Source organism: Tachyglossus aculeatus, chromosome 21 (genome assembly GCF_015852505.1).
Source record: "Tachyglossus aculeatus isolate mTacAcu1 chromosome 21, mTacAcu1.pri, whole genome shotgun sequence".
Taxonomy (NCBI): domain Eukaryota; kingdom Metazoa; phylum Chordata; class Mammalia; order Monotremata; family Tachyglossidae; genus Tachyglossus; species Tachyglossus aculeatus.
This window is the reverse complement of record NC_052086.1, coordinates 21611470-21721749: the sequence shown is the minus strand read 5'-3', so window position 1 is coordinate 21721749 and position 110280 is coordinate 21611470. Positions and strand designations below refer to the sequence as shown.

Below are 110280 nucleotides of genomic sequence, written 5' to 3'. Positions count from 1 at the left end.
GCTCAATAAATACAGTTGAATGAATGATTGAATGATTGAATGAACACGATTGAATGAATGAATGAATCGTCAGGGCCGTCTCTATATGTTGCCAACTTGTGCTTTCCAAGCGCTTCGTACAGTGCTCTGCACACAGTAAGCGCTCAATAAAGACAATTGAATGAATGAATAAACACGATTGAATGAATGAATGAATGAATGAATCGTCAGGGCCGTCTCTATATGTTGCCAACTTGTACTTCCCAAGCACTTCGTACAGTGCTCTGCACACAGTAAGCGCTCAATAAATACGATTGAATGATTGAATGAACACGATTGAATGAATGAATGAATCGCCAGGGCCGTCTCTATATGTTGCCAACTTGTACTTCCCAAGCGCTTCGTACAGTGCTCTGCGCACAGTAAGCGCTCAATAAATACGACTGAATGAATGAATGCCAACTTGTACTTCCCAAATGCTTCGTACAGTGCTCTGCACACGGTAAGCGCTCAATAAATACGGTTGAATGAATGAATAAATAAATGCAATTGAATGAATGAATGAATCGTCAGGACCGTCTCTGTATGTTGCCAACTTGTACTTCCCAAGCGCTTCATACAGTGCTCTGCACATAGTAAGTGCTCAATAAATACGGTTGAATGAATGATTGAATGAATGAATCGTCAGGGCCATTTCTATATGTTGCCGACTTGTACTTCCCAAGCACTTCGCACAGTGCTCTGCACACAGTAAGTGCTCAAAAAAGCCGGTTGAATGAATGCATGAATGAATAAACACCAATGAACGAGTGAATTGTCAGGACCGTCTCTATATGTTGCCAACTTGTACTTCCCAAGCACTTCATACAGTGCTCTGCACAGAGTAAGTGCTCAATAAATACGGTTGAATGAATGATTGAATGAATGAATCGTCAGGGCCATTTCTATATGTTGCCAACTTGTATTTCCCAAGCGCTTCCTATAGTGCTCTGCACAGAGTAAGTGCTCAATAAAGCCGGTTGAATGAATGCATGAATGAATAAACACCAATGAACGAATGAATCGTCAGGATCGTCTCTATATGTTGCCGACTTGGACTTCCCAAGCGCTTCGTACAAAGTAAGCGCTCAATAAAGTGCTTAATAAGAGCTCAATAAGCGCTCTCCCCTTCTCAATCCCCCCCCCCAGATTACCTCCTTCCCTTCCCCACAGCACCTGTATATAGGTATATATACTTGTACATATTTATTACTCTATTTATTTATTTAACTTGTACATATCTGTTCTATTTATTTTATTTTGTTAGTATGTTTGGTTTTGTTCTCTGTCTCCCCCTTCTAGACTGTGAGCCCGCTGTTGGGTAGGGACCGTCTCTATGTGTTCCCGACTTGTGCTTCCCAAGCGCTTAGTACAGTGCTCTGCACACAGTAAGCACTCAATAAATACGATTGATTGATTGATTGATAAAGACGATTGAATGAATGAATGAAGACGATTGAGAAGCAGCGTGGCTCAGTGGAATAGAGCGTGGGCTTCGGAGCCAGAGGTCATGGGTTCAAATCTCAGCACCGCCACTTGTCAGCTGTGTGACTTTGGGCAAATCAGGTCACTTCTCTGGGCCTCAGTGACCTCATCTGTAAAATGGGGATGAAGACTGTGAGCCCCCTCTGGGACAACCTGATCACCTTGTAACCTCCCCAGCGCTTAGAACAGTGCTGCGCACATAGTAAGCGCTTAATAAAATCATCATCATCAATCGTATTTATTGAGCGCTTACTATGTGCAGAGCACTGTACTAAGCGGCCATCATTACTATTTGTAAATAGTAAGTGCTCAATAAATGCCAGTATTATCCAGCGCTTAGAACAGTGCTTTGCACATAGTAAGCGCTTAATAAATGCCATTATTATTATTATTTATTTATTTTACTTGTACCTATTCCATTCATTTTATTTTGTTAGTCTGGTTTTGTTCTCTGCCTCCCCCTTCTAGACTGTGAGCCCGCTGTTGGGTAGGAACCGTCTCTATATGTTGCCAGCTTGGACTTCCCAAGCGCTTAGTACAGTGCTCTGCACACAGCAAGCGCTCAATCAATACGATTGATTGATTATTATTGAATGAATGAATGGTCAGCCGCCTGTGCCCCGCCCCCTCCCTCGTCGCAGTCGTTGCCCCCCCACGTCGTCAGCAGCGCGTGCCCCGCCCCCTCGGGCTCCTCCTGGTGACGTCAGCGGCCCGCAGCGCTCGGGGCCGGCGCGCGCGCTCGCGCGCAGGCGCGCGCGGATCGTCCCCCCCCCACCCTCAGGCCGCCTCGCGCCCCCTCCGCACTTCCGAGCGTCCGCGCGCCCGGCGGCGGGGGCCTCAGGCGGCGGCTGCCCGGCGATGTGGGGCCCCGGGGCGGCGGAGGGGGCGGGATCGCGGCGCGAGGCCCGGCCCGCCAACCGGCCGCATCCGGACTGACCCGCTCCGCGCGCCCGGCCGGGGATGAGGGCGGGAGGCCGCGGCGGACGCACAAAGAGCGCCGCCTCACACGCGCGCGCGCGCCTCCCTCACACGCGCGCCGCCTCAGACAAGCGCGCGCCTCCCTCACACGCGCGCCGCCTGAGACAAGAGCGCGCCTCCCTCACACGCACGCCGCCTCGGACGCGCGCGCGCCTCCCTCACGCGCGCCGCCTCAGACGTGCGCGCGCCTCCCTCTCGCGCGCGTCTCCCTCACACGCGCGCCGCCTCAGACGTGCGCGCGCCTCCCTCTCGCGCGCGTCTCCCTCACACGCGCGCCGCCTCAGACGAGCGCGCGCTTCCCTCACACGCGCGCCGCCTCAGACGCGCGCGCGCCTCCCTCACACGGGCGCGCGCCTCCCTCAGACGCGCGCGCCCGCCTCCCTCAGCCGCGCGCGCCCGCCTCAGCCGAGCATGTCGCACGGACAGGAGATGGAGAAAACCATCAAGGTACGAGCCCCCGCCGCCTTTCTTCTCTTCACTCCTCCCCCTCTCCATAATAATAATAATAATGTGTGCAAACTATGCGCAAAGCACTGTTCTAAGCGCTGGGGAGGTCACAAGGTGATCAGGTTGTCCCACGGGGGGCTCACGGTCTTCACCCCCCGTTTTACAGATGAGGACACTGAGGCCCAGAGAAGTGAAGTGACTTGCCCAGAGCCACCCAGCTGACAATTGGCGGGACCGGGATAATGATAATAATGTTGGTATTTGTTAAGCGCTTGTTATGTGCAAAGCACTGTGCTAAGCGCTGGGGAGGTCACAAGGTGATCAGGTTGTCCCACGGGGGGCTCGCAGTCTTCACCCCCGTTTTACAGATGAGGGAACTGAGGCACAGAGAAGTGAAGTGACTTGCCCAGAGCCACACAGCTGACAGTTGGCGGGACCGGGATAATGATAATAATGTGGGTATTTGTTAAGCGCTTACTAGGTGCAAAGCACTGTGCTAAGCGCTGGGGAGGTCACAAGGTGATCAGGTTGCCCCACGGAGGGCTCACAGGCTTCACCCCCGTTTTACGGATGAGGGAACTGAGGCACAGAGAAGTTAAGTGACTTGCCCAGAGTCACCCAGCTGACAATTGGCGGGACAGGGATAATAATAATAATAATAATAATGTTGGTATTTGTTAAGCGCTTACTATGTGCAAAGCACTGTGCTAAGCGCTGGGGAGGTCACAAGGTGATCAGGTTGCCCCACGGAGGGCTCACAGGCTTCACCCCCGTTTTACGGATGAGGGAACTGAGGCACAGAGAAGTTAATTGACTTGCCCAGAGTCACCCAGCTGACAATTGGCGGGACAGGGATAATAATAATAATAATGTTGGTATTTGTTAAGCGCTTACTATGTGCAAAGCACTGTTCTAAGCGCTGGAGAGTCACAAGGTGATCGGGTTGTCCCACGGGGGGCTCACAGTCTTCACCCCCGTTTTACAGGTGAGGGAACTGAGGCACAGAGAATGAAGTGACTTGCCCAGAGCCACCCAGCTGACAATTGGCGGGACCGGGATAATAATAATAATGTTGGTATTTGTTAAGTGCCTGTTATGTGCAAAGCACCGTTCTAAGTGCTGGGGGGAATACAAGGAGATGAGGTTGTCGCATGTGGGGCTCACAGTCTTAATCCCCATTTTACAGGTGAGGGAACTGAGGCACAGAGAAGTTAAGTGACTTGCCCAGAGCCACCCAGCTGACAATTGGCGGGACCGGGATAATAATAATAATGTTGGTATTTGTTAAGTGCTTACTATGTGCAAAGCACTGTGCTAAGCGCTGGGGAGGTCACAAGGTGATCAGGTTGTCCCACGGGGGGCTCACGGTCTTCACCCCCGTTTTACAGATGAGGGAACTGAGGCACAGAGAAGTGAAGTGACTTGCCCAGAGTCACACAGCTGACAATTGGAGGGACGGGGATAATAATAATAGTAATGTTGGTATTTGTTAAGCGCTTACTATGTGCAAAGCACTGTTCTAAGCGCTGGGGGGAATACAAGGAGATGAGGTTGTCGCATGTGGGGCTCACAGGCTTAATCCCCGTTTTACAGGTGAGGGAACTGAGGCACAGAGAATCAATCGTATTTATTGAGCGCTTACTGTGTGCAGAGCACTGGACTAAGCGCTTGGGAAGTCCAAGTTGGCAACAGAGAGAGACAGTCCCTACCCAACAGCAGGCTCACAGTCTAAAAGGGGAAGACAGTGAACAAAACCAAACATGCTAACAAAATAAAATAAATAGAATAGATAGGTACAAGTAAAATAAATAAATAAATAAATAGAGTAATAAATATATACAAACATATATACATATATACAGGTGCTGTGGGGAAGGGAAGGAGGTAAGATGTGGGGGATGGAGAGAAGTGAAGTGCCTTGCCCAGAGTCACACAGCTGACAATTGGCGGGACCGGAATAATGATAATAATGTTGGTATTTGTTAAGCGCTTGCTATGTGCAAAGCACTGTTCTAAGCGCTGGGGGGAATACAAGGAGATGAGGTTGTCGCATGTGGGGCTCACAGTCTTCACCCCCGTTTTACAGGTGAGGGCACTGAGGCACAGAGAAGTGAAGTGACTTGCCCCGAGTCACACAGCTGACAATTGGCGGGACCGGGATAATAATAATAATGTTGGTATTTGTTAAGCGCTTACTATGTGCAAAGCACTGTTCTAAGCGCTGGGGGGAATACAATCAATCAGTCAATCGTATTTATTGAGCGCTTACTGTGTGCAGAGCGCTGGACTAAGCGCTTGGGAAGTCCAAGTTGGCAACATATAGAGACAGTCCCTACCCAGCAGTGGGCTCACAGTCTAAAAGGGGAGACAGAGAGCAAAACCAAACATACTAACAAAATAAAATAAATAGAATAGATAGGTACAGGTAAAATAGAGTAATAAATATGTACAAACATATACACAGGTGCTGTGGGGAAGGGAAGGAGGTAAGACGGGGGTGATGGAGAGGGGGACGAGGGGGAGAAGAAGGAAGGGCTCAGTCTGGGAAGGCCTTCTGGAGGAGGTGAGCTGTCAGTAGGGCCTTGAAGTTAAGTGACTTGCCCAGAGTCACACAGCTGACAATTGGCTGGATAGGGATTTGAACCCATGACCTCCGACTCCAAAGCCCATGCTCTTTCCACTGAGCCGCGCTGCCTCTCCATCCCCCCCACCCCACATCTTACCTCCTTCCCTTCCCCACAGCACCTGTATCTATGTACATATGTTTGTATGGATTTATTACTCTATTTTACTTGTACATATCTATTTATTTCATTTTGTTAATATGTTTGGTTTTGTTCTCTGTCTCCCCCTTCTAGACTGTGAGCCCACTGTTGGGTAGGGGCCGTCTCTAGATGTTGCCAACTTGGACTTCCCAAGCGCTTAGTACAGTGCTCTGCACACAGTAAGCACTCAATAAATACGATTGATTGATTCATTCTTTCATTCATTCAATCGTATTTATTGAGCACTTACTGTGTGCAGAGCACTGTACTAATAATAATCAATCGATTGATTCATTCCCAGGCCTTCCCAGACTGAGCCCCCCCCTTCCTCTCCCTCTCATCCCCCTCTCCATCCCCGCCGCCTTACCTCCTTCCCTTCCCCACAGCACCTGTGTATATGTTTGTACATATTTATTACTCTATTTATTTATTTTACTTGTACATATCTATTCTGTTTCATTTTGTTAATATGTTTGGTTTTGTTCTCTGTCTCCCCCTTCTAGACTGTGAGCCCACTGTTGGGTAGGGACCGTCTCTGTATGTTGCCAACTTGGACTTCCCAAGTGCTTAGTACAGTGCTCTGCACACAGTAAGCGCTCAATAAATATGATTGATTGATTGATTCATTCATTCAATCGTATTTATTGAGCGCTTACTATGTGCAGAGCACTGTACTAATAATAATCAATCAATCGTATCATCCATTCATTCATTCAATCATAGTTATTGAGCACTTACTGTGTGCAGAGCACTGTACTAATAATAATCAATCAATCAATCATATTGAGCGCTTACTGTGTGCAGAGCACTGTAGTAAGTGCTTGGGAAGTACAAGTTGGCAACATATAGAGACGGTCCCTACCCAACAGCGAGCTCACACTCTAGAAGGGGGAGACAGACAACAAAACAGAACATATTAACAAAATAAAATAAATAGAATAGATATGTACGAGTAAAATAGAGTATAAATAAATAAATAGAGCCCAATCCCCCGAGGTTCTTCCAAACTTGTCATCGGAGTGGGCCTGCGTGGGTTGCCTTCAGCGGGAACTTATTATTGCAACTGTCTCTATATGTTGCCAACTTGTACTTCCCAAGCGCTTAGTACAGTGCTCTGCACACAGTAAGCACTCAATAAATACAATTGAATGAATGAATTGCAACGGACAGGGTGGCAACCTCCTCTCTTGCTTCGGAGAAAGGCCTGCTGTCTGAAGATTTTGCATTGGCACTAACACTTCGTCATCGGCTTCGCCCTCCATTGGGAGGGCCTGAGTCACCCCACAGCACTGTGAGCCCGTTGTTGGGCTCAATAATAATAATAATAATAATAATAATAATATATATATAATAATCAATAATAATGATGGCATTTATTAAGCGCTTACTAGTCTCCCCCTTCTAGACTGTGAGCCCACTGTTGGGTAGGGACCGTCTCTATATGTTGCCAACTTGGACTTCCCAAGTGCTTAGTACAGTGCTCTGCACAAAGTAAGCGCTCAATAAATACGATTGAATGAATGAATGAATACTAGGTGCAAAGCGCCGTTCTAAGTGCTGGGGGACATACAAAGTGATCAGGTTGTCCCACGTGGGGCTCACAGTCTTAATTCCCATTTTACAGATTCATTCATTCAATTGTGTTTATTGAGCGCTTACTGTGTGTAGAGCACTGTACTAAGCGCTTGGATGAGGTAACTGAGGCTCAGAGAAGTGAAGTGACTTGCGCAAGGTCACGCAGCAGACGTGGCGGAGCTGGGATTTGAACCCATGACCCCTGACTCCAAAGCCCAGGCTATTTCCACTGAGCCATGCTGCTTCTCTGATTATGCTATTACTGTACTACTACTACTAATAATAATGGCATTTATTAAGCGCTTACTAGGTGCAAAGCACTGTTCTAAGCACGGGGGAGGTTACAAGGTGATCAGGTTGTCCCACGGTGGGGGGGGGCTCACAGTCTTCCACCCCATTTTCCAGATGAGGGAACTGAGGCCCAGAGAAGTGAAGTGACTTGCCCAAAGTTCCACAGCTGACAGTTGGCGGAGCTGGGGTTTGAACCCATGACCTCTGATTCCAAAGCCCAGACTCTTTCCACTGAGCCACGCTGCTACTATTCATTCATTCAGTTGTATTTATTGAGTGCTTACTGTGTGCAGGGCACTGTACTAAGCGCTTGGGAAGTCCATGTTGGCAACATACATTCATTCATTCATTCAATCGTATTTATTGAGTGCTTACTGTGTGCAGAGCACTGTACTAAGCGCTTGGGAAGTCCAAGTTGGCAACATACATTCATTCAATCGTATTTATTGAGTGCTTACTGTGTGCAGGGCACTGTACTAAGCACTTGGGAAGTCCAAGTTGGCAACATACATTCATTCATTCGTTCAATCGTATTTATTGAGCACTTACTGTGTGCAGGGCACTGTACTAAGCGCTTGGGAAGTCCACGTTGGCAACATATAGAGACGGTCTCTACCCAACAGCGGGCTCACAGTCTAGAAGCGGGAGACAGACAACAAAACCTCCCGGTCCCTACCCAACAGCGGGCTCACAGTCTAAGCGCTGGAGTAGATACCAAGTAATCAGGTGGTCCCACGTGGGGCTCACCAGTCTTCATCCCCATTGTACAGATGAGGGAACTGAGGCCCAGAGAAGTGAAGTGACTTGCCCAAGGCCACACAGCCGACAAGTGGCAGAGCTGGGATTAGAACCCACGTCCTCTGATTCCCAGGCCCGGGCTCTTTCCACTAAACTACGCTGCTTAATCTGAGGACGTAAGGGCCAGGGAACGTGGCCGTAACTGAGCCACGCCTGTCTTTCCCAGCGTTCTGCATGTAGTAAATGCTCAGTCAATACTATAATAATAATAATAATAATAATAATAATCGCTTAGGAAGTACAATCAATCATATGGATTCCTAATAATAATAAAGGATGGCATTTGTTAAGCGCTTACTATGTGCCAAGCACTGTTCTAACCGCTGGGGAGGTTACAATAATAACAATAACGGTGATGATGGCGTTTGTTAAGCGTTTACCATGTGCAAATAATAATAATGATAGCATTTATTAAGCGCTTACTATGTGCCAAGCACTGTTCTAACCGCTGGGGAGGTTACAGTAATAATGAAAACGGTGATGATGGCATTTGTTAAGTGTTTACCTTGTGCAAATAGTAATAATAATGATAGCATTTATTCAGCGCTTACTATGTGCCAAACACTGTTCTAACCGCTGGGGAGGTTACAATAATAATAATAACGGTGATGATGACATTTGTTGAGCGCTTACCATGTACAAATAATAATAATAATGGTAGCATTTATTAAGCACTTACTATGTGCCAAGCACTGTTCTAACCACTGGGGAGGTTACAATAATAATGATAATGGTGATGATGGCATTTGTTAAGTGCTTACCATGTACAAACAATAATAATAATAGCATTTAAGTGCTTACTATGTGCCAAGCACTGTTCTAACCACTGGGGAGGTTACAATAATAATAATAATGGTGATGATGGCATTTAAGTGCTTACCATGTGCAAATAATAATAATAATGATAGCATTTAAGTGCTTACTATGTGCCAAGCACTGTTCTAACTGCTGGGGAGGTTACAATAATAATGATAGCGGTGATGATGACATTTGTTAAGCGCTTACCATGTACAAATAATAATAATGAAAGCATTTATTAAGCGCTTACTATGTGCCAAGCACTGTTCTAACCGCTGGGGAGGTTACAATAATAATGAAAACGGTGATGATGGCATTTGTTAAGTGCTTACCATGTGCAAATAATAATAATAATGATAGCATTTGTTAAGTGCTTACTATGTGCAAAGCACTGTTCTAAGCGCTGGGGAAGCAAGGTGATCAGGTTGTCCCACGGGGGGCTCACAGTCTTCACCCCCATTTTACAGATGAGGTAACTGAGGCCCAGAGAAGTGAAGTGACTTTCATTCAATTCATTCAATCATATTGAGCGCTTACTGTGTGCAGAGCACTGTACTAAGCACTTGGGAAGTACAAGTTGGCAACATTCATTCATTCATTCAATCAATTGTATTTATTGAGTGCTTACTGTGTGCAGAGCACTGTACTAAGCGCTTGGGAGGTACAAGTTGGCAACATATAGAGACGGTCCCTACCCAAAAGCGGGCTCACAGTCTAGAAAGGGGAGACAGACAATAAAACAAAACATATTAACAAAATAAAATAAATAGAATAAATCTGTACAAGTAAAATAAATAAATAAATAGAGTAATAAATATGTACAAACATATATACATATATACAGGTGCTGTGGGGAGGGGAAGGAGGTAAAGCGGGGGGGATGGGGACTTGCCCAAAGTCACACGGCTGACAAGTGGCGGAGCTGGGATTTGAGCCCATGACCTCTGACTCCAAAGCCTGTGCTCTTTCCACTGAGCCACGCTGCTTCTCCAAGCAACTGTTCTAAGCACAGGGTGGGTACAAGGTGATCAGGTTGTCCCACATGGGGCTCACAATCTTAATCCCCATTTTACAGATGAGGTCACTGAGGCTCATAGAAGTTAAGGGACTTGCCCAAGGTCACACAGCAGACATGTGGCCAAGCTGGGATTCGAACCCGTGACCTCTGACTCCCAAGCCTGGGCTCTTTCCACTGACCCACACTGCTTCTCCTGATTGAGCGCTTATTGTGTGCAGAGCACTGCACTAAGCGCTTCTGGTAGAGGCGGTCCCTACCCAGCAACAGGCTCCCAGTCTAGAAGGGGGAGGCAGACAACAAAACCAAACATGTAGACAGGTGTCAAAGTCGTCAGAGCAAATAGAATGACAGTTGTATGCACATCATTAACAAAATAAATAGAATAGTAAATGTGTACAAGTAAAATAGAGTAATAAATCTGTACAAATATACACAAGTGCTGTGGGGAGGGGAAGGAGGTAGGGCGGGGGGATGGGGAGGAGGAGAGGGAAAAGGGCTCAGTCTGGGAAGGCCTCCTGGAGGAGGTGAGCTCTCAGTAGGGCTTTGAAGGGAGGAAGAGAGTTAGTTTGTTTCCTTCTCCAGCCCAGCCCGCACCCTCTGCTCCTCCGCCGCTAATCTCCTCACCGTGCCTCGTTCTCGCCTGTCCCGCCATCGACCCCCGGCCCACGTCATCCCCGGGCCTGGAATGGCCTCCCTCTGCCCATCCGCCAAGCTAGCTCTCTTCCTCCCTTCAAGGCCCTGCTGAGAGCTCACCTCCTCCAGGAGGCCTTCCCAGACTGAGCCCCTTCCTTCCTCTCCCCCTCGTCCCCCTCTCCATCCCCCCATCTTACCTCCTTCCCTTCCCCACAGCACCTGTATATATGCTTGTACATATTTATTACTCTATTTATTTATTTATTTATTTATTTTACTTGTACATATCTATTCTATTTTATTTTGTAGTATGTTTGGTTTTGTCTCCCCCTTTTAGACTGTGAGCCCACTGTTGGGTAGGGACTGTCTCTCTATGTTGCCAATTTGTACTTCCCAAGCGCTTAGTACAGTGCTCTCTGCACACAGTAAGCACTCAATAAATACGATTGATGATGATGATGATGATGTGTGGAGGGAGGGCATTCCAGGCCAGGGGGAGGACGTGGGCTGGGGGGTCAACGGCGGGACAGGGGAGAACGAGGTACGGTGAAGAGGTGAGCGGCAGAGGAGCGGAGGGTGTGGGCTGGGCTGGAGAAGGAGAGAAGGGAGGTGAGGTAGGAGGGGGCGAGGGGATGGAGAGTCTTGAAGCCCAGGGTGAGGAGTCTTTGCTCCCTTTCTCCTCCTTCATCTAATCCCCTCTCTTGAGCGCTTACTGTGTACAGAGTGCTGTAATCAATCCATCAATCCTATCTGTTGAGTGCAGAGCACTGTACTAAGCGCTTGGAAAGTACAATTCGGCACCAGAGACAATCCCTGCCCAACAACAGGCTCACAGTCTAGAAGATAATAATGATGGTATTTGTTAAGCGTGTACTGTGCGCAAAGCACTGTTCTAAGCACTGGGGGGGATCAGGTTGTCTCATGTGGGGCGCACAGTCTTCACCCCCATTTTACAGATGAGGGAACTGAGGCCCAGAGAAGTGATTTCATCATCATCATCATCATCAATCGTATTTATTGAGCGCTTACTGTGTGCAGAGCACTGTACTAAGCGCTTGGGAAGTACAAGTTGGCAACATATAGAGACAGTCCCTACCCAACAGTGGGCTCACAGTCTAAAAGGGGGAGACAGAGAACAAAACCAAACATACTAACAAAATAAAATAAATAGAATAGATATGTACAAGCAAAATAAATAAATAAATAGAGTAACAAATATGTACAAACATATATACATATATACAAGTGCTGTGGGGAAGGGAAGGAGGTAAGATGGGGGGTGGAGAGGGGGACGAGGGGGAGAGGAAGGAAGGGGCTCAGTCTGGGAAGGCCTCCAGGAGTAGGTGAGCTCTCAGTAGGGCCAAAGTCCTAATAAGTCCAAATAAGTGATTTGCCCAAAGTCACACAGCCGACAGAGAAGTGAAGTGACCTGCCCAAAGTCACACAGCTGACAAGCGGCGGAGCCGGGATTAGAACCCATGACCTCTGGCTCCCAAGCCCGTGCTCTTTCCACTGAGCCACGCTGCGTCTCTTAATAATGAAGGTAATAATGAAGGTATTTGTTAAGCTCTTACTATGTGCCAAGCACTGTTCTAAGCACTGGGGTAGATACAGGGTAATCAGGTTGTCCCCCGTGGGGCTCACAAGTAATCCCCATTTTACAGGTGAGGTAACTGAGGCACAGTGAAGTGACTTGCCCAAGGCCACACAGCAGACGAGTGGCGGAGGTGGGATTAGAACCCATGACCTCTGACTCCCAAGCCCAAGCTCTATCCACTAAGCCAGGCTGCTTCTCTTAGTAAGTGCTTGGGAAAGTGGAATACGGTAATAGAGAGACAACCATTCATTCATTCAATCGTATTTATTGAGCACTTACTGTGCAGAGCACTGTAGTAAGTGCTTGGAATGTACAATTCAGCAATATAGAGAGCACGGGCTTGGGAGTCAGAGGTCATCATCATCATCAATCGTATTTATTGAGCGCTTACTATGTGCAGGTCATGGGTTCTAACCCCGACTCCGCCACTTGTCTGCTGCGTGACTGGGCAAATCACTTGACTTCCCTGTGCCTCAGTTACCTCATCTGTAAAATGGGTCTTAAGCCCCATGTGGGACAACCTGATTACCTTGGGTCTCCTCCAGCGCTTAGAACAGTGATTGGCACATAATAAGCACTTAACAAATACCATCGTCATCATTATTATTGTTATTATTATTAATCCTGCCCACACAAGGATCCCCGCCCATAATGAGGTCACAGGCCTTCTTTACCCCTCTGATCCCAAAATTCCTTACTCTCGGCTTCAAGGCTGTCCATCACCTCGCCCCCCTCCTACCTCACCTCCCTTCTCTCCTTCTCCAGCCCAGCCCGCACCCTCCGCTCCTCTGCCGCTCACCTCCTCACTGTACCTCATACTCCCCTGTCCCGCCGTCGACCCCCCAGCCCACGTCCTCCCCCTGGCCTGGAATGCCCTCCCTCCACACATCCGCCAAGCTCGCTCTCTTCCTCCCTTCAAAGGCCTACTGAGAGCTCACCTCCTCCAAGAGGCCTTCCCAGATTGAGCCCCCTTTTTCCTCTCCTCCTCCTCATCCCCCCGCCCTACCTCCTTCCCCTCCCCACAGCACTTGTATATATGTTTGTACAGATTTATTACTCTATTTATTTATTTATTTCTATTTTGTTAATGATGTACATTTAGCTTTAATTCTATTTATTCTGACGGCTTGACACCTGTCTACATGTTTTGCTTTATGTCTGTCTCCCCCTTCTAGCCTGTGAGCCCGTGGTTGGGTAGGGACCGTCTCTATATGTTGCCAACTTGTACTTCCCAAGTGCTTAGTACAGTGCTGTGCACACAGCAAGCGCTCAATAAATATGATTGAATGAATGAATTTACTATTCTATTTATTTTGTTAATGAAGTGCATTTAGCTTTAATTCTATTTATTCTGACGGCTTGACACCTGTCCACATGTTTTGTTTTGTGTCTGTCTCCCCCTTCTAGACTGTGAGCCCGTTGTTGGGTAGGGACCGTCTCTGTTGCCAACTTGTACTTCCCAAGCGCTTAGTACAGTGCTCTGCACACAGTAAGCGCTCAATAAATATGATTGAATGAATGAATGAATTTACTATTCTATTTATTTTGTTAATGATGTGCATTTAGCTTTAATTCTATTTATTCTGACAGCTTGACACCTGTCCACATGTTTTGTTTTGTGTCTGTCTCCCCCTTCTAGACTGTGAGCCCACTGTTGGGTAGGGACCGTCTCTGTTGCCAACTTGCACTTCCCAAGCGCTTAGTACAGTGCTCTGCACACAGTAAGCGCTCAATAAATGCGATTGAATGAATGACTCCAGGTTCAACCCCAGGGCTAGCCCCCTGCTGCGTCTCCCACCCTCTGCCTAATAATAATAATAGCACTTACTACATGCCAATTACTGCACTGAGCGCTGGAGTAGGTAGATACAAGATCGTCAGGTCCCACACGAGCGTCACACACAGTCTAAGTAGGAGGGAGAACAGGTATTGCATCCCCATGTTGCAGATGAGGAAACAGAGGCTCAGAGGAAAAATAAAAAGTTATGATATTTGTTAAGCACTTGCCATGTGTCAAGCACTTTTCTAAGCACTGAGGTAGATGCAAGGTAATCACATTGTCCTACATGGGGCTCACAGTCTTCATCCCCATTTTACAGATGAGGTAGCCGAGGCACAGAGAAGTGAAGTGACTTGCCCAAAGTCACACAGCTGACAATTGGCAGAGCCGAGATTTGAACCCAAGCCCGTGCTCTTTCCACTAAGCTGTGCTGAAGTGATTTGCCCAAGGTCACACAGCAGATACCTGGTGGAGCTGGGATTAGAAGCCAGGTCCTCTGAGTCTCAGGCCCGAGCTCTTCCCATTAAAACCATGCTGCTTCCCGCCCTGCCACACGCATTTTCGCCTTGAGGACTGTCAGTTAAAAAAAAAAAAAAGAAAGACTAAAGTCATTACAGTTTCCTGAACACCTTGTTCGTTTTGTGGGACATTAGGCATTAAAGTTGCCACAGGGCAAGTTAACCTCAGCAGGGAAGTATTAGTACCCAGTGGGGCTGTGGCTTGGCTCGCTGGGAGAGTGACAGTGTGTGGTTTCCCTCGGATGTGTATGATTTGGCCTTCCTTTGGTCTTTGTGTAAATTGCTGAAAGCATTTGGTCTCCTACCAAAATGCAGCAGTCTCAGGTAGTACTGTGAGCCGAGTTTGCTGCCCTTGGAAATGCCGTCTAAAACTCTGCTTCTAGAAATCTGTGCGTAGTTTCAAGAGGGTGATTCTCCTCCTCACAAAAGCCAACCCCTAACGAATGGGCTGCCAACATTTATTTTTCCCCCCCATCTAGTGGCCTCTGAGATTTGTTTAGGAGGAGCTAAGTGCCTTGTGGTTACAGATCTGTTAATCCAAGAAAAAGTGAATAAATTTATTTTTTTTTTCAATGTGCTCCAACTCTCCATCTGGTTGTTTAAAAAGTACCAGCAAAGCATTAACAAGCAAAGCTGTTCCTCAAAAGGCTGGAAGCGATCATCATGCCTACCTGTTGCAGGGGGAAATGGAATTCAGTCGTGTGGAAAGTGGAATAACCACCTTGATTCTGTAAAGCGCATATGTTTTTCCAAAGTACTTTCTCTTTAATTATCTTGTGCTCTAACACCACCTATCTGAGACTGAGTGAGGCATTATCCCCATTTTATAGAGAAGGAAATTGAGGTTCTGAGAGGTTAGGTGACAGGTTAGTGGCAGAATTGGGACAAGAACAGGAATCTTAGATTTCTGCTTTTTTCAGCAAACCATGCTGCAACCAAAGTAGTCACCACAGGTTGCAGGACAATTCTGTACATCCTTGTTTCTCGCACCTTGTAAAATTGTGCTTTAGATTTGGACTAGTTCCCAGTCTCATCGTTACCTCATCTATAAAATGGAGACTTTCAGCCCTATGTGGGACAGGGACTGTGTCCAACCTAATCATCTTGTATCTACCCCAGCGCTTAGTACAGTGCTTGGCTCATGGTAAATACTCAACAAATGCCATTTTTAAAAAAATCGCACCTTTCCTTGTAACAGACTTTTAGTGGCAACTTGGCGGTATGAAGAACCACTCTAAAATGGTCAGTCCTTGCCAAGACTCAATAACTACTTATGTACATAGTCCACTTTTACTAGTGTTTTTCTTGAGTAGATTGGTAGTGTTCTTCATTCAGTCATATTTGCTGAGCGTTTACTGTGCGCAGAGCACTGTACTAAGCACTTGGGAGAGTACGATACAACAATAAACAGACACATTCCCTGCCCACAATGCATAATTGAAATATCTCCTGTTTTAGAAAGAGATGGGAATGTGATTTTGCAGCATATTGGGAAAATACTTGTGGTTCGTTGATTAACAAATTCATTTAGTTATAATAATGATGATGATATTAAACTGTTACTATGTGCCAAGCGTTATACTATGGGTCCGATACAAGATAATCAGGTTGGACACCCCCCCGTCTCACATGGGACTTTAAGTCTAAATGGGAGGGAGAACAAATCTTGTCCCTGCTTTACAGGAAACTGAATCACAGAGAAATTAAATAGCTTGTAAGCAAGTAGCAGAGCTGGGACTAGAACCTGGGGTCCCTTGTGTTCCAGTCTTGTGTTCAGAGTGTTGTTTGGGCAGGGCTGTTGTAAACCCACATTAACTTCTGTCCCCAGAGTCATACATATGTGACCTTCAACATGAATGAATCAGACTCAAGAATTTCAAAGGTGTCAAGGTAACATCAATCTATCCTTCACCTAAATGGAAGAGGAGCAGAGGTTGCACCCGGCCCCGATTTCAGTTAGGTTAACTATTTGCCCTATGTCCTTTAATCGTACGTCAGGGGTGAGCTTTACCCTTGGCTTTAAAGCACTTGATCAGCTTTCCCGCTTCCACCTCACCGATTTCCTACTACTGTCCAGCCCACACGCTTCACTCCTCTTGTGCCAGCTGCCTCACTGTGCCCCAATCTTGTCAATTTAGCTGCTCACCCCTTTTCCATATCCTCCCCCAGCCTTGGAACTCCCTCCCCTCCATAGAGAAGCAGCGTGGCTCGGTGGAAAGAGCACGGACTTGGGAGTCGGCGGTCATGGGTTCTAATCCCGGCTCTGCCGCTTGTCAGCTGTGTGACTTTGGGCAAGTCACTTAATTTCTCTGAGCCTCAGTTACCTTCATGTGTAAAATGGGGATTAAGACTGTGAGCCCCACGTGGGACAACCTGATCACCTTGTATCCCCCCAGCACTTAGAACAGTGCTTCACACATAGTAAGCGCTTAACAAATGCCATTATTATTATTATTATTATTATATGCCAGACCACCACTCTTCTCCACTTGCAAAACTTTGTTAGGGTCATATCTCCAAGAGGTCTGCCCTGTTTGCTCCCTTTCCCTTCTATGTCATTGGTGACATAAAGACGCAGTGTAGCTTAGTGGAAAGAGCACAGGCTTGGAAGTCAGAGGATGTTGGGTTCTATTAGCTCTGCCACTTGTCTGCTGTGTGACTTTGGGCAAGTCATTTAACTTCTCTGTGCCTGTTACCTCATCTGTAAAATGGGGATTAAGACTGTGAGCCCCACGTGGGACAACCTGATTCCCTTGTATCTACCACAGTGCTTAGAACAGTGCTTGGCACATAGGAAGCACTTAACAAATACCATTATTTTTATTTTTAATATTATTGTTATTATTATCTGTACACTTGGATCTCTGACCTCTGGACATTTGATATTTGCCCCAACCCCACAGCCCTTGTGTAAATATCTTTAAATTATGTGTTATTAATTATTAGTATTAATGTCTCTGTCCTTGTCTAGACTGTAAGCTCACTGTGGGCAGTCCTGCGTCTACCAGCTCTGTTGTATAGTACTCTCCTAAGTGCTCAGTACAGTGCTCTGCACATAGCACTTAATAAATACCATTGATGATGATAGGTAATCAATAAGATAATAGGAGGTGAACCAGTGGTAAGGAGTTTCCGTTGCGGAGGTGGCTGCGCAACTGCAGGAGATTCTTGAGGAGTGGAAGGATGTGGACTTAATGTTCTTTTAGGAAAATATCCTACTCCAATTTCTAGGGGAGGGAGGATCTATTCAGAGATATATTGAGTAGAAGGTCTTGCCAAAAAGAAATGGCAGTAAGAGTTAAGGGGACTTCCAGAGACCTGTTATTAGATTGTAAGCTCTTTGAAGGCCAGGGATCCTGTCTCTTACCTCTCTTTTACTCTCCCTTAGTTACAGTGCTCAGAGTAAACACCAAATAAATAACATTGCTTGATTTGATAAGAGGTCATGTAGGAAGGCATAGCTAGGTTAACCCAGCTTCATCTTAAAAATTTCCAAGCACATTTCCCATAATTTACCTCAGTAAAAATCTCTTCTTGTCTCTTGCCATCTTCCATCTCTCCTGTCTTTTACCAATTGTCCATTTCCTCTCCCCTGCCTGCTTTGGTCTTAATTTGTAGGAAAAACCACTCAGATATATTCAGTCTGGTGCAGGGATCTATGATTGTGCTTTCTTAGAGCTCTTTACGACTACAGTTGGCTTCAACAGGGAAGGTATTTGCTTATCTTATGTTGGTTTTGTGTTTCTGTTGTTTTATCATTTTCTTATATGTGGTGTTTGCTTGTCCTAAGTTGGTTTTGTATTTCTTTTGTTTTATCCTTGTCTTATGTGTGGTGTTTGCTTGTTCTATGTTGGTTTTGTGTTTCTATTGTTTTATTCTTATGTGTTTGCTACTTGTTCCCTCTTTCTTCCCTTAGTCTCCGATTGTGAGCTGGGGACTGTCGTGTTTTTTCTCAGTGCTTAGTGCAGTGCTTCGCATACAGTAAGGACTTAATAAATACTCATTACTAGTACTATCAATCACTTAATCATATATATTGAATCCATACTGCATGTGGAGCACTGTACTAAGCACTTGGAAGTGTACAGTATAACAGAGTAGGGTGACACATTCCCTGCTCACAACAAACTTACAATCTAGAGTACAATCTGGTAGTAGAGATAAAAGGTTTTTGCAACAGCTGAGGAACGGGCGGTGAGGAAGGTGGAGCTACTAAACCAAAACTGTGAGAACCCAGAAGAGCAATGTCTGCCCCTTACATTTATGTACAAGTGAAGCACCGTAAAACTCGTTAACTAAGATTCAGGCCCCTCCAAATCAAGGTTCTGCCGTTCTGACCCAAGGTCTGCAATTTTACTTGTTAGCTTCTAAATTGAACTCTAGCCGTAGTGCAAGTAATGTGACTTTTCAGTCCTGTAGCACACAGTGTTCTAGACTGCTGTCTGAAATATTAGCACCTCACTTCCACTCCTCGTTAGAGCACCTTTTGTATTTTAGGTCTGTGTGTATTTTTTCAGTGTGTATTTGCTGGGAAGAAGAGAAAAATGTAATGGGGTCCAACTTGTTTTTGTTTTCCCTTTCTAAGCCAAAGGACTCTCGAACCAATCTTTGAAAAACTACATGGCCATAACTATGGGCCGGTGAAAATTCCGTGCATTTAGAAAGCTGTTAAGAGAAGGAAATGTTAAACAACATAAACCTCCTGGTCACGGTGATGTTGACAAAACTAATAAAATAACTTTATTTTAAATAGTGCTAATCCTTTTTTGATCCCCTCCATACCCCAAAATGCTCTTTTAGAAGGTTACCAATTTCAAGGTCTCCTATTCCCTTCCTCCAGATAATACCTTTTGTACCAAGTGCCAGATTTATTAAGTACCTAACTGCAGGCGTAGAAAACTGTGCTGCTAAGCATTGCAGAAGGGTTCAGCAAATGATATTCCCTTCCCCACAGGCAGACCCAAATTACTTACAAATAATGGAAGCCGGAGGAGGAATAAGGAGACATCTGATAATAGTAGAAGTATGGAGAGATGAAATAGATGAATAAGTAAGTCATATATGGAGATTTTTTTATCTCTGCCTCTGATCTATAAATCGATATACGCATAAGTGCCTAGAATAGTTGTCGGATTGATCCTGTTTGGTATGTGGAAAATTAATATGGGACACTTTCCTGAGGGTGAGATTTGAAGATGGCTTTTGAGATAAGGAAGAGCTACATCTTGCAGATTTAATTGTGTTTGTGTGCGAGTTGAGGAGAGGGAAGTGTCCAGGGAGGGATAACATGTAGCCTAGTAGAAAAAGCTGACTGGGAGGCAGGAGGCCTGGGTTTCAGTTCTGCTGCTAACCTGCTGTTACCTTGGGCAGATTACTTCTCTGCGTCTCAGTTTCCTCATGTGTAAAATGGGGATAAGATTCTGAGCCTCGTGTGAGACACGGACTCTGTCCAACGTGGTAACCTCTCTACCCGAGTGCTTAGCACATGGTAAGTCCTTAATAAATGCTATTATATATTTTTATGTTAGTGAAATGAAGGTTAAACGGGGTTTCCAAGAGGAGAGCATACCAGCTTACAGGTAAAGGAGGATTAGGGCAGAGTAGAGCCAGTTGGACTATAAAAAGGTCATTGGTGAGCCGGCAGAGCACAGTGCCAGTGGAGAGAAGGAGTTGAAAACCTGGTTGTGATAGCCCAAGAAGAGAACTGGTGGAGAGGAAAGGGTGATTTTGAGTCTGTTTCAGAACTTTGTAATAGCACACCATTTTTCCAGGAAGAGATTCCCTTCCTTAATAAGTTAGGCCCCTACAAGCCAGGCTTTTTTGGGTCACCAGTGGTAGATCAGTTATCTTGGAATTGTCTCAATCACACTATGATATTGAAGCCAAAGAAAGAATATGTTTTTTAAGCATTTTGAGAAAACAACACCTAGATTTTCTTTGGAAAAGCCCAGAAAAGGATTTTCTTTTGTCTTGATTTTTTATTTTCCTTCGTCCACAGACCAACCTCATGATTTGGTCAAATTTTCCAATTAAAAGTTGTACCCTGTCCTAAAAATTCTTTGTGTATCATATTCTCTAGGAAACTGATTTATTGAAAACATATGCATGCTTCCATCCTGGCTAGATAATTGGTGTTTTTATTCAGAGATTAATTTCCCCCCCTCCTTATTTTTGATAGGAAACTTCCATTTTAGAGGAATACAATATTAACTGGACTCAGAAGCTGGGAGCTGGAATTAGTGGCCCCGTTAGGTAAGTTTGATGTGTTCAGAGTTCAGAGGCAAAGCTGTAGAGATCATTTAATTTCATGTAGGAAGAAAGTACAAATTTTGCTTTCTTTTTCTGAATTGTGAAGTGAACATTTTTACCCTAAGATGCTTCATTTTGTGGCTACTTAAGTTCCATATAAACGAATACTAGGGAATAGGTCATTGTGCAGTGGGAGATAAATGATTCCTTGTTCAAAGGGGAAATAAGTTTAATTTCCGTAGCATTATTTTCATCTGAGATCAAAGCATCAGATGCCCATTTTGCTACTGAGTTTCTATACTATTGTGTGGACCTCTGGCTTTTGAGGCATTCCTGGACATTTAGAACTAGGTTTGACTCCCTGAGTGTCAGGAAGTCAGCCAAATGAGAGGTACATTGGGAACTTGTAGCCACTCACCCAAAAGTGTTCTTAATAGAAAAACTTTTAGCGTTGATGAATAAGCCCTTGTTCCACAGGTGTTGACCCACATCATTTTTACCCAAAGTATCAGGCGAAATGTCCCTCTTTTTGCCAATCCATTAGTAAGATAATATTTTAATGGCAAGCTTGTGTAATGCCTTCGGGCAAACCTTGGTTACAAGTAGAAGCTATTTAAATTTTACATAGACTTTTCTTAGAGTGCTGATGCCTGACCAGGTTTCTTTCTACACCATTAGAGTCTGCATGAAAAAGTCAACGCAAGAACGATTTGCTCTGAAAATTCTTCTTGATCGCCCAAAAGCTAGAAATGAGGTATGGTCCTTCATCATCTTTAGGAAACCCTATTTTTGAAATGTTGAAAAGGGGCATCTTCAGTAAATGCTAATTTATTCATTTGAGCCGGGTGAATTTGCAGAGATGGAAATGTTTCCTGGCTATTTTTAACTCTCACTCCATTCTCCTGGTTTATTGTTTAAATTTCTCCAAAAGCCTTTCTGAGGTGTGTTCGTTTCTCAATGCCCCAAACAGGACTGTCTGACCCTCAATTCAAGCAGAAGAGGAAGCCTCAGTGGGGATGGGAGTGGCAGGGAGAGCTAGCAGGTTGTCTAGCCAGGAAATTTCAGCGGTCATTTGGCCTCTTTAGCCTGGGTGAATCCCGACTGTACTAAAGTCTAGCCGTTCTGGCCCGCTCCAGCTTGCATTCTTTCAATCAATCAATCAATCATATTTTTTGAGTGTTTACTGAGTGCAGAGCACTGTACTAAGCACTTGGGAGAGTACAGTGAAAAGTACAGTATAAAGCAAGGTGTCTATCGGGGGAGGCTCTGAGGTAGGAGCAACTATTGCAGGCATCAGTACACCTGCTCAAGTGGGTTTGACCAAAGCCCTAGAAATGCATGGCCCTGCCCCTGAGAGGGTGTGGCAGATTGGTGACCTAGTAATGTTTTTCTGGTTTCCCAAGATTTTTTGGGTTGAGATCAAGTGGACCTTGTGACATGGGACTGATTTCATATGTGCCCAGATGCCTCTTGTTCCTTAGGCTGCTCCCATGGGTCACAAACACTGAAAGTTAGTTATCTCCCCCCAAAAAAGACTCAGAAATTAGCACTTTACTTCAGAGTAAGAAACTCCCCAAAACACACACATTTTAAAAAGTTGTATAGCCTTCTGTTTCCAGCAGCTCAGAGGCTTATTTCCTCATTTCCCGTAAATTCTTAGGAAAAATGAAGTGTTTAGAAACAGCATCGAGAATTGATTTAGCCCAACAAATGAAACAACAGGAAATAAATTTTTCTCTGGACTTGTCAAGGTCAGCTCTGCAGATGAAGTGATGGTTGGAAGATGCTGAGTCTCCTTCGGACTGTAGAATCCCTCCTAAACATCTGTTTTTATTGTATAATTTCCCCAGCAGATGCTCTTGGCTTCTTCATCTCTCTTGACCCATTTAAAATCAGTTGCTGCAGTAGGTGTTTTCTTCCACCTGCATTTTCATCTGAGATTCAGTTAACTGGCAGTTGCTAGATAGTTTGGAGGGAGAAGGGTGCACCTATCCCCATGTACAGTAACTTTTCCTCCATTCTCTTTAAGGTACGTCTGCACATGATGTGTGCAACACATCCAAATATTGTTCAAATTATTGAAGTTTATGCTAACAGTGTGCAGTTCCCTCATGAATCCAGTCCCAGGTAAGATTACCTAGGGAGCGTGAATGCTCAGCTTTCCATATTTATGGCAAGGTATAGTGGAGTCTCTATTTCTCTGTCTTCCTAAGTAAAAAAGGCAATGAATCGAAACTAATTCCATTCCAGGTAGTGCTCACGAGAGAAGGAGGCCCTTGGGCTATTCAGTGCCAAGCCTTGAAAGTTGATGTGGCGTGAGCCTCCCAGTTGGAGAGAACATTCACAGAATTTCCACTCCAAATCAGCAGGTGGTCACTGATTCCCCCCAAAATGATTTCCTGTTGGGTGTGTCTTTCAGATGGGTCAGTGGTGCAGTGTTGCTGGGGAACCTGGTTCCTTCCCAGGGCAGGACACTTTCTCAGCTTCCTAGCAGCCCTTTGTCATCTGAAACACTTTAAAAGGAATTATCTTATCTGGTCTTTGCAGCACCAATCCCAGAGATCCCTGTTCTCCCAAGCAGTAGGCTTCCAGAAATGACGGGTCCAGCAAGACGGCAACTGGCTAGTTTGGGAGTTATGTTGCCCACTTGTACTTCCCAAGCGCTTAATACAGTGCTTTGCACACACAATAAATACGATTGAATGAATGAACGAGTCCAGATTAATACGGGAGCCCGGTTCTGTTTTTCAACAGCTTCAGTTGCATATCTACTTTCCTAATGGACTCTCCCCTGAGAATGATGAATTAGCTTCAATCCTGAGACTTTGGGACTAGACACCTGCATGAAGGAATTGATTATAGTGATAGTGGTTTGTGTTTTACCAGTTGTTGTCTCCAGTCCTTACCAGTTGTGTTCCCACTGGGGCAGGTAGTGCAACAAGTGAATAACTGGTAGGGGGAGGTCCAGCATTGTGAGAAGTATGCACAAAGAATTTTTGGTTTGGACTTGCAGGACCTGTTTACAGCTGAAGTGACCGCAGTGTGTTGCCAATGCTGGGCTTTTAGTGCCGTTATCCCCCCGGGCGTTGGCCTTGGTAATTGGGGTGTTTCTGAACTATGCGCTTGAGGAACCTATGAAAGTGGTTTATATGATCCCCGTCCTCAAGAATCGTACAGTGATGTGGGGAGGCAATAAACATAAATTGAACAGCGTACAATAAAGTATGCAATAATAAATCTAAGTAATAAAAGCAAGTGAATAAATAACATCCTTGCAAGCTGAGGTGACTGATGAAATAACGTGACTGGGAAGGGCAGGGAACTTCTTGGAGAAGGTGGTATTTTAGGAGAGGTCTGAAGGCGGGCAAGAACATGGGTTAGTGAGGTTGAGAGGAGAGAGGCTTTCAGATAAGGGGAAAGATAGGATCAGTGAGTCCAAGGAATGACAGTCAAGAGCAAGGGACAGTTAGAAGGTTTGCTTGGGAGAAGATGGTGGATCTAGAGAAAAAGGGGTTGAGGAGCCAGCTGATACAGAACCTTGAAGCCGAGGGTCAGGAATTTTTGGTTTGTAAAAGAAGCAATGGGGAGGCACCTGTGAGGAAAGGAGTGATGTTCTCTCTTTCAGTGAATGGCCCATACAGTTACAGTTCCTTTGCCAAGAGCTCTTCCAAGACTTTGCACTGAACTATGCCACAAAACTCCTTTTTTCTTCTTCCAAGAGGATACAGAAGGGTCCACTGACCATTATAGATGCTAATGGCAAAGCTAGTGTTCCCATTTTATAACTCGTTTATTAGTGAAAGCATTTGAAAACTGAAAGGATCTGGATATGAGATCTTTGTTCATGGAAGGAGTTGGTGCCCAAAACATTGTGGGGAATCTCTAGGATTTTTGCCATTTGCCATAGGACAAGACCGTCACTAGTTTGATCTGATGTCTAATGAACTATTTTTAATTTTTGATTTTTGGCACTTTTTCTAACGTAATTCCCGCCAGTATCACATGCTGCATCTTGGGCTGAGAGCTTGAAAGATGTTTTTCCCTTTTTCATTATAATGAGTAGTAATCATCCATAAATTTAGTACTGAAACAGAGATTTTCATTTTCAAAACCAAATGATTGTTTTGGTTCCATTCCAATTTCCTGGCATCTCTGCCAAGCCGAGGCTGACGCCTCATGATAATGTAGGGTCTGATTGGCTGCAGCAAGCGTTTGGGGAGAGGTGCAGCTGACACTGGGCCAGGATTAGGGCAGCGAGTTTAAAATGAGTGAATTGATTATACCCTTATATAGGTCATCCACTTTACAGGTGTAAAATGTGTGTTGTTAGGGCAGCAGCTTGATCCGATTTTCACTTCTATAATTTAATAAAAATCAAATGCTTTCAAACAGGGCTCGACTCCTAATTGTAATGGAGATGATGGAAGGGGGAGAGCTATTTCACAGAATCAGCCAGCACCGGCACTTTACAGAGAAGCAAGCCAGCCAAGTAACAAAGCAGGCAAGTTAACCCCTGCGTGCCAACCAAACTGCAAACAACGTTGGTTAACAAGGACAATTTTACTTGGGGGGGTAAAAGAAAGCTCAAAGAAAAGCTCTGTTTGATCTGACGCTCTCATTGCCTGCTTTGTTATATAATTGGGAAATGTGCCTTGACAGGAGAAATGCAAACCTCTCTGATCCCTTTTCTGGGGGTTCATGCACGTACGGCTGTTACTTGGCTTTTGTTGTTCCCTGAGGTCTGAAACTCGGCTAATAATGGAGGAAGGCTAATAATGGCAACTGCTTGTCGAGATGTCTTACTCTCTAGGCATACGGTTTTTAAATATCGCCGTCTAACAACACCAGCTCTTAAACACAGTAGCTACCCAGAAGACGAGGTGTCAATGCAAGATATTCCTTGTTGAAAAACACATTTGTTGTACGCTTGTGGTCCAGTTCCTCCTCCTTCGGTGTCTATAGGGCTTACCAAAATAGTTTTTAAATATTGCTGTCTAACAACACCAGCTCTTAAACACAGTAGCTACCCAGAAGACGAGTGTCAATGCAAGATATTCTTTCTTGAAAAATGCATTTGTTGTACGCTTGTGGTCCGGTTCCTTCTTCTTCGGTGTCTATAGGGCTTACCAAACCTTTGTCTCTGTGGGTTTCACATGATCCGGTCTCCTCCCCATCTGGAGACATAATCTCTTGTTTCTGACATCATATTTAGTTGCTATGGAGATGACATGTCGCAAACAATGGGGACTAAGACTCTAGGTGGAGAATAAGTCCCTGGAGGAGGTGAAACACTAAGCTCCCAAAACGAAGCAGCGTGGCCTAGTGGAAAGAGCACGGGCCTGGGAGTTAGAGGACCTGGGTTCTAATCCCGTCTCTGCCAATTGCTTGCTGTGTGACCTTGGGTAAGTCACTTAACTTCTCGGTGCCTCCGTTTCTTCAACTGTAAAATGGGGATTAAATATCTGTTCTCCCTCTTAGACTGTGAGCCCCATGTGGTACAGGGACTGTTTGATCTAATTAACTTGTACCTACCCCAGTGCTTAGAAGAGTATTTGATGCATAGTAAGCGCTTAACAAAACCATAAAAAACTCTGCTTTCAGACTCAAGGGAGGAGAGAAAATCAGATGGCACAGTCCGTCTAACCCTTCTAGAAAATGCTTCTAAATTTGCTCAAGCCTGGAGCAATTGTGAATGCCACTCTGTAGTTACTTTCTGGTTGTTAAGAATGTTATTTTTGGAATACCTGGGAAATATTAGAAGATTGTTATTATTGGAATTCCTAGGAAATTCTATCCTGAACCTTCGGAAGATGGAGGCAAACTTGCTTTTTCATCCATTAGATATGTATAACATACATTGAGTGTGGAGAAATGTTTGGAATAAAAGGTCTAAAATTACCTTGGGGAAGGAAAAAGTGTACCTCTTCAGCATGCCTTAAACTATTCATTTATTTATGGTATTAAGCACTTACTGTGTGCCAAGCATTGTAATAAGCGCTGGTTTAAATAGTCCCCATCTCACATGGGGCTTACAGTCTAAGTAGGACAGAGTAGGATTCAATCCCCATATTATAGATGAGGTAACTGAGGCACAGAGTAGTTATGTGACCTACCCAAGGTCACATAGAAGGCATGTGGCAGAGCTGGCATTCCTCTGGCTCCCAGGCCTATTCTCTTTACAGTAGGCCACACTGCTTCATTTGGAGCCACTTGGAAACTAGGAATCAAATGGAATTATTTTTCTTTTTAGGAAGAATTTGAGGTTGATTCTCCTGGAGCTTATTTGGCTTTCGCTCCAAATTGTACTGCAAGGTGACCTGGTCTTGGAAGATAACAGCTCAATTAAGATTGCCCCTGTTAGCCTCCTGTTGAGAGGGCACAAACCACTGAAAGCATTTCACGTTTGAAGAGAAATGCCTTATTGGTGGTTCCCCTCAGAACACGAAATAAAACTGTGATTTTTCTCCTGTTGTCTTCCTTTGTGTAGTGTATAGGTTATAGTTGTAAGTAGAAGTGGGCAGAAGCCCCCTGAGCAAAAGTTTTCTGAAGACGTCCTCATTTCTAAATTCCAGTTGATCTGTTATGCCCTCTTTCAGATAGCTTTGGCTTTGCAGCACTGTCACTCGTTAAACATTGCACATAGAGACCTCAAACCTGAGAATCTGCTCTTCAAGGATAACTCTCTGGTAAGATGATTTGCTTTACTGCTCTGTCATAGTTCAGGCCCAGGATTAGGGTTAATGGTTGAGGGAAGCAAGTCTCCACCTGTGATGACCTGCTGGGGCACAACTGGATAGAGAAAGTGATTCATGGATGATGTCGGGTGGGTGTGGATGTCGGGAAAGAGAGGTGTTCAAATGAATCGTTTGGAAACTTGACCTGCTGGTGGGTGAAAACATCTCCGAGAAATGTAAGCGTGCTCTATTTGCATAGTAAAATGGGTCCTTGAGATTTCAGGCTTATGTTTGTTGTATTGTTCGCTGGGCCCATTTTACTATGCAGATAGAGCAGCGGTTTTTCACAGAGCAGATTTCCTCCTGGGCTTTCAATTTATCGGGAGAGTTTTGGTTTGTGTTGCAGTTTGCTCTCTAGTCTTAAATAGGAACCAGTCTTGATTTTCCTGAGCTTCCAAGCACTCAGCCCATTCCCGAAGCAGTGATATCCCCTGAGATGAGGAGGCCCTTTTGGTCTGAAACCCCATGTCAGCTATCGGGCAAGATGGGGATGGATAGAAGTCCTCAGGCTTACTTCAGTTATGTCAGTTACTTTTCTTCCAGGAGTAACTCTCCCTAGACATCTCACTTCTGGCTCTGCTCAGTGCTCAAGAACCCCTGGTGTAAAATCTCCTGCACATCTCATTTTAGGATGCTCCTGTTAAGTTGTGCGATTTTGGATTTGCCAAAATAGACCAAGGTGACTTGATGACACCACAGTTCACTCCTTACTACGTAGCTCCTCAGGTAAGAGCAGACTTTCTGCCCGTCTATCTTCTGTGTAGGGAGCTGAGGATCCGACTTTTCACGGAGTTCTCAATGGTCTTACTTTCCTCCCTTCCTTGGCAAGAAATAAACTATTTCACAAATGGGAGCAGTGGAAATAAGCTCGACAGTTTATTAATCTCACCCTTTTAGGGCTTTGTTGCTAGAGCTTATTTCCAGAAAATTTTGAGGAAAAGGAATATGTTCTGTTTCTTTTTATGCACCCATCCACACACCATAATCTTCAATCACTACTGGTTGGTCTAAATGATTTGCCCCTAAACATTTCTGACTCATTTAGTGGAAAAGCTCATGTTTATTCCAAGTATTTTGAAAAAGGAAAGTGGCTGGGAAAAATGGATTTTTATCCCCAAGCCTTCTAAAGTCAAATTCACCATACACCAGGTTAGAACTTGAAGTCTGATTCTGCCTCTGAGTGAAAGCACCTGCTTCTTAGAGACGCGTTAAATACTTCAGTCAACTGAGGTGCCATTCATAGATTAGTTCAAGCATGGTTGACTTTTTTCTGTCATCCTTGAGTGCAGGGCCGTTGGTGGCCACCATTGCCCAGTCTCCAAGAATTCTCCTACCCACTCCCAACAATCCTTCTGCTTGAGCAAGGGGGCACCCAGAGAGGAACCTGAATGATTTTGCACGATACAGAAATAATAATTGTATTAAGTGCTTACCGTGTGCCAAGCACTGTACTCCGTGCTGGGGTAGATACAGGATAATCAAGTCAAGCACAATCCCTGTCACAGATGGGACTTCCAACAAAGAGGGAGAACATCCCCGTTTTACAGATGAGAAAACTGAGGCACCAAGAAGTGAAGTGAGTTGCCCAGAGTCACACAGCAGGCAGGTTGTGAGGCTGGGATTAGAACCATGGTCCTCCTTCTCCCAGGCCTTTCCACTAGGCCGTGGTCCTTCTGTGGGACCTGTCTCAGTATCGGCCACCGCCTAGGGGCTACAACATCATTGAACCCAAAATGCCCAGTGCTAGGCCAGGAGGGCCTCGAAACAAAAACAGCACCAAGGGGTTTGTTATGGTATAAGGAAAGCCCGTTGAACTACTTCATACCTTTGGCCACTTCTAGGTTAGCACCAAACCTTCCAGGGCATCAGCAACAGGGTCCCCTGCCTAAAATAGCTGGCCGAGGAAATAGCTGACCACCCAAACCAGGTCAGTTTAGCTTTGACCTAACCTGACATTGCCGTGCTGGGGGGTCAGTCCTCTAGGCCCTTGCTTTCCCTGGAGGGTCCTAGGAGTCAGGGTACTGGTCTGTGTTGACAAATGGAGGGAAAGTGCAAAGCAGGGAAATTATGATGACTATATTTCCTGCCCTCTGGAAGTTTACAATCTTAGTGGGCGGGGGGGCGGGGGGGGGTGCTATAGTGATAAAGTTACAGTAATAAGAAACGTGTAACCGAACAGTCCAAGGAGCGAAGTGGATCAGGACAGGCCACTTCTACACAATTGGAGCTTCCCTTCGTTTAGGGAGTCACAGTTTTTCCCCCAACATCCTAATTAGTAAAAAGTCGCTTTTCTTTGCTGCCCTAGAGAAACATTAAGCTCTCATGGAGAAGAGTATAATTTAGGATATTTAGTGGGCTGCAACTTCTAGGCTTCCTTAGGACCACTGAGAAACTGAGGACTAAACCCTGACTTTCTTACTGCTGTAGATGACAGTACCATCTTCCCTGGCTCTCAAGCTCATAATCTTGGCATTATCTTCAACTGATCTCTCTTGTTCAACTCTAATATTCATTCTGTCACAAACTCTCATCATTTCTACCTCCACAACATCTTTAGGATCCACCCTTTCCTCTCCATCCAAATTTCTTGTACACTGATTACTTTATCACGTCACTCCTCGACTGTTGCATCAGCCTCCTTGCAGACCTCTCCACTCCAATCCATACTTCAGTCTGTGTCCAGATCATTTTAGTAAAAAAAAGTTTGTTCAGTCCATGTCTTCCCATTCCTCAGTGGTTGCCCATTCACCCCTGCATCAAACAGAAACTACTTACCATCAGCTTTAAGGCATTCAATCAGCTGTCCCTGTGCTACTACAACCCAACCCACACACTTGGCTTCTCTAATGCCAACCTACTCTCTGTACCTTGGATCTCTTTTATCCTGCCGCTGATCCCTTCCCTTCTGGCCTGGAACTCCCTTATTACTGTCGTCATTATTATTATTATTTTAAGCACTTAACTGTACGTCAAGCACCATTCTTGCCCTGGGGTAGATAGAGGTTAATCAGATCAAGCATAGTCCCTACCCTACTTACGGCTAACAGTATAAGTAGGAAAGAGAACAGGCATTGAGTCCCCATTTTACAGGTGAGGAAACTGAGGCACAGAGAAGTTAAATGACTTACTAAAGATCATACAGCAGGTAACTTGCAGACACTTGATTAGAACCCAGGTCCCCTAGCTCCCAGGGTCTTTCCACTAGGGCTTGAGAAGCATCATAGCTTAGTGGCAAGAACGTGGGCTTGGGAGTCCGAGGTTGTGGGTTCTAATCCTAGCTCTGCCACTTATCAGCTGTGTGACTTAGGGCAAGTCCCTTAACTTCTCTGGGCCTCGGTTCCCTCATCTGTAAACTGGGGATTAAGGCTGTTAGCCCCACGTGGGACAACCTGATTACTTTGTATCTACCCCAATGCTTAGAACGGTGCTTGGCACTTAGTAAGTGCTTAACAAATGCCATCATCATTATTATTATTATTAGGCCACTCTGCCCTCCTTCATATCCGACAGACCACCATTCTCCCCACCTTCAGAGCCCTCCTAAAATCACATTTCCTCCAAGGGGCATTGCCTATGCACTTGGATCTGTATCCCTTAAACACTTGGTATTTACCTCACCCTTAACCCCTTAGCACTTGTGTACGTAACTTTACACTGTCATTTCTCTTATCTGTAACTAATTTTAATGTCGTACCTCCTCTACACTGTAAGCTTCATGTGGACAAATGTGTCTACAAACTGTTGTACTTTCCCAAGCACATCATTCAATGCTCTGCACACAGTAAGTGTTCAATACGTACCATTGGCTGATGGGCAGACCACCTGGCCGTCCATTCGGATGTTAGGTAAAAGTGGCTAAAGCTGGTATTAATGGTGACTTTTCTACTTTTGACCTTAACCCGACAGGTATTGGAGGCACAAAGAAGACATCAGAAAGAAAAGTCTGGTATTATACCTACCTCGCCTACCCCCTACACCTATAACAAGGTAAAAAACACAAACTTTTGAACCCTTATAGTTTTTTAAAACAGCAGCTTTCCACTTATGAAATACGTGTGTGTATGTGTGTGTGTAAATTTGTCATTTGTATTTGAAAAAAGCACCACTGATGGTGAAATTCACCTGTCTGTATGTAGCTGAAAAGGCCAATGTAGCTTCTACAGTGGTAGCCACATTGTGTGCACACAAAAGGTTGCCATACGTTGTGTTGCATTGCTTAGTGTTTGCAGCCACTAAACCTGTTTTCTTTTTTGCCGCCTTGTCTCTCATTCCCTATGAAGCTTTTGCTTTAAGAGAACCACTCCTTTCTTAATACCAAGATAGGCAAAGTCACCCCTGACTTTTCTTTCCCCCATTAGTGATTCTGCCTTATAGAGGATCTCACAGCAGCAGCCATGCAAGAAGTGTTATGAATTCTAGCCGTTGCCTGATGTAATGTGAAATCAGCTCTAGCCAATTGAGTTTCCACTTGCAGGAAGTAGAGACGGCAGCAAGCGTCAGGGAAGGGTAAATGACATTTTCTTCTGGGGAAATGGAGTCTGTCTATCTCTGAGGGCTCTCTCTGGCAGTGTTGTTTGGCTTGCTGCATAGTACATCAGGTGGTAATTTAAAGCAGAACTGGATCAGGGTTAGCAGTCCCCTGAGAAGAGGCTTGGGGTCATTGAATCAATTAGGGGAAGAGTGTGCTTGGGGACTTCATAGTGGATTTAGATTACTGCCCCACTGCCAAACTTCAGGTACAGCTGAACCTCAAAAAAGTCTCCCTACTAGCTCTCACATTCTAAGTTAGAGGTAGTGATGGAAGGCTTTAAAAGTCTAATAGTCATTTCCTTTTTCTCGTAGACAGACAGATCCCGGGGAGAGTCTGGGAGAGGGAGAAGATTGTGTATTTGTTTTGGGGATAAGACTAATAAAATGGTAAAAATGGTGCCACTCCAATATATCCTTTCCTTGTTCAGCTGGTAGGGTACTGTTGCTTCCACACCCCTGATCATTACCATTTGCCTAATCAACCTATTTACCCAGAGAGTTGATTTAGCTGGAGCCGTTGGCTTGGCTTGATTGCTGTCTCCATTAACTGAGTTGAGGCACTTTCCTAGGGTTGTTTCTACCTCAAGTCCAAGGTCTTGATTTGGAGATTTTTCCATTCTCGCCATGACCATAGGATGTAGATCTGTAATTTGGGCAGGAGACCCTTGAATGAAAGGAGGGGTACGGATTATAAGCTCCTTCTGGACTGTAAGCTTCTTGTGGGTAGGGGAATGTATCTACCAACTCTGTTGTGTTCTGCTCTCCCAAGCGCTTAGTACAGACTCTGTACACAGTAAGCACTCAAGATACTGTTGATTGACTGAGAGATGCGGAGATAAGGCCCAAACAGCAGAATTCTTTGATCCCTGGGTATAATGGTGCCAAACTAATAAAAACAATCACTGTGGGATTTGCTGAGCACTTACTATTTGCCCAGTGTTAGTAGGTAGTAAGTGCTGGGGCAGGTACAAGATAATCAGGTTGGACAGAGTCTAAATAGGAGGGAGAACAGGTATGGAAGCTTCATTTTACAGATGAAACTGAGGCACTGAGAAGTTAGTGACTTACCCAAGGTCACACAGCAGACAAGTGACGGAGCAGGGATTAGAACTCAAGTCCCCTGACTCCCAAGCCTGTGCTCTTTCCATCAGACCATGCTGCTTTTCTTAGCTCAGACCATGGTTTCTTCGGCACTAGATGCCAGGTCTGCTCAAGAAATGGAGGGATTTGGGGATTGTAGTATATTCCAGAACTGCCTGGTTGGCAGGGAGACTGTCCACTACCGACCTCAGGGTGCAACTCCATCTACGTCAGATGTGATGGTATTCAAGGGCAGATGGCATTCTCAGGCTACATCTTCCCTTCCACCCCTTGGCTTGAATATCAGACCTGCTTTCCTCCCCTGTCTCTCTTGGCTGACTTGGTCTATGTCCTCGTAGCACAGAATCCTAACTAAAGAAGAAAAGCCTTTTGTATTACTGCAGTGCAGGGAGCTGCTTAGGAACAACATCCCATCTGATTCCCAGAGAAACCTGCCCTCCTCTGGCATTTCCAAGCACCCTTGCCTCTGGGCTTCCCCTCTGAGCCTACAGACCAGAGCTGAGGGGCCGCTGTCAGGAGCTCAGGAAACAGTGATTGAAGCTATCTTTCTCACTCTGCCCTCAGAATAGCACCCCAGGATTGAACGTGAGTGGGCTTCGGAGAGTAGGGGGGACCTTGCATGGCACAAGCAGCAGCTACTGGTGTCCACAGTGCCTGGCACACAGTAAGCGTTTAACAAGTACCATTGTTATTATTATAAGGGGTAGGAGTTGACATGTCAGAGCCTCGTTTGAGAACTGAGCTTGTAAAGGCAGGTTAGACTGCATTAAAATCAAACAGGTAAGTCTTTTTTTTTCTATCCGAATTCAAAAACGAAACCCCAGTTTTTCCATAAGCAAGTCCATGTTAATGTTCTTTTAATAAGAATTCAAGTACATGTGTCTCCCAAATGTCAGTTGAGATCCAAGTCATAGCTTGATCGAGTTGTCTACACCCGCAGTCTCAAGTTCCTCTCTCCCACTTCTCTCCTTGACCCCTTCCAATCTGGCTTCCATCCCCTTCTCTCCATAGAAACATCCCTCTCGAAGGTCACCAGTGATCTCCTTCTTGCCAAATCCAGTGGCCTCTACTGCATCCTAATCCTCCTCGACCTCTCAGCTGGCTTCAACACCATTGATCACCCCCTTCTGGAAATGTTATCCAACCTCGGCTTCACTGACACCATCCTCTCCTGGTTCTCCTCCTATCTCTCTGGCCACTCATTCTCAATCTCTTTTGCAGGCTCTTGTGGTGTCCCTCAAGGTTCAATTCTGCGTCCCCTTCTATTCTCCATCTACACCCACTCTCTCGGAGAACTCATTTGTCCCAAGACTTCAACTGCCACATCTATGCAGATGATTCCCAAATCTACATCTCCAGCTCTGACCTCTCTCCCTCTCTGCCATCTTGCATTTCCTCTTGCCTTCAAGACATCTCTACCTGGATGTTTTCTTGTCACCTCATACTTAACATGTCCAAAACAGACTCCTTACCTTCCCACCCAAACTCTGTCCTCCCACTGACTTTCCCATCACTATAGACAGCACCACTATCTTCCTGTCTCACAGGCCCATAACCTTGGCATTATCCTTGACTCTTCTCTCTTTCAACCCACATATTCAACCCATCACTAAATCCTGTCAGTTCAACCTTCACAACATTGGTAAAATCTGCCCTTTCCTCTCCATCCAAACTACTACCATGTTAATCCAGGCGCTTAACCTATCCCACCTTGATTAGTATATCAGCCTCCCCTCTGACTTCCTTGTCTCCTTATCTCTCCCCACTCCAGTCCCTACTTCACTTTGTTACCCACATCATTTTTCTACAAAAACGTTCAGTCCGTGTTTCCCCACTCCTCAAGAACCTCCAGTGGTCACCCATCCACCTCCGTGTCAAACAGAAACTCCTTACCAGCAGCTTCAAAGCACTCAATCACCTTGCCCCCTCCTACCTCATCTCACTACTTCCCTTCTCCAACGTAGCCTACACACTGTGCTCCTCTAATGCCAAACTGCTCACTGTACCTCGGTCTTGTATGTCTCGCCACTGGCTTCTCGCCCACATTCTGCCTCTGGCCTGGAATGCCCTCCCCTTTCCGTATCTGACAGACAATTATTCTCCGTGTCTTTGAAGCCTTATTGAAGGCACATCTTCTCTTAGAGGCCTTACTGACTAAGCCCTCATTTCTTCTTTTCTCACTTCCTTCTGTGTTACCCTGACTTGCTCCCTTCACTCATCACACTACCCAGCCCCACAGCATTTGATGTACATATGTGGAATTTCTTTACTTACGTTAATGTCTATCTCCCCTTCTAGACTGTAAGCTCATTGTGGGCGGGGAATTTGTTGTTGTTTGTACTCTCCCAAGTGCTTAGTGCTCTGCACACAGTAAGCATTCAATAAATGATACCTGCTCCCTCCTCTCCCAAACCTTGTGCTCAAGGAGGCTGTCTGCTGATTGCCAGAGTTCACTACAGGGCATTTTCTACAGGGCATTTTTCCCTCCTGACTCTGGCATGAGCTCCTTTAAGGCTACCCTGAGGTGAACCCCTGAAGAAACTGCTCCTGCCCGCTGAATTCAGAGAAGCTGTTGGGAGGTGGTGTCCACCAGGTCTCTTCTCCATCATCCCGTTCCCCAGAACTTCCTTTGTCCCGTTCCTAGATCTCAGAGAGCAAGGTGGCTTGAAGCCAGTTCTTGGCAGTGACAGCGGAAACGTGTAACTTAAGCTTTATACAAGCCTACTCTCGCAGTCAGCATGGTGATTGGGACTCACAAAGGGGAATAAATCTGATGTCTATGAAGTCCATCTTTTCTACACCCATTAGAGCTGGGGAAGGGGGGGCAGGTGCTGTGTGTGTATGTGTGTATGCTGTCTGTATTTCTATTCATACACTTATGTCTCTGTGTATTGGCATTTGTGGACCACAGAAAAGTAAAGAATCTGAAAGAAAAAGTAGGCAGCCTTAGGGCTCTCTGAAAATTAAATCTGACAGATACTTTCCTAGACCAACAGAGTCACAGTCAAGTGTGTTTCAAATGCCATTTTTGCGACATCATGTGATCCTCGTTTCCTGATTCCGCTCCAGCGCCTGCCAGTGTTTGTGCCCCAGAGTGACCATTTCCTTGCTTTCAGAGCTGTGACTTGTGGTCCCTGGGGGTGATTATTTATGTGATGCTGTGCGGATACCCTCCTTTTTACTCCAAACATCACAGTCGGACAATCCCAAAGGACATGCGGAAAAAGATCATGACTGGAAGCTTCGAGTTTCCCGAGGAAGAATGGAGCCAGATCTCAGAAATGGCAAAAGACATTGTGAGAAAGTGAGTCATTTGGGGCACTAAGTTACCTCTCTATTTTTTCTCTTAGCAGATTTGGGATTGGGGAGGCAGAGATCACTTGAATGCAGTCTGTTAGTGACGGCTAGTGGGTGGCTAACTTGTGGCTGAATGACTGATGGTTTCCCAGTGAACGTTAGTCCGTTGGTATTTCCCTATTCTCCCATTTCCCCAGATGGCTGCCTTGAAGTCTAAGCTTGAGGTGATGGGATTTGTAAAGAAATACTGTCTGTCTTGGCAACTGAGGGTGCTGGCGCTCAAGACGGGCTTGCTGAACCAGCGATGTCAGTGAAGAAGAGGGTCTTCTACTTAGTCCCTCAGGACTGAGACAGGGAGCTGAAGGCGGGGCCCAGGCTTTTAAAAGACCAGACTCTTCCTTTTTAAATTATTTTTCTTTTCCCTTTTCATCTGCCCAGGTTATTGCTATCAGGTGGTTGCTACCGGCTGGGGAAGAGCAGGGTAACAAAACCTCCCTGGGTACAAGAGGCTGAGTCAGGGTGTCATTTGGCCACTCAGGTGACTTGTTAAAGATAGGGATGCATGCTTAGGCCTTGTGTCCTTGGGCCATTTAATAATGATGGCATTTACTGTTTAGGCTTTAAATTGGCAGCCAAATAATAAAGGGAAGCTTTCTGGGCATCGAGCCCTAACCCAGGGCCTGGAGAACAGGGTGAATGAGAAGATAGGCAAGCCAGAGGTCACACCCTGCCTTCTGAGGGCCAGTGGAAAAGGCTGCCTGGTCTACCCCAGGGCCAGCGGGCCCTGCCAACTAAGTTGTTACCCCATCCTGTCACTGATGATTGGAGCCACCCTCCTGGTCAGAGCCAAGGCAGGAGACTTCTTGAAAGTACCAGCATCCACAGCAGTCAGCGTGGCTCAATGGAAAGAGCACATGCTTTAGAGTCAGAGGTCATGGGTTCAAATCCTGGCCCCGCCAATTGCCAGCTGTGTGACTTTGGGCAAGTCACTTAACTTCTCTGAGCCTCACTTACCTCATCTGTAAAATGGGGATTAAGACTGTGAGCACCCCGTGGGACAACCTGATCACCTTGTAACCTCCCCAGTGCTTAGAAGAGGGCTTTGCCCGTAGTAAGCGCTTAATAAATGCTATTATTATTATTATTATTTGTAGGTGATTGACCCAAGCCACACCTACGAAGCACCCCTCTGCCAGATGGGGAAAGACATCCACCCTCACTGGCCTTAACCAGAGCAATCAGGGAAGCCCAGGTCCCAGCCAAGCAGCCCCATTCAAAACAGCTCCGGGGCGAGCTACAGCGAGAGTCCTCCGAGGGCTGTCTATCGGTGTGAGGCTCACGTGCTTTAATCGTGCCTCAGCTGGAGTAATCAATCAGCGGTATTTATTGAGCACTTACTGTGTGCTGAGCACTGTACTAATCGCTTAGGAAAGTACGGTAAACAGTTTCCTGGCCCACAGGGAGCTTACAGTCTACAGCAGGAGACAAACATTAAAATAGATTAGTGCCAGGGAAGAGACGTTCAGCCTGTTTCCAGTATCAGCCTCAGTAATCTCTTGGCCCTTCACCAGTGACCTGGGGGTCCTCAGACCCATCTGTCTTCCTCCGCAGGCTGCTGAAGGTCAAGCCCGAAGAGCGCCTGACTATTGAGGGGGTGTTGGACCACCCCTGGCTAAACTCAACTGAAGCCCTCGATAACATCCTGCCTTCCGCTCAGCTGATGATGGACAAGGTTTTTGGTTATATTTATTTTTCTGCTTACAAGACCACCCGAGGAGGGAAGTGGGGGGCCCAGAGCAAAGTTCGGCAAATCGGGGCTGCCTCCCAGAAAGCAAACTCAGAGGGAGGGCTGGGAAAAGAAATATGTTACTTAAATGAAGTCTTTGTTTCATGACAAAAGACTAGAGCCAGGCCTGGAAGATAAACTGCCAGGAATTCTCCAGGAGGCAGCTGGAGAGAGCCAGAGTGGTGTCTACCACCCTGAGTTTTTTACTCTCCACTTTTCTGCTTTCTTTTTGTCTCGTGTGCCCATTGGCCCTTCCAGTTCCCAAGGAGCTCTTTTAAAGAAAGATCTGTTGCCTTTGCGTTTCAGGCAGTGGTTGCTGGAATCCAACAAGCTCATGCAGAGCAGCTGGCCAACATGAGAATCCAGGACTTGAAAGTCAGCCTCAAACCACTGCACTCTGTCAACAACCCCATCCTCAGGAAGAGGAAATTGCTTGGGTAATTTATTTGTTGCTTTTTCAGGGGTGTTGAGTGATTAGACAGCAATCACAGAAACATAGAGCTTGAAGGGTCCTGTCAGGGTCATCTGGTCAAGCTTCCTCTCTGTTGGTCTGTTCTTAAGTTTGGTCAATTATCTTGGGCTGGTATATTTCCCCCCCTCAATGCTCAGAAGGGTCTTCCTTCACAACATCATTTCTGAATCTCACTTTTTTTAATAAATGGTGCTTGTTCTCTTTCTTTGAAGTAACTTTTGTAACTTTCACTTTGAGGCAGTGGGATTGATTTCTCTCGGGAGTAGAAAGAAAACAATTTCAATCCAATTTCCTTGCACACTTCCTGGGCCATTCATGAAACTACTGCACCGTGGCTTACAGAAGTGCAGGGCCAAGCTCTTTCTTGAGTTAGCCAAGAAAGGAGACCGGTGCTCAAGGAAAAAAGAGGAGGGTGATTTCAAAAGCCAGGTGTGTGCCGAAGGTGGCTGATTTAAAAAAAAAAAAAAAAAGAAAGAAAAGGATTCTGGTAAAAAAAAATTACTGTCCCCATTCCAGCAAAGCCTGTGACCTATCCCAAGCCTGGGGCTTTCAGACCCCAGACACTTTATGTAACTTCCCTGAGCCTCATTTCCACACGATAGAAGTGGTAATCCTTACTCCTTCCCTCACTCCTAGGATGAAGTAGGTATTGATGAAATATTTGTGAGGAGAAAGATATTCTTAGACCATTCCTCTTCTTCAGAAATGCCCAACATGGCTCAAGCGTTTCTATATAACAAGGCAGCAGTAGAAGTCAGAGTGCTCTGAGGGATCCAGCCAGAGACACACACTGGATGCTCTTTGTGAATGGCTGCTTTCTCTACTCCATCATTGGAGGAGTTCCTGTCACCAGAGTCAGGGGAGGAGAGAGAAGCAATGTCAAACTGCTTCTGGACCCAGGAGAGTGCTTGCTCTGGACTCCCCTGGATGTGGGTAGAAGAGGAGTTGACCTCTGCTCCTTGTTTTTAAGTCTATGGGGTCAGACTGCCACTTCCTAACTTGGAGAACTTCCTTTGTTCCCCTGGGGAAATAAATGTTCTTACATTCTAGAGGAGGTGCAGGGCTGGCAGAATCACCTTAGCTGCGTACCTTATCCTCTCTGGAATGAAATGCCAGAACCACGACATTGGTGTGAAGGAAGGGAAGTCTATCCTTTCCTCCCTTTTCCCCCCAACCCCAACCAAAGGCAGGGAGGGAGCAGAATTGGACCAACTGAGCCCAATTTCATGAGGAGTTTTGAACTTTTAAGAAGTTCTTCCGGTTTTGTCTCTGGCCCTCCTCTTAGATTGGAGATATCTGTTCCCCATTGGGCTGGTCTCCAGTTGTTCAGATATGGGAGCTTTCTTTAGCTAAATTAATTGCTGTTCTCTCCCCGCACACCATAGCACTAAGCCAAAGGACAATGTTTATATCCATGACCCGGAGAATGGAGCAGAAGACTCCAACGTGGCTTTGGAAAAGCTTCGAGACGTCATCGCTCAGTGTATTCTACCCCAGGCTGGTAAAGGTCACAGTATATTTAAGAATGCTACATCTCCACTTGTCTGTCTATTGGGTGTGTGTGTATGGTTGTGTAAATTTTAAAGTCTCAAATTAGTCACATAAATTGGCAGACTTTCAAGTTCTAAAAGAAAAAATCAGTATCTGGGCACCAGAGAGATGTAATACGTTTTCTCTCCTTTTTTAAGGTTTATACGGAATGTAGATTTTTGAGGTTTAACACCGAGTGATATTAATGCATGTTTCTTTGGTCTATTCGTGAGGGTGCTCAGACTGGGTAAGTGCCAACAGGGCCAGTTTGGCAGGCTGGGGAAGATTTCTGCAAACCCGTATCTTCAGAATCTAACTGCAAGGAAAAATACAATTTAGAGAATCGCCAAGGCAGGTGCAGTGGGCTGTGCTGTTTGTGGGCATGGAAGATAATGGCTCTCTAGTGTGATGGTCTGGGCATCAGACCAAATGGTTACTGAATGACCTGCCTTCTGGCATCACCCCCCTCAGCTGGTGTCCATTTCTTTAAAAATTCAGTCCAGGCCAGCACAGTCCACTGCTGTGGGCCACCTTTGAGCCTGGCCTGCTGGCCCTCTGGACTTTATTTGCTGCAGCTGGTTGAGCCTTGCCCTGTAAGTGTTGAAGTCAGGATGCAGTCCCGGGGTTATGCTTCTGGTCATTTTCCTGGATTTGAAAACTCTGTTCCTGAGGGCTTGGCTCCCCAGCCCAAAGAGGATTTTCTTCAGTTAACTCAGTTGCTGCTCAGTCCGATTTCGTCTCGTCCCCCAACTTGGACAGGGACTGTGTCCCACCTGGTTAACTTGTATTTTTAGTACAGTACTTGGCATGTAGTAACCACTTAGCAAGTACCATGATTATTATTAATAGTAGCACTAGGCTAGAAAAAACCCTGCTCAGTGATGGGATCTGGATGTAACCTCTTGGGTATGTTTTGGGCTGTCTTCCTGAATTTGAGCCAAAACCCATTCCTGCTACCTGGACCAGAAGGGAGGGGGTGGGTGAGGCTTTTTAATACTAAGATCTTTGCACATTTAATCACAGCCCTAAGCTGGGTCCAGCGGAAGCTGATGTGATTTGGCATTGAGTAGACAATTCCCTCAGCGAGGGAATCAAGTCATTCCTTTTCCCTTGCTACTTCCTTCCTGTAACCCAATGTTTCCGGCCCAGGCGATCTCAGAGAAAACACAACCTCCTGTTTATCCTTTCCAACAGGTGAGAATGAAGACGAGAAGCTGAACGAGGTGATGCAGGAGGCGTGGAAGTACAACCGGGAGTGTAAACTGCTGCGGGACACTCTACAGAGCTTCAGCTGGAACGGTAGGGATCCCCATTTGGCCCCTCTCCCCTTTTTTGGGTGGGCTTGGCCCGGGAAGATCATAGAGGTCCCCCTCTGTGAGCTGAGGAGGGAAGCAGTGCCATTGGGAGTGGAGTAACTAAGGCAAAAGTGCAGTCTTGGGCTTGGTGTGACTTCAGTCTTCTCCTCCTGTTCCTCCACATTACTTTGCCTGTGGCTTCTTTCCACCCTGGAACATAAGATCTCATCCTGGGATTCTAAGCCTTTCACACGCACACATGAATGCTGATTGTCATGTAATGGTTGAGCACTTCCAGCTTAGAGTGACCCGAAGGCCATGACCATGCAGAGGGGGATGGAGCCAAGCTCCCGGACTGAAAGAAGCACCTTGAGTCAGTGTGGGTTGGGTAGGGAGAAGGGGGGCCGCGCTGCCTAAGCAGAGAGTCCTCAAAATCGGGCAGTGGGCGAATCTTGTGAGCTGCTTTTAGTGGTGGTGGAGTAGGGCGGGTGCCAGGATGCCATGGTTAGAGGACAGAGGGAACGAATGTCTTCCTCCACCTCTATCAGGTTTCAGATCAGAAGCTCAGGTGCCTCTGCTCCACACCACTGGCTTTCAGAAACCCCATCTGACCGTACTTGTCAGGGAGACATAGCCGATCCTCTTTAGTAGAGTGAGCTTCTGGTGTGCCGGGGGCCTGGAGTTGTTACCCATTGCTTTGTCCCCATCTGTATCCCTGTCTAGCAGAGAGCGGCCAGCGCAGCTGACTCTGTTCTTGTTTGGCTTTCAGGCCGCGGATTCACAGATAAAGTGGATCGACTAAAACTAGCGGAAATCGTGAAACAAGTGATTGAGGAGCAGACCGCCTCTCATGAGGCCCAGTAGCTACAGCTTCAGAACATTTAGGGTTTTTTTTTTTATATTTTGAGAAATGATTCCTTAACTGTACAGAGTAATTTTTATGTAAATGAATAAATCATAATTTCATGAAATTTCCACACTGCTTGAAAATGCTGTATAGGTGTAGATACAAGAATCATCGGTACTGTAATATTTTTTTAAAAGAAGCTCAGTTCTTAGAGGTATATTATCACTTATGCACTGTTCATTCTGACGTCCTGCAGACAGGACAAGATCATGTTGTCAAGATCCTGTGACTTGTAACCAAACGCAGAAGCCAATTGCCAGTGATCTGCCCATAACCAGCTGCAGTGACCTTTCTAAGTCAGCACTTGAAACAACAACTGTGGAATGTAACCTTATAGGCAACTGCGCATGTCCCTGCCGTCCCGGCCACCCCTGATAACCAAGGAAGCCCTTTGGGCTTTCATTCCATGATCTGCCCCAGGGACGGCTCTGGCAACGAGCACATCTCCCACCTTCATCCTTCCACTTAACGTGCCGCGCGCGCCTGGGCTAGGGTAGTCGTGGTTTGCAGAGTTTGGCTCTCATTTCTCCCCCTCTTCTTCCTCCTGGGGGGAGGCGGGGAGTGCCACGGTCCCTAAGATATTCCCACTTTCGTAACTGCTGTGACAGACTTGGGCTGTCTTAAGAATCATTAAGCAGGAAACTCGTTCTCTTTTATTTATCCTTTCTGGCCTCTTTCACCCCCTGGACAGCTCTTGGGTTTGTTTTCCCAGACCAAAGGAGGAGCCTGCCTCTCCCTTTTCCCTTGTCCTGTCACTACCACCCTCTTTTTTTCCCTGTTTGCTACTCTTTGCTCCTCCAGCTCTCCACTATTTCTAAGCCTCTTTCCTGTGAGAAAGCTACTCGTATTTTGCCCATTGGTTTCTGAGTTCATCCAGCCTCGTCTTCAGTGAGTTGTCTTCTGAGATGCACCCGTACTATCTCTCTGGGTGATTCAAGAGACCTCAGTCCTGGGCTGCTTCTTCAGTTGCTACTCTGGTTGGCTTAACCGTGGCTCAGAACACTGCTCTGCTAATGAAACATAAACACCGTCTTCTGTGCCTCGTTTCCTCTCCAGAGCAGCCCGAGACTTCTTTGAGGGAATTGGGAGGGCAGGTCTTGAGAAGCAGCGTGGCCTATTGGAAAGAACACTGGGCGTGAGAGTCAGGGGACCTGGGTTCTAACCCCGGCTCTGCCAACTGCTCCACCAGTTGTTTGCTGTATGACCTTGGGCAAGTCATTTAACTTCTCTGTGCCTCAGTTTCCTCAGCTTTAAAGTGGAGATTCAATACCTGTTCTCCTTCCTACTTAGGACTATGAGCCCCTATGCAGGACAGGGACCGTGTCCGCCCTAATTAACTTGTATCTACCCCAGGGCTTAGAACAGTGTTTTTGACACACAGTAAGTACTTAACAAGTACCATAAAACCAAAACAAAGGAGGTCTAGGTGAGAAGAGACAAGAGTCACAAACCCAGTGCCAGACCAGGCCACGAAGAGGGGAATCCCAGTAAATTGGGTGCAAATTCCCAGTGTGTCAGAATTCAGAATCTGACCAGCACTGAAGCCCAGAATTCAGCTGCCATCCTTAGGCTAGATCAGTCTTTGTTTGGCATCTAAACATTTGTTCTCCTCTCACTTTGCTAATAGTGAACTTAGTGAACATTTGTTCATTACTCGTTCTCCTCTCACTTTGCTAAGTGGAATCACATCTGACCGACTAGAGAGGTTTGAAAAGGTGATGGCAGTCACTACAATCTCGATCTCTCATCGACCCCTTTGTCTGGTCTGTAGCTCTCCAACCCGTTAAACCATCATCCGGTACTCGGGAAGAATGCCCAGCTGGGCCATCTCCAGAGCAAGGCACAAATTCTCTCACACCTGCCACCCCCATCACTCTTAGGATGGAGGGGTGCGTAGGTGAGGGCTGAGCTACAGTACTCTGTGCTTGGTAGTAGGGCTAGAATCAACCCAAAGCTCAGCCTCTCTTCTCCGCGGTAACCGCCGGCAGCATCTCCGCCTGTGCCGGCGGCCTCCGAATGGGCGTGGGGTGATCTTATATTTTCACTCAAGAGCCTGAGCGTGTTTCTCTCGAGCACCTGAGTTGGTGAGCTCCGAGTGCCACTGGGAGGACCGAATCCGGTCGCCTCCCAACCGCATCCAAGAGGAGGTGCGCGGCTCGCTCACCGCGTTCTCTGTTGAATGTCAGCTCCCGGGGCTAGTTGGCCGGTTGAGGACCACATGAGCAGCGAAGCTGGGAGCCCAGGGCACCCAGCCTGCCCTGAGGCCACGCACGGCGACTGCTCTCGGCTGGGATACAGCGGGGGCTGGTGGAGACGACGGTCCCAGTTTGCTCGGAGCAGGATGGAGCACGGCCTGCAGGGATTTCGGTATCCGTATTCGATATTCCGTATCCAAAGTCCGTCGTCCTGTTGTTGAATTCCCTGGGGCTTCTTTGCCTTGAAGCAGGGACCCGAAGGGCCTTAACTGCGGGTTCTGCTTCCTTTAGAAAGTGTAACAGGTGGAGTCTTTTTTTTTAAAAAAAAAAAAGATGATTTATTGTATTTATCTTTATGTATATGTTGGGGAAAAACTCTCAAATATTTGCGTTTTGTTCTATGACGTGTACACCTTGTAGGGTAGTGAGCTGGCGAGAACGTTACTGCCCTGGCAGCGAACCAAGTGAAGCCAGCGGGTTGTATATCCTCTGTCTGATGCCTCCCACTGTGCCATTACCTTCCCCGAGTATTTATTTTAAGCATTTTATCTAGAGGGGATGACTACAAGCCATCCATCGTCCTGAGTCTGGTAAGGGTCAAGAGCCCACTTCAACCTGCAGCTTCACAGTTCTTTCTAAGCTCCCCAGTTAAGGGAGGGTCGGAGATTCATTCTTTGACGCCTGAAGAAAGAGGGATTGTTTATTCAAGAGAGTATATTTCAAAAGTTATTGTCCGTTTAACGGGGGACCAGTGGGACAGTTTGTGAAGTGAAGGGTAACTGAAAGTAAAGGTCATAATGATTTTATTCCTACTTAAGTAGATTGAAAAGGTCAAATCTTAGAATTAAAAATGGAGTCTGATTTTAATCGTGCTCTTTAATGAAGCGGCTTAAAATAAATCTCAAACGAAAGCTCATTTTTCTCCCTAGACTTTTATTTCTAGTATATCGATGACACAAGAGGAATTGCCCAGTGTTATTATTTCATGTTTCCTCCAGACCATAACCAAGAGTGTTAACGGGGAGCTCTGAAATGCTTTGTGGAGCCCTCCAAATGTGAGGTTTTTTCTCTTTTCAGTCAAAAAAATGGGGAGATGAATCATGTGACCTTTAAGGATTTTCGGGATTGGCTCTTCTGTGGTTAAGCTGTTCCTCGCCTTTCCCGGTGGTCTTTATTCTTGTCCTTCTAGGTGGAAAATGGGAGTTGGGAAGGGCAGTGAAGCCCTGACTTGCTTAGTTGGTTCCAGTACTAGCCTTTTAAGTTCATGTGGTCCCTTATGCTTCGTTTCTGTGTGTGTTAGAGCCAGCATTATTTTCTACACTCAGTGTAACTGTACTTGTTTAGTTTTAATTCGTGATCAGTATTATATTGTAAATATTCTGCATCACTGTACATAAAATAATTTTACTAAAGCTGAATAATTGTTTTTTGTTTTTCCCGCGGCCCCTATAGAATCCACAGGGGGTTATTTGGCCACTGAATGGCTGAAATAATAAAAACTGAGAGGAGCCACAGAGATATGCCCATCTCTGTGAATGGGAGGCTGATCTGAGAGGCTACTAGTAAATACAACACTCCCTGGCAGCTATAAAGCCGCCGTTTTCCTATGAGCTAAAGTGCTTTCCCATCCGAGAAGAAGCTTGGCTTAGTATTAGAGCATGGGCCAGGGAATCAGAAGGACCCGAGTTCTAATCCCGACTGCCTGTCTGCACTGTGACCTTGGTCAAGTCACTTAACTTCTCTGGTCCTCAGTTACCTCGTGTAAAGTGGGAATTAAGAGTGTGAGCTAGGGTTGACAGGGACTTGGTCCAACTTGGTTAACTTGTATCTACCTCAAGGCTTAGAACACTGCTGGCACATAGTAAGCGCTTAACGAGTACCCTAACTATTATTATCTAGGATTGGGCTAATTATCTTGCAGATGATTAAATGATTTGACCTAATCCATCCATTAGTAAAACTAGGACTAGACTCCAGATCTCGACGCCCAATCAACTTTGCCCTCTGTGAGCCGTCTTGGAACAAGACAAAGGTGCAGTTGGATGCTGTAGAGGGCTGGGAAATGTTTCAAACCAAAATGATTGTTCGGAGTGTTGTTTTTCTCCAAAGTTGGGAAATGTTAGCCTGCAGTCACAGCTACTGGAGCCCAGGGTCATCGACTTAATCGATGGCATTTATTGAATACCCCTGTGTGCAACGAGAGCGGCTTGTACTTCCCAAGCGCTTAGTACAGTGCTCTGCACACAATAAGTGCTCAATAAGTACGATTGAATGAATGAATGAAGAGCAATGTACTACACACTTGAGAGAGTACAGTAGAGCTGGTAGATGCCATCCCCGCCCTCAAGGACTTTCTAATCTAATGGGAGACAAACACTAAAATAAATTATAGGTAGGGGAAACAGGTAAGACCAAGATAAGTATGTAGGTGGTGTACCCAAGTGCAGAGGTGACCTGAGTGTGAAGTTTCAGTAAAGGGGGATGTGGAGATGAGGTTAATCAGGGAGGGTCTCCTGGAGGAGGTGTGAATTTTAGAAGGGCTTTGTAGATGGAGCAGAGGTCTGCTGGATGTGAACAGGGATGGAGGGAGAAGAAAGGTCAGTGGTAAGAGAGACTAGAACGAGGCACAGCAAGTAGGTTGGCTTGAAGTGGAGCTTGTGAATCCGGGTGTAATGGAAGAGGAGCAAGGATGGGTAGCGGGGGTTGAATGGAGGATGGTGTCAAGGATGGAGTGCCTTAAAACTGGAGGTCAGGAGTTTCCACCTGTTGCAGAGAGGAACAGGCGATTGGAAATTTTTGAGGAGTGGGGAAACTGCTTAAAACACTGTCCTCCTGAGTCTTTTAGAAAAGTTTCCTTTGTCAACCAGTGTTTCCAACTTTGTTCTGAGTATCCATTCCTAATACTGCATGTCATATTTTGGCCAACCCTGTGTAGTCTTGCATAACCTCAGTTTTCCTTGGCTATGCATAATGCTGCCTTGCATTTCAAAGCCTGCTTCTCACCTTACTGGGATCTGTAGTTCATTAGCACAAGAAGTGCTAATTGAAGTCTTTTAACATTGACTGTAATAAATTCAGATTCAATTAGTCCCCGGTATAATGCTATGTTACCACTGCAGTGGCAGGAAGATCTAGGTGCTGGGTATGGGGTACAGTACTGAATTTACAGAAAATGTTTAAAATGTGCCCTGGTACTCTGATTTTTCTTGTATCTTGATGAGCTTGCATAGTGGTTAGAGCACGGGCCTGGGAATCAGAATAGTAATAAATAATAATAATAATGGTATTAAGCATTTACTGTGTGCCAAGCACTGCTCTAAGCTCTGGGGTAGATACATGGTAATCAGGTTGTCCCATGTGGGGCTCACAGTCTTAATCCCCATTTCACAGATGAGGGAACTGAGGCAAAGATAAGTTAAGTGACTTGCCCAAAGTCACACAGCTAAGTAGCAGAGTCAGGATTGGAACCCGTGACCTCTGACTCCCAAGCTCATGCTCTTTCCACTAAGCCACGCAGAAGATTATGGGTTTTAATCCCCGCTCCACCACTTGTCTGCTGTGTGACCTTGGGCAAGTCACTTAACTTCTCTGTACCTCAGTTACCTCATCTGTTAAATGGGGATTGAGACTGTGAGCCCCCACGTGGGGCAAAGACTGTGTCCAACCTGATTTGCTTGTATCCACCCCAGAGTTTAGTGCAGTGCCTGGCACAAAGTATGCACTAAACAAATGTCATTATTATTATTACAAACTTAATTTTACCTGGTGTGTGATGGAAGAGTGGCGTCCAACCTCATTACTACTAATAATAGTAATGATGATGGTATTAAGTCTTTACTGTGTGTCAAACACTGTTCTAAGCACTGGGGCAGATACAAGGTTATCAGATTTCTCCATTTTACAGATGGGGAAGTGGAGGCACAGAGAAGTTAAGTGATTTGCCCAAAGTCATGTAGCAAGCACATGGAGAAGCCAGAATTAGACCCGTAAGTGTTTGATTTTGCCTACCACCAGAACTCTGGGACCCCTGAGGCAGGAAGGAAAAACCAATTGCTTGCAAAATGATTCTAAAGAGAAGGTTTCCAAGGCCCCTGAGGAACTCGAGAATTATCTTGGTTTGTCCCCTATTCCGGCTTGTTTTTCTCTTCAGGCTCTCTGGGGCAGGAGGAGCTGGATCATCATCATCAATCGTATTTATTGAGCGCTTACTGTGTGCAGAGCACTGTACTAAGCGCTTGGGAAGTACAAATTGGCAACATATAGAGACAGTCCCTACCCAACAGTGGGATGGTTCCTCTAGGCTGAAGCAGTAGCTCAGTCAATCGTATTTGCTGTGTGCAGAGCACCGTACTGAGCGCTTCAGAGAGACAATTTAACAGAGTGGGTAGACTCGTTCCCTGCCCACAACGAGCTTACAGTCTAGTAGCCGTTTGAAGTCGGATGGTTTGGCCTCACCTTGTTGATCTGGCTGTCTGAATAGCAGTAACAACCGTAATACCTTGCTTTTGTATACAGCGCCCTTATTTTTCCTAAGGCGCTTTCACATCAGCTCTCTCATTTTCTCCTCTCAGCATCGCTGTGAGGTAGGGAGACACAGGAGGGATTAGCTCCACTTTGTAGATAAGGAAACGGAAGCCCAGAAAGGTCAAGTGACTCGCTTAAGATCACCCAGTAGGCCAAGGCAAAGCCAGGACTACAGACTGTGAGCCCACTGTTGGGTAGGGACTGTCTCTATATGTTGCCAATTTGTACTTCCCAAGCACGTAGTACAGTGCTCTGCACATAGTAAGCGCTTAATAAATACGATTGATGATGATGACTTCTGACTCCCAGCTCTGCTCTTTCCACTGGACCCCACCTGCTGCCTTAGTTCAAATCACTGACGACAGCTAGCCTGGTCCGAACGGTTGAATTAAAGCCCAACTACTGGAGAAAGCAAGTTTGGCCTGAGAAACTGGGTATGGTAGCTAAGGGATTGGTCTGTTGCTTTCTGTCAATGGCAGATGCTCTGGACTTGCTACAGATGGGCCACCGAGCCAACAAAAAGCTTGGCCTCTTGAAGGGAATGAAGATGTGGGTTCCTGTCACTTGCCTGCTGTGACTTCGAGCAAGTCACTTAAACTTCCCAGGCCTCAGGTTCCTCCTCTGTATAATAGATAAAAATACATATTCTCCCTCGTACTGCGAGACCTGTGTGGGATAGGGACTGTGTCCACTCTGATTACCTTGTACCAGCCCCAGCCAATGCTGGCCATAGAGGAGGTAGTCGATAATTACCATTCTTGTGATAATAATTCTGGTCCTGTGCTGTCTTCTCCAGACATTTAAAAAGCGGGGCCGTTCGGGAAGGGTTTCTGCTTGCCCAAGTGTGGTTGAGGGTGCCGCGGCCAAATTAAGTGTGCAGTAGATCTGAACAACATCACTGAAAGTGCATGTTCTTGGGCAAGCTAGGAGCTGCCTTGGATTCCATTCCCGACGTTGGTGACGGTGGGTATTGATGGATCCAGAATTTTTAGCCCTCAATTGCGTTGAGATCTGTTTTTTCAGTGTATTTTCACACAACCACATTTTTAAGCTAGGATTTGCCCCTGACTTCTTTCCCTGGGCCGCCGTGAGTGGACAAGTTTTGTTGCCAACTTGTACTTCCCAAGCGCTTAGTACAGTGCTCTGCACACAGTAAGTGCTCAATAAATACGATTGATTGATTGACAGAGTGAATCTGCTTCCCACCTCCGCCACTCGTCTGCTGTGTGACCTTGGGCAAGCCACTTAACTTCTCGGTGCCTCAGTTACCTCATCTGTAGAATAGGAATTAAGACTATGAACCCCGCATGGGACAACCTGCTTACCTTGTATGTACCCCAGTGCTTAGAACAGGGCTTGGCACATAGTAAGTGCTTAAGAAAATACTATAATCGTTATCATTATTATTATTATTATTCAGACCCCCGCTCCTCCAGGTTCTGGGCCGCCTCCTATCCCATCCCTGTGAGCCACTGCCCAGAACACTGAGCCCAGCGTTTCTCCGCCACCTCGTCCTCCCTCCCTGGCAGGGGCCAGGCTGTTGCCTTGCTCGGATGCGGTAGAGACTGATCGGGAGAAATGGAAGGAGGCGATGGTCTCGGTTGTTGAAGTTGCTCCTTGGGAGCAGCTCTGCTCTGGGCAGGAATCCTTGTCTAGCCAAGTTCAGGATTATCGGGGAATTTGGTTACCCCCTACTCTCCCTGGGGCCGTAGCTATCGATGACACAGAATTGACTCTGCCCGGTCGTAATTTTAAAAATCACAGTGGCAGAGATTTTTTTCATTTTAATTGGGGCCCCAGGTACTCTTGGGGTGGGCACCAGCCTCTCTCTCTTCCCAGTCCTGTGAGTATTTCCTTGCCTCCGCTTTTCCGTGCCCTTCTGGGGTGGGGCTGTCCTAGAGACAGCTCCTCCCTGCAAGAGACCCTGGCTCCAAGCTCTTAATCAATCACAGGTATTTTTCACGTGCAGATAACTGAACTAAGCATGTAGAGTTCAACAGAGTTGGTAAGCACGTTCCTTCCCCAGAAGGAGGACGTCCCAGCCTTCTTGTTCCGAGCCAATCCTTTCCTGAGAGAAAGTACCGGTCCTCTCCCAGCTGCACCCGTTCACCTGCTGGGAACAAGGCTGTTAAGTAAGAGGGCAGCAGCCCTGGGGGACTTGGGTTCCTAGCTGAGGGGATATCAGAGGAGGCTTCTGAAGACAGTCAAATTCCTGAGGCTAAGAAAGCCCCTGTAGCCTGGTGTTGAGCAGTCCCGAGGAAGCAGGCAGGAGAGTACAGGGAGAGAGGGAACAGAGCCTTCTTCGGAAATCCCCGCTTCCCACCTCTGGAACCTTTGGATTCAAAATGGCAGTCAGGGCAACGGATGCCGAAGGGGAGGTTCTGGGGGCGGGCCGGGCTGGGGGAGGAGGAGCCAGGGGGTAGCTGCTTTTCCCCTTGCCCCATCCTTTCCACTGGGAAGAGCAGATGGAGCCGGTCGGATCCTTGTTGTCCTGGCACATGGTATAGCCCGCTGCAGTCAGGGGGAGCACAGCTGGGATAGGGGTGGGCCCCAGCAGGTGGAGGGAGGTGGCAAGGTAAAGGTGGCAGAGTCTGGGCCGAGACAGATGCTCCCTGTGGGCCGAGGCCCATCCGAGGGTGGGGTGGGAGAATCAGGAAGGGAGCCTGGGCAGAGACAGCCCCAGGGCCCGCAACTTCCTGAGCGCAGCCCGGGCCAGACCCTTACCTCACCCCTCTTAGAGAGCCGAGCCACCATGCCCGAGACCGAGGGCAAGCTGGCAGGCGGGGGGCCCCGGCCAGGAGGGTGGACGCTGCCGTCCTTTCCCACTCAGCTGAGGGGCTTCCTGGTGGTGCTAGGGAGTCTTCTCCTGGGGGCGGCCGGCGAGCCGGGGTCAGAGTTCTACGTCTCCTCCGAGGTGATCATCCCCAGGAGGCTGTCGGCAAAGGGAGGGGAAATCACCCCCAAGGAGGTGTCCTACCTCCTTCCGCTTAAAAGCGGCCCGCAGGTGATCCATCTGAGGCAGAAAGAAGGCTTCTTTCTGCGAAACTTCCCCCTTTATACCTACTCCCGGGGGCAGCGCGTCCTAGATGTGCCACCCAGCCGGGACTGCTACTACGAAGGTTACGTGGAGGGGGAGCCGAGCTCCCTGGTGGCGCTCAGCACCTGCTCGGGGCTCCGGGGCCTGCTGGCCGTGCAGGCCGCATCCTACAGCCTCGAGCCGGTCGAGAGCTCGGCCCGCTTTGAGCACACCCTGCACCGCGAGGACCCGGCCCCCGGAGGCACCTGCTCGCTCACCGAAAGGGAGATCCGCGGGCACGAGGCCGGCAGGCGGAGCCGGGTCGGCGGAGCCCCGGGCCCCGGCGGCCAGCCCACCGCCTGGACCCGCAAAAAGTACCTGGAGTTCTTCCTGGTGGTCACCAAGCTGCGATTCACCATGTCCGAGAGCAACGTGACCAAGACTACCCAGCTGGTCTTGGAGGTGCTCAACATCGTCCACACTCACCTGCGGCAGCTGCACCTGGAGCTGGTCCTGATCGGCTTAGAAATCTGGACCGAGAAGGACCTGGTGGACATCGCCGACACCATGCCGGACACGCAGGAGAACTTCAACCGCTGGAGGACCAGGGATCTGTATTGGCGGGTGCCCCACGACCTGGCCCACCTCTTCACCGGGAAGAATTACGGGAAGACCCTGGGCCGCGCCTACATCGGGGGCGTCTGCACCTACAACTCGGCGGCGGGGGTCGACGCTTTCTGGCGGGAAGACATCTTGCGCTTCGCGGGGACCGTCTCCCACGAGATCGGCCACAACCTGGGCATGCAGCACGACACGCTCTCCTGCCGTTGCGGGGACGGCGGGGAGATCCTCTGCCTCATGTTCCCCAACGTGCTCGTGAACTACAAGTTCAGCAACTGCAGCGTGCAGTACTTCTACGACCTGCTGCGGGAGGGGGAAGGGGAGTGCCTCTTCAACCAGCCGCCGGCGTCCGGCGTCTTCGGGGGACAGCGCTGCGGGAACCGGGTGGTGGAGGCGGGGGAGGCCTGCGACTGCGGCGACCCGGCCGCCTGCCGGGCTGACCCCTGCTGCCTGCCCACGTGCCAGCTCTGGCCGGGCGTCGACTGCGCCTCGGGGCCCTGTTGTCACAGGTGCCGGTTCCGGAAGGCGGGTGTCCTCTGCCGGGGCAGCGTGGACGTGTGCGACCTCCCCGAGTACTGCAACGGCACCTCCAGATGGTGCCAGCCCGACGCCCACAAGCAGGACGGCTCCCCGTGCCGGGGCCAGGCCTACTGCTACCACGGGCGGTGCCGCAGCCACGGGGGCCAGTGTGCCAGCGTCTTCGGGCCGGGGGCCGAGGCCGCCCGGGACGGCTGCTACCGGCAAGTGAACGCGGCCGGCGACCGGTTCGGGAACTGCGGCGTCGACATCCAGGGGCTGAGGCGGGACTTCTCCAAGTGCCGGCCCGGGGACGTGCTGTGCGGCAGGCTGCAGTGCGAGAACGTCCGGCGGCTGCCCAGGATGGGGCACCAGCACACCCTCATCCAGTTCCCCCTGGAGAGCAGCTGGTGCTGGGGCATGGACCCGCTCTCCCCCGTCGACGCACACGACGAGGGGGAGGTGGAGGACGGGACACTGTGCGGCCCCGGGAGGGTCTGCCTGAATCACACCTGCGCCAACGCCTCGCGGCTCGGCTACGACTGCGACCCCGCCGCCAAGTGTCACGGCCGGGGCGTCTGCAACAACTTCAAGAACTGCCACTGCGACTACGGCTTCGCGCCACCCCACTGCGAACTCGAGGGCTTCGGGGGCAGCGTGGACAGCGGGCCCGCCCCCGAGAGGGTCTCGGGGTGGAGAAGCGCGCGCCTCTGGACCCTGCTCACCCTCGGCTTGGTGTCCATCTTCATCTTCATCGTCGCCTTCGTCAAGCGGCGCAAGGTCCGGGAAGCCTATGACAAGGCACGAGAGAGGCTGAGGCGCCAGGGGCTGGGCGTCAAGACCGGTCACGGCGCAGGGGGATGGGGCGCAAGAAGGCAGGACGGGGCCGGTGGAATGGGGGAGACCAGGGGTCAGAAGGGAGTCTTCGACCGATTCCAGTTGTTTAAAAACCACCTGTCAGGGAAGGTGAAGAGCAGCAGCTAGAGGGGGGGAAATGATGCCCCCAAATCGTCCGTCCCCGAATGAGGCTGCAAAAGGCCAGCTTGAGGCAGATTTCAGGCAGCGGGGCTGGCTCGGATGGAGGCCTGAGCGCAGCGTCCAGCGGGGCAAGAGCGACTCTTGGGTCTGGAATAGCACGTGTGCTGGCCATCGTGCGGGAGGGGCTCGGTCGGTTTGAACGTGAATAAAGAGAACCGCTTCCTCTCGATCTGGGCTCCGTTCAGGCTGCGGTCCGGGGTCGGGGTGACGCCCAGGCCCGACCCGCGTCAGTGATCCCGGCTGCGGGGGTTGTGGCTCTGTCCAGGGGCAGCCGGGGTTATAAATAAGCGGTGGGGTTTATGGTCCTTAGGGTTGGGGTCGCCACAGATTTGACCATCATTGAGGTCAGGAGCAGGGAAGCCGGGTCTGACCAGCAAAGGCTGCACCTGAGTCCAGCCGGAAGCTTCGCCTCCCTTCTTCGGCCACCACCAGTCAGCCAATCCACAATAAACAGAGCTGCGTGTTGAGGGTGGGGCAGCTCTGGACGGGACCGTCCCCTCCACAGCCAGCCTGCCCCACCCTGGCGCTGGCAGTCCCGGGGCCTCAGAGGGCGGACGAGGTGGTGGAGCTGGGGAGGGTGCTGGCGTAGAACCTCTTCTGCGAGCGCAGCAGTGGAGTCTGCGTGTCGGCGTCCCGCCGGCCCTCCCACTTGAAGCGCCCGAGGTTGTGCTGCGTCCAGCCGTACACCCCACAGTTGAGAAGACCCTGGGAGGCGGCAGTCAGAGCCTGCAGGAGACAAGGTGATGGGAGGAGGACCGCTCCGGCTCCCCTTCCCCACCCACTCCACCCCTCCCGCACCTCCATCCCCCAGTCTCTTCCTGGCTCACTGCTCCCATTCCACCTGCACGGGGTTGACCGTGTCTACTCTGCCACCAGAACCCGACAGACAGTCACTGCCCCCCAGCTCAAAGCCTTATTGAAGGCGCCTTCCCTGACTAAGCCCTCTTTTCCCACTCCCTTCCACGTCACAATAACTTGTTCCCTTTACCCATCCCTCCTTCCAGCCCCGGAGCACTCATGTACAAATCTGTCATTTATTTCTGTATATTCATGCCTGTCTCCCCCTTCCGAATTAAGCTCGCTGTGGGCAAGGGAGTGTGTCTGTTTACTGTTATATTGTACCCTCCCAAACGCTTAGTAAAGTGTTCTCACACACTGAGCGCTCAATAAATACTATTGACTGACTGACCAAACTGTTTCCTTGAGGAGAAGGAGGCTAGATGAGGGTTTGGTGATTTTGTGCGGGTTTTCAGTTACCCTGGCTGTCCCTCACTAGCTCGGTAATTCCCTAAACTGGTCCAGCCTGGCTCCCAGGACTTGGCCCAACTTGGTCCCAGCTATGTGTCGTCATCATCATCATCATCATCAATCGTATTTATTGAGTGCTTACAGTGTGCACAGCACTGTACTAAGCGCTTGGGAAGTACAAGTTGGCAACATATAGAGACAGCAGTGGGCTCAAAGCATCCGCCAAGCTAGCTCTCTTCCTCCCTTCAAGGCCCTGCTGAGAGCTCACCTCCTCCAGGAGGCCTTCCCAGACTGAGCCCCTTCCTTCCTCTCCCCCTCGTCCCCCTCCCCATCCCCCCATCTTACCTCCTTCCCTTCCCCACAGCACCTGTATATATGTATATATGGTTGTACATATTTATTACTCCATTTATTTATTTATTTATTTTACTTGTACATATCTATCCTATTTATTTTATTTTGTTGGTATGTTTGGTTTTGTTCTCTGTCTCCCCCTTTTAGACTGTGAGCCCCCTGTTGGGTAGGGACTGTCTCTATGTGGTGCCAATTTGTACTTCCCAAGCGCTTAGTCCAGTGCTCTGCACATAGTAAGCGCTCAATAAATACGATTGATTGATTGACTGATTGATAAAAGTCCCAGTAGCTCAATCAGGAACACTTAAACCCTTTCTCTGTCGCCAACTTGTACTTCCCAAGCGCTTAGTACAGTGCTCTGCACACAGTAAGCTCTCAATACGATTGATTGATTCTTTGTGTAGAAGACTGCACTAAGCACTTAGGAAAGTACAACAGATCCAGTCCCTACCCACAAGGAGCTTACAAATCTAATCTCTCTGGTAACTGGCCTCCACAAACTTGCCTGCTTGACTGGTTAGGCCACGGAAGCCTCAAACATGCTCAGCTGGCCGTGTGAGGGCTGGACTACATTTCCCCCGGATGCCTGCCTCTGGCCGGAGGACAGCACGTGTGCACTGTTCCCACACTGATCCCTGAATCCTTCATCTCCCTTTCCTTTGCTTCCACCACTCGCCAGGTAGGGCCCAGCCAAGAGCAAGACTGCTGGTAGACAAGTCAGGATGTTGGGTAGGGACTGTCCCTATATGTTGCCAACTTGTACTTCCCAAGCGCTTAGTACAGCGCTCTGCACACAGTAAGCGCTCAATAAATACGGTTGATGATGATGATCCACGCTTGAGTGCAGGCTCAGGTCTGGCCTATCCAGGGCCCTGAAATCCAGAGAACAAGACCTGCCCAAGCCAGTACCTACAGGCAAGGAACAGGGAGGGTAAGCGAGGCCTGGACTCATCCCTCACCCAGTCCTGGGAAAAGAACACCAAATGGGCAGTCAGAAAATCCATCCTGACGCTGACCTAGGGCTGGATATGAGATGTCAAGAGGTCATCTGGTCTAACCCCCCTCTCTCCAGGTAAGTGAACACCCAAGCCAAAGCATAGCAGATGCATAGCAGATGCATAGCAGAAGCATAGCCAATGCCCTCCCTCTGCCCCTCCGCCAAGCTAGCTCTCTTCCTCCCTTCAAGGCCCTGCTGAGAGCTCACCTCCTCCAGGAGGCCTTCCCAGACTGAGCCCCTTCCTTCCTCTCCCCCTCGTCCCCCTCTCCATCCCCCCATCTTACCTCCTTCCCTTCCCCACAGCACCTGTATATATGCATATATGGTTGTACATATTTATTACTCTATTTATTTATTTATTTATTTATTTTACTTGTACATTTCTATCCTATTTATTTTATTTTGTTGGTATGTTTGGTTCTGTTCTCTGTCTCCCCCTTTTAGACTGTGAGCCCACTGTTGGGTAGGGACTGTCTCTATGTGTTGCCAACTTGTACTTCCCAAGTGCTTAGTACAGTGCTCTGCACATAGTAAGCACTCAATACGATTGATTGATAGCAGACCAATTCCAGAGGCGAGGACATCTATGCAGTTACCCAATCATACACGGGTCATACTTTATAAAAGCAACAAACTGCTACTTAAATTTGTAAAATGATTAGTAAGCTAATACCATCATTATTGACTAGAGCGGAAGGGACAACCTGATCACCTTGTAACCTCCCCAGTGCTTAGAACCGTGCTTTTTGCACATAGGAAGCGCTTAATAAATGCCATTCTTCTAGACTGTGAGCCCACTGTTGGGTAGGGACCGTCTCTATATGTTGCCAACTTGTACTTCCCAAGCGCTTAGTACAGTGCTCTGCACACAGTAAGCGCTCAATAAATACGATTGAATGAATGAATGAATGAAATTGGTGAGTAGAATGATGCTATTTTCTTGCAGGTACAGGGTTAGCGGGTGTGGCTTCTATGAGGGCAGGGATGGTTGTCCAGGATCAGTGACTGTATATGTGTCCAACTTGGACTTCCCAAGCGCTTAGTACAGTGTTCTGCACACAGTAAGTGCTCAATAAATACGATTGACTGATTGATCAGTGGGAAGGATGGCAGTAGAAGAGACTGGAAGAGAACAGGGTGGATAAGACAGGACAGACCAGAGATATGACCGGGCCAGAGGCCCAGAGAGAGAGCCTGAAAGAGCAGAGAGTCAGAGGCCCAAGACATGAGAGTCAGAGCCCAGAGAGACAAGAGAGATGAGAGCCAGAAACCAAAGAAAAATTCAGAGTCCCATGTAAGAGAGAGAACACACCAAAGAGGGAAAGAGAGAATGTAACAGAAGCAGATCCAGACTTCCACTCAAAGATGGGGGAGAGACACCCATATCCCCTGCCTGCGCACATTTACACATGCACACACACACACACACACGCACATCTTCTCCAGGAGCAGGAAAGACCCAGCAGCAACTACTTCTCTGCCGTGCAAGTCCACCCGGGCTTGAAGGACTGCTGTCACTCCCGGGTTTCAGCACCAGGAACGGCCCCTGGAGCTCAAAAGAGCAGGATTACCCAGAGTCCAGAGCTGGGGTCGATCAATCAATCGTATTTATTGAGCGCTTACTGTGTGCAGAGCACTGTACTAAGCGCTTGGGAAGTCCAAGTTGGCAACATCTAGAGACAGTCCCTACCCAACAGTGGGCTTACAGTCTAGAAGGGGGAGACAGAGAACAAAACCAAACATACTAACAAAATAAAATAAATAGAATAGATATGGACAAGTAAAATAAATAGAGTAATAAATATGTACAAACATGTATACATATATACAGGTGCTGTCAGGAGCTAAGTTCCCAGAGGTGAGGGATGGCTTCCCCTTTGGCTTCCTTGTTGTGGCCAGTGGCCCAGAGGACCCCAAGGAGCCTACGGTAGGCTGCGATCGGCTCCTGAGTTCGACAGCCCCGGCCTAAAGTGGGCCACGCGCTATCCAGATTATTTATGAACATCTACATGAGCAGAAACTGCCAGGATTAGCCTGCTCACCTCCCTCACTCTATTTATTTATTTAGTTATTTATTTTACTTGTACATTTCTATCCTATTTATTTTATTTTGTTGGTATGTTTGGTTCTGTTCTCTGTCTCCCCCTTTTAGACTGTGAGCCCACTGTTGGGTAGGGACTGTCTCTATGTGTTGCCAATTTGTACTTCCCAAGCGCTTAGTACAGTGCTCTGCACATAGTAAGCGCTCAATAAATACGATTGATTGATCGATTAAGCCCCTTCCTCTTAGGTCCTGTGGTTTGAAGAAAAACTGGTTGTATTCTTCCCCCTCCAACCCTGTCCCATCCTTGAGGACTTATTTAGACGCCTCTTAGTGATGGCCAGGGAACAGGGATGCGGTCCTGGCTACCTGGTGTCGAGTGCTGTGGCCACGTGGAACAGCTCCCACGCGGGAGGAGGATGCAGGTCAATCGTGGACTTGTCTGGATGGAAGATCTCGAAGATCTTGGTGCTTCTTTCTTTGGGGGAGACCCAGTCGGTGTGGGAGAGGGGGACCATGAGTGTCCATTCCCCCGGGATGAAGGGGGGTGGGGGGTAATGTCCCTCACAACTGTGTGACTCCGACTCCCAGATTTACTTATTCCAGCTCTGATGAAACCTGAGATTGTCCAATCGGGGCTGAGAAGCAGCGTGGCTCAGTGGAAAGAGCCCGGGCTTTGGAGTCGGAGGTCATGGGTTCAAATCCCGGCTCCGCCAACTGTCAGCTGTGTGACTTTGGGCAAGTCACTTCTCTGCGCCTCAGTTCCCTCATCTGTAAAATGGGGATTAAGACTGTGAGCCCCCCGTGGGACAACCTGATCACCTTGTAACCTCCCCAGCGCTTAGAACAGTGCTTTGCACATAGTAAGCGCTTAATAAATGCTATCATTATTATTATGGTGGCTTTCTGGCCTACTGGGCCTTGCTGAAGCTAGTCCTCGCTCAGTCAGTCAACTGTATTTACTGGGTGCTTCCTATGTGCAGAGCACTGTACTAAGTGCCTGGACGAGTACAACAGTTGATAGACACGTTCCCTGCCCTCACCAAGATTCCAGTCTAGAAGGGGAGGCAGACATTACTATAAATTATCGATATAATAATAACGTTGGTATTTGTTAAGCGCTTACTATGTGCCAAACACTGTTCTAAGCGCTGGGGGGATACAAGGTAATCAAGGTTGTCCCATGTGAGAAGCAGCGTGGCTCAGTGGAAAGAGCCCGGGCTTTGGAGTCAGAGGTCATGGGTTTGAATCCTGGCTCCGCCACTTGTCAGCTGTGGGACCTTGGGCAAGCCACTTAACTTCTCTGTGCCTCAGTTACCTCATCTGTAAAATGGGATTAAGACTGTGAGCCCCACGTGGGACAACCTGATCATGCGCTTAGAACAGTGCTTTGCACTTAGTAAGCGCTTAATAAATGCCATTATTATTGTTATTATTATTATTATGTGAGGCTCACAGTCTTAATCCTCATTTTACAGATGAGGGAACGGAGGCCCAGAGAGGTTAAGTGACTTGCCCGAAGTCACAATGAGATTTCATTCCTCTGAAGGCATAAAAAAGACCTGATAATAATAGTGCTATTTCTTTAAACGCTCACCAGGCGCCAAGCACTGTACTGAGCACTAGGGTAGGTAAGAAGCAGCGTGGCTCAGTGGAAAGATCCTGGGCTTTGGAGTCAGAGGTCATGGGTTATTTTATTTTGTTAATATGTTTTGTTTTGTTGTCTGTCTCCCCCTTCTAGACTGTGAGCCCACTGTTGGGTAGGGACCGTCTCTAGATGTTGCCGACTTGGACTTCCCAAGCGCTCAGTCCAGTGCTCTGCACACAGTAAGCGCTCAATAAATACGATTGAATGAATGAATGAAATCCTGGCTCTGCCACTTGTCAGCTGTGTGACTTTGGGCAAGTCACTTAACTTCTCTGGGCCTCAGTTACCTCGTCTGTAAAATGGGGATTAAGACTGTGAGCCCCCCGTGGGACAACCTGACCACCTTGTAACCTCCCCAGCGCTTACAACAGTGCTTTGCACATAGTAAGCGCTTAATAAATGCCATCATTATTATTATTATTATTAAGTGGCGGAGCTGGGATTAGAACCCATGACCCCCCATCTTACCTCCTTCCCTTCCCCACAGCACCTGTATATACATATATATGTTTGTACATATTTATTACTCTATTTATTTATTTTACTTGTACCTATCTATTCTATTTATTTTATTTTGTTAGTATGTTTGGTTTTGTTCTCTGTCTCCCCCCTTTTAGACTGTGAGCCCACTGTTGGGTAGGGACCGTCTCTATATGTTGCCAACTTGTACTTCCCAAGCGCTTAGTACAGTGCTCTGCTCACAGTAAGCGCTCAGTGAACTGTATTATATGATCCTGGAACGTTTGGGAAAGTACCAGGAAGCCTTGGATGTTGTCAGAGGAAAACTAGGAGGTAATCGTATAACTTCATTTGTGGCTCCATTCTGCAGTACTTTGTTTTGTTGTCTGTCTCTCCCTTCTAGACTGTGAGCCTGTTGTTGGTAGGGACCGTCTCTATGTGTTGCTGACTTGGACTTCCCAAGCGCTTAGTCCAGTGCTCTGCATGCAGTAAGCGCTCAATAAACACGATTGAATGAATGAATGAATAAATACGATTGATGATGATGATGATGACCTCTGACTCTCAAGCCCGTGCTCTTTCCACTGAGCCACGCTGACGTGGGGCTAAGGGAGAGGTGCATAAAAGGTGCAAATCCAAGGGAAAGAGCAACGCAGAAGGGAGTGGGAGAAGAGGAAATGGGGGTCCCCTTTTCAACCTGTACTCCAGAGGAAAAGTTGACACCTCTTAGACCCAGCCACGCTGATGGGGGGCTGAGGGAGAGGTGCATAAAGGGTGCAAATCCAAGGGAAAGAGCAACGCAGAAGGGAGTGGGAGAAGAGGAAATGGGGGTCCCCTTTTCAACCTGTACTCCAGAGGAAAAGTTGACACCTCTTAGTCCCAGCCACGCTGATGTGGGGTTGAGGGAGAGGTGCATAAAGGGTGCAAATCCAAGGGAAAGAGCAACGCAGAAGGGAGTGGGAGAAGAGGAAATGGGGGTCCCCTTTTCAACCTGTACTCCAGAGGAAAACCTGACACCTCTTAGTCCCAACTGGGGGTGCCTCAGGGGGTGAAGACGCAGCAGGAGCGGTTGGTTACCTGCAGCACGTAAAGGGCCATGTGGAGTTCGGTGTTCTGCGGCATGATCAGCTTCACAATCCCCAAAATGACGGCTGTGAAGACACAGAGGGGGAGCCTCAGGATCTGGCCCTGATGGTCAGCTGGTAGGGAAGGGCCCCAGGATGGAGCAGCCAAACGGGGATGAAGACTGGGAGCCCCCCGTGGGACAACCTGATCCCCTTGTAACCTCCCCAGCGCTTAGAACAGTGCTTTGCACGTAGTAAGCGCTTAATAAATGCCATTAAAAAAAAACAAAACGTGAAAATAAGCACTGGCCCGGATGTGGGTCACTGCCTCGCCTCTCTAGTCTCGGGAGCAGAGCAGGGAATCCTGATTGGGTTTGCTCCAAGCGGACCACGGTTGAGGTGGGAGAGGTCAGGAAAGGACACTGAGGATTGCTCGGTAAACTGAAGACTAGAAGGACATGCTCTCCTGGCAAGGGCCAGCCACCCGGTCCAGCACGCTCCCATTCCCCCGGCCCAGGCCCCCAGCGAGGCCCCCCCCTCGAGCCCCTTACCTGGGCCCCAGCAGAAGAAGAAGGCGGCTGGGTAGAAGCGCACCCGCTGCTCCACCACGCGGATCATGGCCCACTGCTGGTCGCCCAGGAAGCCCGTTGACTTCACAAACTTCTTGTAGAGCATCTCTGCCCGGAGGAGCAATGCCTGCAATCAATCAATCAATCAATCAATCGTATTTATTGAGCGCTTACTATGTGCAGAGCACTGTACTAAGCGCCTGGGAAGTACAAATTGGCAACACATAGAGACAGTCCCTACCCAACAGTGGGCTCACAGTCTAAAAGGGGGAGACAGAGAACAGAACCAAACATACCAACAAAATTAAATAAATAGGATAGAAATGTACAAGTAAAATAAATAAATAAATAGAGTACTAAATATGTACAACCATATATACATATATACAGGTGCTGTGGGGAAGGGAAGGAGGTAAGATGGGGGGATGGAGAGGGGGACGAGGGGGAGAGAGGAAGGAAGGGGCTCAGAGGAAGAGCCCCTCCCTCTGCAGAGGGAGGCAGCAAGTGGGCGGCTTACCCCGCCCCGAGCCTTCGGCCCTGCTCCCAAAAGAGACCTCGGACTGGCCCTTCCAATCAATCAATCAGTCGTATTTATTGAGCGCTTACTGTGTGCAGAGCACTGGACTAAGCGCTTGGGAAGTCCAAGTCGGCGACATATAGAGACGGTCCCTACCCAGCAGCGGGCTCACAGTCTAGAAACTTCCACACCTGCTCCGTCCACTTTCTCAGGGTGGCCCACTCCTTTCGTAGAACTTTAAATAATAATAATGATTGTGTACTAAGTGCTTACTACGTGCTGGGCGCTCTACTAAGCACTGGGGTAGACACAAACAAATCGGCTTGGGACCAGTCCCTGTCCCACATGGGGCTCATCATCATCATCATCATCATCATCATCATCAATCGTATTTATTGAGCGCTTACTATGTGCAGAGCACTGTACTAAGCGCTTGGGAAGTACAAATTGGCAACATATAGAGACGGTCCCTACCCAACAGTGGGCTCACAGTCTAGAAACTTCCACACCTGCTCCCCACCCACCCACCCACCCACTTTCTCAGGGTGGCCCACTCCTTTCATAGAACATTAAATAATAATAATGATTGTGTACTGAGTGCTTACTACGTGCTGGGCGCTCTACTAAGCACTGGGGTGGATACAAACAAATCGGCTTGGGACCGGTCCCTGTCGCACATGGGGCTCATCATCATCATCATCATCATCATCAATCGTATTTATTGAGCGCTTACTATGTGCAGAGCACTGTACTAAGCGCTTGGGAAGTACAAATTGGCAACATATAGAGACAGTCCCTACCCAACAGCGGGCTCACAGTCTAGAAACTTCCACACCTGCTCCCCCCACCCGCCCACTTTCTCAGGGTGGCCCACTCCTTTCATAGAACATTAAATAATAATAATGATTGTGTACTGAGTGCTTACTACGTGCTGGGCGCTCTACTAAGCACTGGGGTAGATACAAACAAATCGGCTTGGGACCGGTCCCTGTCCCACATGGGGCTCACAGTCTTAATCCCCATTTTACAGGTGAGGCAACTGAGGCACAGAGAAGTGAAGTGATGGCAGACGAGTGGCAGAGCCGGGATGAGAACCCAGGTCCTTCTGATTCCCAGACTGTGCTCTATCCACTAGGCCACACTGCTTCTCGCAGCAGTGGCTCCCCTCCTTCATTCAGTCATTCAATGGTATTTATTGAGCACTTACTGTGTGCAAAGCACTGTACTAAGGGCTTGGGAGAGTACAGGGAAGAAGTGTGGCTCGGTGGAAAGAGCCCGGGCTTTGGAGTCAGAGGTCAGGGGTTCAAATCCCAGCTGTGTGACTTTGGGCAAGTCACTTCACTTTTCTGTGCCTCAGTTCCCTCATCTGTGAAATGGGGATGCAGACTGTGAGCCCCCCGTGGGACAACCTGATCACCTTGTAAACTCATCAGTGCATAGAACAGTGCTTTGCACATAGTAAGTGCTTAATAAATACCATAAAAAATAAAATAAATAAAAATACAATATAGCAACAGACACATTCGGCCCACAACGAGCTCACAGTCTAGAGGGGGAGACAGATATTAATAAATAAATAAATAAATTACAGATAATAATAATAATGATGATGATGATGGCATTTATTAAGCGCTTACTATGTGCAAAGCACTGTTCTAAGCGCTGGGGAGGTTACAAGAGGATCAGGTTGTCCCATGGGGGGCTCCCAGTCTTCATCCCCATTTTACAGATGAGGTAACTGAGGCCCAGAGAAGTTAAGTGACTTGCCCAAGGTCACACAGCAGACACGTGGCAGAGCCGGGATTCGAACATCTGACCTCTGACTCCAAAGCCCGGGCTCTTTCCACTGAGCCACGCAGTGTGGCCTAATGGGTAGAGCCCAGGCCTGGGAATCCTAAGGAACTGGGTTCTAATCCCGGCTCCGCCACTTGTCCGCTGTGTGACTGTGGGCAAGTCAGTTCGCTTCTCTGTGCCTCAGTTCCCTCATCTGCAAAATGGGGATTGAGACTGTGAGCCCCAGGTGAGACAGGAACTGTGTCCAACCCGATTTGCTTGTATCCACTGCAGCACTTAGTACAGCGCTTAAGGTAAGCGCTTAAATACCACAATTATTATTATTACTATCCTCTTGTTTGATTTTTGGGGTTCTATATCAATCAATCAATCGTATTTATTGAGCGCTTACTGTGTGCAGAGCACTGGACTAAGCGCTTGGGAAGTACAAGTTGGCAACATATAGAGACAGTCCCTACCCAACAGTGGGCACACATCAGCAGGGAGGAGGCAGTGGCTGGGTTTTGCTTCTGAGGCCTGTTATCTGGGTGCTCCCAAGCGCTTAGTACAGTGCTCTGCACACAGTAAGCGCTCAATAAATACGATTGATTGATTGATTGATTGTGAGAAGCCCATGATGTCATGCCTGTGTCAAACAGGAGACAGATCAGCTGAAAGCTGTATGGACCAATCTCCCCCTTCTAGACTGTGAGCCCGCTGTTGGGTAGGGACCGTCTCTATATTTTGCCAACTTGTACCTCCCAAGCGCTTAGTACAGTGCTCTGCACACAGTAAGCGCTCAATAAATACGATTGAATGAATGAGTGAATCCTGGGTGAGGATGGTCAGTGGATGAAAGAGCAACCCATCAATCGTATTTATTGAGGGCTTACTGTGTGCAGAGCACTGTGCTTAAGTGCTTGGGAGAGTGCAATATAACAGAGTGGGTAGACATGTTCCCTGCCCACAATGAGCTTATGGTCTAAAGAAAGAAATGGGAAATGCTGTGGAGGGAGGGACCAAGGTAGTTGGGCAGCCAGAGGATGTGGGTTCTAATCCTGCTCTGCCATTTGTCTGCTGTGTGACCTTCAGCAAGTCCCTTAACTTCCCTATGCCTCAGTTACCTCATCTGTAAAATGGTGATTAAGACTGTGAGCCCTATGTGGGACAGGAACTGTGTCCAACCCGATTATCTTATATCAACCTTAGCACCTGGCACAAAGTAAGCACTTTACAAATATCATTAAAAAAAAGTTTTGCAGGCCAAACAGAAAACAGGAGGGGCTGATCAACTGTGAAAATCACTTTTGAGACTGATAAGGATGGTTCTGGGAACTGCCCTTGGCTATTTTCCTTGGAGATGGAAACTGGGTTTCCACTTGGGCAATTAGCAGCTTTTTTTCAATCAATCAATCAATCAATCGTATTGAGCACTTACTGTGTGCAGAGCACTGTACTAAGCGCTTGGGAAGTACAAATTGGCAACATATAGAGACAGTCCCTACCCAACAGTGGGCTCGCAGTCTAGAAAGGGGAGACAGAGAACAAAACCAAACATATTAACAAAATAAAATAGAATAGATACATACAAGTAAAATAAATAGAGTAATAAATATGTACAAACATATATACAGGTGCTGTGGGGAAGGGAAGGAGGTAAAACGGGGGGGGATGGAGAGGGGGACGAGGGACGAGGTCATGGGTTCTAATCCCAGCTCCGCCACTTATCAGCCGCGCGATTTTGGGAAAGTCGTTCATTCATTCAATCGTATTTATTGAGCGCTTACTGAGTGCAGAGCACTGTACTAACCGCTTGAAAGTCACTTTACTACCCTGGGCCTCAGTTCCCTCACCTGTAAAATGGGGGTGAAGCCTGTGAGCCCCACGTGGGACAAGCTGATTCATTCAGTCATTCAATTCAGTCGTATTTATTGAGCGCTTACTGTGTGCAGAGCACTGGACTAAGCACTTGGGACGTACAAGTTGGCAACATAGAGAGCCGGTCCTACCCAACAGCGGGCTCACAGTCTAGAAGGGGAGGACAGACAACAACACATATTAACAACATAAAATAAATAGAATAAATACGTACAAGTAAAATAAATCTTAAGTCTTCTACGAGTCTATAAGTCTATAAATCTCCAAGTCTTCTCCAGCCTTGGAGAAGACGCCGGGGCTGTGAGAAGCAACACGGCCTAATGGATAGAGCACTGGACTGGGCATTAGAATGACATGGGTTCTAATCCCGGCTCCACCACTTGTCTGCTGTGTGACCTTGGGCAAGTCACTTAACTTCCCTGGGCCCCTGGTACCTTGCCTGTATAGTGGAGATTAAGCCGGTGAGCCCTATGTGAGACAGGGACTGCGTCCAATCCGATTACCTTGTATCTACTCCAGCGCTTAGTACAGTGCTCTGCACACAGTAAGCGCTCAATAAATACGATTGATTGATTGATTACAGCTCCTGGCACACAGTAAGAGCTTGACAAATACCACGAGACTCCAGCCGGAGCTTCGGGACTAGTTCATGAGGCAGGGCTGACCTAGAGAAGCGGCGTGCACGGGCTTGGGAGTCAGAGGTCACGGGTTCGAATCCCGGCTCGGCCAATTGTCAGCTGTGTGACTTTGGGCAAGTTACTTTACTTCTCTGGGCCTCAGTTCCCTCATCTGTAAAATGGGGATTAAGACTGTGAGCCCCACGTGGGACAGCCTGATCACCTTATATCCTCCCCAGCGCTTAGTACAGTGCTTTGCACATAGTAAGTGCTTAACAAATGCCATTCTTCTTCTTCTTCTTATTATTATTATTACTTGAAGGGGGCAGGCTGGGAGGAGGAGTGCAGGAGGAAGACAGACTGGCATAGCAGATAGAGCACGGGCCTGATAGACAGAAGTCATGGGTTCTAATCCCAGCTCTACCACCCATCTACTGTGTGACTTTGGGCAAGTCACTTCACTTCTCTGAGCCTCAGTTACCTTGTCTGTAAAATGGGGACTAAGACTCCGAGCCCTAGGTGGGACAGGGACCGTGTCCAACCTGATTTGCTTGTATCCACCCCAGCGCTTAGTACAGTGCCTGGCACACAGTAATCACTTAACAAATACCTAAGTATTAAGAGAAGCGGGAAGCTGGAACATACCAGGATAGTGAGGAAGCTGAACAGGAAGCTGACGAGCAAGGCGGCAAGGCTGTAGAAATATAAGGCACTGCAGACGTCGCCGCTGACGGCCGGCACCAGCTCAGCCATGGCCGGTGGCGGGGTGTGCATCAGGAGACACCTGAGGCGAACAGATGAGATGGGTGGGAAGTCAGCTCAGGTGCCGGCTTTTGAATCCACAAGACAGATGATAATATTAACAGATCTTTCTGCAGAGAGTGGCCTATCCCCTCGCCCCCTCCTACCTCACCTCCCTTCTGTCCTTCTCCAGCCCAGCCCGCACCCTCCGCTCCTCTGCCGCTAATCTCCTCACTGGGCCTCGTTCTCGCCTGTCCCGCCATCGACCCCCGGCCCACGTCCTCCCCCTGGCCTGGAATGCCCCCAATCCCTCTGCCCGTCCACCAAGCTAGCTCTCTTCCTCCCTTCAAGGCCCTACTGAGAGCTCACCTCCTCCAGGAGGCCTTCCCACACTGAGCCCCCTTCTTCCTCTCCCTCTCCATCCCCCCAGCCTTACCTCCTTCCCTTCCCCACTGCACCTGTATATATGTATATATCATCATCAATCGTATTTTTTGAGCACTTACTATGTGCAGAGCACTGTACTAAGCGCTTGGGAAGTACAAATTGGCAACACATAGAGACAGTCCCTACCCAACAGTGGGATGTTTGTACATATTTGTTACTCTATTTATTTATTTATTTTACTTGTACATATCTATTCTATTTATTTTATTTTGTTAGTATGTTTGGTTTTGTTCTCTGTCTCCCCCTTTTAGACTGTGAGCCCACTGTTGGGTAGGGACTGTCTCTATATGTTGCCAACTTGGACTTCCCAAGCGCTTAGTACAGTGCTCTGCACACAGTAAGCGCTCAAAAAATACGATTGATGATGATGATCCCCTCCCCGTCTTACCTCCTTCCCTTCCCCACAGCACCTGCATATATGTATACATGTTTGTACATATTTATTACTCTATTTATTTACTTATTTATTTTACTTGTACACATCTATTCTATTTATTTTATTTTGTTAATGTGTTTGGATTTGTTCCCTGTCTCCCCCTTCTAGACTGTGAGCCCACTGTTGGGTAGGGACCGTCTCTATGTGTTGCCAACTTGTACTTCCCAAGCGCTTAGTACAGTGCTCTGCACACAGTAAGCGCTCAATAAATATGATTGATTGATTGATTGATTTACTTGTACCAAGTGCTAGGCACAGTGCTCTGCACACAGTAAGTGCCATTAAATGCCATTGATTCACCGCCTCCAACCCTTGTCCTTCCCTTCTAGAGTCTCCTAAACTCTATTCCCTCTCTACACGCAGGTCCCTGCTTGTCCTGGCTAGACTCAAATGCAGTGTTTCCAGATCCCCAAATGAGGAAGCAGCATAAGAATCAGCATGGCTCAGTGAAAAGAGCATAGTCTTTGGAGTCAGAGGTCATGGGTTCAAATCCCGGCTCTGCCAATTGTCAGCTGTGTGACTTTGGGCAAATTGCTTAACTTCTCTGTGCCTCAGTTACCTCATCTGTAAAATGGGGGTTAAGACTGTGAGCCCCCTGTGGGACAACCTGATCACCCTGTAACCTCCCCAGTGCTTAGAACAGTGCTTTGCCCAGAGTAAGCGCTTAATAAGTGCCATCATTATTATTATTAGAATCTAGTGGACGGGAGTCAGAGGACCTGGATTCTAATCCTGGCTCTGCCCCTTGTCTGCTGTGTGACCTTGGGCAAGTCATTTCACTTCTCTGGGCCTCAGTTCCCTCATCAGTAAAGATTAAATCCTATTCATTATCATCATCATCATCATCAATCATATTTATTGAGCGCTTACTGTGTGCAGAGCACTGTACTAAGTGCTTGGGAAGTCCAAGTTGGCAACATATAGAGACAGTCCCTACCCAACAGTGGGCTCACAGTCTAAAAGGGGGAGACAGAGAACAAAACCAAACATATTAACAAAATAAAATAAATAGAATAGATATGTACAAGTAAAATAAATAAATAGAGTAATAAGTGTGTATTCCCTCCTTCTTAGACTGTGAGCCTCATCCTTCCCTTCCCCACAGCACCTGTATATATGTATATATGTTTGTACATATTCATTACTCTATTTATTTATTTATTTATTTATTTTACTTGTACATATCTATTCTGTTTATTTTGTTAGTATGTTTGGTTTTGTTCTCTGCCTCCCCCTTTTAGTCTGTGAGCCCACTGTTGGGTAGGGACTGTCTCTATATGTTGCCAATTTGTACTTCCCAAGTGCTTAGTACAGTGCTCTGCACATAGTAAGCGCTCAATAAATACGATTGATGATGATGATATGGAACAGGGATTGCATCCAAACTGATTATCTTGGATCTACCCCAATGTTTAGTACGGTGCTTGGCACAGAGTAAGCACTTAAGTACCATTTTAAAAGAAGCATCCAAAAAAAAAACCCTGTCCTGCCAAGGAGCAGAGGAGTCTGGGGATTAACGGGAATGTCCGGTTGACTGGGGATAGCTAGAGGGAGGGTGACGGGCAGATCTGTGCTTACCGATGGCTCTGGCTGAAGTTGAGGAAGCATTCGCTGGTGTTGCCCAGGCAGAACACGGGCACCATCAACAGCAGAGGGATCAGGCTGGAAGGAGAGAGCAGGAGACCCCCGTCCCAGACTATTTTGTTAGTATGTTTGGTTTTGTTCTCTGTCCCCCCCTTTTAGACTGTGAGCCCACTGTTGGGTAGGGACTGTCTCTATATGTTGCCAATTTGTACTTCCCAAGCGCTTAGTACAGTGCTCTGCACATAGTAAGCGCTCAATAAATACGATTGATGATGATGATGATGATTGATGACGACTCCCTGGTGGCAGCCAGTTACTTTTCTTTCCCCACCTTGAAAAGCACCCCGCGTCCCAACCCGGATCGACTTCTCCCAGGCCAGCGGCTGACAACTCCTCCAGCAGGGCTGGGAACCTGGTCTCTTGGAACCCAGGTCTCCCCAGGTCAAATGACCAATCTAGACAGCCCGTGGCTGAGGCAGCTCTGGTCCCCACTCAGCTGGACTCAGAGCCCCAGAGAAGGGAGTAATAATAATAATAATAATAATAATAATAATAATAATAATAATGGCATTTATTAAGCGCTTACTATATGCAAAGCACTGTTCTAAGCGCTGGGGAGGTTACAAGGTGATCAGGTTGTCCCACACGGGGCTCACAGTCTTCATCCCCATTTCACAGATGAGGTCACTGAGGCCCAGAGAAGTGAAGTGACTCGCCCAAAGTCACACAGCTGCCAAGTGGCGGAGCCGGGATTTGAACCCATGACCTCTGACTCCAAAGCCCGTGCTTTTTCCACTGAGCCACGCTGCTTCCCCAATCCAATCCAATCCATGGAACCAATCCATGAGGTTGCAAGCTCCCTGTGGGCAGGGATCTTGTCTACCAACTCTACTGTATTGTACTCTCCCACTCACTCAGTATAGTGCTCTGCCCACAGTAAATGCTCAATAAATACCATTAATTGATTGACTGGGAGACTGCCAATTATTCTGGTTTCCCCACGCTCCTCAGATTCAGAAATGACCCTGAATCAGAGGAAAAATGGCTTAATAATAATAATGGAATTTGTTAAGTGCTTACTATGTGCAAAGCACTGTTCTAAGCGCTGGGGGGATACAAGGTAATCAGGTTGTCCCGTGTGGGGCTCACAGTCCTAATCCCCATTTTGCAGATGAGGGAACTGAGGCTCAGAGAAGTTAAGTGACTTGCCCAAGGTCATACAGCAGACACGTGGCGGAGCCGGAATTTGAACCCATGACCTCCGACTCCAAAGCCCAGGCTCTTTCCCCTGAGTCACGCTGGAGCACAGGCCTGGGAGTCAGAAGGACCTGGGTTCTAATCCCGGCTTGGCCACGTGTCTGCTGGGTGACCTTGGGCAAATCGCTTCACTTCTCTGGGCCTCAATTCCCTCATCTGTAAAATGGGGATTAAGACTGTAAACCCCATGTGGGACATGGCCTGTGTCTAACATGAGTAATTTATATCAATCCCAGCACTTAGGACAGTGCTTGGCACAAGGTAAGAGCTTAACAAGTACCATTATATATATATAATATATTATTATTACACATTATATAATATATAATATAATATATAATATATACCATATATAATATGATGCATAATACATAATATAATATTTTGTTATAATTTATATTATATTTATGTAATATGATATAATATATAATATATATGTATAATATATAATATATATCATATATATTATATATCATATATATCATATATAATATATAATATATTATAATTATATAGTATAATATTATATATAATACAATACATAATATAACACATTATATAATATATTATAATTATATAGTATAATATTATATGTAATATAATACATAATATAATATATTACACAATATATTATATATTATACAATATAATATGATATAATAATATACTATAATAATATAATATAATATATAATATATTAATCAATCGTCAGTCGGGTTGGCCTCCTCACAGCCATTGCTGCTAGGGGCGATAAGGCCTTTCAGCCTGGGAGAAACCGCTTTTCATTCTGGACCCCCGAGTGGACCCTCATCCTCCAGATTGTAAGCTTGATGTGGGCAGGGAATGTGTCTAACAACTCTGTTATATTGTACTCTCCCAAGCACTTAGTACAGTGCTCTGCACATGGTAAGTGCTCAATAATTGCCACAGATGGATTGAGGTCTCTAGAAACAGAAGTCCTATCCTGAGCCCCACGGAATTTACGTACATAGCCGTATAACATGGCCTAGTTTATTTATTTATTCATTTATTTATGTTTTTTAAAGCGCTTAATATGTGCAAAGCACTGTTCTAAGCGCTGGGGAGGATACAAGGTGATTAAGTTGTCCCACATGGGGCTCACAGTCAATCCCCATTATACAGATGAGGGAGCTGAGGCTCAGAGAAGTTAAGTGACTTGCCCAAGGTCACACAGCAGACATGTGGTGGAGCCGGGATTCGAACCCCTGACCTCTGACTCCAAAGCCCGGGTTCCTTCCACTGAGCCACGCTGCTTCAGCGTGAAAGAGTATGTTAAGTTGAAAGAGCATGGGCTCGGGAGTCAGAGGATCTAAGTTCTAATCCTGTCTCTGCCACTTGCTTGTTGTGTGATCTTGGATCAGTCACATAACTTTCTTGGATAAGTCACGTACCTTCCCGGTGTCTCCTCATCAATCAATCAGTCAATTATATTTATTGAACACTTATTGTGAGCAGAGCACTGTACTAAGTGCTTGGGAGAATACAACAGAACAATATAACAGACACATTCCCTGCCCACAAAGAGCTTACAGTCTAGATGGGGAGATAGATATTAATATGAATAAATAAATTGCGGAGATGTCCTTAAGTGCTGTGGGGTGGGGGTGAGTAAAGGGAACAAGTCAGGGCGATACAGAACGGAGTGGGAAGAGAGGAAATGAGCCTTCAAAAAGGCTGTGAGGATGGGGAAAGTAATTATCTCGTCCCCCTCTCCATCCCCCCCATCTTACCGCCTTCCCTTCCCCACAGCACCTGTATATATGTATATATGTTTGTACATATTTATTACTCTATTTATTTTACTTGTACATATCTATTCTATTTATTTTATTTTGTTAGTATGTTTGGTTTTGTTCTCTGTCTCCCCCTTTTAGACTGTGAGCCCACTGTTTGGTAGGGACCGTCTCTGTATGTTGCCAACTTGTACTTCCCAAGCGCTTAGTACGGTGCTCTGCACACAGTAAGCACTCAGTAAATATGATTGATTGATTATGAAAAGGGAGTGTGTTCCAGGCCAGAGACACAACGTGGGTGAGAGACCAGAGGTGAGACAGACGAGATCGAAGTAAAGTGAGTAGGGGTTGAATACCTGCCCTCCCTTCTACTTGGGCTAGGAACCCCATGTGGAGCAGAGACTGTATCCAACCAGATTATCTTGTATCTACCCCAGTGCTTAGTACAGTGTTTGGCACATAGCAAGCACTTAAATACCACAATTATTATTATACATAAATTATTCATTTATATTAATGTCTGTTAATCAATCAATCAATCGTATTTATTGAGCGCTTACTATGTGCAGAGCACTGTACTAAGTGCTTGGGAAGTACAAATTGGCAACACATAGAGACAGTCCCTACCCAACAGTGGGCTCACAGTCTAAAAGTGGGAGACAGAGAACAGAACCAAACATACCAACAAAATAAAATAAATAGGATAGAAATGTACAAGTGAAATAAATAAATAAATAAATATTTATTTATAAATATCTGTTGCCCTGTCTATACTGTAAGCTTCTTGTGAGCAGGGTACACATCTACCAACACTGTTATACTGTATTCTCCCAAGCGCTTAGTTCAGTGCTCTGCACACAGTAAGCGCTCAATAAATATGATTGATTGATTGATTATGAAAAGGGAGTGTGTTCCAGGCCAGAGACACAACGTGGGTGAGAGGCCAGAGGTGAGACAGACGAGATCGAGGTAAAGTGAATAGGGGTTGAATACCTGCCCTCCCTTCTACTTGGGCTGGGAACCCCATGTGGAGCAGCGACTGTGTCCAACCAGATTATCTTGTATCTACCCCACTGCTTAGTACAGTGTTTGGCACATAGCAAGCACTTAAATACCACAATTATTATTATACATAAATTATTCATTTATATTGTCTGTTGCCCTGTCTATACTGTAAGCTTCTTGTGAGCAGGGTACACATCTACCAACATTGTTATACTGTATTCTCCCAAGCGCTTAGTTCAGTGCTCTGCACACAGTAAGCACTCAGTAAATACCATTGATTGATTTATTGAATTCCTCCATGGCAAGAACCAGCCCTTCCTGGCAGCAAACCTTGGCAAAGGCAACCTGTGGGCAATCTTGCTGGGTGATCTCCACAGCCCAGACCAACTCCTGAGATCTCTTCCAGGCTCCTCTGGCCTGCCCGTCTCTCACCCCTGCTCCGGGGCAGCCTCTGCTCTGGTCAAGCGCTTAGTACAGTGCTCTGCACACAGTAAGCACTCAGTAAATACAATTGATGATGATGATCACACCCAGCCCTTCCTCCCCAGCCCAGAAGCCCTGGCTCTTCTTACCTGGACAAAATCGTGGCTACTTTCCCCAGCCGGGAGGTGCAGGCCCACACCTGTGAGGATGGGAAAAAAAAACAAACAAATTATGGGGACCAGACTACCTTGATTTCTGCTTCCAGGAGAAGGGAAGAGGGGTCGGCCAGCCAGCAGGAGCTTCGGTTGAGACTAGTTCTGTCGGGGAGCCGTTTGTAAATACGATTGATTGATTGATTGTGGGGGCGAAGGGGAGAGATTGCAGCTCTGCTCCCTGGATACGTAGGAGACTCGGAGCATTCCTTTGAGCCGAAGGTAAAGGGATTCTGGAAACCAGGTCCCACCTGGATCCCCGGCTCACCCCATCAAATGATGATTGTGGTATTTGTTAAGCGCTTACTGTCACCCAGGACCCCCGATCCCACCACAACTCAGTCAATCGCATTTACTGAGAGCCTACTGTGTGCAAAGCACTGTATTAAGCACTTGGAAGAGTACAATACAACAATAAATACAGACTATAAATAAATACTTTATTTATTTTACTTGTACATATCTATTCTATTTATTTTATTTTGTTAGTATGTTTGGTTTTGTTCTCTGTCTTCCCCTTTTAGACTGTGAGCCCACTGTTGGGTAGGGACTGTCTCTATATGTTGCCAATTTGTACTTCCCAAGCGCTTAGTACAGTGCTCTGCACATAGTAAGCGCTCAATAAATACGATTGATGATGATGATGATGATACAGAATATAAATAAATACAATAAACAGACAGATTCCCTGCCCACATTAAGTTTACCGTATAGAGGGGGAGACAGACATCAATATGGACAGATATTAATAGACAGATATCAAGAGAGAAGCAGAATGGCTCATTGAAAAGAGCATGGGCTTTGGAGTCAGAGGTAATGGGTTCAAATCCTGTCTCTGCCAATTGTCAGCTGTGTGACTTTGAGCAAGTCACTTAACTTCTCTGTGCCTCAGTTACCTCATCTGTAAAATGGGGATGAAGACTTGTACATATCTATTCTATTTATTTTATTTTGTTAGTATGTTTGGTTTTGTTCTCTGTCTCCCCCTTTTAGACTGTGAGCCCACTGTTGGGTAGGGACTCTCTCTATATGTTGCCAACTTGCACTTCCCAAGCACTTAGTACAGTGCTCTGCACACAGTAAGCGCTCAATACAATTGATGATGATGACTGTGAGCCCCACGTGGGACAAGCTGATCACCTTGTATCCCCCCCCAGCGCTTAGAACAGTGCTTTGCAAATAGTAAGCACTTACCAAATACCATCAATATTATATGAGTAAATTATAGATATGTACATAAGTGCTGCGGGGCTGAGAGGAGGGGTGAATAAAGGGATCAAGTCAGGTGACACAAAAGGGAGTGGAAGAAGAGGAAAGGAGGGCTTAGTCGGGGAAGGGCTCTTGGAAAGATGTGTCTTCAACAAGGCTTTGAGGGTGGGGAGAGTAATTTTCTGTCGGATATGAGGAGGGATGGTATTCTGGGCCAGAGGCAGACAAGAGGTCAGCTGAGAGATAGATAAGATCGAGGTACAGTGAGAAGGTTAGCTTTAGAGGGGTGAAATGTGTGGGCCTGGGTGTCCGTGGGGAATTTAAACCACAGCGGCAGGTGGCTACCACAACTTTTAGAGAGTCAGCAAGCTCTGGCTGTGACTAGAATCCGGGTGACTTGGGTAGCTGCGCCCTGAGGCCTTTCCCGGTCATCACCTTTAACATTGGACTTGGGTGGACTTTGCGCTTTGTCCGTTATGCTGTTTTGGTATTTATATTATTTAATCTTTCCTTTTAAACCTGCCACCAAACACTTCCCTACCTCATTCGTAGATTATGATTGCCCGGAGGGCTAGAGATGGGGTCTAATTCTCATTGAATTCTCACTTTTCTTTTTCCCCAGAATGTAGTACAGTGCTGGGAGTAAATTCTATTTGTGCTATTAGCAAATGCTATTACTACTAACAATAGCTGCCCGAGGAAGAGCGTAGCTCAGTGGAAAGAGCACGGGCTTGGGAGTCAGAGGTCATGGGTTCTAATCCCAGCTCCACCACTTGGCAGCTGTGTGACTTTGGGAAAGTCACTTCACTTCTCTGGGCCTCAGTTACCTCATCGATAAAATGGGGATGAAAACCATGAGCCCCGCGTGGGACAACCCAGTTACCTTGTATGTACCCCGGTGCTTAGAACAGTGCTTTGGACATCTTGAGCACTTGACAAATGCCATTATTATTATTATTACTACTATTGTCCCTGATCACAGCAGAGGAGTGTGGCTGGGCAGAGTGGGAAAAAGCAGCTCCAGAATATAAAGTGCTGATTCTGACTCAAAATAAAACACCGTTTGTTGCTACAGATTTTAACTGGGAGTAGAGCAGGCCTTGAGAGAAAGATGCCTTTTTTCTACTGTGTTGTTTCCCTGGCAGCAGAGAAATGGGGTTTCCTCACAGAGCCAGCATTCCTGCTTCCTCCAGGACCTCTGCCTGTGGCAATTTGGACAGGGACCCTCCCATCCTACTTTCTAGAAGCCTGGAGCTTTTAGAAATTTTTAAATCCCATCAAGAATAAGTCTGTTTTACCCCATTCCCAAAATGACTCAACCCAGCTTGGGACCCAGGTGATCTGAAGCGCCTTCTGGGACCAAGAACACAGGGACTTCATGGAGGGGTTTCAGAGAGTCCAGGGTTTCAGAGAGCCAGGTCACTTAGTGATCCAAACCCCCACAGCAGACAGAAATAGGAACTCAGGTGTCAATCAATTGTATTTATTGAGCAAACGCTTAGTACGGTGCTCGGAACATACTAAGCACTCAATAAATACTACTGATTCATTGCTTACTTTGTGCAGACAGAAATAGGAACCCGTGTCAATTAAGCAATTGTATATATGTATATATGTATATATGGTTGTACATATTTATTACTCTATTTATTTATTTATTTATTTATTTTACTTGTACATTTCTATCCTACTTATTTTATTTTGTTGGTATGTTTGGTTCTGTTCTCTGTCTCCCCCTTTTAGACTGTGAGCCCACTGTTGGGTAGGGACTGTCTCTATGTGATGCCAATTTGTACTTCCCAAGCGCTTAGTACAGTGCTCTGCACATAGTAAGCGCTCAATAAATGCGATTGATTGATTGATTGATATTGGAGTGCTTCCTGAGTGCAGAGCACTATGAAGCCAGAAATAGGAATCCAGGTGTCAATTAATCAATTGTTTTTATCGAGTGATTACCCTCCCCCTTCTAGACTGTGAGCCCGTTGTTGGGTAGGAACTGTCTCTATATGTTGCCGATTTGTACTTCCCAAGTGCTTAGTACAGTGCTCTGCACACAGTAAGTGCTCAATAAATACGATTGAAAGAATGAATGTGTACAGAGCACTGTACAAAGTTTGTACTTCTCTCACACTCCTTCACTAGGCAACTGGGAAGTCACACCATGGAGCGAGCATTGCCCAGTGCCAGGTGAACAAGAGGGAATAGCCCAAAACCTCAGTCAGCCTTCCCTTCTGAACCAACCCCACAGGACAGCTGACCTCAGCATCATAACAATAATAATAATAATAATGATGATGGCATTTATTAAGTGCTTACTATGTGCCAAGCACTGTTCTAAGCACTGGGGAGGTTAACAAGGTGATCAGGTGGTCCCACGGGGGGCTCACAGTCTTCATCCCCATTTTACAGATGAGGTAACTGAGGCCCAGAGAAGTTAAGCGACTTGCCCACAGTTACACAGCTGATAAGTGGTGGAGCCGGGATTTAAACCCATGACCTCTGACTCCAAAGCCCGGGCTCTTTCCACTGAGCCACGCTGCTTCTCTATTGCTACTCTTGGGAGAGTACAATATAGCATCTGCCCAGTGCCCCCTCCCCACCATTCATTCATTAAATCGTATTTATTCATTCATTCATTCAATCAATCGTATTTATTGAGCGCTTACTGTGTGCAGAGCACTGTACTAAGCGCTTGGGAAGTACAAGTTGGCAACATATAGAGACGGTCCCTACCCAAACAGTGGGCTCACAGTCTAGAAGGGGGAGACAGACAACAAAACAAAACATATTAACAAAATAAAATAGAATAAATATGTACAAATACAATAGAGTAATAAATACGGACAAACGTATATACATATATACAGGTGCTGTGGGGAGGGGATGGAGGTAAGGCGGGGGGGATGGGAATAATAATGATGGCATTTATTAGGCGCTTACTATGTGCAAAGCACTGTTCCAAGCGCTGGGGAGGTTACGATCAATCAATCGTATTTATTGAGCGCTTACTGTGTGCAGAGCACTGTACTAAGCGCTTGGGAAGTCCAAGTCGGCAACATCTAGAGACGGTCCCTACCCAACAGTGGGCTCACAGTCGAGAAGGGGGAGACAGACAACAAAACAACACCTATTAACAAAATAAAATAAATAGAATAGTAAATATTCATTCATTCATTCAATCGTATTTTTTGAGCGCTTACTGTGTGCAGACCACTGTACTAAGCGCTTGGGAAGTCCAGGTTGGCAACATAGAGAGACGGTCCCTACCCAACAGTGGGCTCACGGTCTAGAAGGGGGAGACATTCATTCATTCATTCATTCATTCATTCAATCGTTACAAGGTGATCAGGTTGTCCCACAGGGAGCTCACAGTCTTTATCCCCATTTTACAGATTTATTGAGCACTTACTGTGTGCAGAGCACTGTACTAAGAGCTTGGGAGAGTACAATATAGCAATAAACAGACACATTCCCTGCCCATGATGAGCCTACAGTCTAGATGGGGAGAAAGACATTAATATAAATAAATTGTAGATATGCACCATCCTCCCAACCCACCCACTCCCACAGCCAGTCCTTCTCTTCCTCCACCCTGAACCCAGCCACTCCCCAGGATTCCTCCTCCAGAGAACATTTTGCTCCTGCAGAACAAGCACAGTAGGTTCTTTGGTGCCCACCCCATAGCCAAATTATTGGGCATAATATTAACGATAATGATGGTATTTGTTAAGCGCTTACTATGTGCAAAGCACTGTTCTAAGTGCTGGGGAGGCTACAAGGTGATCAGGTTGTCCCACGGGGAGCTCACAGTCTTAATCCCCATTTTACAGATGAGGTCACTGAGGCACAGAGAAGTGAAGTGACTTGCCCAGAGTCACACAGCTGACAGTTGGAGGAGCTGGGGTTTAAACCTTGGGCGGGGGGGGAGTTGGGGAGTGGTGAGGGGGGCCCTGTCTGGGGCTCAACCTTGGCACAAGGATCTGATCAAGGGAGGGTGGGGAGAAGAGAGGAGGCTCCTCAGTGGAAATCAATCAATCAATCGTATTTATTGAGCACTTACTGTGTGCAGAGCACTGTACTAAGCGCTTGGGAAGTACAAGTTGGCAACATACAGAGACAGTCCCTACCCAACAGTGGGCTCACAGTCTAAAAGGGGGAGACGGAGAACAAAACCAAACATACTAACAAAATAAAATAAATAGGTCATAGGTTCCAATCCCAGCTCCACCACTTGTCAGCTGTGTGACTCTGGGCAAGTCACTTCATTTCTCTGGGCCTCAGTTCCCTCATCTGTAAAAAAGGTGATGAAGACCGCGAGCCCCACGTGGGACAACCTGATCAGGTTGTGTTCCCCAGCACCTAGAACAGTGCTTGGCCCATAGTAAGCGCTTAATAAATGCCGACATTATTATTATTATTATTACTCCTGGATCTACCTGGAAGCAGTACGTGTCCCCATTGTACTAGGGATGGGCAAGGGGCAGAGCGGCCAGAGCCAGACCGGAGGCCGTACTTGAGCCGCTGGAGTGTTGGCTTTCCAAACTCTACAAATACGCTTTTCTGGGAACCCGTTCCTTTTTCTTTGGCTCCTAAGGGTCACATGCTGACTTGGCGGAAGTTTCCAGAAAGCAAATTATGTTGCTTCAACCCTCTTTGCTGGGCAAGGGTAGGAAGACGACCGGGGAGGGAAGCACATGATGATGATGATGATGATGAGGGCATTTGTTCATTCATTCATTCAATTCAATCGTATTTATTGAGCGCTTACTGTGTGCAGAGCACTGTACTAAGTGCTTGGGAAGTCCAAGTTGGCAACATATAGAAACGGTCCCTACCCAACAGCGGGCTCACACTCTAGAAGGGGGAGGCTGACTTGTTAAGCGCTTACTACACGCAAAGCACTGTTCTAAGCGCTGGGGGAGGGATACAAGGTGATCAGGTTGTCCCACGGGGGGCTCACAATCTTAATCCCCATTTTACAGATGAGGTAACTGAGGCTCAGAGAGGTTAAGTGACTTGCCCAAGGTCACACAGCGGACATGCGGCTGTGCATGAGCTTCAAGGCCCTGCTGAGAGCTTCAAGGCCCTGCTGAGAGCTCACCTCCTCCAGGAGGCCTTCCCAGACTGAGCCCCTTCCTTCCTTTCCCCCTCATCCCCCTCTCCATCCCCCTCATCTTACCTCCTTCCCTTCCCCACAGCACCTGTATATATGTATATATGTTTGTACATATTTATTACTCTATTTATTTATTTATTTATTTTATTTGTACATATCTATTCTATTTATTTAATTTTGTTAGTATGTTTGGTTTTGTTCTCTGTCTCCCCCTTTTAGACTGTGAGCCCACTGTCGGGTAGGGACTGTCTCTATATGTTGCCAATTTGTACTTCCCAAGCGCTTAGTACAGTGCTCTGCACATAGTAAGCGCTCAATAAATACGATTGATGATGATGATGATGATGCGGCAGAGTCGGGATGCGAGAGGCAAGGAAATGGGGAGAAAGCTCACAAGTGGAGGGGTAAGCAGTATAATCTAATGGAAAGAGCACGGGCCTGAAAGTCAAGGGAGTTTTTTTGTTAATGGCATTTGCTAAGCAATTATTATGTGGCAGGTGCTGTACTAAGCACTGGGGTAGATATAAACTAATCAGGTTGGACACAGTCCATATCCCAAGTGGGGCTCACAGTCTTAATCCTGATTTTACAGATGAGGTAACCGAGGCACAGAGAATGAAGTGACTTGCTCAAGGTTACCCTGCAGACAAGTGTGGCTCAGTGGAAAGGGCTTTGGAGTCAGAGGTTGTGGGTTCAAATCCCAGCTCCGCCGCTTGTCAGCTGTGTGACTTTGGGCAAGTCACTTCACTTCTCTGTGCCTCAGTTCCCTCATCTGTAAAATGGGGATTAAGACTGTGAGCCCCCTGAGGGAGAACCCGATCATCTTGTAACCTCCCCAGTGCTTAGAACCGTGCTTTGCACATAGTAAGCACTTAATAAATGCCATTAAAAAAAAAAAGTGGCGGGGCTGGGATTAGAACCCGGGTCCTTCCGGCTCCCAGGTCACATTCTATCCACTGGACCACGCTGCTTCTCTACTATTATTATCATTAGGGGTGAGCGGCCATCAGCACTTTCCTTCCAGACACACTCAATGCTCAGGTGGGAGCGATAGGGAAGACTGTCAGGGAAGTGGGTGGAAGAGCACCGAATGTATTTGGGGTGCGGCAGGCAAAGGTGGGGTGGTTGCAAGTTTCTGCTCCCATAAGCCACCTCCACTCTGGCTCAATCAATCAATCAATCGTATTTATTGAGCGCTTACTGTGTGCAGAGCACTGTACTAAGTGCTTGGGAAGTACAAGCTGGCAACATATAGAGACAGTCTCTACCCAACAGTGGGCTCACAGTCTAGAAGGGGGAGACAGAGAACAAAACTAAACATACTAACAAAATAAAATAAATAGAATAGATAGGTACAAGTAAAATAAATAAATAGAGTAATAAATACGTACAAACATATATACATATATACAGGTGCTGCGGGGAAGGGAAGGAGGTAAGGTGCGGGGGATGGAGAAGGGGACGAGGGGGAGAGGAAGGAAGGGGCTCAGTCTGGGAAGGCCTCCTGGAGGAGGTGAGCTCTCAGTAGAGCCTTGAAGGGAGGAAGAGAGCTAGCTTGGGGGATGGGCAGAGGGAGGGCATGGGCCGGGGGTCGATGGCAGGACAGGCGAGAACGAGGCACGGTGAGGAGATTAGCAGCAGAAGAGCGGAGGGTGCAGGCTGGGCTGGAGAAGGAGAGAAGGGAGGCTCAACTATTTCTGCCGTCCAGGGAAGCGCTAAGAAAAGTCCTCGGAGCCAAGGAAGAGCCTTCCCGAAGTTTTCTTACCTTCCAACTCAGACTTAGTTGTCCTCTAAGGACCATCTCTCCAGGCGGCCCAGCCAGGCCCAGGCAACAGAACTCAAGGTCCTGGCCCCGAGGCCACCAGAACTAAGATAGTGGCCACAGCCGCAACTATGGGGAGGGTCCTCAGTAGCTTCCCTCATCCTTTCGCACCCTGTTCCCCTGGGATCCAGTACTTGTTCAGGTCCTTGTTGGGTTCTGAGGCTGTGAATTGTGTATTTGGCCTTATCTTTTATGTTGCGGTCGTGGGTTCTAATCCCCACTCTGCCACTTATCAGCTGTGTGACCTTGGACAAGTCACTTCACTTCTCTGGGCCTCAGTGACCTCATCTGTAAAATGGGGATGAAGGCTGTGGGCCCCACGTCGGACAACCTGATTATTTTGTATCTACCCCATTCGTTCATTCATTCAATCATATTTATTGAGTGCTTACTGTGTGCAGAACACTGTACTAACCGCTTGGAAGACGGTCCCTACCCAACAACGGGCTCACAGTCTAGAAGGGGGAGACAGACAACAAAACTAAACATGTATACAGGTTAATCCTCTCCCCAGCTCATATTCATAGGAGGGTCATGTCTAATTCCCCACCCTGTACTCTTTCTCCATGCTTAGCACAGTGCTCTGCACAGAGGAAGCACTTAATATTCATTCATTCGTTCATTCAATCATATTCATTGAGCACTTATTGTGTGCAGAGCACTGTACTAAGCATTTCGGAAAGTACCATACAATAAACAGTGACATTCCCCACCCGCAATGAGCTTGCAGTCAAGGGGTCGGGGGGGAGGCAGATATCAATAAGAATAAATACAATTACAGATATGTACTACTATTAATGTGGGCTTACCCCCTCAACAGGCCTCAGGCCAACTAGAGATTTTATAGCCTGAATTTGAGGCAAGGGAGAAGCTTCAGCTCCTGGAAATCCCATCCCCTTGATACCCCAGGCTCAAAATGAGATATTCCCCCCACTCTTCCCCGCCCCAGCCCATCCAGCCAACCGTGTCCCACCAGTCCGAGCACACTCACCTGTGGGGTTGAGCTGTACACATTCTGGCTGTATCTCGTCTTCAGGTCCATGTACAAATACCAAGTGTAGTTGACGGTGTACAGAAAGGAGGAGATGTAGAATATCTGGAAAAGAAAGCAATCATCATCAATCGTATTTATTGAGCGCTTACTGTGTGCAGAGCACTGTACTAAGCGCTTGGGAAGTACAAGTTGGCAACATATAGAGACGGTCCCTACCCAACAGTGGTCAGCAGGTCAAGAGTGGCTCCTACGTTGTCCTGCGGCTCAGTGGAAAGAGCCCGGGCTTTGGAGTCGGAGGTCATAGGTTCCAATCCCGGCTCCACCACTTGTCAGCTGTGTGACTCTGGTGAAGTCACTTAATTTCTCTGGGCCTCAGTTCCCTCATCTGTAAAAAGGTGATGAAGACCGCGAGCTCCCCAGTGGGGCAACCTGATCACCTTGTGTTCCCCAGCACTTAGAACAGTGCTTGGCCCATAGTAAGCGCTTAATAAATGCCATCATTATTATTATTATTACTCCTGGACTTCTCAGGCTGGGCCTTGTGGCGGCACCCTACTTTCTGGGCTCAGGAGAGGAGCTTCGCCAGGATCCCTGGCTTGGACAACTTGGGACTCAGCCCTCCGCTGACTCAGCCTTCATAGGGACTCCTTGTCATAATCCCCCACATTATCCCTTCCCTTCCTCAATAAATGCGACTGACTGATTTCCGCCCAGGGCAATCCATCTATCAATCAATCAATCCCCCTTTTAGACTGTGAGCCCACTGCTGGGTAGGGACTGTCCCTATATGTTACCAACTTGTACTTCCCAAGCGCTTGGTACAGTGCTCTGCACACAGTAAGCGCTCAATAAATACGATTGATGATGATGATGATGATAATTATTGAGCGCTGACTGTGTGCGGATCAACGTACTAAACACTTGGGAGAGCACAATAGACTGTGAGCTCATCATGGGCAGGGAATATCACTGTTTATTGTTGTATTGCACTTTCCCAAGGCTAGTACACTGCTCTGAACACAGTAAGGCCTTAATAAATATGCCTGAATGAATGAATACAATAGAATAGGGTCGGTAGACACTTTTCTGCACACAACGAGCTTGCAGTCTAGGAGCAACTGCCCAGGGCTGTCATGAGAGGTGCCTTAGGTGTATCTACCCCGGCACTTAGAACAGTGCTTGGTACATAGTATAAATACCACAACAACAAATACAACAAATTTGGGGCTCCACCAGCTACCCAATGCAGCCACACAGTACCAGTTCTCTCCTCTTCCACCTTCCCCTCCTCTCCCACCATGATGATCCTGGTCTAGGCTACTATCAGGAGGGTGACAGAAATCAAAACAGCGCAGAGCTTTGCCAATCTGTCAATCAACGACACTTATTGCCACTGCAGAGAGCCACACTCTGCCCCTGTCTGGAATCCCGGGTGCTGTTTTAGTCGCCACGTCTTGGGAATCAATCAGTGGTATTTATTGAGCACACACTATGTACAGAGCTCTGTACTAAGTTCTTGGGAGAGTACAACAGAGTTAGAAGGCACGTTCCCTGCCCATATCGGAGCACATACTATGTACAGAGCACTGTACTAAGTTCTTGGGAGAGTACAGAGTTAGAAGACGCGTTCCCTGCCCATATCGGACTTACAGTCTAGAGGGGAGGAAGGAAAGACTCCACTGGAGATCAATCAATCAATCAATGCAAGATAGCCAGGTAGGGAGAAGCTTTCTGATGAGGGCAGACTGAAAAGGGTAGAGCTACTCAGTCTGGAAAGATGAAGACTGAGAAAGAGGAACACGACTGAAGTTTTCCAGATTATGAGGGTTCGAACACCCCTTGTGCCCATGGGTTCTAACCTTGGTTCCACCACATGTCTGCTGTGTGACCATGGACGAGTCGCTTTACTTCTCTGTGCCTGTTACCTCAGCTGTAAAATGGGGATTAAGACTGTGAGCCCCATATGGGACAGAGACTGCGTCCAACCCAATTTGCTTGTATACACCCCAGTGCTTAGTACAGAGTTTGGCACATAATAAGTGTTTAACAACTACCACAATTCATATTATTATCATCATTCCCACCTAGTACTTTATTTACTCTTCTGGCCAGATGCTGAAACAGCCTCCCTGCCTCCAGCCTCTCCCCTCTTCCATCTATCATCTCTGCTGCATTTCACTCTCCTCCTCCCAGATCTCTAGGGTCTGGCCATTGCTGCCATACGAAACAAAAACTCCTAACAGCTTAAGTTTCTATCCTTAATCCGACTCCTTGCTTCTCAGAAGGAAAAGTTGTCAGTCAGTCAGTCGTATTTATCGAGCACTTACTGTATACAGAGCACTGTACTAAGCGCTTTGGAGAGTATGATATAACAATATTACAGACAAAGCCCCTGCCCACAATGAGCTTACAGTCTAGAGGGGGACACAGATATTAATAAAAATAAATTACAGATGTGTACGTAAGCACTGTGGTCCATTTGCCCAACTATTAATCAATCAATCAGTGGTTTTTATTGAGCTGTTACCATGCTGAGCATTGTACCAGTGTGGTTTAGTGGAAGGAACACGTACCTGGGAGTCAGAGGACCTGAGTTCTAATCCCGGCTCCGCCAATTGTCAGCTGTGTGACTTTGGGCAAGTCACTTAACTCCTCTGTGCCTCAGTTACCTCATCTGTAACATGGGGATTCAGACTGTGAGCCCCCTTTGGGATGACCTGATCACCTTGTAACCTCCCAAGCGCTTAGAACAGTGCTTTGCACATAGTAAGTGCTTAATAAGTGTCAATATTATTATTATCTCTTGCCTGCTATAGGACTATGGGTAAGTCGCTTCACTTCTCTTTCCCTAAGTTGCCTCATCTGCAAAATAGGGATCCAATAATTGTTCTCCCTCCTACTTAAACTGTGAGCCCCATGTGGGACCTGATTATCTTGTACCTTACCCAAGCACTCAGTACAGTGCTTGGCACCTAGTAAGTGCTTAATGAACACCACAATAATAATAATTATTATTCCTGGTAGAAAAGGTGGGAGGGCACACTGGGCCAAGGGCGGCCGATGGCCTCTCTGTTTGTCTTTCTGATGCTGGTCCAGGCTGGAGGAGACAGGGGTCGATCCCAGCAGCCCTGCCTTGCCCCTGGCAGTCAACTGGAGAAAAGCTCGGGGGGATTCTCTGGTTACTGGACATATTTTTTTTGTGGGGGGGCACACACTGGGAGGGAAGGGGTAGAAGGAAAGAGATTCCCAAATTTTATTGGAAAAAGAAAAACTCCACTAAACCTTAAGAAAGTCCCAGGATCACAAGGCTGAAAGGGCCCTACCAGAAGTTCCCTAGTCCATCCCGCTGCCTCTGAGGCAGGATCGTATTCCAATGCTCCTGGATGAATCTGCTCATTCCACATCGGGCAAACAATCCATCAAATCAGTCAATCGATGGTATTTACTGACTGCTTACTTTCTGTAGGGCAGTCACCTCCAGGAACCGAGTCCTGGGGAAATGGGAAAGAGCATGGCATAGCGGATAGAGGATGGGCCTGGGTGTCAGAAAGTACTTCCCAAGCGCTTAGTACAGTGCTCTGCACACAGTAAGCGCTCAATAAATACGATTGATGATGATGATGATGATGATGGGTTCTAATCCTGACTCCTCCACTTGTCTACTGTATGGCCTTGGGCAAGTCATCTCAATTCTCTGCGCCTTGGTTATCTTATCTGTAAAATGAGGATTTTACTGTGAGCCCCACGTGGGACAGGGACAGTGTACAACCCAATTTGCTTGTATCCATCCCAATGCTTAATACAGAGCCTGGCCCATAGTAAGCGCTTAGCAAATACCATTATTATTATCATCATTAATAAGGATGGATCTGGCTTAAATGAAACCATGAAAGCATGGAGGTCCAAAATAATAGACATTTCTGCTTCCTTCCTCCCTCATTCCCAGCCTTTCCTCCCTGTCTTCTGCCTATCCTCATTACAGGCAATTCGCAGCCCTAAGGGATAGCCAACTGTCTAGGGTCTAATCAGGGTTTGCCAAGTCATTAGGGCCTAATTGGGGAGAGAGCCCTGTGTGTGCGTGACAGGATGTCACATAACCATGGCAGGCAGCCTCCAGAAGCCTGCAGGCTACAGGGGTGTGGGGGAAAGGGGAGGAGAGGAGCACTGCTTTGGGGTGGAATAGGGGTAGGGGGCATGGCAGAACATAGTCTTTCCTGCCATGGACCTTTAATAATCGTAACTATGGTATTTATTTAAGCGCTTACTATATTTCATTCAGTCGTATTTATTGAGCGCTTACTTTTTGCAGAGCACTGAACTAAGTGCTTGGGAAGTACAATTCAGCAGCAGAGACCATCCCTGCCCCCAACGGGCTCACAGTCTAGAAGCGGGGAGTACTTTACTGTCTCCCCCTTTTAGACTGTGAGCCCACTGTTGGGTAGGGACTGTCTCTATATGTTGCCAACTTGGACTTCCCAAGAGCTTAGTGCAGTGCTCTGCACACAGTAAGCGCTCCATAAATGCGATTGATTGATTGATTGATTTACTAAGCACTGTACTAAGCACTGGGGTAGGTGTAAGGTAATAAGTTCCCAAATAGTTCTCACAGTTACAGTGTCAATCAGTGGTATTCATTCATTCATTCATTCAATCATATTTATTGAGTGCTTACTTTGTGCAGAGCACTGTACTAAGCGCTTGGGAAGTCCAAGTTGGCAACATATAGAGACAGTCCCTACCCAACAGTGGGCTCACAGTCTAGAAGGGGGAGACAAACAACAAAACAAAACATTCATTCATTCAATTGTAGTTATTTGAGCACTTACTGTGTGCAGAACACTGTACTAAGCGCTTGGGAAGTACAAGTTCATTCATTCATTCATTCAATCGTATTTATTGAGCACTTACTGTGTGCAGAGCACTGTACTAAGCGCTTGGGAAGTCCAAGTAGGCAACATATAGAGACGGTCCTTACCCAAATTTATTGAGCACTTACTCTGTGCAGAGCACTGTACTAAGAGCTCGGGAGAGTACCCTATATCAGAATTGGCTTCAAGGCTGTCCATCACCTTGCCCCCTCCTACCTCACCTCCCTTCTGTCCTTCTCCAGCCCAGCCCGCACCCTCGGCTCCTCCGCCCTAATCTCCTCACCGTACCTCGTTCTCACCTGTCCTGCTGTGGACCCCCGGCCCACGTCATCCCCGTGGCCTGGAACGCCCTCCCTCCGCACATCCGCCAAGCTAGCTCTCTTCCTCCCTTCAAAGCCCTACTGAGAGCTCACCTCCTCCAGGAGGCCTTCCCAGACTGAACCCCCTTTTTCCTCTCCTCCTTCCCATCATTCATTCAATCGTATTTATTGAGCGTTTACTGTGTGCAGAACACTGTACTAAGTGCTTGGGAAGTACCCCCCTGCCCTACCTCCTTCCCCTCCCCACAGCACTTGTATATATTTATATAGATTTATTACTCTATTTATTTTACCTGTACATATTTACTATTCTATTTATTTTATTAATGATGTGTATACAGCTATAATTCTGTTAATTCTGATGATATTGACACCTGTCTACTTGTTTTGTTCTCTGTCTCCCCCTTCTAGACTGTGAGCCCGTTGTTGGGTAGGGACCGTCTCTATATGTTGCCAACTTGTACCTCCCAAGTGCTTAGTACAGTGCTCTGCACACACTAAGCACTCAATAAATATGACTGAATGACAGAAACATTCCCTGCCCACAGTGAGCTTACAGTGTTGGTGGTCCATCTTGTGGATTATTCAGCCTCTAGTTTCTCCTCCTCTCCCTCCTACCTGGCTCTGGACCCTTTCCCCAGTCATCAGTAAAAACAGGAGCTCAAGAGTGGATTTGTACATTTTGCCTGTGGGCAGTTCTGGCTTTCTGGAGGAGAAGGATGATACCAGTGGCTAAAATAAAGATGCTGGATAATCTGTGGATTTTAGTGAATCCTACTCTCCCTGTCCCAACTTTACTGGATAACTGAGAGCCCTGCAGCAATGGATCTCAAAGCTTTGCTATCATTACCAGCATCATAATAACAATAATAATAGTAACAATGTTACTCAAACTTTTACTCTGTACAAACCACTGTACTATGCGCTGGGGTAGATACAATACAATTCGATCAGACACAGCCCCTGACCCACGTGGGACAGTGCAAAGGGAGGGAACAGATATTCAGTCCCCGTTTTACAGATGAGGAAACTGAGGCCCAGAGAAGTTGTGCCTTTCCCAAGGTCCCCAGCAGGTAATAATAATTATGGTACTTGTTAAGTGCTTACTATGTGCCAAGCACTATTCTAAGCACTAGGGTAGATACAAGTGAATCAGGTTGGAAACAGTCCCTGCCCCGCATGAGGCTCACACTGCTTCGTGAGAAGTAGCATGGCATAGTGGATAGAGCACAGGCCTGGTAGTAGGAAGGTCATGGACACTAATCTCTGCTCCATCACTTGTCTGCTGTGTGGCCTTGGGCAAATTACTTCCCTTCTCTGGGCCTCAGTTACCTCATTTGTAAAACGGAGATTCATTCATTCATTCAGTAGTAGTTATTGAGCGCTTACTTTGTGCAGAGCACCGTACTAAGCGCTTGGGAAGTGCAAGTTGGCAACATATAGAGACGGGTCCCTACCCAACAACAGTCTAGAAGGGGGACACAGGCAACAAAACAAAACAAAACATGTATACAGGTGTCAAGTCATCAGAATAAATAGAGATAACGCTAGATGCACATCATTAACTAATAGAATAGTAAATATGTACAAGTAAAATAAATAGGGTAATAAATCTGTACAAGCATATATACAGGTGCTGTGGGGAGGGGAAGGAGGTAGGGCGGGGGGGGATGAGGAGGGGGAGAGGAAAGAGGGGGGTCAGTCTGGGAAGGCCTCCTGGAGGAGGTGAGCTCTCAGTAGGGCTTTGAAGGGAGGAAGAGAGCTAGCTTGGTGGATGTGCGGAGGGAGGCCGAGAACGAGGCCCATTGAGGAGGTTAGCGGCAGAGGAGTGGAGGGTGCGGGCTGGGCTGGAGAAGGAAAGAAGGGAGGTGAGGTTGAGACTGTGAGCCCCACATGGAACAGGGACTGTGTCTAACTAACTAGATTTGCTTGTATCTATCCCAGCACTTAATACAGTGCCTGGCACATCATAAGTGCTTAAAAAATACCATCATCATCATCATCATCATCACACCGTTAATCCCCATTTTACAGATGAGGTAACTGAAGCACAGAGAAGTTAAATGAGTAGCCCAAGGTCACAAAGCAGAGTCAGGATTAGATCCAGGTCTCCTGACTCCCGAGACCACCGTACTCTTTCCACTAGACCATGTCGATTCTCAAGGCAGAGAAAGAATCATTTCAGAGAAGGAAACTGAGGCACCGAGTTCAGAGACACTTCTGGTGCTCCACCCCCAGCCCATTGGTGTCACAACATCAGAATTAGAACCCAGATCTGGACCCTTCTGCAGAGGAAAGTCCCAGCCCACAGGCAGGAGATTAAACCCCTGCACTGAGGCTGGGGGAACCTATAGGGAAAAGTAGTGGCGTGATTTTAGCCAGGCCTTCAAAGGAAAATCTGGGTGTCAGACACTTCTGTTCTGCTCCTCAACCATAGAATCATCCCTCTTCCTGCTGTACGCCCTGAATTTAGCCTGTTGCAGATTTCCATTTGGCAAACTTTCTTTAAGGTGTCAGGCTAGTATTACTAGGGAGACGCCATGGAAAGAGCATGTCATTTCGAGTCAGGAACCCCAGGTGGAAATCCCAGGCCTGCCACCAGCCTGATCTTGGGCAAGTCACTTCACCTCACTTTTCCTCATCTGTAAAATGGAGATAAGATACTTACTCTCCCTATCTCTTAGATTGTGAGCCCCATGTGTGGTTCAGGCAATTCTAATCTGATTTTGTATCTGCCCCAGCATTTAGCACCAAGCTGGGCACAGAATAAATGCTTAATAGATACCAAAGTTGTAATTTTATCATGATTGGTAATCGTAGAAATAGTAACAATAGTCTGATTGAGCATTATAAAAGTTAGGGAAGTAACCAATATAGCCTGCTGATTTTTTAAAATGATATTTGCTAAGTGCTTACTGTGTGTCAGGCACTGTTCTAAACAAGGGAGTGCAAGCTAATCAGGTTGGACATAGTCCTTGTCCCACATGAGGCTCACAGTCTTAATCCCCATTTTACAGAGGAGGTAGTTGAGGTACAGAGAAGTTAAGTTGAGAAGCAGCGTGGCTCAATGGAGAAGAGCCTGGGCTTTGGAGTCAGAGGTCATGGGTTCAGATCCCGGCTCCACCAAATCATCATCAATCAAATTTATTGAGCGCTTACTGTGTGCAGAGCACTGTACTAAGCGCTTGGGAAGTACAAGTTGTACAAGTACAAGTAGGCAACATATAGAGACAGTCCCTATATAGAGACAGACCAAATGTCAGCTGTGTGATTTTGGGCAAGTCACTTAACTTCTCTGGGCCTCAGTTCCCTCCTCTGTAAAATGGGGATGAAGACTGTGAGCCCCCTGTGGGACAACCTGATCACCTTGTAACCTCCCCAGTGCTTAGAACAGTGCTTTGCACATAGTAAGCGCTTAATAAATGCCATTATTATTATTATTATTATTATTATTATTATTATTATTATTGACTTGCCCAAGGTCACACAGCAGACAAATGGCAGAGCCAGGATTAGAACCCAGGCCCTTCTGACACCCAGGTCCATGCTCTATCAACTAGACCATGCTGTTTCCTTAGATCATGCTGCTTCTCCTATGATTGACGACATCATCATCAATCGTATTTATTGAGCGCTTACTGTGTGCAGAGCACTGTACTAAGCGCTTGGGAAGTACAAATTGGCAATATATAGAGACAGTCCCTACCCAACAGTGGGCTCACAGTCTAAAAGAGTGGGCTCACAGTCTAAATAACATCAATAGCCTTCTAATCTTTAAGACCTCTCTAAGAAGCCCAAAAGACTTCCCACACGTCTCCTTCATTCTGCCAACATCTCTGAGAGAGGTGTTCATTCAATCATATTTATTGAGCACTTACTGTACACACAGCACTGTATTAAGTGCTTGGGAGAGTGCAATACAATCAACACACTCCCTGCCCACAACGACCTTTCAGTCTAGAGAGGGGGAGACAGACATTAATATATAAAAAAAATTACAGGTATGTACATTAGTGCCGTGGAGCTGGAAGGGGGGGAAGAACGAAGGGAGCAATCAATCAATCAATCAATCAATCAATCGTATTTATTGAGCGCTTACTATGTGCAGAGCACTGTACTAAGCGCTTGGGAAGTACAAATTGGCATCACATAGAGACAGTCCCTACCCAACAGTGGGCTCACAGTCTAAAAGGGGGAGACAGAGAACTGAACCAAACATACCAACAAAATAAAATAAGTAGGATAGAAATGTACAAGTAAAATAAATAAATAAATAAATAAATAGAGTAATAAATATGTACAACCATATATACATATATACAGGTGCTGTGGGGAAGGGAAGGAGGTAAGACGGGGGGATGGAGAGGGGGACGAGGGGGAGAGGAAAGAAGGGGCTCAGTCTGGGAAGGCCTCCTGGAGGAGGTGAGCTCTCAGCAGGGCCTTGAAGGGAGGAAGAGAGCTAGCTTGGCGGATGGGCAGAGGGAGGGCATTCCAGGCCAGGGGGATGACGTGGGCCGGGGGTCGATGGCGGGACAGGCGAGAGCGAGGTACAGTGAGGAGATTAGTGGTGGAGGAGCGGAGGGTGCGGGCTGGGCAGTAGAAGGAGAGAAGGGAGGTGAGGTAGGAGGGGGCGAGGTGATGGACAGCCTTGAAGCCCAGGGTGAGGAGTTTCTGCTTGATGCGCAGATTGATCGGTAGCCATTGGAGGTTTTTGAGGAGGGGAGTAATATGTCCAGAGCGTTTCTGGACAAAGATAATCCGGGCAGCAGCATGAAGTATGGATTGAAGTGGAGAGAGACACGAGGATGGGAGATCAGAGAGAAGGCTAGTGCAGTAGTCCAGACGGGATAGGATTACTGCACTACTGCACTAGCCTGAGCAAGTCAGGATGACACAAGGGAAGGGGGAGAAGAGGAAAGGTGGGGCTTAGGAAAGACCTCCTGGAGAGGGGAGTTATATCCCCATGTTAAAGACGAAAAAACCAAGGACTGAACAAACAAAAAGATTTGCCCTGTATCTATGCACCTCCCAAATCCAGGGCCCGGAAAGTCATCCAGGAAGGCTGAGACATCTGGGATGCCTCCAGCTGTGGGGAAATTCCAGGAGGCAGAGGGCATTCAGTAACAAGACGATATGATGATTCAATACGATATGATGATGATACGATACGATGATTCAATACGATATGATGATGATGATTTGATCAATCATCAAATACGATTGATCATTCAGTATGGGCTCCTCCCGGCTGCCGGAGCTGGGGAACGGGATATCTCGTTTGAGGGAGTCATTGATTCATTCAATCGTATTTATTGAGCGCTTACTGTGCGCAGAGCACTGTACTAAGCGCTTGGGAAGTACAAGTCGGCAACATATAGAGACGGTCCCTACCCAACAACGGGCTCACAGTCTAGAAGGGGGAGACAGACAGCAAGACCAAACACGTAGACAGGTGTCAAAATCGTCAGAAAAAATTGAATAGAAACGAAAGAATAGCACCACCACTCCAAGCTGCAGTGTACTCGTGACATAATAACAGTGTGGTCTAGTGGATAGAGCATGGACCTTACAGTCAGAGGTCCTGGATTCTAATCCTGGCTCTGCCACATGTCTGTTGTGTGACTTCGGGCAAGTCACGAGAACAGTGCTTTGCACATAGTAAGCGCTTAATAAATGCCATTATAAAAAAAAAACTTCTCTGTGCGCCTCAGTTTCCTCATCTGTACAATGGGAATTTAATACCTGTTCTCTCTCTCCTCAGGGAAGGACAGGAACTGTGTCCTACCAGATTAGCTTCTATCTACCCCAGGGCTTAGTGCAGTACTTGGCACATAGCAAACACCTAACAAATACCACTATTATTAAGCCTCTCTCCCTGCAGCTCCATCCCCAAAGCCTGACAGAAAGAGCATGGGCCTTGGAGTCGGGAGATCTGGGTTCTAATTCTGGCTCTGCCACATGTCTGCTGTGACTTTGGGCAGGTCACCGACCTTCTCTATGCCTCCATTGTCTCATCTGTAAAATGTGGATGAAATACCGGTTCTCGCTTCCACTTAGCCTGTGAGCCTCATGCGGGGCAGCATCTGTATCAGCCTTTATCTTGTATCTACCCCAGCCCTTTCAGTACAGTGTTTGGCACTTAACAAATACCACTATTATGGAATTTATTAAGTGCTCACTAGATGCCAAGCACCCTGCTGAAGGACAGGGATAGGTCCAAGATAATCAGATAAGACAGGGGCTAGGAAACTCCTCAGTTTGCAAAGAGTGACTAGCTGAGACAGGTTCAACCACCTGTCGGGGTTGAGGGCTGCAGAGCTGCAAAGGTGACGGAATCACTCATTCTCTGAGTCAGATATTCCAGTTAAAATCTTCCGAGACAGATATGGCTGGCTCATCTTTCTTAGGGCATTAAGTCCCAGGTGGGACAGAGATCGGGTCTGATCTGATTACCACGCATCAATCAATCATAGAGAAGCAGCGTGGCTCAGTGGAAAGAGCCCGGGCTTTGGAGACAGGGGTCATGGGTTCAAATCCATTAAATCCATCAAATTAAGTGCTCACTATGTGCTCGAGTACTCTTCTCAGCACTCAGGTAGATACAAATTAATCAGTCCCTGTTCCACATGGGGCTCACAGTCTAAGTAGGAGGGAGTGGGATTTAATCCCCATTTTAGGGATGAGGTAACAGAGAAGTGAGGTGACTTGCCCAAGGTCACACAGCAGACACCTGGCATAGTCAGGATTAGAACCCAGGTCCTCTGATTGTCAGGCCCTTGTTCTTTTCACTAGTCACGCTGCTTCTCTGTAATATCCCCTTAAAGTCGAAAACTGGGATAGGCTTGTGTGGTAGGGAGCTCAACAAATACCTGGGGGTAGTGCCAGATGATGAAGAAACTGTGGGAGAGAACAATCCTATTTGACATTTGGGAAGCAGCACTGGCTAGTGCAAAAAGCCTGGGGCTAAGGAAGAAACCCTGAGTTGTTGTCCCAGCTCCAACATGGGCCTGCTGTGTGACCTTGGATAAGTCACTTAAATTCTCTGCGCCTCTAAAAAATGGGGGTAAAATACTTGTTCTCTCTCCCTCAGACTGAGTCCTTGTAGGGCAGGGACTGTACCTGATGCGATCATCTAAGTGCACAATACCTATTATTTTAATAAATAATAATGATAATGATGATAACAGCAAGAATAAGAATAATTTTCCTCATTCCCTGAGACAGGAAGAAGGGAAGCCCTTGAGGAAAAAGGAAAGAGCTAAGTATTCCGAAGAATTAGAACCAAAATCCTCAGATTGAATTAAACAAAACCCACAAGAAGGATGTTTATAAAGGTTTCCCGAGAAGGAAACTCCACCCTACTGGTACATTAATAAGCAGCCCTCACTGCAAGAAGCTCACCCCTCACACTTACGGTCATTTCCTCTCGCCCTATCCTCAGAGCCAATCTGCTCTACTGCGGGCTCCAGGGCCAGGAAACCAGAGTGGACTGGCTCCAGAATAAAGTTCCCATTTGTCCGGCGTTATAGCGGACAGTCTGGTTTTGAGCTGGTCCACCTCTGTACAGTATGGATGCAATACAGGATGCCTTCTTTTTATGGTATTTGTTAAGTGCATATTATGTGCCAGGCACTGTTCTAAGCACTGGGATAGATATAAAGTACTCAGGTTGAACATAGTCCATGGCCCCTGTGGGGCTCAGAGGCTTAATTCCCATTTTGATAAAGTAACTGAGGCATGGAGAAGTGAAGTGACTTGCCCAAGGTCCAAAGCAGACAAGTGGCAGAGCCAAGATTAGAACCCAGGTCTTTCTGACTCCCAGGCCTGTGACCTATTTACTAGGCCGTACTATCTCGGTCTCAGCTCCACAACGTTGCCAAGATCCGCCCTTTCCTCTCCATCCCAACCGCTACCCTGCTCGTTCAAGCTCTCATCCTATCCCATCTGGACTACTGCATCAGCCTTCTCTCTGATCTCCCATCCTCGTGTCTCTCCCCACTTCAATCCATACTTCATGCTGCTGCCCGGATTGTCTTTGTCCAGAAACGCTCTGGGCATGTTACTCCCTTCCTCAAAAATCTCCAGTGGCTGCCTGTCAACCTACGCATCAAGCAAAAACTCCTCGCTTTCGGCTTCAAGGCTGTCCATCCCCTCGCCCCCTCCTACCTCACCTCCCTTCTCTCCTTCTCCAGCCCAGCCCGTACCCTCTGCTCCTTGGCCGCTAATCTCCTCACCATTAGGCCTCGTTCTCGGCTGTCCCGCCATCGACCCCCGGCCCACGTCATCCCCCGGGCCTGGAATGCCCTCCCTCTGCCCATCCACCAAGCTAGCTCTCTTCCTCCCTTCAAGGCCCTACTGAGAGCTCACCTCCTCCAGGAGGCCTTCCCAGACTGAGCCCCTTCCTTCCTCTCCCCCTCGTCCCCCTCTCCATCCCCCCATCTTACCTCCTTCCCTTCCCCACTGCACCTGTATATATGTGTATATGTTTGTACATATTTATTACTCTGTTTATTTATTTATTTTACTTGTACATATCTATTCTATTTATTTTATTTTGTTAGTATGTTTGGTTTTGTTCTCTGTCTCCCCCTTTTAGACTGTGAGCCCACTGTTGGGTAGGGACTGTCTCTATATGTTGCCAACTTGTACTTCCCAAGCGCTTAGTACAGTGCTCTGCGCACAGTAAGCGCTCACTACGATTGATTGATTGATTGATTGATCTTAGATCCAGTATTTCTAGTTTTCTCTCAGTCTCCCTCGGCCAAGTCCCAGGAATCAAGAACAGCCCCCATGTTCACACGGGCCTGGGAGGGGACTGCAACAGCTGCAGAGCAATGGATAGGGTCCGGGATCACGATCCCCTTTTCCAGGGACGACACACTCAACCTTCTGTGGATTTCCCTAAAACGTAAGCCGTAATGTCACCCCGTTGTGTAATCCGGGTAACGCACGCAACAGGAATGTGACTTCTGGGCGCCAGAAGAGCCTCTGGGTTCCATGAGTGTTTGTGGTGGTGCCACCCTAACCCACAACTTTGACTGCTCACCACCCACCACCCAAATTCAATCCAGCGGGAGACTGGCTGAGGGCGGGAAGCTCCTGACGCTCCCAGGTGGAGGGCCTCTTCAGCGGCTTGGGCAAACAAGGAGACTTGTTGGGTGACTATTCACCTGACTTCCCCGGGGCTGTGGGAAAGGGAGCTGCTCCCTCCTCCCAAAAACCCACCAGAGGAGGATGAGTGTTGCAGAAACTTCGACAGACCCCAAGGCGCTGGCTGGGTGGCTCCCTGCCAGCCTCTTCATAGCCGTTAATAGATAGCGCTCCTTGAGCACTTTGATTCATTCATTCAATCGTATTTATTGAGCGCTTACTGTGTGCAGAGCACTGTACTAAGCGCTTGGGAAGTACAAGTTGGCAACATATAGAGACGGTCCCTACCCGACAGTGGGCTCACAGTCTGGAAGGGGGAGACAGAGAACAAAACAAAACATACTAACAAAATCAATAGAATATGTACAAGTAAAATAGAGTAATAATAATAATAATATATAATATTATAGAGTAACAATATTAGAGTAATTAAGAGTAATAATAACCAAAGCAGCAACATTCTGCACGAAGCACTATACAGAGCACTCGAGGGGTGGGGGAACACATGGAAGCAACTGGCTCTAAATGACTTTGTTTTTAAAATGAAGTCTTCCTCCTCCCCGAAAAACACTAGCACGTTTCCTCCCTTCTCTGGCATAGAATTAAAGGTCAGCTACTGGAGCAGCATTTGACAATGAGGAAACAGACATTATGTTTGGGGTTTTCCCACCATCACCTTTTCGTAAAGGGAAAACTGAAAAGTCAATGCCAGGGTCTTAGAGGGTTCCTAACTCTTAGCCGGGTAAAAGTAGGAAAAGATGTTGGATGCTGTGGAATCTCCTTCTCTGGAAGAGTTTCCTTAGTTTGGACCTGTTAAGTGGGGTCCAGCCGGGGACTGAGGGGCCTCTACCATCATCATCATCATCAATCGTATTTATTGAGCGCTTACTGTGTGCAGAGCACTGTACTAAGCGTTTGGGAAGTACAAGTTACCAGCTCTTCCTACTTCAGAATTTCAAAAGTCCCTAAGAGGTGCACTATCCCACAGCCCAGGCTGGGGCTGAGAGCTCACGGGACGTGGGAACACACAAAATCAAGACGGATTCCATGAGGAGAAGCAGTGTGGCCTGGTGGATAGAGTATGGGGCTGGGAGTCAGAAGGACCTGGGTTCTAATCCCGGCTCCACTTACCTACTGTGTGACCTTGGGGAAGTGACTTAACTTCTTTGTACCCCAGTTACCTCAGCTGTAAAATGGGGATTGAGACAGTGCCTGGCACATGGCAAGGGCTTAAATACCATAAAAAAATCATCATTGTGGTATTTGTTAACACTTAACCCTGTGCCAATCACTCTACTAAACGCTGGGGTAGATACAAGATAATCAAATCCGACAGAGTCCTTGGTCCCACTTGAGGCTACGGGGGAGGGAGAAGAGGTATTTAATCCCCATTTTATGGATGAGAAAAATGAGGCACAGAGAAGTTAAGTGACTCTTTCACACAACAAGCATATGGTGGGCCCGGGATTAGACCCCGGCTCCTCTGTCTCTCGGACCCGTTCTCCTCCCTTTAGGCCCCGTTGCTGCCACAAACATTCCACATTCAGGAAACAAAATGAGTCATGGGAAAGCCCCATATTTTCACCCAATCCACTTTCAAAGCCTCGGTTCAGGAAAAACAACTCTCCCAAGAGGGATCTTGATCCCTATGTGCCAAGATATACGGGTTTGGGTTAACTGTGTATCTGAACATAAATCTCAACGGGAAGTAGCCAGCTGGAGATGGGAAGTTTGATATGTCTCTATATGTTGCCAACTTGTACTTCCCAAGCGCTTAGTACAGTGCTCTGCACACAGTAAGCGCTCAATAAATATGATTGATTGACTGATTGATTCCAACTGAGCCCCCCTCCATCCCCCCATCTTACCTCCTTCCCTTCCCCACAGCACCTGTATACATGTATATATGTTTGTACATATTTATTACTCTATTTACTTATCCTACTTGTACATATCTATTCTATTTATTGTATTTTGCTAGTATGTTTGGTTTTGTTCTCTGTCTCCCCCTTCTAGACTGTGAGCCCACTGTTGGGTAGGGACTGTCTCTATATGTTGCCAACTAGTACTTCCCAAGCACTTAGTCCAGTGCTCTGCACACAGTAAGTGCTCAATAAATACGATTGATTGATTAATAGGGATGGGGACCGGAGAACTTCACCGTATTGAATGCCGCTTCCCAAAAGTAGCAGCTCTCCCAGGGCGGGAAGCCTGTTCCTGGGGTTAATGAGTGACCTCTGCTGCTCCAGTTCACCGAGCCCATGTACACATTCCCGCTGCAACTCCAAACTGGCTCCTCCTGGATGTGCTCCGGCCTCGGTGCCCGACCATTCCTGGCATGGCCCACGCTGGCCATCGCCAAATACAGTCTGAACTGGAATGGCCACTACATTACCCGCCTTGACCCGCCAGGCAGCCTAGCTGTCAGGAACAAGTTTCTACCTCACTGAACAGCTCTGTCCACAGGATCTTGGCCTGGGGAAGAGACCCAAAACCCTGTCACGGGACAGCAAGCTGACACCGGCAACCTCACGCAAACAAAAGTTATAAACTTTATGTTCTGCTTAATTCACGAGGGGAAAGACCCCTGAAAAAAGTTCACTGTGTAGGAAACACTCAGCCTTCAGAGGTCTGTGGGAAATTTGGACTCTTTGGTCTCAGGCATTATTTAAAATGGTTAAAGGCTTGGTGCTAGGTAGTCACCAGGGTCCCTGGAACCTCAGAACTGAGACGAGATGGGGGTTCTAGCATTCATGACCGGGACACAACCTCAGTATTGATGCTAAAAGAAGATTCATTCATTCAATCGTATTTATTGAACGCTTACTGTGTGCAGAGCACTGTACTAAGCGCTTGGGATGTGCAAGTCGGCAACATATAGAGATGGTCCTTACCCAATAACGGGCTCACAGTCTAGAAGATGGAGAAGCAGTGTGGCCTAGTGGGAAGAGCACAGACCTGGGAGTGAGAGGACTTGAGCTCTAATCCCGACTCTGGCACTACTGTGTGACCTTGAGAACGTCACAACTTCTCTGTGTCTCAGGTGCGTCATCTGTACAATGGGGATCAAGACTGAGCCCCATGTGGGACATGGACTGTGTCCAACCTGAATATCTCGTATCTACCCCAGTGCTTAGTACAGTGCCTGGCATGTGATAAGGGATTTTACTTGTACATATCTATTCTATTTATTTTATTTTGTTACTATGTTTGGTTTTGTTCTCTGTCTCCCCCTTCTAGACTGTGAGCCCGCTGTTGGGTAGGGACTGTCTCTGTATGTTGTCAACTTGTACTTCCCAAGCGCTTAGTACAGTGCTCTGCACACAGTAAGCGCTCAATAAATACGACTGATTGATTGATTGATTTTACTTGTACATATCTATTCTATTTATTTTATGTTGTTACTATGTTTGCTTTTGTTCTCTGTCTCCCCCTTCTAGACTGTGAGCCCACAGTTGGGTAGGGACCGTCTCTCTGTATGTTGCCAACTTGTACTTCCCAAGCGCTTAGTACAGTGCTCTGCACACAGTAAGCGCTCAAGAAATACAATTGATTGATTGATTGATTAACAAATACCATAAAAAAATTAGCTGAGGCAGCATAGGAGGTGGCATGCACATCACCTCTACAATCACTTAGTCAATCATAACGATCGAGTGCTTACTGTGGGCAGGGCACTGAACTAAGCTCATGGGTGAGTACGATATAACAGAGATGGTAGACACCCACATTTCTCTTTAAAATCTGGCTAATTATGAGAATTCTGGTCCCAGAAATATCGGCAGCAACCGCTCCCTTCACAAACCACAAATAGAGCAACTTGCAATTTCTCTTTAGGAGCCAACCAACCCAAGCTTCCTGTCTTAATAATAATAATGGTATTTGTTAAGTGCTTACTATGTGCCAAGCACTATTCTAAATGCTGGGATAGATACAAGTTAATCAGGTTGGACACAGTCCCTTGTCCCTCACAGGGTTCACACTCTTAATCCCCTGTTTACAGATGAGGTAACTGAGGCCCAGAGAAGTTATGTGACTTGCCCAAAGTCACACAGCAGACATGCAGCAGAGCCAAGATTAGAACCCTGGTCCCTTCTGACTCCCAGGGTCTTGCTCTATCCACCAGACCAGGATGCTTCCTTGTCTTGTTCCGAAGCAGTCCACCGAAGGCAGGTGGGACTCACCTGTCCCGTTGTTTGAAGGTTGTAGCAGACCACATCCTCGTTGGCTGATAGCGTCCCATACAGAAGAGCCCCGGTGAGCCAGCACATTCCTAGTAGTAGGTCCGAGATGCTCAGGTAAAAGAGGGGCCTCACCTGCCAGAGAAAAGGAGACAGCCCAGCTCTGCGAGAGTCCTAGCTCCTGAGTTTCACTCAGCCCACCTGCTCTCTTCCAGCTGGCGCTCGGTGGTGTGGGAGTGTCATTAGAGCAGCAAATTGAATGTCAAGTGCACTGGGGCTCTTTCAGATCCTTCTCCCCGGCCTCAGCCTCCCTTCCACAGAGTTATTTCTACCATCTTGCTTAGGGTTTCCTGGGCTTACACAACCTTAAACCCTGGGCCAGCCTTAGCTTGGAACCCTCCTGCCCACTTCCAGAGTGGATCTGCGAATGCAGACAGAGGCATCAAGCTCGTGGGGGAAGCCCCTTGGAAGGTGTACTGTTTCAGGTGTTATTTCCCTGGGGCCTGAGGAACAAAGTTCCTGAAGAAATCAGTGAAGAATTGGAAGAGGATTTACAATCTCTGCTTTCTATCCAACCTTCTTTCCAGCCCCTTCTCCACCTGTTCTGCTCCACAGGGCCATCCCCTTTCTCAGCCAGTTAATTCCCTGCTCTCTGCTCATTTCCTCTGAGCTCCTGGCTTTGGCACAGATTTGCTCAATTAAGATTTTTCCTCCTCTTTCTGCTGCTCTCCCTTCCCTGCTGCCTGTGGAGGATGCTATAGGTTTGACCTGGTTGAACAGATGGACTAGATTCCCCCTCCCTTGCCCCCCTACCCCTTCTCTCTCCCCTTTGTGATGTCTCCTAAAAGATCTGCTTTCATTTGGGCCTTTTTTCCAGCCTCTCTTTCCCTCACGTACACACACCTCCACTCTCCTGAGAGGACTACAGATCTGAAGCTCCACCATTTCTGCCTGGCAAAATATGGAGAAACCTACCACCTCCTTTACTTTTCCTGGAGGGAGGGGTAGAGAATAAGTTAACATCTCTGCCAGTTTCACTTGCAAACCATTCCCAGCAGGGTCTCACTGAGGTCCACTACGTCTGCTGACTCACAGAAAACCTTCCATGACCCCAGATGGGAGTGGTGAGGCAGGCAGCTGGGTGGTGGCTTTTCAGGAAGTTGCTGCTGTTGATGGATTGAAAATAAAAACCAGATACTAGACCATTCTGCTGCAGGAAAAATGGAAAAGCAGCTTCAGAGAACAAATGCGTCACCTAGTCAGTGCTGCGGGAAGTAGCCCTGTTTATTCAGGGAGCTTTGGGGAGAAAGAATCCTAACCAGAGCCTGGGGCAAAGGATAATAATAATTTTTAAAAACCTGTGACATGGAGAAGCAGTGTGGCTCAATGGAAAGAACACGGGCTTTGGAGTCAGAGGTCATGGGTTCAAATTCCAGCTCTGCCAATTGTCAGCTGTGTGACTTTGGGCAAGTCACTTCACTTCTCTGGGCCTTAGTTACCTCATCTGTAAAATGGGGATTAAGACTGTGAGCCCCCCGCCGTGGGACAACCTGATCACCTTGTAACCTCCCCAACTTTTAGAACAGTGCTTTGCACATAGCAAGCACTTAATAAATGCCATTATTATTATTATTATTAGTTAGGCACTTATTATGTGCCCTGGGGTGGATACAAGCAAATCGGGTTGGACACAGTCCCCGTCCCACATGGGGCTCATAGTCTTAACCCCCACTTTACAGTTGAGGGAACCGAAGCACGGAGAAGTGAAGTGACTTGTCAAGGTCACACAGCAGAAATATGGCAGAGCTGGGATTAGAACACAGGGTCCTGCTTACTCTCAGGACCATGCTCTCACCACTAAAACCACACTGTTCGTATTTCATATGCTGGAGACAAGAGAAGTCAAAACTCTTAAAAGAAATGAAATGGCTGTGCTGAGGCTTTTAAATGAGGAGCTGAGTTAAGAACAGGGTGGGAAGAAGAGTGTTGTGCAGGGATGGTTGTTTCAGTCGTGGAAATGTGTTGCCTAGATTCAGAGGTTTTCTTCTGAGGACTTCAAAGCGTTTTATAAAACTGAACTTCACTTTCATGGTTCCCAACAGGTAAGGAGTGGGAAGGGTTAATTTTCTTGTAAGGTGATGAAACTGAGGCCCAGAGAGGTCAAGCAACTTGCTGAAAGTTGCAGAGCAAGCCAAGGTAGAGCCCAGCTCTCTTCACTCCAGTCTAAGCTCCGTATGGACTGGGATCATGCCTACCAACTCTACTGTATTGTACTTCCCCCAGCTGCTTAGTACAATGCTCTGTAAACAGTAAGCGCTCAATAAATACTACGATCAATCTATCATACTAATAGTAGCCCTCAAAAGACGATGATGCTGATGCGTCCATGAAGTGATCACACTACCCACTTCACCATGCAGAGCATTTTCATCACTTTAAAGCCAGTGACTTGAAGGTTTGACAAATATTTATCATGCCTAACTCAAATCTTCAGAAAGCAGGCAGCATGACCTAAAGGAAAGAACACGGTACCGGTGTCGGGCAATGCAGGTTCTGATCCCAGCTCCATCACCTGCCCGCACTGTGACCTTGGACAAGTCACTTAATTTCTCCGGGCTTCAGCATTTTTTCCCATTAAATTGTAAACTTGAAGAGGGGGAACATGTCTATTAACTCTATTGTACTCTTCCAAGTGCTTAGTACTGTGCTCTGCACACAGTAAGCACTCAATAAATACTAATGATTGGAAAGCGATACAAACTCAGTTTAATGATTAGGAAAGAGCATGGGTCTGGGTGTCAGAGGACTTGGGTTCTAAACCCAGCTTTTGCTGTATGACCTTGGGAAAGTCATTTAACTTCTCTGTGCCTCAGTTTCCTTAATTGCAAAATGGGGGTTAAATCCTACTCCCTCCCACTTAGACTGTGAGCCCCATGTGGGGCAGGGACTGCATCCAACCTGTTAATTTGTATCTACCCCAGCGCGTAGGACAGTGCTTGACATATAGTAAGCATTTAACAAATAGCATAAAACAACCCCAAATGGAGTCACAGTATAATAATCTGCCTAAGGACTACACAGTCGGGGGGGTGGGAGGGGTTAATCAGATGCACAACTATATGACTCCTGCTTCTTTCTTTTTCCATTCCATTCACCTCTCTCCCTGACACAGTCCCCTTCATTCAACAGTGCCCAAGGGTGATTCTAGCATTGTGAACCTATTTTCCATAAACAAATAGTGTCCTTCAAAGGTCCATGAACTGCCTAATTCCCGGCTACTTTATCAAGTGGTTTTGGGGGAAAAAAAAAGTTACCTAGGCTATTTCAGGTGTTTTTTGATAGGCAGTTACTGCCATTGAGCATTTGAATGCTCTTAATCTAAACGCTTGCTCCACTTCGAAATAGCTCTCTTCATGTGCTCAAACGTCCAACTGCCTCAGTTGCCTTAGCTTTTCAGTAAAAGCGTTCTTGGCTATACCAAGCTCTGAATCCCTGCAAAAGTAGCCTATAGAAACACTTGCTTGTTTCTCCATAAACTTGGTGAGAGCTGTAAGAAAATGTAAGAAAATGGGGAAGGGAGGATGACCTCTCTCCAACCACCCCAGGATTGAATGTTTTTATTAAATTCATTTCTTAGCAAAAGGGGACCTATTAAATACATGAAAAGCCCATGTAATGGAAATGAGAAATTTCCAAATGCTTTATGAGTGAGCAAACAACTCTTTCATTATTAATAGGTGACATATCTCGATTACTTATTCCAAAAGCTAAGTCATTAAAAATCCAAAACCCAAACAAAGGCTGGGTACTTACCTCTGGTGTTTTCATTAGATTCTGAAACACAGCAGATGCAATAATTGAGCTTGAACCTATAATGCTAAAAGGAAAAGAAGAAAGCTCTTAAAAACTAAAAAGCTGGGGCTGGACATGCACTTGAATAACTTCGGTTTGGCTAAACTGGGCCTTTTAATATTAATCGAACAGCCTGCTTTATCATTTTTCTGAATAAACATTCAGTTCACATCTGCCCACTTCTCAGGAACCTCCAGTGGTAACCCACTCACCTCTACCTCAAACAGAAACTCCTCACCATCAGCTTTAAAGCACCCAGTCAGCTCTCCTTTTCCTATCTTACCTCACTGATTTCCTTCTACAACCCAACCTGATCACTTGGCTCCTCCAACACCAAACTACTCACTGTACTTCCAACTCATCTATCTTGCCACCAGCCCCTTGTCCTCATCCTCCTTCTGGCCTGGAACTTCATATATGACAAATGGTCACTCTCCCCACCTTCAAAGCCTTATTAAATCATATCCCAATCAGAAGCTCTAATTTCCTCTACTTGCTCGCCCTTCCGTATTATCTATGCACTTGGATCTGTGTCCTTTATACACTTGATATTCACTTCACCTTCAGCCCCACAGCACTTACATAGACGTCCATAATTTATTTTAATGTCTGTCTCCCCCTCTAGAGCATAAGCTACTGGTGAGCAGGGAACATGCCTATCAATTCTGCTATATCGTACTTTCCCAAGCACTTAGTACAGTGCTTTGCACACAGTAAATCCTCAAGGAATAACATTGATAAATCTACTATTCCATTCTTTGGTTTATTAAAAGAAGTTATCATTATTTAAAAGAACAATCGACCACTCTGAAAGAAAAAGCTTAGTACAGTGCTCTGCAACAAACGGGTGCTCAAGTAAATAGTATCGATTAAACAGTACTTCCATAGGGAGAGAGAAAAGTGAGCATTGCCCATATTTATTTGACCTCTTTAGGCAAGTTAAATTAAACCAATAAATACCTGAGAGTAGCCATGACAAACTGGATCCATTGTATTGCAAAGAATACCTGGAGAAGACAGAGAAAGGAAGAAGATGAAATTGTCCTGTATTACCTAAATGTCTGCGGAGGGCAGTTCCTTCAGCATCAGGGCTCAGCTACAGCAGTGGAGCACCCCGTATTCTGTTCTGGGCCAAAAACCTGTCAGTGCCCATGGGCTAACTCATGCTCCTTCCCAGTAGCCCAACCATAGGACTACTGAAAAGGCTGAGCTCTGAGCCCCTGTCAAGGGGGAAACAGCCGGGGAATGGTTTCTGAGAAGGTGGGTCCGTGTCCTTGCCCAGGAGTGTTCCCGGAGACGGGGGCTCGGGTGGGGAACCGGGAATTGGTGCTGATAGTCCTGCGATCAGACTAGGAGCTCATAATAAAAATTCATCATTATAGCATATGTTAAGGCCTTACAATGTGCCAAGCCCTGTTCTAAGCACTGGAGTAGAAACAAGGTAAGTAGGTTGTCCCACTTGGGGCTCACAGCTTCATCCCCCTTTTAGAGATGAGGACCAGAGAAGTGAGGTGGCTTGCCCAAGGTCATCCAGCAGACAAGTGGCAGAGTCGGGATTCAAACCCATGTCCTCTAACTGCCAAGCTCGTGCTCTTTCCACTAAGCCACGCCGCTTCCCCCGTGACCTCTAGACCGTAAGCTCGTCCTCTAGGCCATAAGCTCCTTATGGGCAGGGATCGTGTCTGCTGGTTCTCCCGAGCGTTTAGTACAGTGCTCTGCACGTGGAAAGCGCTCAAGAAATACCGTCGATCGAGTCATAAAACGGACCCCCGAACCCCAAGGCGCTTTCAAGGGCAGCATTTCTCTGCACCTTGTACTTCCCAAGCGCTTAGTACAGTGCTCTGCACACAGTAAGCGCTCAGTAAATACGATTGATTGATTGATTGAGAAGGTGGGGGTGGGAGTGGAGGGGGAATAGAGGGGGGAGGGGGAGGGGGAGAAGAGGCAGCGGGGGGGGGCGGTGTAGGAGGGAAGGGGGAGAGGGAAGAGGGAAAGGGGGAGAGGGGAGGGGGAGAGGGAAGGGGAAGGGGGGAGGGAAGAGGGAAAAGGGAGAGGGAGGGGGGAGAGAGGGGAGGGGGAGAGGGCAAAGAGAGGGAGAAGGGAGAGAGGGAGGAAGAGGAGAGGGGCAGAGAGGAAAGGAGGAGGGGGGGGAAAGAGGGGGAGAAGGGAGAGAGGGAGAGGGAGAGAGGGGAAAGAGGGGGAGAAGGGAGAGAGGGGAGAGGGAGAGGGAAAAGAGGGGGAGAAGGGAGAGAGGGAGAGGGGAGGGGGAGAGAGGAAAGGGAGGGGGAGGCGAGGGAGAGAGTGCTTTGCGCTTAGGACAGTGCCCAGCGCTTAGAACAGTGCTTGGCACATAGTAAGCGCTTAACAAATGCCGCTATTATTATTATCATTATTTAAGAGGAAAGAAGGGAGAGAGGGAGGGGGCAGAGAGGTTGAAAGCTTCGCCCCGAGCGAGGGAGGAGAATGGGGGTCCCCGTGGGCTGACCGCGTCCCAGTCGTGGTCCAGGCGGGTGGCCTCCTCCGGGAGGGCCATGGGGGGCTCCCCTCCTTGCTCCGGCCCGCCTCGCTGCCCCGCTGGCCCGCCACCTGGCCCGCCCCCTCTGCCCAGCCTCGCCCGGCGGCCCCTGCCCGCCCGTCTGCCCGCCCCGGGGCCCGGTGCTGCCCAGCCCCGCCCCGCCCCGCCCCTGCCCTGCTCCGGCCCGGCCCCGACCCACGGCCCTAGGCCTGGAATGCCATGCCCTCCTTCCCTCCCTCCCTCCTCAAGCCGCCAAACTACCCCACTGCCCCCCTTCAAAGCCCTACCGAAAGCCCACCTCCCTCAGGAGGCCTTCCCACACTGAGCCCCACCTTTCCCTCTGCTCCTCCTCGCCTCCCCATCGCCCTGACTCCCTCCCTCTGCTCTACCCCCTCCCCGCCCCACAGCACTTGTGTTTATTATTTTATTCATTTGATTAACGATGTGTCCATATATATCAGCACCTAGAACAGTGCCGGCGCTTAGAACAGTGCTTTGCACATAGTAAGTGCTTAACAAATGCCATTATTATGATCATTATTAACAAATTCCATCCTTATTATTACTTCTAGACTGTGAGCCCACTGTTGGGTAGGGCCTGTCTCTATATGTTGCCAACTTGGACTTCCCAAGCGCTTAGTACAGTGCTCTGCACACAGTAAGCGCTCAATAAATACGATTGATTGATTGATTGATTGATTGATTGAAATTCCATCA

General features: G+C 47.2%; 3 protein-coding genes across 7 annotated transcripts; 2 read left to right on the top strand and 1 right to left on the bottom strand.

The window, feature by feature from the left end:
- The first annotated feature begins 2862 nt into the window (after positions 1-2862).
- Positions 2863-43747, top strand: MAPKAPK5 (MAPK activated protein kinase 5). Of its 4 annotated transcripts, XM_038762768.1 has the most exons (15): positions 2863-2928; positions 19656-19751; positions 20880-20953; positions 21629-21704; positions 22980-23077; positions 25343-25451; positions 27547-27636; positions 28315-28410; positions 31591-31671; positions 36432-36619; positions 38224-38344; positions 38705-38835; positions 40256-40377; positions 41595-41699; positions 42465-42559. In XM_038762768.1, exons 4-15 carry the CDS (start codon positions 21636-21638, stop codon positions 42557-42559), a joined length of 1305 nt encoding a protein of 434 aa, XP_038618696.1. In that variant the 5' UTR covers positions 2863-2928; positions 19656-19751; positions 20880-20953; positions 21629-21635. The 4 variants fall into 4 exon arrangements, with proteins under 4 accessions (XP_038618696.1, XP_038618695.1, XP_038618694.1 ...); XM_038762767.1 differs by lacking the exon at positions 19656-19751 and having other exon boundaries at positions 2867-2928; positions 40256-40371; positions 42465-43747; XM_038762766.1 differs by lacking the exon at positions 19656-19751 and having other exon boundaries at positions 2867-2928; positions 42465-43747.
- An 8326-nt stretch (positions 43748-52073) lies between these two features.
- LOC119942078 (disintegrin and metalloproteinase domain-containing protein 1a-like) lies at positions 52074-54458 on the top strand. Its single transcript, XM_038762733.1, has one exon. It carries the CDS (start codon positions 52074-52076, stop codon positions 54456-54458), a length of 2385 nt encoding a protein of 794 aa, XP_038618661.1.
- On the bottom strand, positions 54327-109558 carry TMEM116 (transmembrane protein 116). 2 transcript variants are annotated; one of them, XM_038763773.1, is made up of 11 exons: positions 109534-109558; positions 108009-108055; positions 107010-107073; positions 103200-103331; positions 84675-84779; positions 75474-75523; positions 70880-70963; positions 68323-68461; positions 62875-63019; positions 62337-62410; positions 54327-55238 (listed from the first exon to the last, which is right to left on the bottom strand). In XM_038763773.1, the coding sequence occupies exons 2-11, from the start codon at positions 108020-108022 to the stop codon at positions 55056-55058; spliced, it is 990 nt and encodes a 329-aa protein (XP_038619701.1). In that variant the 5' UTR covers positions 108023-108055; positions 109534-109558; the 3' UTR covers positions 54327-55055. The 2 variants fall into 2 exon arrangements, with proteins under 2 accessions (XP_038619701.1, XP_038619699.1); XM_038763771.1 differs by lacking the exon at positions 109534-109558 and adding an exon at positions 108816-108863.
- Positions 109559-110280: the final 722 nt, after the last annotated feature.

Excerpts from the sequence above, each read along its gene's own strand:
- MAPKAPK5 (XM_038762766.1), top strand. The coding sequence starts at position 2,893 with ATGTCGCACGGACAGGAGATGGAGAAAACCATCAAG. Across the intron at positions 2,929-20,879 it reads AGATGGAGAAAACCATCAAG|GAAACTTCCATTTTAGAGGA; the intron begins GTACGAGCCCCC and ends TATTTTTGATAG. Across the intron at positions 21,705-22,979 it reads GCCCAAAAGCTAGAAATGAG|GTACGTCTGCACATGATGTG; the intron begins GTATGGTCCTTC and ends ATTCTCTTTAAG.
- TMEM116 (XM_038763771.1), bottom strand. The coding sequence starts at position 108,848 with ATGCTGCCCTTGAAAGCGCCTTGGGGTTCGGGG. Across the intron at positions 107,074-108,008 it reads TTTGTCATGGCTACTCTCAG|CATTATAGGTTCAAGCTCAA; the intron begins GTATTTATTGGT and ends TTTTCCTTTTAG. Across the intron at positions 84,780-103,199 it reads ACCTTCAAACAACGGGACAG|ATATTCTACATCTCCTCCTT; the intron begins GTGAGTCCCACC and ends TTTCTTTTCCAG.
- LOC119942078 (XM_038762733.1), top strand. The coding sequence starts at position 52,074 with ATGCCCGAGACCGAGGGCAAGCTGGCAGGCGGGGGGCCCCGGCCAGGA.